The 123624-nt window shown below is 30.6% G+C and overlaps 3 protein-coding genes across 3 annotated transcripts; 1 reads left to right on the top strand and 2 right to left on the bottom strand.

Annotated features, from left to right (window-relative positions):
* The first annotated feature begins 17836 nt into the window (after nucleotides 1-17836).
* On the top strand, nucleotides 17837-27809 carry LOC129960485 (collagen alpha-2(IV) chain-like). Its single transcript, XM_056073954.1, has 3 exons — nucleotides 17837-17875; nucleotides 21758-21839; nucleotides 24298-27809. Exons 2-3 carry the CDS (start codon nucleotides 21761-21763, stop codon nucleotides 27231-27233), a joined length of 3015 nt encoding a protein of 1004 aa, XP_055929929.1. The 5' UTR covers nucleotides 17837-17875; nucleotides 21758-21760; the 3' UTR covers nucleotides 27234-27809.
* A 3253-nt stretch (nucleotides 27810-31062) lies between these two features.
* LOC129959824 (glycine receptor subunit alpha-2-like) lies at nucleotides 31063-78396 on the bottom strand (the record flags this gene model as incomplete). Its single annotated transcript, XM_056072717.1, has 8 exons — nucleotides 78350-78396; nucleotides 58773-58855; nucleotides 49269-49345; nucleotides 46661-46893; nucleotides 38814-38896; nucleotides 34624-34758; nucleotides 32617-32960; nucleotides 31063-31167 (listed from the first exon to the last, which is right to left on the bottom strand). Coding segments are annotated over exons 1-8 (1107 nt in total), but the record flags the coding sequence as incomplete, so codon positions are not given.
* A 351-nt stretch (nucleotides 78397-78747) lies between these two features.
* LOC129960575 (dentin sialophosphoprotein-like) lies at nucleotides 78748-86411 on the bottom strand. The gene is made up of 2 exons (XM_056074066.1): nucleotides 85838-86411; nucleotides 78748-80092 (listed from the first exon to the last, which is right to left on the bottom strand). The coding sequence occupies exons 1-2, from the start codon at nucleotides 86226-86228 to the stop codon at nucleotides 78822-78824; spliced, it is 1662 nt and encodes a 553-aa protein (XP_055930041.1). The 5' UTR covers nucleotides 86229-86411; the 3' UTR covers nucleotides 78748-78821.
* Nucleotides 86412-123624: the final 37213 nt, after the last annotated feature.

Here is a 123624-nt window from a genome sequence, read left to right as displayed (position 1 = left end):
GTGATTTTTGTAATAGCAGGCAATACAAAACGTAAGAAATTAAAATAAAAAAAAATCTAAATTGTTTTCCCCTTAAATGCAAGAATGAAATGAAAGTTGTGCAAATCCGAAATCCTATTTACGAAATCAGGGAGAAAAAAAAAGAAAGAAAAACGAGTAGATTAAGACATAGTAGCTATTAATAAATGGCTGTCATCAACCCCGACCATCATTTATTATAATGCAAGATACGCATTGTCAGCCAAGAATTTGCGAAAGCTGTAGCTTTAATAGGTGTGGCTGTTTTTTCTGCCATTTATCTTCTACTTTTTTTCGCTTAGAGTTATCCGGAAAAAAACCCGAATCCTTTCAAAGTTTTTCATTTCTATGTGCTTATTTAAAAAGCGATTAAAAATAAGCTCGAATAATTGAGTTACTGTTGGCTTTCATCATAAGTACTAGCCTAAATACCATTATAAAAATGGAATAAAATGTTAAAATCGTTTGACTTTTAAGCTAACCTAAGCCCTTAATATTATTATTAATTTTTTTTTTTCATTTTGGGGGATGGTTGGGGAGATTTAACAATAGGAGAAACTTCAAAATAAAAAGATTCATCAAGGGATATAAGAATTAAAAAAAAAAAAAAAAGATTAGGATGCATTGCCTTAGATAGGAGTCACAAAATTTTTGTTCTAATTTTTTTAACTGCATTATTTTGATAGTTATGTTGTGGCAAAAGCACTTTTTAAAAAATAGCCATATTATATGAATTTGACGCGTTTACGCTGCAGTAAATGTATTCTGTAATCAAAGCTGTAATAATTTATGAGGTTTTTTTTATTAAAAATTATATTTAAGTTCCGTATTGAAGCAGCATGACCAGAGGTGAAATTAAGTATTTTGTGGCTCTAGGGAGTGCAAATTATGAGGTCCTTTTTTTAATTAACTGGTCTATTTAATTCCACATTTCAAAGCATTTTTAGCATATTTCTTTTCGTTAATTTTGTGAATGCGATTTTTTTATCTATTATGACCCCATATTGTCCGGAAACTAAGTTTTTGCATTATATTATTTAAATAGGTGATTGATTTTATAAATATTCTAATAACAAAGTGAATGTAAAGAAACATATAGAACTTAACCAATTATGTTTAATAGAAATAATATTTTCCTAGTATTTTATAGTTCAAAGAATTTGTATTTTTTGTAAATTTATTAACATAGCAAATAGGGAAATAAAATTCTTTAATTGACTTGTTGAGGCCTCCTCTCAGCCGAGCGGTCAAAGGCAGCTGCCTAGCTTGTCACTGGTTTTAGAAAAAAATATTTTCAATGTGCGATGAAGTTGTACACAAAATGATCCTATAAGAGTGCGATTTTTAGCGATTTGTTTGGTGATTAATCGATGGATCGCGGGTAATACACAAGTACCAGAAAATCAAATATATGTTTTGGACATCTACTTTCCAACCGATGGAAACCATAATTTGAGACAGAACTAAAATGGTAGTCACAAAATCACATATTAGATTTCATGCATTTCAGTCATTGTGATCTTGCGTTATCGCACTTACATTCTTGCGAAAATACAGACTGACAGACGGTCAACTCTTTGACAGATGTGATTCAAACTTTGATAAATATCTACACTTTACATCCTAAAATTATTAATTAAATTTCATTTTCTTAAGCAATTAAGTTTTCGAATTATCACATTTATATGCAGACAAACAGACAGTTAATAACTAGACAAATTTGGTTCAAAATTTGAAGCAAAACTACATTTTAGATCTCAATTCTATATACCAAATTTTACCTATCTAACTCTCTTTTTTTTGTAGTTATTGTATTAGCTTATATTTGAACAGTCGAGTAGACAGACTTCCTCTGAATTTTGTTCAAAATTTGATAGAAATCTACATATTTGGCATGAATACAATTTTTCAAATTTCATCTTTCGAGTTCAAATCATGTGTGAGTTATTTTGCACTCACAGTTTGACAAACTTGATTCGCAAAATATGTTTTTTGAACTCAGGGATGCCATAAACTTCGAGACTCGTCAGAATCTTGAGTTCGATTTTTTTGTGATCACAATGCTTTATCTTTGTACATTTCGCATACCAGAAAGTAAAAAAAACCCCACAAAGCAGAAACAATTGAAATTCAAAATACAGTTTTTTATATAGAAGAACTGCCTCAGATAGTTTTACATATCTTTTAATATAAATTTTTATAACATATTTTCCCACTACTTTATGCATTTTTTATGTATTTTAATTTATATTTATTTTTATCAGGTTTAAAATGTTAAAAGCGAATCGCATCATATTAACTATAGGTATAATTCTTGTATAAAGTACGAGATTGTTTCCGGAAAAATACATTAGACATTTTTAATAAAAGGATTATATAATGGAATTATTCTAACTTGACACCGCAGCAAAGCATAGTAAAAATTCGATTTATACAAAAATTCAAGTTTAAAAAAATTGTCTAAAAACGAGAACAATGTGAGAAAATGATGATCTTTAAATCTGAAAGTGGGAGTGAAGGTATAATTTTAATTTGTAACTGATTTCATAAATAAGTAATACTCCTTTTCTAATATAAGAATAGCAATTATAATTAAAAATTCTATTATTTTATAAAAGAATATAGTAATTTTAATAAAAGGATAGTATATAACACTTTTAAAAATCAATTGCACAATAACACTACAAATTAAATTGAGCTCTTTGATTTCTTTTATTGTCAGAATTTTCTTACTGCTTTTCTTATTGTACCAAAAAAAAAATTCTGAGTCGATATAAGGGTCTTAAAAATTGTTTACTTATGAGAGTTGAGGAGACAAGGTATGGATATCTTTAACAATTCTGAAATAAAAACAATTTTTTGATTTCGTTTTGAATTAACCAAAATGGATTCATAATATAGACCATATTTTAATGTTATATTCATAGGAAGTTAAAGTAACTAAAAACGATGTTCGAATTACAGAAGAATTGGAATTTAAAATGTCGAATTAGTAAATTTCTTTTATACCAACATAAAAATATACATGCACTCAAATTTTAACGAAAATTGTAATTTTAAGTGAGAGCAGTCCTTGTCCCGTATGTACTTTCTGAATCAATAATGATTTTTTATTATTAAACAGTTGTAAAGCTTTCGAACTCTAAGAGCAAACTGTTAGAATTGTAACTGAATTTGTTATTATTTTCCGATTTACCGTAAAAGGTTTTGAATAATGTGGCTAAAAGAATTATATAATCATAACAATGAAAACACTAATATAGATTGTAAAATAAATTGTGAAATAAAAAAAAGCTAAAATTATTGTCATAAAAATGGAGAAAGAGTTAAAATTAATTTCAAATTTTAAAAAAAATCTGTATAGAAAATTTTTAAAATTGTTCATCTTATTATGAAATCAATTTGATAAGCATTTTGATAAAGCGAATAAGCGTCAAATATTCAAAATGAAACCAATGTGCAATATATATATATATATATATATATATATATATATATATATATATATATATATATATATATATATATATATATATATATATAGACGCTTACTATAAAAAAAAAGAAATGCAAACTGCTAATTCTGTAAAGAATATCATATAAAGGCTTCTAAAAACATGAAATAAAAAAAGGAAGTTATTTTCCTCTTTTAATTTCTGAGTGAAAGCAGTTTTCTCATTCGTTTCTTTCTTCAAACTGCTTATTCAATTAAAGCCCCTTATTTAACAAATTTTAAGCTTATACTAAATCTTCTTTATATACATCAGATCTTCCTTATAAATGCTTTTTGTATTGAGCAAAAATTGTGACCCTAATTTTATCAGTAAACCCTGAAGTTAGAAAATGACATATTTGTTAATAATTAAAGGAGTTTTCTTTCAAAATTATCATTTAGCAAACATCAATGAAAATTATAAATGAGTATCATTTTTATAAGCATTTTTGCATACAAAATAGTAAAGAAGATTTGTATGCATTTTTGAAGGTTTCTAAAAGAAGCAAGTTTTGCGAGAGTTTACGTGACGTCAATAATTTCTACGAAATCTCATTTGGATCGCAACATGCAGACTTTGAAGTCTTGTAATTACTACTGCATTATCCAGACAAATCCAAAAATAATTATTTACAGCATTAGCATTTAATTTAACACAATAAAAGAAATGACTCCTTTTTAAAGACCGCAATGATTCGTGCATTTTATTCGTTTCTGTCACTTTAAAAGTGAATTTATAGAGAAATTATTCAGAAGTTCATTTAAACTTCTGCTGTAGAATTTGGCTTTCAGCCATCCCGCCGCAGACAAGGATAAAGAACCACGTCTAGTCCTGAACAGGCAGTAAATAAAATCATGGCCTTCTCCTCTGGAATCAGAATACGGGCAAGAGTTAAGGAAATATTGACCTTTTCCGACCATAATGACTTCCGCAGCACGTCCAGAAAGTTGGATCACATGACACCAGCATATTGCCGTTAACTGAGATTTCGTCTCCATTTTAGTTTGTCATTCATTATCATTTGAATGTCCAAGAAAGAATGAATGAGGAGAGTTTTTTCACATCCTTTCGGCTGCTTTTCATTTTTGGAGAATTTTCGTCTTTCACGAAATATTTGCGGTCTTCTTGTCAGTATTTTGAAGGATGACCAGTTTCCAGTTTCGATTAGATGAACCGAATTTTCAGATGTTAATATAACTAATGGAACTTTTCTATTTTGCTTGACGGATGAATAACATTGAAATACTCACTTCTTTTGTTATAGATAACGTTTTATATTTAACTGTGTTCTTTTTCAAAATAGAATTATGTTTTCTCATTGGGGATAGATGACTGCACAGGCAACTTTTAATACTATTTGTCTCACTTTGCCTTATTTTTTTATTTTCTCCTATGCAAAATGCATTTAAGGAAAATATTGTAATTGTCAAACAATTCGACTTCGAGATTTTGATGAGCCTCTCTGAGGCCGAAAAAATACTCATGGAATTCTGTCTGTCGACGAAAGGATAGCACAAAAAACATAACGAACTAGGTGGATGAAATTTGGTATGTGACTTTTGAGCTGAAACTGTTCATTTCTATCAAATTCTGGACGAAATTTGTGAATGGAACTGTCTGTCTATACGTACGTGTGAGTGTGGACACGATGACTCTAAATGTAATAAACCAGATGATAAAAATCTAGCGTATGATTTTATCATCAGAATTGTAGATCTGTACATAATTATAAACTAAACGCTTGAATTTCTTGACCGCTTATCAGTTGGAATATTCGCTTGTATGTGAGCATGATAGCTCAACCGCAGTGAACTAGATGAGTGAAAGTTAGCATAAAGTTTCATCGCTAACATTGCAACCTATATCAAATATTACATCCGTTTCCTCGCATGGAAGGAATTCAGAATGTATATTCGATTTTCTTCACCATATTGCCAAGTGCAGATCGTGCTATTATTTTAGTATTTGAGAAAATCGAAAGAGAAATACTTCTCCTAGCTAGAAAAATTTGAAATATTAAAGCAGCGATATAGAAATCATTATTGGAACTATTTTTACTAAATGAGCACTAACTAGAAACTGCCCAAAGATTCCAAAAATCTAATGCCTTCAAAAATGATGCTATTTCAATATATGTTACCGTGATACATATATTGTTCGTAATTAATTTCAGTACCTTCTAGTTCGTAATTAATTTCAATAACATATATATGTGCGAAGCAAGTTCCACCTCTTGAAGCACTCCCGGATATTTCTTTGAATTTCTTGAAATTGATTGGCAGACGTGCCTTACCAAAATTTTTCGGATGTCTTTTCGTGTTTTCGATATGAGGCCATGGTATGAAATTAAAATTGCGCTTCAAATGGTCATGTGATTTGAAGATACCAGGGGGAGGGGAGGTCATTTAATTTTGCTTTTCAATTTATAATAAAATAAGAATGAAGCAACATGATTTTAGCATTATTTAAATGGCTATAATATAGAGGAGAAACCAAATTGGAATATATTTTTAATATATCATGGAAATTAACTGGAGTTTGATGACGGAACTGAAATTAAAAATCACTGTTATTTAGGATAGTGTCACGTTTAGGATATTATACAACATATATGCTAGTTATTTTCTATTAAAAACCCGTTCTTATTGTTATGTAGCTTTTAAACTAAAATTGTAGTTAAATTATTACAATTTTGTGAAAATGTGACTGATTTTCAGTACCTAAGTAAAATAACGGTTAATCAGCACGGTTTTCGCATTACCTGAATAGTCAGAATAGATAAGAAATTTGTTTGGAATTCTTTTTTAATATATCATTGAGTCCTGTTTAAAAGTCCTTGTTTGTCTATCTTTGGAAACTCTAAAACATACTGTGAGTTATTTTTAGTTGAAAGCTTTTTCATTCGGAATGTTTGTCTTATAAATCTGAATCATCAAATATAAGCTCCATTGCTTTCAAATAATTCAAAGCTTTGTGGCATTCGTAACATGATAAAAACTAAAGAGCCTTTTAATTGTATTTTATTTTTTATGACATAAATATATCTGTTGGAGACTCATTAAATTGGTTAGTAATATTTAATATATATCAAATCTTTTGGCATTCGGAATGTATTTTAAATAAATCTGAGCCGTTTTATTTGCATATAGAATGATTCATCAATATGTGGTATGTGTATTTGATGTATACAATAGCAAATGCGATTATTATGTTTAGATAAAAGAAGACATTCTTTAACTGCAAAATCTGTCGAGTTTTCTTGGAAAAATGAATCTCTGACCGGCTCTTGAAATCGTCTCATATCACTCTTAAGATGTTATTCAGTATATTTCATTTGATATGCATTTAACAATCCTAAATTAAATACTGTCTACTGAAAACTGTCTCTTTTACTAACGAATATCATAAGTATCATGTAATTAAAAATAATTTTCTTTATTTTGTAAAAATATTAAGACTTAATCACTCTTTTGAAGGATATATAGGTCTCATTTATTGAAATCTATAAAATCGAAAAGAATAATTTTTTAATATGAGTACTATAAACGAACTTTATGTATAGACCATATTATATATTTATAAGAGAATTCAGTTGTACCTACAATCATTTATAGTAAAAAAAGCAAGAAATATTTTAAATAAAAAATATGGACGTCGAAATCTTAAAAACATAAGGCGTTGTCAGAAATATTTTAAGCAAACTGAAATTTTAATCACATTTATATTTTAATTTTATAGAATGCTTTTTCTTTCTTATGATATTCATCGTGTTTTAATTTCATTATAGTGTTATTTTCAATATCTCACGATATACGATTTTACTATATCTATATTATAAAAGTATTTTTTACTTTTTAGTACACCAATAAAAACGTGTGTTTCAAACTTCTTTAACAATGGATTATGAAGCGGATTTGTATCTTTGTCAAACCAGGTATGTCGTATTTGAGGCAGCCAAACTTAATTAAACCTCTAGTTCTGAGCTCTTGTAGAGAATATGGAAACTTGGAGTATTTTTTTACCAACTTTAAATAAGCATAATTTCAGTAGGTTACTATATCTAGTAGCTTACTCTATCTGAAACTCCTTCAGAGAATACTCTATCTGAAACGCTTGCAAAGAATACAGAGAATATGGAAACTTGGAGTATTTTTTGCCAACTCTAAACAAGCAGAATTTCAGCACATTACTCTATCTATATCTTAGTTAGAGTCAATCCCTTTAAAAAAATTTGTATATGTTAAGATTACATCTAAGATTTTCATGTACGATGAATTAATGTCATTATTCAGTGAGTCTCCAGGTGCTCTCAAAAGAATTAGAGTCACTTTCAAAAGCAACGGATGTATTTTTTTACCAACTTTAAATAAGCATAATTTCAGTAGGTTACTATATCTAGTAGCTTACTCTATCTGAAACTCCTTCAGAGAATACTCTATCTGAAACTCCTTCAGAGAATACTCTATCTGAAACGCTTGCAAAGAATACAGAGAATATGGAAACTTGGAGTATTTTTTGCCAACTCTAAACAAGCAGAATTTCAGCACATTACTCTATCTATATCTTAGTTAGAGTCAATCCCTTTAAAAAAATTTGTATATGTTAAGATTACATCTAAGATTTTCATGTACGATGAATTAATGTCATTATTCAGTGAGTCTCCAGGTGCTCTCAAAAGAATTAGAGTCACTTTCAAAAGCAACGGATGAATATGATTTTAAACGGACCGAGAATTAACACGCCATGCTTTCTACATTTTAATATTCCAATAAAAGAATGTATTTAAAGCTACTTTATTTTTTTAAATCATTTTTCTTACTTTTAGTGCTTAATATAATTCATTTCTCATCATGAATAATATATAATAATTATAATAATATATAATAATTTTAGATGACATCCATCATATGGAATCCAAATTTTACCGAAGTCAATACAGCTGATAAGTAAGCTCTCAAAAGTTAAAAATAATGCATTGGAATTGAGAATAAAAAACTATATAAATTTTCAGAACTGTAGAAAATCACGAAGTGAGTGAAAAATCGATTGTAAAATTCCTTTCTACAAAAATGAAACGGACCAAATTAATTAAAAGTGAAAGTTTATAAATATAAAAGATTTTAAAAGTCCCATTTAATTAGTGTATTGAAAAGGAAAGATATTTTTTTTTTAAAATCAAAATTATAGAAGCCAAAACAAAAATCGCAAATGAGTGAAATGTAGATAGAAAAATTTTAAGTAAGTTGGAATCGTTTCACATTTATAATGTCTTTAAATTTTTTATAAATATTGTTTAGGATTTTTTTTTCTTAAGATAATTATTGTGATTGTGTTTCTTAGCCTGGTGCTTTTCCTTCTAACTTCCGTATTTTTTGATTAAAAAAATTATGTTTTCCTTTTTACTATATGGAAAAAAACAATTAAAAAAATATTTATTTATATATCACATTTTTGCGTTTTAGTTTTTAATGCATTCATCAAATTATAATCTTTAAAAGTGTTACCCCTTTTCTTTACACAGCTATCTGGCGGCAGAAGTCAAACTTTCATAAAAGTAGCCGTGAACTGAGTCTCTTACACTGAGAGTGCAACATCGTGTGCTAAATTGCGTACCAAATCAGGCGGTTTTCTAGAAGTTTACGTCCACATTCTGAAATAATTATATACAATCTCCTCTTGGGGGAAAAAATTACCATCTAATATTCTTTATTTTTAAGAATAAATGCTCTAATTCTTATGTAATCTAGGCATTTAATATTCTTCTAGAATATTAAATATTATAGTTCTCATTAGTGATCTTCTTGTTTTAAGAATAAATATTTTAATATTTATCTTCTTATAATGTTCTTAATTTCATACTTTGAATTATTTTTGAATAAAAATATGAACATAAAAATAAAGTCCGGCAAAATATTGAAATTCTGACTGAATATCTCTAAGTAAACTGGAATTTTAGTCCTATTTGTAAAATATTTTAACTTTTAATGAATGGCAGGAATTTCTTCTCCGTGTTTTCATTGCGTCTTAAATTTTTTTAATAATATTTCCAGATCTACTCTTTGATATAATAACAGAAACATATTTAATTACACATTTTCTACTTTTTAATTTTAATATATTTCCTAATTCATCATAATAAATATTATGGAACATTAACAATAAAGATATTTAATATTGAATGCTAGATGGTGCCACCATTGTGAAATCATTTTTTAGCTAAATTAATATATTAATTGATAATGAAAAGCCCTAAAATCATTAAAATATTTGGTTTTCATCGAAACCAATAACATTGTAAAATTTATGAGTGTTAATAAATGAGGAAGCGAGAGCTCTAAAATCATTAAAATATTCTATTATCACTAGGAGGCAATAATAATACAAAATTTCTGAGTGTTAATACATAAAGAAGTGGTGAAAAATCGGTTACAAAATTCCATCCTTACAAGCATGAAATACAAGTGAAGTAAAAGTGTTACATAAAAATGGCTTAAATGTTAAGCAATATTCTTCCTTATCTTGTTCAAAAAGCAAAAAAGAATATGTATTAAATTCTATTCAATGCTTTCAAAGGGTAATTACAAAAATCACCCTAACCTATTTTAGGTTACTAACCTTCTAGACTCATAAATTCAAACTGCAAGCACCTGCCTTATTTTCGTGTCGCCGAAATACTAAATTGTAGTGATGAGATGTCATAAATAATTTCAGTACAGTGGAAAGAATGAAAGTTGCAAGCAAAAGTAGAGCTTCGGCATATTAAATAAATAAATAAACACAATGGCAAGATAACACATGCGTTTTCCCTACATGCAACCGTTTTTCATTTTTTTTCAGTATTTATGAGCAGCATTCATATATTCAGCATTAAAAATGGATTTGAAATAAACCAAACATTTTTTCCTTTTTATACACTTTTATTTAGCTTAATCTGTTTCAAGTTTATAAATTATTTATTGTTATAATTATTCTATTTTAATACTTTTAGAACTTAATCATCAGTAAATTAAATTGATGAATTTAATTACATTTTGGTTTTATACGCATAACACCACCTAACAGTTAATTCGAGAAAAATTTATTCTGAATTTCCATAGCATTTATTTTAATGAATTATAAATTGAAATCTAAAAAGCAGATAATAGTTATCATAGGAAATATTACTTTCTGATGCACGGATAAAAGTGTGTTTTTAAAAACTGTTTTTACTCAATTTTGTTGTTATATCCATACTAACATCCCTCAAGGAATTTTGGCGTAACTAAGATAGATAGCAATCTTTTTAAATATAAGTCTAATGCAGTCAAAGAATGAGATAATACGTAGATTTTATCATATCTCATAGTAAATAACATTTTGATACTACTTACAACAGAAATAAAAGAAAAAATAATAATCGGTTAATATGAGTAGACATTTAATAAAGTTCGACAATACGAGCATGTGCATTTTTGATGCCTTATTGCCGGTCGCATGACACCAAAATTGACACAAAATTACTGTTTTAACAAAAAGATAGCCGAATTTCATTGAATCATCTTAAGCCATAGCATTTATGATTTATTGAATTTACATGTATGAGATAGTACAGACAACAAATGATCTACCATTTGACAGATTTAGTTCAAAATGTGATAAGAATCTATATTTCAGATGTTAAACCTGTGTACTAAATTTTATCCAACTAGAATTTTGCGTTTTGTAGTTATGATAATTCAAAGCGTTTTTAAGTTGTGTTTACAAACAGACAGACATAATAACAAAAATATGTTTTTCGAACTCAGGAATGTCTAAAATGAGGAGGTTCGCCAAAATTTCGAGTTGGAATTTTTTTGGCAGTTACAATACTTCCTCTATATTTCGTATATGCGATAGTAAAAATTAGGAAAATCGCTGAAATAATCTCGCGTTTCTAAATATAATAAAGGCTATTAATCCATACATTGCACGATTTTTTTTTTCGTTTTTTTCAACAAGAATTATGAAAATATGTATAAATGAGTGTAAAGAATGCATTAATTTAATTTTTAATTAAAAGTTATTTATTTAAAACCATCAATGTTTTTAAATTTCTTTGTTAAAAACTTTTTTTTTATCTAATAAATAGTATAGTTAGTAAACAAATTATTCAAAATTAATCGAAAATATGAGAAAAAGGTAGGGTCGTAAAAAACCATGACTGTTTTGAGCTTAATTTTCGACTAAATTTCATAATAAAAAAAAATCATTATTTTGTGGAATCTAAATTCCTTCACTCAAAATCTCTCCTTTAAATTAGAAAATAATAAAAAAAGTAAATGACTTTATCAACCAGTAGTATTTCAGTTAGATGATGAAACTTGAGCCGACCCCCTATTTTAACAACTTCCATACCACTTTACTCCTGATAGTAGTTTTTATATTTTATAGCGACTGTAGTCCCATTTGCTCGGCTGGTCTTCGACTGAATCATATTTTGAATCCATGATCATCTGACCAAAAGTTATTCCATCACGCCACTGTGATAACGCATTACTTTGAATTGCCCCTAGCCGATAATGAAAAGGCAATTAACATTTTCTAAGTTACATCAATGCCCAACTTTGAAGGAACACAAGAGTTTAGTTTGGGATGGATCTCATCAATTTAAAATGTGGGAAAATGAGGAGAATGAAACCGAAGACGGCATCTCCACTTTTCAATTTTCGCATCATCTTAATTTAATTTTCACTTGACACCAACGACAGAGCACATGCACAACGGCAGGTGTGCGGTGGAAGCAGGTTTCGAACTTAGTACCCTCTGACGCCCACTTCGAAACTTGATCTCCAAGCCACCACCACAGCTTAGCAACGCTGCACATATTTAATAAAAAATGAACACATATTTAAAAAATGCACATAATATAAAAGCGTGAGAAAAGAGCACATATTTAAAAGCGTATAGAAAGTGATAAAATAAATGATAAATTTTTTTTCCTTGTTTTTTTTTTTTTTTTTTTTTTTTTTTTTTTTTTTTTTTTTTGAATCCCATTAACGGAGGGTCGATTTAAAGAATTTTATTGAAGAATTATATCTAGTAAAAAAAAAAAAAAAAGGCAACTTTATTTTGAATCCAAGTAAAATTTATTTAGAGATTCATCCTATTCCCTGCACCACTGTGTGATTATTGTATATTACCTTTTAATTTTGCTTCCTTACATAGTTTTCAAACAAGCTACTTCTGAATTTTCAAAGATAACATGAGTATAAAACATATTAGAGTGTAAAAGATTAAAAAAAATAATAAAGGAAAATAAACACTAGCAGAAAAACAAATTTGAAATTAAAAGAATGAATTATAACTGTGATGAAAATTTAAAATTTCATACTTCATTTAAGTCTATAAATTTATGAAAGAATTTCAGTTTTTTTTAAAAAAATAGTAGATTGTTACAGTTTGGGTCATTATCAAACCGTTTCAAAAGATAAGAGAAAAGTTTAAAACTATTTTGAAAGATAAGGAAAGGAATATCAACCTACCTTTACTTGAAAATTAGAGTAAGAGCAAGATTAGAGTCTACACTTTAAAGTAAACTTTCTTACATACATTTGCTCTTAATTTTTGGATACCTGTGACCGAAGGGTGAGATCTTGGTTTTGTGACTAGAAGATTCCTGGTTAAAACCCTATCCAACCAAAGGCCCGCACTCTTTGTGGGATCTTGGGTTGGTGTAGATGAAATCAGACGTCTAGTGTCAAGCCGTCATGATGTGGACGCAATGTTTTGAAGAAAAAACTATTAGTCTAAGGATTGTCCACTCCATCTATTTTCGCTTAAATTTACTAAGTTTATCCTAAAATAGACCGTAGCTTCAAAAGAACTTAATATAATTAAACTAAATGTACAGTTTTCCATTGCTTTCTTCCCCAGTTTTTAACACCAGTTATTTTCTGATCGTTTTTACAATTGGGATTTCTTGCAGTTTTTCGAGGTCGCTGTCGACTTGGACAAGGCGTGACTGCATACAACAATCACATGCCAAAATTCGAGAGCATATGTAGCTAACCTATATAAATGCTTTGCACTAATAGAGAATTTTGATGAATTTGACGTACGACCGTTTGATTTAATCTCAATGGAAAAATATCGGAAATTATCGGAAAAATATTGGAAAAATCACAATCTCATTGGAAAAATATCGTTCAGTTACAACAAACGCAGAAAATGGCCGTGTTTAGAAAAGCGCATGGATCTATACGTGAAATCTACAATTTTCGTTACATATATGTAATTTTGTGTTAGGTACCCTCCCAGTATAGACAGACTGAAATTCGTATTGCAAAGTTTCTATCTTTTCTAACAATTGAAAATGTTCTTCTATCAAGTTTTACATGCACACACACTGAGGTGACTTTTGTGTTAATCTTCATACCATCATAAATAATATCAATTATGCATTTTTTAAAAATTTCTTCATTTTTACCAAATATTGATGCCTATCTACAGTTTTGATGGCATGATGACAAATCGAATTTAAATCCACTAGTTAATAGCATTTTGAGTTATTGCGCCCTCATATAAAAGATTACACCGACACATCATTTTCTCTACTATTTGGTTAAAATTTGACACATGACATGTCTGGTGATAAAAACATATACCACATTTCAACCATCTATATCGTTTGGGTTTTGAGATGTTGTATCCATGTGTGTACATGTGGACAGATAGACAAGCTTCTCGTTGATGAATTTTATTGAAAATTTAACTTAAATGTGCAACTTTGGTTTAGAAGTCATGAATCATATTTCATCTGTCTTGTTCGTTTCATTTTTGAAATATCGTATTCATAGAGGCAGAGATCATTTCAAAAGGCAAAGATCATTCAAACAGGCAGATATCATATCATTTTTTTTTCTTTTTTGCTCTCAGGGAGGTCTAAAACGAGGGGATTCATTAAATTCACGGTTTATAATTTTTAGATAATAATAATATTTTATACTTCGTGGAAATAAAAAAATAATAATGGGAAAATGCTATTTTTTCACTATTATTTTCTACAATGAAAATGCTTGCTAACTAATATGATAGTTCCAAATGGGCATAGAAAATAATTTGCAGGACTTCCAAAAATTAGTTATGATTTTGTCTAATCGATATTGTTGCTGTTATAAAAAGGGATTTGCCGTCATAAAAAAGCCTCTTCTCATTCCTATAAATGATGATGCAGGCGTCCTGGCATAGGGGTAGTGCGTCTTCCACGTAATCTGGGCGTCCTGGGTTCGATTCCCGGTTTGGGCGTGGTTGTTCTTCCATTGTTCTATCTGTGAGATGTGTGAATGTGCCCTGCTGTAAAAAGGGGTTGTGCAAGCGAATGAGTGATGCGTGAGTAGCAAAGTCATACGCTTGGACCTAGTTAACGCTACTATTAAAACAAGAGACGCTCCCCCACAGGCTTAAAATCGCTGTCTTCATAACAGCGGGCTTGTACATGGCCAGTGCCATAAGAGAAAATAACAACATAAATGATGTTTCCGTTCCGGATGTTTAAAGAAAACAGTGGGGTGAAACTCTTTGCGGTTAAAAGTGATTTTTAAATTTCTTAATAGTCGTGTTAAATTCCATATATAATGTTGTAAAAAAATGTTTCGAAAAAGGTAGTGCGCATCAAGAATTCCATTAAAAATTATAGTTACATTTTAAATACAAAGTTTGAAACATTCCTTCTACGTATATGTACTTGTTTCTGTCAATTCAATGTTTCCCATTCTTTGTATTATAAAAATACGACAAACATAGGGATAATTTTTAAGGATTATTAATTCAAACGCAAAACGAGCGAATTAAATTGTTTATGAAGTTGTTTTAAAGAAAAAAAAAATATAGAACAAATTAAGTTAAATAATGAAAAAAAATTAAATGCTCATTTCATTAGTGTACTAAAAATTCATTCTTCTACGTTTTCGATTTTGATCTTCAGATTTTTGATAGAATTATATTTTCCTGAATTTTAGCACAGTATTAAAAACATGCTTTCTTAAAATTTTCAGCATTTTTAGATTTTAGTGTTAAGTATGTTTCATAATTCATTATTATAATAATTATGGAATCTTGCAATCAATCTCTCTGAAACTCACTTCCAGATGGTCTAGATTAATTTTTGAAAATGTTAAAATATTCTGCTATCGTCGATCACACACAGCTGTTTATAATTTCATAAATCTAACACATAAAGAAGGGAGTGAAAAATCAATTTAAAAATTCCATCTTTACGAACATGAGGTAAGCCAAGTTAAATAAAAAGCATGTAATAAACAGAAAATGCTCAAAAGAATGCAATGAATAATTATGCACATGGTTCATTTAGTAAGCAAATTTAAAACATGTTTCAGAAAAGCAACTGTAGTTACTAATAGCTAAGGTTTTGAAGATTTATGAAAGGATGTTAATATCAAATCTTTTTAGGAAAGATATTATAAAAATTTTGGTGATAAATTATTTCATTGAATCAGTTATTGTTTCACCGGCGTCTTGGCATAGGGGTAGCGCATCTTCCTCGTGATTTGGGCGTTCTGGGTTCGAGTCCCGTTTCGTGAATGGTTGTTCTTCATCTGTTCTATTTGTGAGATGTGTGAATGTGCAACCATGTAAAAAGGGGTTGTGCAAGCGAATGTGATGCGTGAATAGCTGAGACGTACTGTTGGCGCTACTAAAACAAGAGACGTTCCCTTGGCTTAAAGTCACTGACTTCGTCAATGAGCTCGTCCATGGCAAGTGCCATTATAAAACAGCAACAAGAAGTTATTTTTTCAAAAATTGAAATAATTAATATGATGCATCTCAGTGCTATACGTTGTCTCAGTGCATTGATTTATTCATGTTAGTTTAAAATGAAATAATTCTCGGCAATAAATTGTTTGACTGACTCGTTTATTCTCCAAAGAGAGAGATAATTAGTACAAAACATCTCGGTGTCTCATGTTTTACTCATATTAATTAAAAATGCTACTTTTTATTACCTACATTTTAATTTACAGATTTTCTTAAAAATTGGTTTCATTTGTTTGAAATAACATGCTTTTTGACTCCAAATTATTAATTTTATTTTTACATTTTTTTTTTCATTTATAGGACATAGGAATTTAATAATGGTAGTAGTTTGGGCTATTTTGCTGTAGAATCCTAAGTAATTCTAGTATTTTTCATGTATCCACAAGATTATTATTCAAAGTATTTCAAGTTATCATGTGAATTTTTACTCCCAATTCATTCAGGAATTAAGTTTTAAATAATTTCTTTGGCAAAACTTTACTGCATTAAAAAATACATTAGATAAATGAGATTTTCATTAACCTGGATTATAAGAAAAAAAGAAAAAAATAAATGATTGACTGATAAAAAAAAGTTTTGAACAGTCGAAATATTGTATTATTCTCAATAATATATAATTATACAGAATTTTATAATTCTAGGACTTAAGGAAGATAATTCAAAATCGATTGCAAATTTACATCTTAATTGCATGTGAAAAATCAAATAAGAGCTTAAAAAATTAGAAAAATTACATTTAAATTTCAGAATACAATAAAATGGCATGAGAAAATTTATACCAATTCATATATGCATGTAACTTTTAAACAAAAAAATTGTGCTTAAACCCTTTATTTACTGACAGTACTTCAAAGTACCGATTAAATCTGGCTTATATCTTCGTAATATGACAATTTTTGCTGATGGTATTCTAAAGAACACGGAGAATGTAACCCAAATAGCAAGATGTTAATATAAGCTAAAAGTAGGAATTAAAAATATTTAATTAATAATTAAATTAATTAAGATATTTCTATTAATTAAAATATTTTCCTTGGGCTCCCTGGGATTATTCTGCAAGAAAACTTAACTACAAGTGCAAAAATGAATTTGAAAAATTCATGGCAACATAATTCAGTAAATAAAGGGTTAAGAATTTTATTAAAAAAATGGAATTTTACTGTTGAAAATTTGAATTAAAAAAAAGCCAATAATTGCCAATGGGCTAATTTCGAAGAGATGTTTAATGTAACAATTGTTGAGCAGTCGGAAGCTGTTATCAGTTATATGAATGTCATAAAAGATTTTGGGAACGACTAATCTCTCGGAAACTTTTTTCTTTAAGTTTCTCGCCTAAATTTTTGTTTAAAGATTTATTACACTAATTTCTTCTTTAATACCCAAGATTTGATAACGTTTGTGTGTTTTTGTTGTTTACGGAAATAGTGTGTAAATAAACTGCATGATTCTCTCTCTTACACTTTGGTTCAATGTATGATATCACGCAAAAGTGTCCCATTTTTGACAGTATATAATGGGCGAAACACGAAGCCAGACCAACAATTTGAGAACATCCTTCTCTCAACTCTACGGTAAGTGCACTCTTCTAAAAAGTTAAAAAGAAAATATTCATTGAATTCTTTAAAAATATTTTGCTTTCAAAAAACCTTCTATAAAACATTTGTTGAATATTTATTTTAACTGTTGTATATTTCTAACTAAGTTTTTAAGATATTTATTTATTTAACCTTCTAATGAAAGCTCGGCTGCTTTCAGGCAATCATATACTTATAAGGGCGAAGAAAGCTTTTTGGTTTTTAAAGAGTTAAAATAAAATTCCTTAAAATTACCTAATTTCGTTGATTCTACCTAATTACCTAATTTCGTTGATTCTACCTAATTACCTAATTTCGTGATTACCTAATTCACTGCAAAAGATAGTACTTATCTCAAATTTCAGGATTATGCCACTTTTTTGCTTGATAGATATTAATAAAATATTTTAATGCATTTAATATTATTTTAATAAACTTTTTTATATATTAAAACCGAAATAACACCTTTTGAGACCCGATTTAAAATGTAAACTTATTCTTAAGAATCTATGAATGAAAATTTGTCATTGCAAGTTCTAAAATTTCTCTTCTTTTTTACTCATTGATATGAATTTAAAGATTGATGATTCAGTAGAGAATGCTGCATTTATCCAAATTTTAATATTATACTGTTCTTTCAATCCAAGAATATTCAAAAATTCTTTTAATAAATTCAGTTAAAAAAATGAGTTAATTTAAAATTATCCCCTTGCATTCTGAAATTCAAGAAGCATATTTTTGAGCCTGATTCATATTGTAATTATTTATCGAGAATCTAAGAATGAAAATTTATGATTGCAAGATGTGAAAATTTCAATCTGCTTATATGTCTGATTAGTATATAATACACAAATTAATAACGAGAGTAATTATTTTGCTACCTTCACTTATGATTCAACACCGTAATAGCTTCTATACACGACTGTAACACTAATATAATATTGCAATGCAATATTTCGTCATAGCTTAAACTTGCCTTTCCAAAATTTATTTGAAACAATTTTAGTATTTGTTAATAAGATTTAAAAACTACAATTCCTTTTTTAATGACTTATCTCAGTTTCAAAGCAACTATTGATTTTCAAAGTTTGATAAAGAATTAACGTCGATGTTGTTCAAGAAGTACAATAAACAGCGTGTTTAAAAGATATTTGTTTTAGTTAACGAATCATTACGTTAAAAAATTTGTGATGATAGATAAAGATATTTCAGTTGTATTTAAACATTTTTAACAGTTATAAGATAAAAAAAAGTAATTTGTATGTTAACAGCTGACCTGCCAGTTTGTTATATCTATTTATTTCAGGGGCACGGAATTTCAAATGTATTTATTATTTTCGAGTATATAAATAATTAGGAATATTTTGTACTTTTTCCTTATAATTTAATTAATTTTTCTTTTAAAAATAACTTGCTTGGGTCTAGTATGTGCATTTATCCTATTTAAGCTTCTGTAAAATTTAGCGAAAGTATCCTGGAAAAAATATGTTATTTAAAAAACAAGTTTAATAAAGGAATTTTGGAAAAAATATATTAGTATTTTTATTTTTGATCTCTCGAAGTAAGTTTTCTTTCGAATTTATCTTTTCGTTTGACCAAAGTCATCACAATTGTAGGATTTAATCAGTTGTTGTTAAAACATTAAATGGTAAGTTCGAACTTTAATTTTTAATAAGTAATTAAGATACGACTGGGATTTAATTCAAGTTTCCAATTGCATTATTATTTTCTTTCTTTATGAAAGATTAAAGGAATTGGTAAGTATTACTGTTTTATCATATTTATTTTTAAAATTATAAACGAATATTCCGTCATCATATTTATTCGTACGTGGAATTATTATTTGGAAATGTGTATATTATATACCGCTTTGAGGTTTTCAATGCTCAGCTGTAGTATTCATGATTTGTCAAAGCATGTATTTAAAGTAGTAACAACTAAAACTGTATCGATGAAAATAACTTTGAACGAAAACATTTTCTGTAAGAATCGAAAATAATTATTTCTTGTTATGTAATATTTCATATGACAATAATTATTTCTAAAACTTATTATGTACAATAACAAACCTTAACTACGTTGAGGAAAATTATTTGAAATGAAAGTATTTTCAATACGAATTGAAAATAATTAGTTTCTGTTTAAATGCTGAATTCGTTCCGCATCCAGTTTCAGTCCACCACAACAGCTAAAATCAGCATCAATCACAATATTTTGACAGCATACATCTTATATATATATTTTCTGATGGGCTTTCATTATAAATTTTATAGATTTCTCATGCAATCTCTTGCTATTCAACGACGGCATAGAAAAGAAACTGATTAGATTATGTGCGTTAATAGATCACGTGCTCAGATATAGAGGAAAATTTTTTACATTTCTGCCATCACCACAAGCCTGATTTTTTCAAAACATAAAATGATTTCCTTACCCCTTGAATAGTGTTGTAAGACGAAGCAAAGAATAAATCGAGAGAAATAATTTGCATTAACCATCACTTAATCTGAAACAACCATTAAATGTATTGTAACCGACGAAAAAACTTTAAAGACAGGAACATAAAATACAGGATACTTTATTTAAATTTTTCTAGTCTCGTGACTCATTTTTGTTCACGAATATATCTCCGCAGTTTGTAGGTGGTATATTTTTTATATTACCGAAACCATAAAACAATATTGTATTTTTCTCTTCCAAGCTCTATTTCTGCATGCTTTTATTTCACAGACGGAAATTTTATACAATAGTAATGTATTTTATGCACTTTAATTCTGAGATTTTATACAATTGTGTATTTTTGATACTAATGCAGCATTTAATTATTTCCAAAATTTAAGTCAATTAGTTTTGATACAATTTTGATTTTCTATGAGTGACTCCATCTAGTTTTGAATTTGAGAAAAATTCTTTTAAGATTCCAAAATATTTATAATGATTAATTATGAAACATTTTATATACCAACAACAAATCATTTAAATATTAAAAATAAGGATTTTTAAAATATGTTTTTAACAGCAAGGAAGTATTAAAGCATGAATTTTTGCCAAAAATCTGTTTGAGATATGCACTGAAAACAATGCAATAAGAAATTAAACTAATTTAAATATAATAAGAAGGTTAAAAGCGTTAAAAATTAATACATAATGTGCCTTAGGATATTTTTATCAGAGTCTCTTGCTTTTTCGAAACTTTTATGTCTATACTTTTGAGAGATAATATGTTCTATTATTTACTACCCTAATAAAAGAGCATTATTAAGAATTTTTTTTTATTTCCCAAATGTATTGTACTTGAAAGAAATCAGGTTAGGCCCAAGAGAATTAATTGTAAAAATGTGTTGAAGTTATGTGAAAGAAGTTCGTACAATGTTACAGCAAATGCTTTAATTAAATTCTCATACTGTCATTGTTTTCATCCTAATTTATTGAACCTTAAAAGAATTTTAAGAATAAGCGTCTCAACTTTATAGCAAGAAATTAATTTGGAATAATGAATTTATGAAAGTTTAAATATCTTCGATTTTTCTTCTTCTTGGATGACATGATTTGAAGAACAGTAGAAATTTACTTTATCTGAAATTTAACATGGTAAAATAAAAACGCAGAATAAACAAACATGCAAATTTTTAATGAATTTATAATGTAACGAATACAAGCACTCTAGCAAAGTATTCAAATTATTAAATTATCTCTATCAAATTTGGAACTATCTTATTACGTTATAAGTTTGGTTCAGCATGGCCGAATCTAGATTCTGCGTCATTAAATCAAAATAAATCACTTAAAATATAAAAGAAAAAGAAGAATATCAAAAAACTGTTATGTGATCTGTTATGTTTTGAAAACTATTATTTATTTAATTTTTTTCTATTGCAGACAATGTGGCTTTCAAGAACTTTGTTGATCAGTTTCTTCACGTGTATTATTTTGTGTAGTGATGTCGCAAATGGTAGAAGAGGTAAGTAAATGATAGTTATAAAAATTCTGAGGAAAAATAAAACTCTAATTTAGTCGAAGCTAATTCTTTGAACAACTACTAAAAATATGAATATGAGATGCTATTATTCTTGCAGTGAAATATCGTTCCAATTTTAAAAAGCAAATATAAATAATTTTTGTGATTTTTAAATTGCATTGATAAGAATACATTGATTTTTTTGTTTTATTAACGCGCATTCTGGTGTTATAAATTACGTCATTGTATTTTGAACTTAAGAAAAAGGGAAGAGAATTCTGTAGTTTTTTGTTGTTGCTGCGTTTAAAAAAAACCGCAATTCCTTCTTTAATTTTCAAATGCTTTCGCTTAAAGTTCAAAGGTAAAAACGAAGTTTGTTTATTTCACTATTAATTATGTGTACAGATATAAAGTTATCAAGAAGTTATAAATCTTCCAATAAGACGAAACAGTCGTTTACAATTTTTTTTTGCCTCCAAATAAGAGTTTTATAAACTTCCATAGACAAACCAAAAAAGTCAGCAAAAGTGAATATCATAAAATGGTATAAATGATTATAACAGCGTAATCTAAATAATTAATTTTAGATTACTCTATTCATTTTGGAACAATGGCGAAAATTGGCAACTTGTTTTTTTTTCTGACGAAATTACGACACAAGCAAACCATTAATTGTTTTATCTTTTCAGTACATTACTTTTATGAATACTTTCTTTTTTGAATAATCTTCAATAAGGACTTGAGAAGGTTACGGCATTTATTTATTTATTTCATAAATGGAAATATGTATATTTTAAAATTCTAAAATTTTTTTAAAAAAGAAAAGTTAATCTAGTAAGTTTCTTTGAAATTAAGGATAATTTTTCTTATATTTAACAAAGTATATATGGTATTCTTATGTTAGAAAATATTATTTCTTTAAATAGTTTAAGGTTCTCAAATCAAAGTTTCAAATGTTTTAAGGTTTTTAATAGTTAAAATTTTCCATAGGCAATCACCAATAGCGTTACTTTATAAAATTATCATCAATAGATCCCTCATTGATTTACGCAAAGGAATACTTAATTCCTTTTTTTATGACGCAGGTATGACTTGGTACGCACTTCAAAAACAAACTATTTCTTTACAATTGAAATATTGTTATAGACAATAATATATCTTTTTCAATGAATATTTCAAATTTAAGATATAAATTCTCTGCTTCTTCTTTACATTTAATTACAAAGTCACTGTGTATCCTCACATTTTTAACCACCTCTTTTCAAGTTTTGTTTATCTTTCAGTGATTTTTCTGAATTATTTCTTGTTACATGCTGAATGTCATATCTCAGAGAAATCTCATAGATCTCAAAATATCGTATATGAATCTTCAGTTTCTCTTAAACTTTACTAGAATAATGAAGGATAATCATTATAGCCATGCCTATTAAATATTCTCTTGCTTTTTTTCGAACTGAAAGCCATCATTTTGTGTTTTTTTCACAGAAGGAGCACTTTTTTATGTTATTGCAGAAGTTGCTCGTTTTCCACAATTTCATATTTCTAACTAAAATTGTGAGTGCTTTTTAGAGACATCAGATATCTGTTAAATTTTTAAGCTGGTTATCTTTTCTTGTTTTTTTTCTAAGGTAAGATCTGTGCTAAGGTTCACAGATCTTAATATTCTAAACTGTTTTGAATAAAAAAACATTTCCAGTTATTTACCAAAAAGTAAAGGAAAACTCTGACGCCCAAAGAATAGAGAGATCAGTTATGTAGGTAAAAAACACTATGAAATCAGTGCTAAAAATTTCGTTTCAGAAATCTTTCATAGATTGTTTACGTTTTCACTTCTTACTTTCGAATTTGATATTGTTCTTCTCTTGCTACTATTTGTTATTTAATTTTTGTCTGTTTTTCGTTGTTGTGGAGCTAAAAAGTTGACGGCGAAATTCATTGCCAGAATTTAAATATTTTTTGTGAAAATGTTCTTCCGATATCTTTGTTATCCGAACTTCTCCTTAGATGAACATTCACTGTAGTTAAATTCGACTGGTTAATTCGACTGCTATACTGGTTAATTATAGTGCAATCTATTTTATAATAAATCAGAAAGTTAGAAGCAGTCGAACCAAAAGAAAATTTGAATTTTCAAAGGAAATATCTGGAAAATTTCTCTTACTTTGAATGTATAGGTTTAATCTAGAAAAAAAATGAGAATAATATTTTTTCTTGGATATACAAATCAATTCTTTCATATGAATTATCTGAATAAATCAATGAGTGCATTTGCAAAAGTAATTGAATTTGAATAAAAATTAAAAAAAACATTTTGAGATTTTTTTCTAGGGTATAAGAATAAATGCAATTCAATAATCACTAATTTCTATTTCATTTTTAAATTAAAGAATTCATTTCATAATTCATCCTCAACTTTTAACATAGAGTGCATTCACACTAGAATAAACCGCATTTCTTTCAGGCGAACCAGCAGATGAAATGCGTAATGATGATCTTTTAAAAGAAAGAAATGAGTATGAGCCTCGTCAGTGGTCTCCACCACCAATGCCAGCAGGATTCCCCACCATACAAGGTGCAGGAGGAATGCCTACAGTAGGAGGAATGCCAGATATGCCTAATGGTGGTGGAATGCCAACAATAGGAGGAATGCCTAACGGTGGTGGAATGCCTACAATAGGAGGGATGCCTGACATGCCTAATGGTGGTGGAATGCCTACAGTAGGAGGAATGCCAGATATGCCTAACGGCGGTGGAATGCCTACAATAGGAGGGATGCCAGATATGCCTAATGGTGGAGGAATGCCTACCATAGGAGGAATGCCTAATGGTGGTGGAATGCCAACGATAGGAGGAATGCCAGATATGCCAAATGGTGGTGGGATGCCTACAGTGGGAGGAATGCCAGATATGCCTAATGGTGGTGGAATGCCAACAATAGGAGGAATGCCAGATATGCCTAATGGAGGAGGAATGCCTACCATAGGAGGAATGCCAGATATGCCTAATGGAGGAGGAATGCCTACCATAGGAGGAATGCCAGATATGCCTAATGGAGGAGGAATGCCTACCATAGGAGGAATGCCTAATGGTGGTGGAATGCCAACGATAGGAGGAATGCCAGATATGCCTAATGGTGGAGGAATGCCTACGATATCTGGAATGCCAAGTGCACCCTCAGTTCCTAGTGGAGGAGGAATGCCAAATATGCCTAATAATTCTAATATCCCTGGAATGTCCAGAATATCTCGTGATGATTTCCTTGAGTTACGCGAATACGAAGGCCGGCAATTTGCCAGCTGGTCACCGCCACCAATGCCCGGAGGTTTTCCCACAATACAAGGCGCAGGAGGAATGCCTACAGTAGGAGGGATGCCAGACATGCCTAATGGTGGTGGAATGCCGGATATGCCTAACGGTGGAGGAATGCCTACTATAGGAGGAATGCCAGATATGCCTAATGGCGGTGGAATGCCAACTATAGGAGGAATGCCAGACATGCCTAATGGTGGCGGAATGCCTACAATAGGAGGAATGCCGAATGGCGGTGGAATGCCGACAGTAGGAGGAATGCCTGACATGCCTAATGGTGGTGGAATGCCTACAGTAGGAGGAATGCCAACAATAGGTGGCATGCCAGATATGCCTAACGGAGGTGGAATGCCAACGATAGGAGGAATGCCAGGTATGCCGAATGGTGGTGGAATGCCAACAGTTGGAGGAATGCCAGACATGCCGAATGGTAGTGGAATGCCTACGATTAGTGGAATGCCAAATATGCCTAATAATTCTAACATTCCCGGAATGTCCAGAATGTTTAATGATAGATTTTCTGAGTTACGTGAATACGAAGGTCGTCAATTTGCTAGCTGGTCACCACCACCAATGCCAGGAGGTTTTCCCACTATACAAGGTGGAGGAGGAATGCCCACTATAGGAGGAATGCCAGACATGCCTAATGGTGGTGGAATGCCAACGATAGGCGGAATGCCAGATATGCCTAATGGTGGTGGGATGCCAACAATAGGAGGAATGCCAGATATGCCTAATGGTGGTGGTATGCCAACGATAGGCGGAATGCCAGACATGCCTAATGGTGATGGAATGCCGACTATAGGGGGAATGCCAGGTGTACCCTCTGCTCCAAGTCCGCCCTCTGTTCCAAGTGTGCCCTCTGTTCCAAGTGGTGGAGGAATGCCAAATATGCCTAATAATTCTAACATCCCAGGAATGTCCAGAATGTTTAGTGAAGAATTTTCTGAATTACGCGAATACGAAGGCCGTCAATTTGCTAGCTGGTCACCACCACCAATGCCAGGAGGTTTTCCCACTATACAAGGTGGAGGAGGAATGCCCACTATAGGAGGAATGCCAGACATGCCTAATGGTGGTGGAATGCCAACGATAGGTGGAATGCCAGATATGCCTAATGGTGGTGGGATGCCAACAATAGGAGGAATGCCAGACATGCCTAATGGTGGTGGAATGCCTACAGTAGGAGGAATGCCAGACATGCCTAATGGTGGTGGAATGCCTACAGTAGGAGGAATGCCAGACATGCCTAATGGTGGCGGAATGCCAACGATAGGAGGAATGCCTGACATGCCTAATGGTGGTGGAATGCCTACCATAGGAGGAATGCCTGACATGCCTAATGGTGGTGGAATGCCTACAGTAGGAGGAATGCCTAACGGTGGTGGAATGCCTACAATAGGAGGGATGCCTGACATGCCTAATGGTGGTGGAATGCCTACAGTAGGAGGAATGCCAGATATGCCTAACGGCGGTGGAATGCCCACAATAGGAGGGATGCCTGATATGCCTAATGGTGGTGGAATGCCAACGATTGGAGGAATTCCTAATGGTGGTGGAATGCCAACGATTGGAGGAATGCCAGACATGTCTAATGGTGGTGGAATGCCTACAGTAGGAGGAATGCCTAATGGTGGTGGAATGCCAACGATAGGTGGAATGCCAGACATGCCTAATGGCGGCGGAATGCCTACAGTTGGAGGAATGCCAAACATGCCCAGTGTTCCAAGTGGGCCTGGAATGCCTAATAATTCTAATATTCCTGGAATGTCCAGGATATCTAATGATATTTCAAATGAGAAAGCAATTGCAAATGAGCGGTTTGAATCGGATTCAGAGAAGAACTTTGTATTATCTACACCACCTATGCCATTAAACCGATTATCAAAATCCGGAAGGATTTTAGTAAACCGAAGAAACCGCAGTTTAGAATCCCGCATCAACCCTACCATTCCAGGTATTCCAGGTTTACCAAATCAACCAGATTTTCCTTCTTTTCCAGAGAAACCCAAGAATAATACTGGAAATATGACTGAATCTGAAATCCCGGGTGTTGTTATTCCCGCTCATTCGAGGATAATTCTATAGAATTCAATTTCTGGAGGCTTCATTCTTTGAAATATTAAAAGTTATTTAAACTGAAATCACTGAAAGTTTTTGTATAGTTTATTTACCATGCTGGTTACTTTAAATTTTACTTTCAGAAATCAATTATTGTGAGTGGTTCGCTTAAGTTATACTTACAAAAAGGAAAGAATAAGAATTTAGTACATTTGATAGAATGATATTTAAGAACATTTTATGAAAAATAAAATGGAGTTGGAATTCTTAAAAAATGAAATGTTTATAATTCAAGAAACTTTTGCACGATTGTGGTGTTAATTTCACTTTAAGTTAAAAAAAAAAGAAAGCATGCAAATCATTTTTGCACTTTATATCGATAAAAATGGACAGATAACAACAAGCAAATGCTGAAAACCTGCTTTGTTAAGAGTTTAAATTCTTTTGAACTATGCTTCCTTCTGAAAAAAAAACATTTTTATAAATAAAAGAAAAGGATATTTGTAATTCGTGATATACAGATGAATCTACACTAGTCTTGATTATGAAGCCATAAATTATAATTTTGTAGAATATAACTGTTTGTATTTGTGTGTTTTTATGGAGTGAAATAAATGTTCGACTTTATTCCTTGTGTTATTACAAATCTTTTTATTTTATTCACATTCGGTTTAAAACAGAAGGCAGTTGAGAAAACTCGCATTTGTAAAAATAAGTGTACTCATACTTATTGATCTATATTGAGAAATGAATCAATCATTTAAAAAAATTCTCTTCCTGATTTTCATGCGTAATGGTGAACATGGAAATGGTTTCGGTTGAAAGATTGAATATATTAAAAAAAATCATCGCATAAATTAAAGTTAATCCAAAACAGATGAAACTTTTATTTAACCGAATAAGTAATAATTTGAGGAATCAATTAACAATGTAACTTCTGCAGTCGACATTAGAAGTTTCAGTAGTAACGGAAATGATAATTTGTGATGTTTCATTTAATAATTGGTGAAACATAAAAAGAAAACAAAGTTTAATTTTATTTCATACAATATATCTATATATATCATAATGTTCTGCATTGAGAATCTAATTTACCATTGGGGAGTCACAAATCAGAAAATAAATTTAATAAATACCATTTAAAAAAATACTCTATATTATATGCTGAAAAGTAAAAATAATTTTTATTTTAATTATTGTCTAATTTTGAGTTCTTAATTTATATTCATTGCTATTGTTAATGACAGTTGGGTATGGAAATTTAATACGACTTAATTAAAAATAGTTTTTTTTATTTAAGTCATATTAAATTTTAGTTTTTTATTAAGTCGTCGTGTACATTGAAATGTAGAATTTTTATTTTATTTAGCAATTATCTTAATTTTAGGTTCAAATTTATAATATATAATTAAAAATATTACGGAATCTTGTAGACTTTTATTCTGAAATTCACTATGAGATGGCATCACTCAATTAATTGACATTAAATTTACTTAAAATAATTGGTTAACTGATAATTTAGCTTTGAAAATATTAAAATAGTATTTTCTCATCAAGAGCAGTTTAGTTTAGTTTAGTTATATTAACGTCCCGTTTGAAGCAACACTAGGGCTATTTTGGGACCAACCTCGTAATTTTGAACCGCGGTCAGATGACGAGGACGACACCTGCTCATCAAGAGCAGAAAATTGTACAAAATTTCAAAACTCAATTTGTAAATGTGGGAAAATTTGACTATAGGATTTACTACATCTGAAAATGAGTGAAATTTTGACTACAAAATTCCGTCTTTATAAATATGAAACAAGTCAAATTAAATAAAAAAAATGTGTAATTACCTACATTTCTTGAATTATATATATATATATATATATATATATATATATATATATATATATATATATATATATATCAATTCTCAACAATATTTCTGGTTATAAAATACGGCTTTATAATCAACAAACGTTTCCACAGATGGGTTGAAAAAATTTTACTTCATTTACATTCAAAAATTTTAATTCTTTTACTTTACTTAACTACTTCATTACAACTTGAATTATCACTCCAGTACTTCGAATATCCGTCATTCTTTAATTAAAAAGATAAGACTCACATTTTTAGTCACTTTGTCACTGATATAAATATAACTCAGATTTAAAAAAAAAACAGCTTCGTTTTATATAATTCAGTCAATAAAATAGGTTCTTGGTATCTGTGACCTAGTGGGTTAAGGCGTCGTACATATAGGGATTATGAAATGAAAATAGGAGGCATTGAATTCTCAACTAACATTGTTCAAAAATTGATAAAGTGACGTCCGCTTTTGCAACGAATTGCTCGCTGTGGATAAATAGACTGTTGCTAATATTCCTCTAAGGTAAAAGAAACGAGAATTTTTCCCCTGAAAGATCTCCAATTAGGCAATCTGTTCCCATAAACTGCTGGTAAATGAGGTAGTTTCTAGATGCTCAAGTGGCTTTGATCATTCAGAATCTGCCTATATTTTTTGTTATCATCAGCTTTTGACTCAATCAAAATTGGATAAATTATAATAACTAAGGACTTACTGGAGGTCATTAAGTAATTTCTTCTTTTTCTGTTATTTGTTTTTTCCTCACTGAAGTGGAGGCAAAAAATCTGAAGAGCGGTTGCCAGTTGAGGTTTTGTCCTTGTAATTTGAGCATGGTGTAAAATTAGGAGACATAATATCCCTGAATATTTTGTATAGCATTGAAATTGGACTTATATCTAACAAAATTTAAAGTATCGTATCATCTCTTTTGCATGACATTTTTGAATTTTTGTATGCTTAATATATGCATAAATAAATGGTCTAAAAATGTGTACACAGACACATGATGAGTGACTAACAATTGGAGGGAATCACATTTGGATTGAAGGGAAAATGAGCATAAATTTATAATCAAATTCGAATTTTCCTTGTTTTTCTGAAAGATCATTTTTGTTGTTTCATGTTTATACTTCTTCTTGTATACAGCCGCCCATCCCGCCACCACTCAACCGATTTCTTGTTTATACTGGTGAGATTTTGTGATGATCAATTTTTGATTGAATTTTTTGTTCAATTCCTAGTGTGCTAAGGTTTTGAAATTTCGTGCTGGTTGTTTTTCTCGAAGACAATATAGCAATTAATATTTCAGAACTTAATTATCGATAAATCGATTAATTTGTCAAATTGATCAATTTTTAATTTCACATGAGAGGCATCATCTGATAGCGGCTTTCAGAAACAAAATATTTTAATATTCCACAATATTATAATAATGAATTATGAAACATATTAAAGCGTAAAGAAATGAAAATAATAATAACAAATCTTTTTAAATGTATTTTTATTATTGTACTAAAAAGTGGAATTTTTTTTTATCAAACTACACTGAATATCATCAGAAAGAATACTGTTATGTTTTCATTAAAAATAAAAGAAAATATTACAAATATCTTAGAGTACTTATATCAGTTTTTTTCAAGCTTTTCCATTTTTATTTTTACCCCAAAAATTCTCATAGCAAAAATATTATTCATTTTTCAGTAAGCATAAAAAAGGGAATTTTTGAAAATTTCTTTTTCACTTGTGATATGAATTTTAAATTAGAACACTTTATGTTTTTGGGAAAATTTATATTTCTCATAAATGAACATACTTTATAAATAGAATAGACATATATTGGAAGCAAGATACATCTATAAAAAATTAGAATGAGGTAATTAAAAGAAATTTATTGAAAATATGATAGAAAAAAATGAATACATAATGGCAATTTCAGCCATAGGTACTTGCATATATAATAGAAAATATTACAAAACAAAAAGGAAATAAAAATCTAGAAATCAAATCAATAATCCAGGGGGAAATGTATTTGAGAAGCTTCCAGTTCTTCTGACTCCAAGCACTTCTTAGTGATTTTCTTGCTGAACTTGTGCTAAAATTAGTTCCATCCTAAAATATGAGTAAAAAAAAGAAAATGTCAATAAATTCAGTATTATAGTGAGAAAGCATCCCCCTTCTTATATATATAAAGTTCTCCTAAGTTATTCGCGATTTATTCTTTTTACACATTTTTTATTGAACTTGACTTGTTTTATGTTTGTTAAAATACAATTTTGTAATTGAAATTTCACTCACTTCGTGAAATGTTAAAAGTTTTCAAAATTTTTACTCTAGCGTTCTCCCGATAACAATATACTATTTAAACATTTTTTAGTGCTTAATTATAAATTTGATTCTGTGTTAATGGCCACAAATAATAATGAATTTTTCAAAAATAGATTTCAAGATTCTATTATATTTATATCAACTAATATTGTCAAATATTAAAAAGTAGAAAATAAAGAAAGTTTTTACTTCTAAGCACACTAAAAGAGTGTGTTTTAAAAAGCTGATTTTATCAAATTTACTTTTACGTTAGTGTTTTCTATATGACAATATGCTGATTTAATGATTTAAGAATTTTATTATGAGTTAATCGATTAATTTTGAATTGAATGATTGCATTTTTTTAACTGAGTTTTTAAATAAATGTGTCGTGACAAATGTTCATGTGCCCTCAGAAATCGTAAGGGAACACTTTTTAACGTCCTTAATTCCTCCAAGGACTTAACTGCAGTTCAATGCTTGAATCAAGAAAGCAATATAAAATTCCTCACTCTTTTAAAATCCTTATTGAAGCTGTAAGTTGTACAGTTATTAAGTTTTATTGCTGATTTGAGGAATTCAAAGTGCTGTATACAGTTCGTTTATAAAATTATTTGTTAATGTTATTTTATAAACTATAAATTTTTTTAAATTATCATTGCTTTACTCATCAAAATTACTTATTATTTAGTTAATGATTATGAATGATTAAAAAACCACTTAAAATTTAAAAAAATAATATATTGCTGTCAATTTTAAGTCTACAGTGGTCATTTTCAAACAGAATTTTTCTGAATTCAAATTTTTGAACACATTGAATCTCTACTTCTATCTCATCAAATTTCAAAGTGATTCAACAATCCATTGAATTTCACCTGGAAAATTTTAGGGCATTACACGATTTAGTTTACCATCTTAAATACATATTTTTGATTATAAACTACTTAATGATTCACATCTAAAAAACCCACTTATTTTATTTTTTAAAATTCATTTCGGATAATTTAATGGTTAATAAGTAAAATAATTTAATTATATTTGTCCCGAAGATAGAAAGTCGAATGTAAGCAATAAAATTTTGAAATTAAAATTTAAAATTAATTTTTAAGCTAGTTAACTTTTCTGTATTGGTCATGTTTGTTTATGTCTATTCAAACACCTATAATTGGAAAAAAAAATATGTTGTGAAAGTTTTTTTTATCTTTGCAATTAAAAGTGAAATATAACATAAAATTACGAAATGGACGAGCTTACTTGTACAGGACTAGGTGCAACCCTTTTTTGTTCTCTTTTAACTAAACTGATGACCAGGGCATATTCAAGTAAGCTAAAAAACACGAAGGCTATGCATGAAGAAAGCCAAACGTTCAGAGCTATAATATAAGAAACACTCGGCATCGTGGATTGATATTGTTTCGTGATGATGGTGAGCAGGGATGTGACGCCCAACGTGATGCGGGCAGGCACTGCTTCAGGAGGAATCCAGAACGTCAGCATGGACATGCTCACAATAAGCACTGTAGGGATGTAGATGTTTATTATGTAATAACCACATCTACGATTCATGGTGAATGAAGCGCAGATACAACTGAATGATTCTGAAGAAAAGCACAAATTTTAGAACAGAATTATTATACCACGTATGCATAAAATAATCACATGTATCGTGGAAAACAATAATGCACATGTAGTAGCATATGTGTACTTATTTTTTGCATATGCATAAAAATATAATACACTTATACTACACAGGATGTTACAATAAGTATTGTGAGATGTAGATGTTTATTATGTAGTAAACATATCTACGATTTAGGATGAATGAAGCATCGAAGCAACTGTATGATTCTGATGAAAATCATAAATTTTAGAAAAGAATTATTGTAACACTTACACATAAAATAATCTCATATATGTGGAAAACAATAATGCATGTGTAGTAGCATATGTGTACTAATTTTTTGGATGTACATAAAATATAATTATATGATACAGGATATTAAAAGTATAAAATGGGTTTCTAAACAAACTATGACATAATACCTGGTTCTTTAAATTAGGTTTTATCGTTTCATTGGTATAGCTTAGCCAAATATGGCTCTTGTGGCCTTACAATTGGCTTTGTATTTCTACGAAATCTCAGACACTTGGCGTCCCAATTTCTGAAACTGTCAATCAATGGAATGCATTTGTAAACCACAAGACAATGTTCTCGAATTATCCATTATTCCCGCATTGACATGGAGTAAACAAAGTATGAGATCAGTAGCGATGTTTTGTAACATCGCTAATGGAATGATTGTTTATTCAGTAATTATGATTTGTTCCAGTTCTGTTAGCGTCGTGGTTGTCGATATACTTTATTTTTCACTTGGTTCCCGAAGAAAAAAAATGCAGAGTTTAGCACAAAATGTTATGGTTTGTCCTCAACGCACAGTTAAGCACAATGTAATGGTTTATCCTCATTCTAGTTAGTGGCGAAGGGATAATCCAATCCAATGATGACAAATTTCGTCACCAGGAATCTGAAACTCTTACCAGTTAAATAAGGTTTTACAACGTATTTATTATACAAATCAATTTATTCCTTAGGGCATTAAAAATAGTAACAACTTTGTACAAGATTTTATCTTGTGGATTGGAATTTATTGCGTATTTATTACGCGGACCAATTTATTCCTTAGAACATTAAAGATAGTAACAAATTTGTACAAGATTTTAATCTACTGATTTGAATCAACTGTATTCCACAAAACATTGAATCCAATGAATCTTTTTCGGATATAGCTCTCCATACAATAAATTTTTATTTATGGAGTTATTGTCAGGTGATTTACACGTTGTTTCTATGACTGGCAGCTTCTGAATAATTGGAAAAACTATAGAACACTTTCTTACCACACCATTTTGATATTTAGTATGAACATAAAAGAGCATTAAAAATTTCGTGGTGACATTCATTAATCTTCTGCAGAAATAACTTAAATGATTGCCATACTTCGCTTCCAAATCTGTTTTAAAAACCGTAGATTCTTTCTAGGACAAACTTAAAAAAATGATATGTATTCTTTTATTAAATTTTGAATGAAGTAATATTTATCATTTTATAGAGAAGGAAAAACTGAATGTTTAAACTACATGTAATATTTCGAATATAGACTACAGCATGGATATGTTAGTTAGAAATACGAGAGTGGCAATTAATATGTTAATTAGAAAGTTTGTTACTTAAAAGGTTAACAAAATAATGAAAGGTCTTACCTCCATAAACCGATGTATCACAACGAGAAAGAGAAAGGTTCCCAACTTCAAACTGAGGTAAATTCAATAATCGGCTCATTCGAATCGGTTCAGATTCGAACCAATAAAGCTGCATATCTGTCGTCGGGTTCATCACTTAAAAATAAACACAGGATTTATTTAAAACTATATAGATAGTGGCACACAGATATTTTGGAGAGTGGAAATATCCACCTCGGAGTGATTAGTTTTGAAATTTTATTTAAAATTTTAATGAATTGTAAATGTATGCACACCATAACTTCAAAGAATATTATTGTACAAAAATAAATTTCACATCATTCAAAATTTTAAAAAATGCTTTTTTAATAATTTAAATTTAATAAATGTGCGAATTTTTTCAAAATTTTTTCAATTTTTTTGTTAAAATATATATATATATATATATTTACTGAATTTCCAACATTACTTTATATTATTGCCCTGGAATTCAAACTGGTTTTATTGTTTCATCAAATATTTAATTGTGTGATTACGTTCCATTGTTGAAACCTAAAGAAGAAAAGTTCTGTTTAAATCTGTGTAGTTTTTGCGACGGATACAAAAGTGGAGTAACAAAATCGAAAAATTTAGAAGAGAGACGAAGAGCATATTTACGTTTTTAATAGCGCTATGATGTCATGGAACTCATTTTTATTAGAAAGATCATGTATAGAATGGACAAAACGTATGAAAGATAATTAAAAAAACATTTGCTTTAATATCTGAATTAATCACAAACATTGAAATTAAATGTAAATGATTTAACTGAAATTAAATATAACCAATATTTTTCGGCAAATCAGATGTTGATAAAGGCGACTAGCTAAAAATAAAGGTTCAGATCAAAGTAGATAACATGGAAAAAAGTTAGTCTTTATAGTTTAATTCTCATTTATGTAAAGCATACTTTTAGATTAGAATAGCTGAATTATGTGTTTATTGCTCCTTTATATTTTGTTTAAAGCATTACAACTAGATGGCGTTAGGAGAGGAAAAGGATTGCTAGAGGTTTTCGTGAATTGATTCAGTTATCTATACAATGAAACAAGGCTAATTCGAAATTGAATGTGAAACAATGAAAATTCGATTTATCCAAAAATTCGCATTACAACAAAGCTTGAATTCGAAAACAAATACAGCATCAAAAAAGACTACTTAAATTTTTAATTCGAAAGCACATACTTAGGGTCTTTTTCAAATCGAAAATATTTTTGAAATTGTTCAAAAACCTGGTGTTGTTACTTCCTGTACATTGTACAAATGTAGAAAGGGACGAGGAAAGAGTAATAGATTACAGAATGAGGGTTGATTCTTATTTTACAAATGTTGTGGGGTCAGTTTTACCCCGTTCTCATGCTTGTGTTTCAGATTCATTTAACTTTATGGATATGGTGGGAAATTCAAAACATATGCTGAATATTGATTTCTTGCTAATTTATTTCTCCGAATATTTAATACAGAAAAACTTCTTATTTTGTTTATAACAAACTTCATATGGAGGTAATAAATAAATAAATAAAATAAAATAAAATAAACTCCAAGAAAAAACTTGTAAAAAAGAAAAAGAGATAAGTTAAAACTTTTTCATTTCTATCTAAAAACCCATCTATATCTTGAATAAACTTACATGCATGAAAAAATATTCATAAATAAAGAGCACTTTTTTCAATACATGAGCGAATAAAATAAGGAATAATTGTCTGACAATTGGTGGCCAAAGGACTTCGTGCATACATTAACCCTTTATTTGGCACGGTGGGTTTGGCATATTTTCATTGCTTGTTTTGATATAGTCACAATAAATTTTTAAGAATTTATTTATTAATTAAAAAGTTTCAAATAATATGTAAGTATATTACATACCTCGTACTTACTTAATATGTGTACCTAAAAAAATTTTTACTACAACTTTTCACTATTTGCCAAATAAAAGGATAATGCTCCCAAAACGGATGCATGTGATAAAGAATTAAAAAGGGCTGTAAATATTTGATTTTGATATTTATTTCAATAAATAATACATAATTAATGAATTGAGTTCATGAAATAATAATAATTATGATGAAATAATGAAAATAATTGAAATAATTTCTTTAAATAAATAAATAATTTTAATAAAATAAGAGAATTCAATATTTTGAATACAAAATCTGTACATTAAAACTTCAAAATAAACAATGCATTTAAAGTATTAAAAATGTATAACAAATTTACATGTTTAAATGCTTTCTTTACTGAATTTATTGTGTGGCAGAAAAGCGCTAAAGAGAATATGAGCCCTCAAAAAATTATTTACTTACGATACAGTTATAATTTAAGAATATGTATAGAAAAACAGTCGAAATGCGGTATAACAAATCAAATTGCTTCTACGTTAAATCACTAGCAGTGGATGCGAAATGTGGATGTATTTAAGTATTGAAAACGAATTTTTAATAATTTTTAGACTTGATGACGTTTAGGAATATACAACAATGGCTTCAAATTAACCAAAATGAATTTGAATTGAAGACATCGATTTAATATTCAACTGAAACAGGAAAAAAAAAAAATCGAAGTACCGTCGAATCTGAAGTAATAAGTTCAAATTGGCCAAATTCATCTGTAATAGAAAGTATTTACTAAAGGGCATTTTGTATCGGTGAATAAAAATTTAAATAAATTATAAAGTTGAGGGCATTACGATAACAGTCTCGTAAGAATAAAGTGCAAAATGAAGATTAGACAGTTATAATTTAAGAATATGAATAGAAAAACAGTCGAAATGCGGTATAACAAGTCAAATTGCTTCTAAGTTAAATCACTCTTTTTCACGTCTAGACATATTTTCGTTATTATAAATGTAATAAATGTAAAAATTATTTTGAAGTTGTAGTGTTCTGCAAGACTGGTACCCAGGGCATTTATACACATGTTGTCTTCTCTTCACTACGCTGTTGTAATTAAATTTATTTTTACATAAATACAAAAACCACCATTGCTTTTGAACTTTTTAGATGATTTCAGCCAACAGGTGATTTTTTAATTCATCGAAAGAGAAGCATACAAATACAAGTATGATAATTGTAAAAAAAAAAAAAAAAAAAAAAAAAAAAGAATGACACTGAGACTTGGACGGACATGCCAGATTGGTTCCGAATCTGAAAAAAACATTTTTGGAATCATCTCTATCTCTGAACAATATAATTCAAGTATATATGAACTAGATGAATGAAATTTCGAATGTCTTCTTTATACAAAATGTTAAATTTCTATCAAGTTTTGGATGACGTACGTCTAAAGGAAATCTTCGTCTAGGCCTGTGTATATGAACATTGTAATTCGAGAATACAACGAGCTATATAAAGGAAATTCATTTCATGGGTTTGAAACTCGAATTGTAAATCCCTGTCAAAGTGAAATCCAAATTTTCTAACAAATTGGGTTTGTCAGTCTTTCTATTTTCCAACATATGTACCCTATAATTTAAATTCATAATAAAATGGATATGTAAAAATTGGTATGTCATCTAGCTACGAAAACTGCCAGATCTATACCAAAATTTGTATCTTTTAGATCAGATTGAAGAGGTTTAAAGTGCACGTTTAATTTTCTTTAGTATGTACAAAGCTTGGCTCAGAATCAACATACTGTGTAAATGTACAAGAGAGTAGAACACTTGAGCACGTTTATTATCATATTGTGCAAGTGCATACATGCAGATATTCAGAGCTTCGAAATCACAACTAAGATTTCCGCTTGTACGGAATAGGATTTAAAATTGTAGATTTTTTATCGCATATAATGCAAAAAAAAAAAAAAAAAACTATCATTCTTACTGCTTAGCAACTAAGTTGCTTATTCACTTTTCACTAACACATGTCAATTCTGTTTTTTTTTTTAAATTAAATTCTAAAAATATTTTATAAAAAATGTTGATATTAGTGAGAAAGATTTTTAAGATACATTTTATTCTATCTGCAAGAAATCGATCTTCAACAAATTTGCAGTAAATTAATGTTATGGTGTATGAATGTGTATTGTATGTATTATTAATGTGTATTGTATGTTATTGTTATAATTAATAATCTTTTGATTTTTTTTAAATGAGAAATATGAATTTTGAAATATATAAATAAAATGAAAAATATTGAATCTGAAATGTCTAAAGAAGCAAATTTCAAACTTACGAGCTATGATCGACACTCCACACGTCTGGCTATCATGAGGAAATCTCTTCATGTCCATGTCACAAGAAAGTTGCAAAGTCACTCTGCAAACACAAAAAAATGTTAAAGCCCAGAGATAAAAATATTGTATTTGAAAGAAAAATGTAAGGTAATTAATTTGAAAACGTGTTTATAAAAATGGCCTCATATTAACTAAATCTGAGTATCTCTCTGCAGTTCAAAGATATGTTCAGCTCTTCGATTTTGCAATTACACTGTGGTAATTTGTTTTTTAAAAGAACTCCGTTATGTTTTATTTAGAAATACAAAACATTCTATACTTCTGAGATAAGTCAACCATCTAACTCTCCGACCCGCCCTAAGGCACACGGATTTGAACCATAGAACTGAATGACCGGACCGCCGCAACAGCAATTGGCGGGAACTGTTGTTGAGTCCTAAGGGCCGTCACCGGCCACGGTACAACCCTCCCCGAAGGAAGTACGTCCCGTCATCGATGGGAGGAGCCACCTATTAGTGTACCCTCCAGGGTAGCGAGATCCAACCACCATGCCGGAAGCATCTCATCCTCATTTCGAGGTGCTCCCCCGAGGGTCATACTTCTGAGATAAAGTAGCTGAGAAAATTTACAGCAGAGCAAAGGTTGCAAATAGAACTATGATTCAACTAAGTTTAATAATAACAGTACTTAAAAACACAATTTTATCAGTTGGGCTAAAAAGTAGAAATTCTTTATTTAAATTATTTTCTACATTTTAACTTTTAATACATAATAGAATATTATAAATGTCATGAAATCTTAAAATCAGAATTTCATAAGTTTTCTACCAACTGCTGCCACTAATATAGAATGAAATTTTTACTAAACGAATTGATTAGCTAATAATTAATATATGAAAATATTAAACTAGTGTATTGCCATCGAGAATACAATTTTGAAAAATCTAAAACTTCAGAAAGCGAGTATAAAATCGATTATGAAATTTCATTGTTACAAAATTAGGCAAGTTAAATAAAGGCGCATAAGAAAATACACAAAAGAAAAAAAAAAGGATAACAGATTTTTTTTTTGTGAAAAAAATCTAATAATTTGTAAGTACAGAAATATTCAGTTTATTTAATTGTAATTGCATATTTGGCCTCCTGCTCTAAACATAAATTATTTAAAAGTATTTTCAGTTAGTTTGTGTCCTTTTTGGATCATTTTGCGGATAATTCGCGGAATATCGAGAATTTACTATATTATTGAATATCTTTTGCAGTATTGCTGCTTTCAGAGTTAATGGGCTGCCATTGAATATGCTGTATCGTTTCGCTGCACGAATTTAAGTGTCAAAGCAAATTATAGCTTTCTAATTAATTTTCATTCATTTAATTCATTATATAGGGTATCTATGAATGAATATTCCAACTTTCTAGGACAATTAAAAGAATACACAACGAAGTTGTTGTCCAAAGGAAATCAAAAATATCAGTTCAAAATTTAAATTCTATACAATTATAAGTGTTCAATGCGCGTCCTTCTAGAAATACAAATGGTATCGAAGCGGCGCAATAACTCATCCCTCACTTTTTTCAGCATGTTTGGTGTGAGGTTTTGAAAGACTGTCAATATACATATCTCAAGTTTGTCATCGTCAGTAGGTAACGGAGCAACAAACACCTAATACTTGTTGTTGCCCCAGAGAAAGAATCGCATGGAGAACTATCAGGCCTTGAGGAGATCAATGATGAAAAGCAAGATAATGGGGGTGATCGGCGGCCAAACAATGATGCGGTAATTTATCACTTAAAAACGCGCAGTATGGTGTATCAACCTGGTGTAGAATAAGACCACTAGATTCTTATTCTAACTGTGGCAACAACCAATCTGTAGCATATAAAAATAAATAATCCCATCAACAATTTTCGCGTGGAAAAAGGAAGGCACGAAAATGCTGTCATGCGACATAGTACAAAACACATTCAACTTTTAAGAGCTTTGTAAAATGGAATCTTCATTTTTGTAGAAGTTCACACTGAATACATGATTGTGTAGAATTTGAACTTTCAACTGCCAATTTTGATTCCGATGAACATACTTTGTTTTATTTTCTTTTAATAGCCGCTAAAGTTGAAGTATTCATTTATGTTTACTCAGTATTGTTTATTTGTTTTGGTTTAAAAGAAAATAAAACTAAAATTTTCTTTCTAAATTATTTTTATTAGTTAAATCGACCGTAACGTATTGCCCTCAGTGATCATAAGTAAATATTTTTAGGGTCCTTATTTCACTAGAATACTTTTTTATCACACAGCGTTGTCGGTTAAAAACTTAATAAAAATTCTTATAAATAATCCTAATAAAAAGAATTTTATATACTTTGGATGTGAATTGTGCATTTATTTTTAAGTTTTATTTCACAACTGTTAAATTTTATTGTAAGTACAATATACTGGCTTTTAATGAAAATTATTTGAAAATATATAATTCCAGATATTAAGTATTTTTATAATGATAGATACTTCTTACATTTTTTTGAAATCTAAATTACACATTACTTTATTGTAACCTAAAATTATTATTTTTAAAAAATAAACCAACATTTATTTATTAAATTTAATTTTTATTACCATTTTTAGTTTAAGAATTGTCGTTCACTTTGGCTGTTTTCATTTTTAGATTCATTTTTTCTTAATTCGATTTTTTGAACAAATTTCAGTTTTAATCCTTTTAACTTCAAATTAGCAAATGATTCGTTATATACAGCTGGAATAGAAAACAGAAGATAATGCACAATAGGAGAACGGGAGAGCAAAAAGGGTTAAGATATGAAATATAATTATAAATCTATCAATATCGGTTTCGATTCTAAATCGGCTTTCAAATTTTTCTTTTTACATTGAACAACGATATGAAGCTGAGTGTTTTTCATTTATATTTTAAGTAAATAAACATTCTCGCAACAGAGGCATATTAAAGATTGATGGAAAATAAATTTTGAGAAGGTGAATTGGGATTTCTTTTAATACCATGACGGATTCTTTACTTAGCATGGATTTAATTAAATATAATAATACAGCACAAATATAATAAATTGCAATAACTTGCACAATTTTGACTATTTCGTACTTTAATGGTATAAGTAAACAGAAATACATAAAATAATTGCAACTTATTAGGAAATATTTAAACGCATTAATCATAATAAGTCATAAATTACAATTTACTTATTGATATTTCCAACAAAGAAATCAGAGCAAATCAGATAAAATATATGCCGTGTATATATATAAATTTCATATATCACTATTTCTCAATTGCAATCCTAATTTACTTTATTCTATTGCTTCTTTCCTATAAGCAACCATGGCAACTGCATAATTAACAAACCAAATTGACTAGAGGAGCATGAAAATGTTAAAAAAGACTTGCAATGCTTGAACCCATAGAAAGCTTTTAAAAGATTTGTTTTTTAATGTCTAGAATCTTTCAGAAAAAATTGTTTCGTATAAATAAAAGATTTTGTAGAAACAATATACAGAACAGTATACAGAACTCGAATTCAGTATTAACTATTATAATTGACTTTATCCTGAAAAGGTAAGGGTATGATGATGGTGATTTAAAATGGAGAAACTCATTTTTAAATAATTTTAATTAACTTGACATTTTCCCTGTTAGTTACGAAAAGCCATTTTATAATCGATTTCTCACCCATTTTTTGATGTATCAGGATTTTCATATTTTTTACTTCGTTTTCTTGATGATAATACTCTATTTTAATATTTTTGGTCTTTATCCACAATTATTCATTAGTTAATTGATCAATAGTATTAAATGTTAGTTCTGTATAAATGGTGCTACCTAATAGTGATTTTAAAATAATTGGAAATTTGATTCAATCTTATTTACAATAATGAATTATAAGCTAAAGATTAAAAAATAGAAAATAGTTAAAAGAAAGAAGAAGAATCTCCTTTTTTGAGCTCTTATGAAAATTTGTTAATTTTTTTTTTTTTGGAAATATATCTTATTTAAGATATAGAGTTTGTATCCAAATGGTTTAGAGTTCTTCCAATGTTCAGGGCATTGAAAATATTTCTGTTTTTATTATTGAATAATAAAATCTAGAATAAAACGTTCGCAAATGCTATAGAATTTCAACTTTGCTTATCATGATTATTGAAATGAGGCAAGTTGAATGAGAGAAATGTGCAAAAACTAGAAAAATAACAAAAATGTCTAAATAACAGATATACAGATTTCTGAATATTGCTCTTACATCACAAAGCTTAGAATGTCACTTTAAACGTAATCAAAACTCATAACAGTTCTCAAAATCGTATAGTGAAGAAAATTCAAGAAATGTAAAGGAATTATATAATATAAAGCCTAATGAATTCAACAGCGAAAAGTAAAACAGTTTTTAATAAATTTAATAAAAATAATCTTAAAAACACTCTTTGATTAGTGTACTAAAATTGTTTTTTAAAGTTTTTAAAAATTATTTTCTACTTTTTAGTTTTTAATTTATGATTCATTATTTTATGTATATTATCAAACTACGAGATCAATTTTTGATACTTCTTAACATGTAACGCCACTCCTATAACTTATATAATTTTATTTAAATAATTATTTCGAAGATACAAAAAAATAACGTATTGTAATCAAGAATACACAAATGTTCAGAATTTCAAAACTCTCGCTCATTGAGAAGTGAAAAAAAAAAAAAAATAACAAAATTCCATGTCGGTGAAGTTGAAACAAATCAAGTTAAAGTGTCTAAATATAGACTCTTTATTACCAACTAAGAGAATTTATATCACTATCCTCACTTTTCATACACGAAATTCAAACTTCCATCCTGTTAGGAAAATATGGCTCCATTATTACAACCAAACTTTACAATAAATGAGATTTAATGTTTGCAAATGTGTTTACATGCAAGTGCAAAACCTGATGAACATATCTGAAAAGCCATTAAACTTGTATATAATTGACTGAAAAGTAAAGAACAAACAAAATGAGCATACATTCTACATAACTGACGTAATGTATTTTAAAAATAAGCAGTTACCGGCAACTACTAAATTGTTGACTCGTATTGTGTTCGTAAAGTTGTTCGTTGCCTGTGTTTTTTTAAAGCTCAAATGTATTGTTTATCCCAAAGACAATGTATACAGTTAAAGACATACACAATGTATGTTTCTTGCTATTGCTTAAATTATTTGTTTTCAAAAACGTGCGTTGATCACTTGTGTAGTGTTTAATCTAATATTTGTTTATCAGTTATATATGTATCGTTATAAAAATAGCGAAAATGGTACCTTTTTTAAACAATTGTCCTTTTATCCACATTTATTTCTAGTAATTTTACTATCGTACGAGATATTGTAATAAAAGTTTTAAAATCTTAATGCTTTTTAGACCTCGAAAATTGTATACGAATTACCATGTAAAGGGACATTAGAATAAATACCTACATTTCTATGCTGATTTTTCTATGAATGTGGGACTGCAAAATTAAGGGGAATTATTAATACTTTGTTAGAGAAGCAGTGTTATGAGGAGAAACGAAAATGTCATGTTAGTGGTTGAAAAAGAAAGAATATTAATGAGTATAAAAAAATTTACGGAGAATGAGCAAACAATTTGATTTTATCGGTATAGATAAATCGATGGGGAAATAATGTGATATTTTGTGTAAAATGTATATCACATATACAAATGTGTATCGCTGGAACATTAAAATACTGCCTCTCTTTAATTTCATTTGTAAACCATTGCATGCATGTATATTTCAAAAAACAAAAGGTCGATTTCAACCAAACTGGGAAAAGCGGTTATGTATTGATTAAGAAAAGAACACTGCGGTTATTAGACACCACCACTGCAATAAGAGAAGAGAACCTGAAATCAGTATAAAATCGATGGTGGCATTACGCAGAAAGGCTAAAGATGCTGGCCTCGTACCACATGATTTTGGGTACCTCAAATTCTTTTCAATATACACTGCAGTGATAAGTCGACTGCTAATTCACGCTACTGTATAAGAGTCCTAAAATAATTCACGCTACTGTATAAGAGTCCTAAAATAATTCACGCTACTGTATAAGAGTCCTAAAATAATCCACGCTACTGTATAAGAATCCTAAAATAATTCAAGCTACTGTATAAGAGTCCTAAAATAATTCAAGCTACTGTATAAGAGTTCTAAAATAATTCAAGCTATTGTATAAGAGTTCTAAAATATTTCAAGCTACTGTATAAGAATCCTAAAATAATTCACGCTACTGTATAAGAGTCCTAAAATAATTTAAGCTACTGTATAAGAGTCCTAATATAATTCAAGCTACTGTATAAGAGTCCTAAAATAATTCAAGCTACTGTATAAGAGTTCTAAAATAATTCAAGCTATTGTATAAGAGTTCTAAAATATTTCAAGCTACTGTATAAGAATCCTAAAATAATTCACGCTACTGTATAAGAGTCCTAAAATAATTTAAGCTACTGTATAAGAGTCCTAATATAATTCACGCTACTGTATATGAGTCCTAAAATAATTTAAGCTACTGTATAAGAGTCCTAAAATAATTCACGCTACTGTATAAGAGTCCTAAAATAATTCACGCTACTGTATAAAAATCCTAAAACAATGTATGAATGTAGCTTCATGTTGTCAAAATCTGTTACGTACAAATGATTTTTGAGTATTTAGGAATATTCTACAGTACTTTTGATCACAATTATTTGTTGCAATTTACTGGATATTTTAAATATTTTTTGATACATCATAGATCTGTTTTGAATTCTTTGGAGCATCGCTGCATCTTGGATTAATTAATAAAATTATACAGCTTTATACAATCTTTTGAAAGAAAGAGATAATTCTACACTCTCTGAAATAATTTTTCATTCTAGAATATTCATAAAAAATTATTAAGTTTTCGAGAACATCAGAGAATATTCTAGAATGTTGGTTATGACTTTTTCATTGTATAATGTTCGAAATATAAAAATATATGTTTATTCTTTGAACTCGTCTCGTTTTCAGTCACACCATATCACTGTAGGATAATAAAGAGGTTTGATTTGGAAGTTTAACCCTTCTTTGCATGATGATGGAAATTTCCATCATTACATTTAGTGAACAAAAAGTTGCACTCAAAACAGTCGTACTTTATACAACTTTTTTCACGACTATTGCGTAGAAAGGAGTGTAGCTGTAAAAAAAAAAAAAAAAAAAAAAAAAAAAAAAAAATCAAATGTTACGATCATTACAGCGGGTTTGAACTTGTCATTCCGCTGTTTGTTGTGGTTGGAAGAAACGAGCGATTTCTTGAATATATTTTATAAGTAATCAGAGATTTTTTGCCAATAAAAGCGATAATGAGTGGAGAAATTTAGAAGAGAGGGACATTGAAGATTTTATACTGAGATTAATTTGCATGATGATGGATATTTCTAACATACTGTTTTTTTTATTATTTTATATTATATATTTATACTAGGACTTTAAAAAAATGTTTTTCTTTAATCTAGAGCATAAATTATATTACCCTGATTTATTTACAAAAAAAGAAAAACAAATCATGCAAAGAAGGGTTAAATCAGTAAGAAGGAGTTCAAAGGATATTTTCGTTTCCTGTAGAAAATCAATGATAATATTTTCAGAAAGTGAATGACTACAAGTAATGTCAGGTATATAAATTATATGACAATAAGCTCATGTACTGTTTGTTATATATTTCTTTTACTAAGTTATCTAACAGATGGCTCAGATCATCTCAAAATATTTTATGGCCAATTTGCGTATGATTATACTGGAGTTTGAAAAAGCTGTTAGATTAAAAATAACAACCTGCCCGAAAAGTAGACTGTTTTGTTCCTCATCAGCCAATAGAAGACACTAGGCAAAACCCACTGTTGCAACTTCGTGTCTAAGGCATTTTTAAACCAGACGCCTGGAGTCCAAATCACTTTCCCCCAGGAAGCATCGAGTATTACTTTATTCCGCCCTTCACTGCGTTCTTCGGGAAATATCAACCGATGATCTTCCCACATTTGACGGACAACGACATCCATTTTGAAATCCTAGTGAAAAATTCAAATTTATTATAATACTTATGTAACAGTAACAATGATAATAAGCGAGTTTGATAAATCAAAAAAGCGAATGACATCAGACACTTTATTAAAAAATCACAACTTGAAAGTCTGGATATAGGATAAAGAAAATGTAATTGAATAATGACTTGGAATTCAGCTAGATTTAACATTGGATGCTGAGAATTTATGATTATGTAAAAACCTTGATAAAGATATCATCCGTAACCTTATTCAGTTTTTCACTTCATTTATTGTTATATCTTAATATATTTATAATAAAATTCTATCGGCAAATTTAGCAGATATATAAAATCAATAGATTTAAAATTTATATTTTCTTTAAAAATAATATTGTATTAATTGAATGTTACGTCTCATTGAATGTAATTAGTTGTTGTCAAAAAGTTCCCAACAAAGAAGGAATCATTTATGAAAAGATTGGGAGATCATGAAAGTAAACAAGCGAAGATTTCGCTTCACCCAATTACACAAAAAGAAACCTAGTGATAGTAACGCAGTATCGGTAGTTTCGCCCTGCTGTTTTAAAATAAATTGTAATTGCGTCGCCTTTAAACTATATGCTACTTCAGATAATTGATGCAGCAACGTGTTTCAAATTAGATAAAATTATTTACTAAGGAATTTGTGACATTTTGTACGTCGAAAACTCGATTTTTGAGTTTTAACCTCATAAAACAGGAGAAATATCCAGATTCTACAAGTGTATAATATGCATAATATTAAAAAAAAACATAAGCTCTGCAAAGTGTAAGCCGTTTTTAAAAATATAAGCAACAGGAGTCTGTTTGTTAAAAATATACAGTTTCTTGCAATTTTCTAAATATATATATATTTCAAATATTTAGGTATTAATTTAAAAAAAGGTTTTCAATGCAAAAATATGAAATTTTATACTATACTAAGCATTATTCATCTTTTAAATAAAATCTCTTCTAGGAAATAATACATTTTTAGTGTAATATCTGCAATGAGAAATATTTTATGATATTTTGATATGATTGGTATGATATTTTACGTTTATATCATACCAATTTTGGTGTGATTTTATAAAGATTTTTCTAAAAAATTCGATTTGTTATTAAAAACAAATACTTTAAGAAACTAATATTTTTATATTATTTTATAATAAAATTATCAAATATTTTCTACATATACTATATTTTACATCAATTAACATTTTTACTCGTCAAAAGTGTGCCTTATTACAGCAGAAATTTTGTCGATTTTATTCTCGAGAGAGCCCCCAGTTTTCGAAAAACATGCCAGATTTTTTTCTGAGGGATCGTGCAGAATTTTAGCATTCAAGCGAGTGATTTACTCTTTTATGTATTCATGAAAATAATCATAAGTTATAATTGTACCTTATAGAGAAAAGGTCGACACTTGCCTATGCCTATTCATACGCACGCTATCCAAGATCCAATTGACAAGTGCGACTTCGTTCATGAAACATTGAGTGACTTCATTAACGCTCACATGAAAAACTATAAGAATGACTTCAACCTGAATAATACGTTGCGAATATAGCAAAACCTCTTGTAGAAAATATTGAAATTTTAACCATGAGGCGATCATGTAGAAGATACATAGTTTCCAAGCAAATGCCCTCTACATATTATGAATCCATGAAGAACAATTATTGATTGAAATTGTACTTGCTGAAAGTGTTGCGACATTTGAATTTTGTCACACGCAACATAAAATTCTAATGATTCTATAACAAGTTAAGATATTCATTGACTGAATTTTCATTGACTGAACAGAATCATTCGGTTCGATTACATTAAAACCAGTACCAGGACTATGCGAGTGACTTAAATTCAATAAGGAAAGATCTCATATGTTAGTCCCTGGTAACGATGGGATGAATGCACTCTAGAACCGTTTCTATAGGAAAAAGAATATCATTTAACTGTTTGCGTTTACATAGTGCTGCTGGATATAACTCTGTCTATGAAATACCCATCTTTCTTTACAGAATTTTAAAATAAATGAATTCTTCAAACACTTCTTCAGGATATCAATTTTAATGGTTTTTAGGGAATACAGTTTTTGTCACTTGCACAATTGAGATTGGAGTATTTATTTTGTGCCGAAATATGCGAAATATTTTCTAATTGGTTACGTTTTGCCACCTCTTAAGATTTTGGCAATTTTTATTGAAAAAGATTCATACATTTTGTAATTGATCAGATATTTTCGACTGTTGAAATAATTTTTGGGAAACAGCCCATTCAGATTTCATAAAAGGGATTAAAACGAATTTTGTGTCATATGCTGCAAAGAAAGAACATTTAAAAAGTGATTACAGATGATTCAATGAATAATGGATCGCTTACCATATCCACTTCATCTACTGAACGAATTTGCATCACCCAGAGATGAACTGAAACATTTACTGGCGAACTGTTATCACCTAAAAAAGATATTATATATTTACTAACAATAATTGCATTTGAAATAAAGCTAGTGACAATTAATTTGTCACCAAATCAATCCAAAGTTAAATAACAAAAGATGTTTTGAAGGCAAATAAAGTCTTTTTTACAGTTAAGAAATAATTATTACTAGCCTCCGTTGGTAATTAGTTTGTTCACTGGATGATTGACATTAAGGCTGTCAAATAATTAACATGGAATGCACTTTTTAAAAATTTTACTTTGTTACTTAATGAGAATGAAATAAATAAAAATAATTGAATTAGTCAACAACAAGTTATTACGCACACAAATTATAAAGAGTATATATAATATGAAATAAAAGTGTGAGTGAAAGTCCTATAAAGTTAATTTAAAAAAAAAGCATTTTGTCCCTTAATTTTAACATTGGAAAAACACATGTTAGAATGTTTGATAGATGAGGCTGAATTTCGTCATAACATAAAAACAGTGTTACAGATCATATATCAAATTAAATAATAATAAAAAAAAAACTCATCAAAAGTGAAGGAAAAATTGTAAGAAATAAAATTGATATAATTAAAAAGCTTTTTTTTTTTGAGTTTTAAGATAATGAAACTATTTTTGAGAGAGAAAAATTTTGAGAGATAAAAAATTTGAAACACCAATTTCTATAGGCAAACACAGCGAATACCCATCTAGCATCGATTAAGCATTTTTCTGGGCTTGATTAAAATTTCTGTTTGAGGTCCGTTTCTATCATTTTGATTTCTTTTATATTTTTCTTCTCTCGAGCATTTCTAATAATATTTTTAAATTAGTTTCAAATTAGCATTAACCTTATTTTAAACCGGCTACTCTCCGACCTACCTTGAGGTACACGGAAAATTCTGAATGACCGGATCACTGCAACAGCAACACTGGCGGGAACTGTGGTTGAATCCTAAGGGCTGCCACCGGCTACGCTACAACCCTTGCTTTGGAAAGTACGTCCCGTCATCGGTGGGAGGAGCCGACCCCCAACTTTTTCTGTACTCACCAGGGTGGCGAGAACTAACCACCAAGCCGGAAGCTTCTCATCCTGAATTACGAAGTGCCCCACAATGGCCGTTAGAGAAACATTAAATTAAGTGCACCAATAAAAATATTTAATGAAGCAGTCTGAAACGTTCGTACGGCGATTTGCTTACATTCGACTGTTGCCATTCAGCAATAAGTAGTAAGAGCTATTTCTTTGACTTGTATATTCGGATTTTTTATATTATGATAATATTTCATTAATATGAATTATTTTTAATAAAATTTAACTTGATTTCGTTTGTCTAGTTTCTTTTCAGTCAACCAATGGCCTGGCCCATTAAAATTCGGCAAGATCAGCTGCATAGAATAGGAAGAGATAAATGTATATTTGCAATTTATGTTCCCTCAACGAAGTTAATTGAACTAAATACCTTCAGTAAAGAATATACTTTGTAAGAAAATTTATTTCTCAACTTGTGAGTTGGTTGTATTGCTTCCTTTTACGTTTATTCCTTGTATTTCCACCTTAAAGAGTCCTTTGCATCTTTACTTTCTTGTACAAAATAAGATTTGCTATATTGCGCTCTACCATTATCTAAAGTTTGTTTCGTGAATTTTGAAACAGCCTGCAGTAATCATAACAAAAAATACCTGTACTGCTAAACAATTGGAATAATGGATTAAACAGGTGTTGTACTAGAGGTATTGGTATATGTATTGTACCGATCGGTATATGTGTTGTAATTTTGGCAAATCATGGAAAGTTTTAGTCACAATCAGATCTCAGATATAAGAAGCTTAAATGAAAACTAGATATAAATTTGATAAGAAAAATATGAAAATTGATTCTTAAATTCTGATTCAGATTAATAATATGAAGATAAACATTCCTCGAATTATGTGGGTTTGTCACAGAAAGTTGAAATCTTATTAAAATGAAGAAATTAATAGACTTTGAAAACATATTTTTTATGTATAATAATGCATTAAACCTTTATTTATAATTTAAAATGATTTAAATAATTCATTTATAAAAAGCTAAAATTAGTTTATTAAAAATAGATCAATTGTAAAATGCAGAAAATAAATAAAACAATATGTGTGTGTGTGTTTTTTTTAAAAATATATTCAATTATTTTCTCTAAGTTTCAGAACGTAAGAAATATACCGATCTGATATTAATGAGAATTTCGAAGTTTTTTTTTCCAGAAATAATTTGAAATTTCATTTCAAAGATTTTCTTTCAAACAATGATTAATCTAATAATTTGTGACTTGACACTTTTGATTGCTTATTTTATGCAAAAATAGATGCATTTTATCTTTTCTTCTTCAAGTAGTTTCCAGAAAATTATCTTCACGAAGGATATTGCTTTAAAATTTTCAAATTAAACGTTTGGCAGGTTTTTTTTATGTCTTTTATTCATCATAGAAAAAAAGACACCAATATTTCATGAAAAACGAAACGTTTCAAACAATTAACCATGCAGACTCCAAAAGCTCTTTCAAGATAAAAATATTTTATGAAATGGCAATATTAATATATATTATTTACAGATGAGATATAAAATATAAGTGGAAACCTCTGGAAAATCTTTATTTAAAAGAACAAATCTGAAAATACACCTTGCATGGCATGAATCTGAAGAGATTATGTATATATTGTCATTTAAAAAGAAAAAAAAACTTCGTCCTGTTGTTACAGTTTGAAGTATGAGGGATTTAAATTCATGCAACAAAAATTCTGAACAGCCTCCCAGCGAAAACAAAACCCCCATTAAAGCATCAAAGGAAAATTCTGAAACTAACACAATCTTCACTTTATGTATTATCGTAAGCCTAAGTAACTTAACAACACCTCTCTTATTTCTTCAGATACCTGAGCTTTTTATCTTTCCTGATATTGAGTGAAGGATATTAAATTAGATTAATGCCAAATATATAATGGAAACACTTAGTTGGAAAGCAAAATAAATCAATGATAACAATTATCTTGATGAAAAGATACTTTGTAACATTATATTGATACAAAGTGTCTGATATAATGCTTTGTTTCAATTTGATGATACATTGTATCAATATAATGATACATTGTATCATTTTAATGCTACTTTGTATCATTTTAATTTTACTTTCTTTCATTTTAATGTTACTTTGTATCATTTTAATTTTACTTTCTTTCATTTTAATGTTACTTTGTATCATTTTAATGTTACTTTGTGTCATTTTAATTTTACTTTCTTTCATTTTAGTGTTACTTTGTATCATTTTAATGTTACTTTGTGTCATTTTAATTTTACTTTCTTTCATTTTAATGTTACTTTGTATCATTTAAATTTTACTTTGTATCATTTTAATTATTTCATCAAAAAAAAAAAAAAAGAGAAGAAGATGGATGAGACTGATTTAAGAAAAGAATTTAGAAAAATGATTTATTAGATGAAATTAATATGAACGATTGATTAGATTAGTTAATATTTAATTAATAAAATCATAGCACGCACCTCGTTATGATTTGGGATAAGAAATTGAAATATTTATATTTTTGTTTCATTGAAAATTTCCATGAGTTTTGACCAATACACATTTTTTTCAGCTTAAGATATTAACACGTTACTATATCTAAGTAATAAAAGTAATTCATTTGATAGCGTGGTAAAAATTAAATTTTTTTATGTGGAATAATTTTTTATAAAAAGAGAAAGTCAATTTTAATTCGAACTCCAGAAATCGATTTTATTATTTTACTTTATCGTATTTTATTATTTTACTTTTTCGTGTACGAAATATTGAGGAAATATCGTAATCGTCAAAAAATTCAAATTTGAGATTTTGGCAAATCTCCACTTTTTAAATCTCCCTGATTCCGGAAAACACATTTTTGGAATTATGTTTGTCTGTGAATCGATAACTCAAAACTCATTGAGCTAGACGGTTGAAATTTGGTATATTCCATTAAGGCTAAATGTGTAAATGTCAATCAAATTGTAAATGAAATCCTTTCACAGGAAGTTTGCCTGTCTGACTGCTCGAATAAAAGTGAACTTAATAACTACAAAGCACAAAGAGCTAGGCAGATAAGATTTGGTACATAGGATTAGTATCTAAAGCGTAGGTATTTAACAAATTTGGAACCAAATCTGTGAAACAACTGACCGTCTGCTAGTCTATATTTCCGGATGTCAAGTTTTGATGTTCAATTGGCCTAGAAAAAAGCATCCGAAATACATATTCTCACCAAAGAATCAGTAAAAATGATAGATTCACGAACGGATCTATATTTCGTAGGTATCATTAATCAATGTTTTGCAAGGCATTCGCTGCCTTACCCAAGGTCTCCAATTTTATGCGTAGGAAAGGAGATAAGACCTACATTGGAAACTTCAAGCTACAATGTTATCCGAAATCAAATTTATGGGAGAAATTCATATTGATAAACTAATATTTTAAAACTTCAGTGTGATTTGCATGCAAAAGTTTTGTGTTATGTTTTGTTGAGAGAGAAAAATTTACCACTTTTAACTTTGGTACAGAAGATTTAATTTGGGATAACTTTTTATTTAAAAATGAAATCCCTTTAAACCAAAAAGAAAAAAATATGTATAACTTTTTGTTGAATAGAAGAAATAATGGACAGAAAATAAATGTGAAATTAACTTTCAACTGATCGCTCGAAATCTCAATATATTTCAGTAGCTGTTTTGAAACACGGAAATAAAATTTCCTTTCAACGAATTGCATCCATTTTTGGATTCTGATCACTATTTCAATAATGGAATAAGAAAAGTCTCTTAAGTGTGTATTATACGATGTTGTGAACATATCTGTCAAAATTTGAATCTTCCTTTAGAACATAAAAAAATAAATTTGATGGCACGCAGATCTTATTTAAAGAACGTAAAATTTTGATCTAATATCTTGACTGTTGTGTTTCAAGCAACGGCATGGGTGTATCCAATAGTTTTACAAGAATGGCTTGGTATAAAACATTATGGCAAGTTCCATTTTTCAAGAGTTAAAGAGCCGAAATTGTTGGAACGGTTCATTTGATCTGCCGAAAAAACAAGCCGATGTCAAAAATATTTTTGAAAATTCAGATAATGAAAGCATAAATGTTTAATAAATCATGTAAATAACAGTTGTCAAAAAATGGATTAACAGTGCTAGAAATCTCTGTACGACAATAATTATTGTTTTGAAAGAAAAATGGCTTATTAAAGATAAACATCAATCTGAATACAAATTTTTAGTGCAAAAATCATTAACTATAATTGCATTGTACTTCGATTTTTACAATGTTAAAATGCAGTTTTTTTGTCGTCACTGTTTTGTCCCCGAATAAAAACGAATTCCAAACACGCGACTATTCCTTATTCAGGTTATTATTAACGAGTTTTTTATAAACAGTTGGATAATACTTCCTTTCTCAAGCATATTGATTAGATAATTTTGTGAATAGCATTTTCTTTTTATTACTAGAATACAACTATTTTAACCCTCGAAGAATTTTGTGAGCACCAAACAAAATTATAATACGATACTAAATTACAAGGTACAAGAATTCTTTTAGTTCCACCCATCGTAAGAGTTAAAGTGACGTGATGCAGCTGTCATATTTTTCGCATTTATTTCTGCACAAAATGTTGTGGACCAGTACTTGCAGTAACATTGTTTTTGAACGCGGTGTTTTGTCTTAAAGTGAAAGCTTCGAGTATATTGCTTGCACCTGTTTAAAAATTCAAAGCCTTATTAATTAATATATCATTTTTGTACATTCTCCACCTAAATTGCATATTATTTTGAATTGTTTATTTTGTTGTATTATTCTGACATTTCAGCAAAACACCATTGAAAAAATTTCATCGCTAATGATTGAACTATGAAAATATTTTTATTAGTGCTATTTAGATTACAGTTTCAGAGAAGCTTTGAGAGAATCAACAGGCAATTTTTAATTGTGTTTCTTCCAGAAATCCCAGTTCATTTCTTGATGTCAATGCACGCATTTAAAAGTATACAATATCTGGTTTTTATTGGTTTAACAATAAACTAATTACACGTTTTTTAAAAATAAAATAAAAGATTATCCTTTCCATGGAATGAAAGAACCTAATTCATTTCGTATTTTCCATTTTTGTCACTTATTTTTTTATTATCTTTAAAGTAGCATCATAATTTCGCTTTCATAAAACGTTTGGGATTTATTACAAAATGACAGCCTAAACAAATGTGATTTGAGATAATTATCCTGATTGAAATTTCGAGAAATTTTTATAAACGAAAAATAAATAGTAATCTAAAAGATTAAGATTAAGATCAAGATCAACTATGTGGACGTAAACAGGTATTCCAGCCATTTTCCAATATTTTAGCAGAGTTACCGGTAATTAATAACCTATCAATATCGTGGAGGGATAAAAATATTCTTTTCACCTGGGCAACACACTTTAGTGTGCCACTAGCTGCCTTCTTACCACATCTTTTCACCTTAGCAAATCTACCCATGACCTTGAACCAATCTGGTTAAGCAGCATGATGAAAAACAATGTTGTTACGAACCTGTGATGCTGCTTTCCGGCATAGTCGGTTCCATGGGAGGTCCCAGAGCTTGGCGACAAACTTGGGGACCATTTGGCGACGAATTTGGTGACTTTGGTGCCAAAATAGATTATACCCGAAACAACGAGAATTTTCCCGATCCGTCCAGTAGGAACCAAGTTACACCTCGAACGTTCCTGATTGGTTGAGAGGCTTCTAGCCCCGCCTCCTGAGACCTATAAAAGGAAGCAGCCGCAGCTGCCGAGTGGTGGTGAACCAGAGAGTAGTCGATGAGTAGTAGGAAGCGACAGAGGAAAGTATTCGGAATCGACGGTAAAGAACTGGCTTTCCAGAGATAAGCGGAGCAGCGACGGAGTGAAGCTAGTGCTGAACTAAGCTGTGCACTACTGTCTGCAGTGGAGTCTTATTGTATGCTGCACGTCTCGGCTGAAGATAATTGTCTTCTGTGCTGTATATAGTTGTCGTCTTTGTGCTGTCCTGTGTGTCTTCGTGTAAATAAACGGCGTTGTTTCATTTTCTACTGCCGCCTGCTGATTGAGCGTTCTCTTCACCATATCACTATCACTATCCAAACCCCAGGAAATTTCGTAACAATATGTTCAAGACCAAAACTGGAAACTCCAAGGTAATGAAGATCCGATTACCCCAGACTAATTCCAAAATGATTTGTTTCATCGATAGCCTCAATCAACCCACTCTAAGCAATTTTAACTTTACATCAAATTTTATGAATTCATTTTTCTCACAAAATAAACTCTTTCTTCACTCAATATATATTGAATATTTGTTGTAATGATATTTTGTGTATTGCATATTTTGTTAACATGTTTTTTTAAATAAATCTTTCGGCGTATACTCAATCAACTGACAGAGAATCCTAGAGGCACTGAGTTCGGGGATGTTTTTACTTGCATTATTTAGTTTAGTTAGTTGTTGAATGTCTACATCTGAATTGATTGTTTGTTTGAGAGGCAAAAATGCAAAGGAGGTAATTTGTTCGCAGCGTGAACCAAACTGACTTAACTTTTTATGACTTCACTTTTTGGTGATGAAGATTAGCTTTGGATGTTGTTTGTACTAGTTTACCTTCTTACTTCCGAGTGAAATTATTATAACCAATCTATTATTCTTCATCCACTTACCCAGAATTTTGAAAATGCTAAACTTTTTAAAATATTCTTTTTCCAGAATTTTTAAAATGAAAATATCTTTCGTTGCTTTCAATGAGTAAGTGCATTTGGTTTTCATGATCACGGGGCAGATTTGTCTCTGTTGCGCCAGTCGTTGAATGAAATGAAATACATAGGTTTGAAAGAGTTAAATTTTCTTCTGAAACAAAAACCAATGCGAACAAAATAAATTCTCTATGTTTAAATAATTTGATAAAAACTAATTGTTTATAAGAATGTAAAAATTTTCAGATGGAGGGATTTTCACCACCAAATCGCAAATATTTGAAGATGATGCATGAAAAGTATGCAATCATTCATTGATTAAAATCTGTACATTTCGACAATATAAGGAAGATTTAAAAAATCAGTAAAACAGGTTTAGCATTTAGGACACCATTCACTAAATAAAACTACTTTAACGTGAAACGGGTGTGGCTGATGCGAGGTCGTGTCATTTTGATATCGAGCTCTCGGACTAAGAGAACACGTTACCAAGTTATATTAGGGTGAATAAACTGTAATTATTTGGAGATCTGATTATCCCATGGCTCTTGCCATAATTTAAGAATACAATGGTAAACATTTTTCTTCATGTCAAAGTATTGCAGAGAGATGGTTGCCGACTTCACAGAAGCATCAGCTAAGTCAGTGCAACATGATTAGGGTCCAACAAATATAATTTCGATGTCATTAACTCACATGAGATTTCGAAAGTTCATGAGTAAAGTGGATAGCATAGTTAATGAATAAATCACAAATACTAATGCTTTTTGTTAAACTAACTTTCCATCCAATCCATAAAGTGATATTATTCTTAATCACATTATTTTAAACATTTTTCTATGCATGTATGAGATACATAGTACTTTTGAATTATCTTGCGTGTTTCATTATAAGAATTTGCATTGATTATTGCCTTCTTTGCTTTGCAAACAGTAGAAATGATTTCTCGTTAATCAATTTCAACTATACAAAAAGGCGTTACTCATCTTCTAGTAAAAGACAAATACAAGAAATTCCCCAAACCCTTTTGTCACGAAAGTTCTTTAAAGACTTCGGTTGCAGATGTATGTGTATATGTTAAGTGCTTCTATTGTTTGCCATTGAGCCAGTTAAAGGAATGCGCATGCGTGAAATGACGAGCCAAGCGTTTCTGCGACAAAAATTGAAAATATAATTTGATTTCTAGATATTTCTCACAATTTTTCGGAAAAATGCAAAAGAGTATATATATATATATATATATATATATATAAATTATTGTGAAAAGGTAATAAATATTAATTAATTTCCATTATAAAAATATATATGCTGCAGAAATATTCCTCTTTAATGTTGTGATGTTTTTGAGACATTAAATATGAGGTTTATTTCAAATTAATCTTGCAGTGACACAAGTTAAATTTTAAGCAATAATTTTTACTATTTTACTAAAATAATAAAAATTATAATACTATATTTCTTTATTGCAGCCAATTTCAATAAAGAAATATATACGTTTTATATTTAACCAAGCATAAAAGTATTAATGCACATTTGGGAAGTTTTATATCATTTAACTGTACTTGCGTAACATTCTTCTTTCATGAACCATGAAAACGAAAAATTGTATGATTGATGACGGTATTGAGGAAATTGTGCAGAAATAAAATTTAACAAAATAAATCAACCTTAATCAAAATAAATCCTTTTACCTTTATTCAGCTTTGGTGGTGAATGGTTGTCGTAATCAACAGGAATAACTTCATCAAAAGACAAGCTTTTGGCAAGTAAAACTCTGCAAAAAAAAGTGTCATGAAGCTGATTATATCATGGTACATCTATATATACATAATAAGTGAGAACTTAAAAATTATCCAACAACTGGTGTAAGAACTTCTGGCGATACTCTGTACATGAGGGTTGTGCATAATTAACACGTTTAATTGCAAATAATTTTTTTGATAATTAGCAGCCTTATTATTCAGATTGTAACAAAATGTTATCGTGCCTGCACAAGCATCCTTTAATGCTACCTGGTCAATAGTCCAACCAGTGTATCCAGTAACCAGGTTGATGAGTCTTGACTTTGTACGTTAAATCTGTTTATGTCAAAGGTTTTTCCCATTAGTATTGAATAAAGGTTTGGGAAATGGATACTGGCACATGTGTATTCTTCGCCGCCTGACGCAGTTCTGGAATTACGAGATATGTCTCGAAATAGTCTTAATGTAGCAACAAAAAGGGACGTTAATTTCTTTCCAAAGACTTTAAACCAAACGACCCCGACAATCTGAAATTTTTTAAATGTTGTTATAGACTATATAATGATGTCTACATTAAAATTTATCTGTGCTAATACACACAAAAAAAGTTCCATTCATCTGTGACCAAAATTGATCGAATTATGAGGTTTTGAATGTCACCATTTTAGAATATAAATCATTTCACTAGACTGCTTCGAAGAAGATCCGCCAATCAACTCCAATTGCATCTTTTAGGTGGCCAATGATTAACTTAAAGTAATGAAATCAAAGCTTTATAACTCATCAATTTTAGTGACACAAGTGTGAAACTTTAGTGTTTGTAGGAAATTTTACAGATTAGTTTTCGTTTAGTGATATTAACGTCCCATTTGAAAGCATTACTAGGGTTATTTAGGAATGACCTTGTAATTCTGAGTCTCAGTCAGATGGCGAGGGCGACACCTGATATAGTATCCTCCTCTCCAAATTCCGCACTACATCAACGGGAGGACGTTTAGCCCACAAAGTCAGATTTCGAGACCCACATACAGGGATATTTAGTGGAATCAGGTTTCGAAGCTTGAGCCCTTCAGCGATATTTTAAGAAAAATAACTAACTGATGGACCATATGAAAATTTAATTTCGTTTTTTGTTCCAATAGTACGTTTATTAATTAAAAAACAAACCAATATGAAATATATTTTCTCTATGTAATTTAGAGTTTTTTCCCATCAGACTTTATAAGCCTGATTCTAACAGTTTAGAAATTAGTAATTGAACCACTACTAAAATGGACACCCTGTATATTAGTTTTCACAGTCCTAAATAATGGAAAGAAAGAAGAAAAGAATAAGTTAACATTTACTTATTCTGCATTAAGATAATAAATATAACCTTTTATAAAAATAAACAAAGAAAAATCCTTGTTTGTACAAAGATTAAAAATAATATAGTCTTTTATAAAGAAAGACATATAGACAAATCTCTCTTATAGACAAATCTAAACTGACAGAGAGAAAAATCCCTTGTTTACATAAAGGTAGAAAATATGAATTTTTACAGAGTGACAGAGAAAGTATTGCCTTGTTTATATAAAGGCAATATAAATTATCTTTTATAGAGAAACAGAGAGAGAAATATTAATATAAATATATAAAGGTAATAAATATGGCCTTTTCTAAAATAAAGAGAATTTTTTTGTTTATAACTTTAAAAGATATTTCAATAGTGTCTTCCAATATTGATTCATCGCAAATGAATAAAGTTTTTTCAAAAACTGTTTGTTCCCTGATTGATGGTAAATAGAAGGCGGAGCTGTTTACCACCACAACTCTGTTCAGCAGCATAACGACTTCTTGTTTGTGGCAATTTCTAATCAATGAGCCTAACGTGTAACGTAGAGATTAGAAAACTTTGAGAAAGGAAAATAACAATACTCTCTTCGATTAGAAATGGGATATAATTCAAAACTTTGAACAAAAACACCATGGAAACGCATTAAATAGCTTCCTCTTTTCCCATAATGTTTCTTAATTCCAAAGAAAAATCTGTGCTTACTTCATTGAGTAAAGTGTGTTGCCTTTAACCCTTTAACGCAACATTTATTTCATACTTTAAGAGCAAAATGGAAACCTGGGGCTTAAAAAAAAGAATGGAAGCAGTTTTCTGATTTGTATGCACGCATTTTGATTTTAGTCATGCAATGCAAATTCGGTTCATTTGTATTTGTTTAACTTATTGAGCTTTCCTTTCTACCAGAAACGATTTTACCATCCAAAAATCCTATTAATGCGTTAAAAACAAATAATAAGTAAAAGAAAGTCCAATACATTCGCAATGGAATAAATTGCTCCTTAATGGATCGGAAAATGCTTTACCAGTTATAAATTGTTAAGAAAGAGATTTGTGAGCAATTTTCAACAGATAATAACCACAAATATTGGATTGGGAAATTCAGAATTGTCCAGGAAGAAATTTGTGAGTGATTTCCAACAAAGTAAAATTTCAGATATTGGATTTCGAAATGTTGCAAAATAAATTTATCTCTCATTTTCTCCGAATCTCTGCTTTATAGTAAAAAAGTGACATTTTAACATGTCACTTCAAACGTCTACTCTATATTATTCTTGCATAGGAGTTTCTGGTTCTCTTATAAATATGAGGTCTCAGGGTGTTTATAAATTATCCTAATTTTGCTGGGCTATTAAAAGAATACAAAATGAAGTACAAACTTGTTGTTCATTGGAAATCGAAAATAATAGTTGGAAGTTTGCATTCAACAGAGTTATAAGTCTTCACATGGTCACCAAGTGTTCCATGGGGATCATAGGCCTAACATCGATTCAGCAGCCATTAAAATGCAGGTTGTTCATTAATTATTGTCGGGGTTTTCGTACCTCATAACTTTCGAATAAAAAATATTACGCAAAAACCGATTACGTATTCGTAAATTACAACTCAAAGAATTTTATTAATGATATTAAAGTGTAAATCTTGCACAATTTACACTTTGTAGGCATTCGGCTGAAGACGATTATGTATTCGTAAATTACAACTCAAAGAATTTTACTTGGCAACAATGCGATCTTAGCGCATTTGCTTTACACTTTAATATCATTAATAAAATTCTACAATTCAAAGAATTTTATTAATGATATTAAAGTGTAAAGCTTGCACAATTTGCACTTTGTAGGCATTCAGCTGAAGGCGATTATGTATTCGTAAATTACAACTCAAAGAATTTTACTTGGCACAATGCGATCTTAGCGCATTTGCTTTACACTTTAATATCATTAATAAAATTCTTTGAGTTGTAATTTACGAATACGTAATCGATTTTTGCGTAATATTTTTTATTCGAAAGTTATGAGGTACGGGAACCCCGACAATAATTAATGAACACCCTGTATCTCTAAAACTCTCTTGCTTACCATGAGACTAACTGAACATGGAGGCAATATTACAGATTCATAACAGCAAAAAATGAATCTCATATATGAAATTCGTAGCGTTAAGTCTAATGGCTAATCATACAACCTTACACTCATATCAGCCATCTTTCAAAGCTTCACATCAGACATACTAAAAAAAGAGTGGGAGGAACTATTCTATCAAGTAGATATCCTTTGTGTTTCTGGAGGTGCTCTCAGTGAACATTTATAACTGTGTTGACTTTAAATTAACATTTGTTATTTTTGATTTCTAAATGAACAATAAGGTTCTATTTAGTTTTGTTTTCTTTTAATAGTCCTGAAAGGTTAGGATTTTTATGTTTGAGCCTCCTGTATAATTTAAGTTTTTGAATAGTAACGATGTATCAACAACAGCCAGTCAACTCTGAAAATGGAAATACTATTTACAAAGAATATTCAATAATGCAGTAAACTTTCAATAATTCGTAGATAATCAGTAAAATTGCCAAAAAGGACACAAATTAACATGAAAATGCTTTTGAATAATTTCTGTTTAGAGTAAAGGGCCAAATATAAAGTTATAATTCAGTAAACTGTAAATGCCTGTGCTTACAAGATGATGGATTGCATTTTTTTGGAAAAACATTCAGTCATTTTCTTAAGTGTTTCATTTTATCTTCTGTATACAGTCACTCAAAAAAGTATTGGGACACTTGACTTGAATAAATACAAAGCTATTTATAAAATTATTTATCACATTAAAATAAAAAAAAACAAAATAAATCAAGAAATATTTTAACATTTCATGTAAAGTTTCTAAAGAAAATTTTATTGGTATTTAAGAATTATAATTTGATCTAGCTTTTTAAAGATAATTCAAAGACAAATAGGAGTAAAAAAAAATATTGGGACACTTTTGAAATGAGAAATTTGGCAAATATATAACGCATCAATAGAACTGAATTTACTACCATACTTTTAGATTATAATTTTAAACATAAAATGTTTAATAGATAAGATTAGTTATAGAAAAAATGGTGAGAAAAAAGATATATCCGTTGATGTGCGAAATCTTGCAATAAGTCAGTGGAAAAATGGAAAACCAGTACGCTGTATAGGACATATTTTGAAATTGAGTAAGTCTACTGTTTTCAACATTATTCACAGGTTCAAGAAAACTAATAGTGTTCAAAACAAGCAAAGATCAGGGCGTCCAAGGGCATTTAATGAACGTAAAAAGAGGTGGATTGTGAAATAACTTCACTTTAATCCAAAAACTAAAGCAGTAAAATTGACTCTGCAATGTAGAAGTAAGTTTGGAAAATCTGTAAATCCTGAAATTGTCAGAAGTGATTTAAGAAAACATAACTTTGCAAGCCCTACATCAACAAAGCACATGGACAAAATAGGCTAGTATTTGATAAATGTTTGCATAGCAGCCAAAAGAATTTTGGGAAAATGTAATTTTTGATGATGAAAGCAAATATAACATTTTCGAATCGGATGCCAAGCAAAACTTTTTGCGGAAACTAAATGCAGCTATGAATGTCAAAAATTTACGACATACTGTCAAATAGGGAAGTGGCAATTAAATTTGTCTGTGGTTGTAAGGCAAACACTGGAATCTGGAACTTAGATTTTATTGGTTGTACAATGAATAAACATGTCTATCTTTACATTCTCAAGCGAAATTTAAAGCAAAGTGCGAGCAAGCTGGGAATCTCAAGACATTTTAAATTTTACCAAGATAATGACCCGAATCATAAAGGACACATCACTGATATTTGCAAGTAATGAGTCCTCTACCACTGCCCTAGTGTTATTAAGACTCTTTTAAAAGTCTAGACTTTAATCCCATTGAGCATGTGTAGGGTTATTTGAAGCAAAAACTATATGAACAAATTTCTAACAAGCATGAGTTAAGAAAACATTTGGTTGAAGTGAGGACCAAAATCGATGGATCATTTTGTAAAAAATTGGTTCAACCCATGCCAAATAAACTACAAGAGGTCATAAAAAGCAAAGGCGGCCCATTAAGATATTAACTTTTAAGTTTGCATTATTTTTCTTTATTTATTAGGAAGTGTCGCAATTCTTGTTTGAGCACGTTTTTTCACAGGATTTCTTTTATTTTCAATTATAACCATGATTGCATAAATATGGTAGTTTTGTTGGAACTATAATGATTTGTATATATATCAAAATAATATTTATTTCTTTGTTTTGGTTGCATTTGTATATTTAATTGAAATATTATGATAAAATTCTGTGAACTTAAGGGATGTCCCAATTCTTTTTTGACAGATTGTATTTACTGTTTCTTCTCTTTTTTAGTGTTCTTTTACTAGTGATTAAAGCTTTTAAAAAACATTTCCGAAGTTAAAGATCGCCGTTAATCGAAAATTTACTGTAAAATAAAAAAAATTAAAAGCATATTTATTAGAGTGCTAAAAAGTAGAAAATATTTTTTCGAAAAATATGAACGTCAAATCAAAATCTTTAAAGCATGAAAATTACACTATTAAAAACTAAACCACAATCAATATCACCAAACAGGAGTGATTTCTAAACATTTAAAAATTAAAATACATAATAAATGAGATTAGGATTCCATTTCGTCGACAATATTTTTATTAACCTAGCAGGCTTATGAAATTTAGTTTTGATGTCTATATTTTGTAGAAAATAATTTTGTAAAAACAAAAAAAAAGTGTTTTTAGTTTTGCATTATAGATGTAGTTTATTGAACATTTCTATCTACATTATCGACACAATAAAAGAAATAAGATTAGTCTGCAATATTTAAACTTAATGTAGTTAAAAATGCTGTCTTTTATGTGCATACATACTTTTTTTCAAAAATTCAGAGTATTTCTGTTTCCGATATTTTTTATGTCTCTTGAAGAAAAATTTAAGCCTGTAATTTTGGTTATTTTAGCTATGTTTTTATTACTATTAGCTATATTTGAATCCCATTTTAAAGAACCGTCAAGGGATTTGGAGACTGAATAAGTAACTTTGAACCATAATCAGATTAATGGTTTCTTTCTATCTTGAACCGGCGTCCTTTCTCCAACATTCGATATCCCTCCAGTGAGAGGACTTTTGACATAAAGAAATTTAACATACACCAGAAAAGCTTTCATGGCATTTCTTCAATGAAAACGGGGTTCGAATATGGAACATTTGTTATTAAAACTGAAGCATCATACTACTAGGTCACTGCAGCCCCAAACCTGATATTTAGTCATGCAAGAACAAACTGGCTTGAATATTTTGAAATGAAAGTACACGAACTAATAACTTGGACGCGGTAACCTGAAGACTTCTGGTTTCAAAAGTGGATTGTACCAGGTTCGATGGCCAATTACTTAGATACGTGTTAAATCCGGAAGGAATCAATGTCCTTCCACAGAAATGAGGGGAAGTTTGGAGAGGGTGAGTTCTCGTCATTTGACCATGGTTCAAAATTATTAAGTCTGTCCCAAAATAGCTCAGTGTTGCTTTGAAACAGGGCATTAATATAACTATACTGAACTAATAACGAAATAAGTAAAATTAACAAAACTCATCTCGGGTAGCTTTTAATGACAAACAAGCAGTGGTGAACGTCGGTTTTAGGACGTAGGTTCATTTTCAAGTACTACTAATGATGCAACTTACTTGCGCTTGTTAAATTCGTTATATTCGAGCATTATATTGCTGCTGAGGAGAACATGAAAAATTCAAGGAGAGAATACTCCATTAGGTTAATTATTTTCACAAACCTCAAGGGAATGCCTCACCTGCGTGGAAACTCAGAGAAAAGGGAGTGCTGCCATCTCAGGTATCGTCTTTCGTGATTGAACTACGATACAAAATTTCAAGGTTTGTCCCAAATTAGCTCTAGCGTTGCTTCGAAACGGGTCATAACTATAACTTAACTAAACAAAGTGCTACATTTTCTCTGTTCCGTTAAAACGATCGATTACCACAAGAATTGTTACTAGAAAAGTGAGGAGTATTCTAATTGTTAGTTTTAAGATAAATAAATGGAAGAGAAAATGAGTATTGACGTACATCGAAGGATACGCTTAGCTATAGTTATGCAAATAGCGCAAAGAAACTATGCAGGACTTAGATATCAAAATTAAAATATCTTGGAAATGTAGCATGAAAAGTGGAACATATACACAAAATATTCTTACCTATAAGTATTTTAATAGTTAAAAGACAAATAAAAAATTAATTTTCAGATTGTTTATAATCTATATATCTGAAAACCAAATCAGCAATATTAAATGACGTATCCTCTTTTGAATAATTCGTATGCAATTTCTATTAAATAATATGTTCTTTTTCAAATTTAATTGCCTTTGTAAATGAAATTTTTCTGAAGAAATGCAATATTTCTGCAAAGTTTAATTTACTTGACGTATTTTATGTGTCAAGTCAATAAGAGTGTGTTTGTGGAATTTTATAAATAATATTTTATTCCTTTCTGTTGTGCCAAGACTCTAAAATTCTGTACAGTTGTATGTCTCGATGACAATACAATATTTGAATGTTTTCAGAATTTAATTAAAATTTAACCATTTAAATTTTATTTAGTTCTCATTCATTAAGAGTTGTTCCATATGGAACTTTATTTGAGAAAATTGATAAATGCTATTATAAATAAAATAGTTAATTATGAAATTTATTTAAAGATTGGAAATTAATAAAAATAAAATGGCAGTTTTTGAAAAGCATGTTTTTAGTAGTGTACTAAAATGTAGAAAGGAGGTTTTCGTTGAAAACAGTTTCATAAAGTAATTAGACAATGAATTTTAAATGAAAAGATGTTATTAAATAATAATTTAATATTAAAATATATTACAAACATAATTGGAATTTCTTTTTAGAGTATCTCTGTATCAGCGACTCATAAATTAGACAATGAATTTTAAATGAAAAGATGTTATTAAATAATCATTTAATATTAAAATATATTACAAACATAATTGGAATTTCTTTTTAGAGTATCTCTGTATCAGCGACTCATAAATTAGACAGTGAATTTTAAATGAAAAGATGTTATTAAATAATCATTTAATATTAAAATATATTACATACATAATTGGAATTTCATTTTAGAATATCTCTGTATCAGAGACTCATAAATTTTAAATTCTTGATTTGATTCTCAGATTTTTGATTAAAAAATATTTTCCTACATTTTAATGTATGAAAACTTGATTTTTATTTTTAACTTACTTTTAAGTTTATTTTATACGATAAAAAGACTTCAGAAATGCACAGACTTCTGTGCATGCACCTTTCTATGCTCAGAATCGCAAAATAAAATTTTTTATAACGCCCATCAGTAAGTAATGGAAGTTTCCGTTTCTGTTTCACTTAATTCACGCAGCAAATTACTTCAACACATCAAATACTTCAATATTACATCCTGTGAAAGCTCGTCTATTAGAGCTGCAACACTCCCTGAGATGATTTTTTTAGGCTGTGTCTTCGATTTTTATATAATTTACTTACTTTTTCACTCTATGAGTTCTATGCTCTGTGCTTACTTTTTTACTCCGAGGATTCGATAATAAACGAAAGAAAATAGACAGCATCATTAAAAACGTGAAGGGGAGACAAAAAATAAAAAAAATCAAGTAAGATATACGCAAATTGCGATTTCCCCTCGTGCAGTCCATGAAAGCCTACTGCTCAAAAAACTGATTAATTTATTTCAGAATTAAAAACAATCTCTTTTCTCTTTAAATTAATCAATATCAGAGCACCGATTTTATCAGAACTCGGCTTGATGCCCGGGCAACAGATTTTTTTTTTTACTCCCATCCAAACTTTGTTCTTTCTCTCTCTCTCTCTTCGGTACTTTCTATTATTGACTGTTTCTGAATTTCGGCATTACTTTTTGTTGCCTCGACAAAAATAAATTATCTTTACTGAAAAAGTTTTTTTTTTGATAGAGGTCACTCTCCGAAAAAGTAAATAAGTATATTTTTTTAATGCATTCAGATGAAAATTTATATGAAGAACAATCAATTGTTATTAACAACTACATGTATCTCCCCCCCCCCATTAAAGTTGTTGATCTTTAAACCAGAAGGAGTGGTTTCCATAAACTTTCTCACGTACTCTCCAATTAAGGTTCTTATCCCTCCTACGCATCACGAAATATAGACCTTATGTAAGGTTGCTAATGCTTTGCATTGGTAGAAAATAGTTACGAAATATCGATCTTTAACGCGAATCTAGCATTTTAATTAAATCTATCGTACGAATTTATATTTTGGACATTTTTTTCCGACCGACTGGACTAAATAAAATTTGATTCGGAACTATAGTTGTGGTCATAAGATCGCATACTAAATTTCATTGATGTCATTGCGTTTACATGCGTAAGAAAGCACAGGCCGACAGGCAGTCAACGCTTTAAAAGATTTAGTTATTTAAAAGACTTTCTTTTGCATACTTTGTAAATGAGAAAGCGTAAAAAATGCAACAAGATGGACGAACTGAACTTTGTATTTGGTCTTCACATTAAGATTGTTGATATCTAATTTGAACAAAATTTGCGCCGACGTCCTGGCCTTTGGGTAGCGCGTCTTTCTCGTGATCTGAGCGTTACGGGTTCGAGTCCCGTTCGAACATTGTTGTTCTCTAATCTGTGTTCTATCTGTGAGGCGTGTAAAAGAGCCCTCCTGTAAAAAGGCGTTGTGCAAGCGAATGTGTGAGTGCAATCTTCATATGCGCTAAAGTCAGATATCAGCCCTCGAGTGCTCAGGAGTCCTTACGCTCAGAAGCTACTGCGCTTCTCTTTCCCCAATCTGTTGCACTTGCCTTGAATTGTGGTTCAATCCAAAGGAGGTAAGCAGCAGCAACAACAACAACAAAAATTGTCCACGGAAAGTCTGTCCATGCCCATTTTAAATCGATGTCGTAAAAAAAATCAACGAATTATATGGATGAAATATTGCGTATGGATTATCACCAAAATACCTGATCAAATCCGTTAATATTTAAAACTCTCTGTCAATTTATCTAATTGTGCAGCAATAAAAAAAATGCAGGAAGTCACGTTAAGAAAATTCTATACATAGTTTTAAAACCGAATTTTTATTTATTCCGGTTTACATGACCTCTTGTGGTAAAAGATGGTAGATTAGATTACAAGTCTTTAACAAACTAAACAAAGGAAAATGGAAATTAGTAATGAGAGATTAATTAGATGTATATAAAATAAAAAGTCCTGAAATCATGCGGATGATGGTATTACTGGTCATTTTAACCGGTCACTATATATTTAATATTAATAATTCTTTTTCTACTAAAAATAACAATAAAAGATTTAAAAGTGGTTTTACAGTATTCTATACTATCGTTTTATTTTAAAGAATTTTATCATAGATAATTAAGAATTAAATTTTCTTGCAACAGCATTCAAAAAATAATTACAGCAGGAAGTATCGATAATAAGTTATATATATTATTTGTAACAAGAAGTCTGTGGAATTTATGTATCTGAATGTACGTACAGTGTCTACCTCTTGTAGGAAAGATGGGTTATTTCTTTACTATTAAAAAATATCGTTGATTTCTAGCAAGGAATATACGCTCTAAAAGATGGGTTCAAGTCCATTGCAATACTTATAATATCTTTTAAATTTATTTCTGTTTTTTATTACCGTTTGATATATTTTTCATCACGCATGCTTTCAATGCATGAAGATAAACCTTCGTATGAATTATCATAAGAAAATAATTGTATTAATGTTATAAATAACGGATATGATTGTAGAATGGCCGCTGCACAGATGCGTATAGAATTCATAAGATTTAAATACGTGATGTGAATATCATATTTTTTTATTTATTACAGTGGAGCTTTGTTAATGCAAGGATTTTTTAAAAACTTAAATCCATTGTTTATTCGGATTTTCTCCTGATAGTTTGATTTTCCAACTAATATAATACTAAAATATCGTCAAAATACTCTAATTTATTTTGGTTAATTCACAGTTAAATTTAATTATTGTAAAAAATTATTTTTATTCATGAATTGTTTTCATTTGTTAATTCGTCTATACATTTTACCCACAATAATGAGTAAATGATTTGTAATACTTTTTATTCACTCTGGGACATTAAACTATATTCAATCGAAAAGCAAAAAAATCTCAATTTTTAAATAGCTTTTGAATACATTAGTTGCAAAATTTATATTAATTATTTAATTAAAATTAAAATTTAATTTGTTATATAATATTATTGCAGAAATGAATGCGAAAATTGAATTTAGTAGTTGCAAATGTAAAAATAGTTTTTTTATAATAAATATAAATGACTGTATTAACCAAAATAAATTTGAATAATAGACGATATTTTATCATTAAATAAGAAAATCAAGGAAACAAGCAAAGATTCATTGAATTTAAACCTTCGAATTATCCAAGCTCCACTGTAATAAATAAAAAATAATGTTGACATTCATCATTACGTATTCAAATTTTATAAAAGCTATACCTATCACTGCAGAGAGTATTTTAAATCATATTTATCATTTATAAATAAAAAATCATATTTATCATTTATAAATTTAATAAAGTAATTTTCCTTTTATGATTTTATATCCAGAATGCTAATTAAAACGATTTATTAATTTAATTGGAAGTATTATTTTGAAAATCATTAAACGTTTTCGAAATCAAACTATTTTCACTTTGTCTCTTAAAATTACCTACTGCTTATGTATTATCTATGTATTATTTATTAAAAATATTTTACATCCAATATAGATAGTTAAGGTCCTTATGAGTTATTTTTTTTTCTTTTGCTGCATTTTTTGAAAGCCAGTTTCTCTAAATTCGAGATTTAAAATAAATTTAGAATTTATTCTATTCCTTTCAGCATTAAATTAGGCAAATGCTACCGTATTTTGGCAAATAACCAACCGCTTGAAATATTGTGAATAAGTTAATATAATCATGTTTTCATATTTAAGTCTCTATAAATCAGGCTGAAAATACATGCGAATTTAATGGAGTATTTTAGATGTAGTCAATTTTCATAAATTCAAACATAAGGTGCTGTTTTTTGAATTATTTTATCATTATTGATTATTTTCATTTCATTAAAGTGACATGAAATGTAAAGTTATACTAGTCATTTCACTTTAAATATTGAATTACTATTTCAAAATATATTGTATTTATTTTCAATGATTTGAGCTTAAATCTGTAATAATTTTAATAATTTTCTTAACGCTTTATATTTATTTTTAACAAGAAAATCGCTAATTTTTAGAATGTAAGAAAAATGATTTCTTAGAATTTTTTACTGAAACATTTATTCTCTAACTGATAAAAAATTTTCAGTATGAAAGAAAATTTGTTTATTTTATTTGCAATATAAATTTCTTAAGATCATTAATTTTTTCGTATCTTATTAATGTTTCTTTTAAAAAACATTTTTACTTGATAACTACATTTTTGACTATTATCACTGAAGATCGGGTAAAAATGTATTTATTATCCATTTTTTAAAAAAATACATAAATATTCTATTAAAGGAGGAAGATTTCCAATCACTGCATAAATGCTTATATATTAGTTGTCTTATCATATTTTTGAAAAAAATTCAAAACAACACAAATCAGAAAAAAATTTAGAATTAGAGCAGAATTTTTATTTATCTCAGTTTTCTTCAAATTTGAAAAGATTTGAAGTGCTAAAATACTTCGAAATATTTAAGTATATAGTATCAGACAATTATGCCAGAATTTTCAGAACGCTATTCATTAAAAAAATATCCAAAAGATGGCATCATCATCGGATGAGGAGTTTTGAGGTAGAGGAGTAAGCTGTTTGTGCTAAAGGAGGAAGAAAACACTAAGTATCAACTCTGACCTTCAGTTTAACGGCAACGGCTTTTTTACTGACTCGTATACGATTTATAAAATCGTCAAAAATGCAGCTTCGATATTTTGATAAATATCCATCTAAATTTAAAGATTAACTCGCGTGAGGAAAAAAAAAATTGCTTTTTTTAATTATATTTGATTGTATATTTGTGAATATAGTCACTTAATCACGGAACGAACCAAATAAATGAAACTTTGTTGATGGATATTGCATCAAAACTGTGGATTTCTGTCAAAAATTAAGTGGAATCTTTTAATGGGAAATTTGTCTGTCTATCCATGGACATAACCTAATTTAAAATTGAATGCAGCAGGATATATAGAATTTGGCATATAATTTATCACCAGAAATATAGATTTGCTTAAAATTTCGCAACAAACCTGCCAAAGCTTCTCTTTCGACCTATCTATTAGCATGTATGTGAACATGATATCTCAAAATGCAACAAGTTAGAGAAAGGAAATTCTCCATGGGATCTCAATATCAAATTGTAAGCTTTCATGATAATATGGAACTAATTGATCAAAGAAAAAAAAACGTCCAAATGCATACAAACATTCTCTCCTTCGAACTACGAAGCTTAACACTAAACTAAACGCTTCATATTGTACTCGTAACAATAAAGCAAAGGGTTTACTTAATTTTCTAGAGAGAAAGAGGTACAAATACATACTAGATTCACGTCACCGAATTACGAAGCTTAACTCTAAATGCTCTGTACTGTGTATGGATATAAGATAGCATAGGGTTTAGCACTCCCTTTAGGTTATCATTGCTGCTTCCGCAATATTAAGAAATGTTAAACAAATCAAGAAGTCATAGTCAATTTTATTATAATGAGTGTCAAATCAATATTAGAAGTAAAAAGCAACCGAATCGGTGGTATATAACGTCATATTTGTTAACTATTTCATTTTGTAAATATGAGATCCATGAAATTAAATTGCTTCAGATATTGAACTAAACTGCATTGAATATCCATAATTAGTGTTTTAGTTAATTTTTATTCAAATTCATAAGATGTTTTTAAATGCATTAATTTGACTTTCGGGTCAATTTTATTTTGACCTCGGTAACCTGTTGATAAGATCAAGATCACAACGAAAATTCCATTTCTAATTTTGTCAAACATTCATCATGTATTGTACCTGGTATTTGTGAAATTTCATGTCGAGGGTCAAACATTCTTTTACTGGTGAGGTGCAAAACGCTGGACAGGTAGCGATAGCTCAGATGTCATCTTTGTCGTTGAATGCTATTGAAAATGTCAAGGCCCGTCCCAAATAACCCTATTCCATCACAAACCTGTTTTTCCCTTTATTATAATGAAAAGTGTCATTCCTCAGTAAAAAGTTGATATAGTCTAACCTTTCACTTTCTTGCATATGAAGTATAAAAAGAGAAAGTATTGTAAACGTCAAAGTATTCAAATTCAAGATTTTGCTGAGTCTCCGAGTTTTAGATCTCCCTAAATACTTTAAAAAACAAATTCTTTTCGGAATTCTCTGAAAACATAACTCAAAACCTTTCATAAATAGGTGGAATAAATTTGGAGTAAGGGCTTTTTACCAAATTTTTAAATCTCTATCAAATTTTAAAAGAAATCTATTTAAAGGAAGCCTGTCAGTCAGGCTGCTCGATTACAAATGAAAACGACGATTACAAAACATTGAGAGGAAAACCTGTCAAACTATATGGTTTATAAAGGATGCAAAATCAATCTTGGCCGGTAATTGATTAAACCTAGGGGGAGGGGTTCTCCATTCGAATTTCTTATATATTTACAATTGATTAGTCTTTTTTTGCGTTGAGTTTTGGGACACAGTAAAGAAAAATGAGCAAGTATTTTGCATTTTTACTGATTTCTTCCAATATTTGCTACGAATATACATTGTGGGTGTCAAGACCACTAACAGAATTTTATTTTTGTAGCTTATTGCGTTTTTGGTATTATTGCATTCACAATTCACGAAAATAAGGGCTGACAGACACAAATCTACAAGTCTATTGGAAAAACCAAAAATCACATTTCCTTTCTGTAGATGGTTGCATTTTTGAGTTATGGTGTTCAAGATGTTCACTAGAATATGTATATAGATTTCTCCTATACAGATTTCCTTCAGACTTTAATAAAAAATCTGCAGGTTTGGTATAATGGCCTGCAATAAATTTGATTTATTTGTTTAGCCAGATTTGTTTGAAGTTAAAGGAGGGCTATTAGGGACAAACTTCGTAATTTTCAATAACAATGAGGGCGACACCTGAGCCAATACTCCCTTTCCCAAGTCTTCTTACTACACTAGCAGAAAGCAGTTTGATGGTCAACTGATTTAACACATACATGATGGACATTTCGTGGAATCGAGTCAACCCTCGGTCAATAAGTTGAGACTCTCATAAAGCCACAACGGCTTTTCGTTAACTGTCGCGTTTCTGTGCCATCTTTTTGACAGACAATTGAAAAGTTTATTGTAAAAAAGAAATAGCTTCAAATTTTCGGATATCCGTAAAAATGTTTTGAAATTTCAAACTTCTAAGTTGTGCGAAAATATTCTTTTTGATATATTCTTTTAAATTTTTTTTTGCAAATCAGAAAAGTATTTTCATTCAAAAAATATATCTTCCAGGTTTGTTCCATTACATATTTATATTTTGCATTTTTAAATGGTAAAGTATGGGGTATATACTTATGAAAATTATTTAACATTAAAAGAATATAAATGAAGATAACTCGTGGAGTTACATCTACCTAGAAATAAAATAATGAAACAGGAAGAACCATTTCTTGAGTAATACGAAAACTAACGATTGGATGTATGTCTTTCATCAATCAAACGAAAGAGTTTATTTTTCACTACAGGATTGTCGATACATACAACTCAAAATTCCCTAGAATGGAGTCTTCTTTTAGCAGCAAAAATTGTGGACAGTGGGTAAAACTAAAAAACATGTGCTCAGATTCTGATTTTCAGAGACTCACTTATGTGAGCTTTGTACTTCGCAACATAGTGAAGAAACTCGAGTGAAACCCATAATGAAGAAACCACATTGTACATTTTGGGCGAGTTTTTTGTATTTCACAGATTCAAAGTAAAATTTGACATGGATTTAATTTTATTACAAATATGATATACCAAATTTCATTAATCTAAGTCCTTGAGTTTTTGAATTATCGCGTTTGCATGCATACGAGTGTATGGATCGACAAATGGCCAACCCCTTAAAGGATTTAGTTTAAATTTTTACACTTTATATTCTAATACTGTGGATAAAATTTTATTCTACTAACTCGTTACGTTTCGCAGTTATGTTCGCTGGTATTTGGCCGGCTAGACAGACAAACTTCTGAATGGATTTTTTTTTAATTTGATAGACATGTATTAATTTTGTGCAAAATCCATATAATACATTTCATACACAAAGCTCTAAACACTTTCGTGTTATCGTGTTCACAGACATAATTCTAAAAACAGTTTTTATTGGACTCGCGGTTTAAAACACGAATAATCCTCAAATTCTGGAAGCTGAGTTTTTTAATCGTTACAATATCGTCTTTTTGAAAACTTTGTATGCGAGGTTTGTCTAATTATGTGTATTAATTGTCTACCTGTGTGTCTTTCCCTGTGAATGATTATAATATTTTGAAATGATTCAGAATTTTAGTTCTATTCTATTAATTTGTGAGAATTTACGTGTTTCTTGAATTTCTGCAACTCCATCATTAATTCTGCTTTAATTTTTAATCAATTTGGATTTCGCAAAGCGTTTGTGATCATATAAAACATTTAGTTGAGTATTAAATATATTTAAGTGCAAAGAACTTAACATTTTAACTGAGTCATTACTCAAATTTATAAATCTCTTTAAATTTTATTTAAGTAATGAATTCAATGATTTATTTAAATGGCAGATTACAAATGATTTGATTAAATAATTCAAGTTTGCTTGTATTACCATTTCTGCCCATTGTCTTTCACATTTCGAAACGACAGATTTTTCACTCTTGGATGCTCTCGCTAAAAGAGCAATTTTGGTCACCTAGAAATTGGTACTTATGCGGAATTTTATGATACAAGAGCAATGTTTATCTACAAAGTGCCAAATATTAATTAATGATAAATTATAAAAATAAGTATGTTGACACAGATAAAATATAGCCTAGTAAGAATATAGCGAAAGCAAAATGAGGATCCAAACTTTTTACTCGTATAAAAGAAATAATCTATTTTTTCTATTTCTAGCCGAATTTATAAAAAAAACGGTATAATACAACGGTATAAAGATTAGAGCATATATTTAATGTTGTATATAGTTTCTCTTTATAGAAAACAGTTTTAAATCGTAATTAGAAAACCTGTTGATCGTTGTCTTAAGGAGTTGGTTATGAGAATTAAAAAAAAAGCAGGTGTATTCTCTCCATGCTGTTGCTTATATTTAAATAACACGCTATCATAGAGCGAAAATAAATAGCCATATTATTAAGCATTGTAAGCATCGGATTGGTGGATTAGATACAAATTGACAAAATTCAGCAATTGTGATAATATACATTTCAAATTCCTTGCTTATGTTTGGATTTATATTCATTTGTATATGAAAGCTCCAAGACCAATAAGCAATTATATGGTGGATTTAATTCAAAATTTGGCACATCTCTAATGTAAGAATTGTATGCTAAAAATAATTCTACTTGCTTTATTTATTTTGAATTATTGAATTCAGATACATATAATTAGACATTCCGAGGCAGTCTCATTCACAGTATTGGTCCAAAATGAGAAAGATTTGCAATTCTTGTAAAAAATTATATTTTAAAAATTCAACTAGTTAACTGAAATTTAATTAACATGATCACATGCATATGGACTGATGAGCATTCATGCTAACTTTTAAAGATGTGTCTTTTTTTCCCCAGACATTCTTCCTTTGTTTCTTCTGGAACCTGATACAAATCTGTAATTTTAGTGTAAAAACCATATGCAAAATTCTATACATTTAATTCTTTAATCATTGACATTGTTCAAAAAATATTTTTTTTCGCACCCAGTGACATCTAAAAAGTGGAAGTTTATGAATATTTTAAGGATTTTTTTAAACTTTTAGATTACTTTTATAATTCATATATGAAATTTTTTTTTTAAAAAATCTTTGCCAAATGTCGATCAATTTGTATTGAAAGCAAAGCTTCAAAAAATGAGTATTTGTAAGCCAAGCAAAATTTAGATAGTAGTACTTATCAAAACATTTCAATACATATCAAACATTTCGAAATATTGCCAATTTTCGTATTGGCCCATGGAATTTGGTCTGAAATCAGTTACTAGAAAGGACTAATGTTTATTCTGCCTTGGCTGGAGATTCATTTAGCAAATTAGGAAATACCTGTAACCAAGAAATGATCAAACGCTATCTGATCAATTTATAGCGATATTGGCCAATATTTCAAATGACCAGCATTTCACAAACTTGCCGTTTCAGGACTTTGGTCGTAGCATACACAATATTTAACTGCAACCAATTTTCATATTGAATTTGTTTGGACTTCGGTATCCTATGGGATTTAAAAGTCTGAAAATGTCAAAATGAATGGATTTCAGATTTTTCATATGTACAAGTTAAACACTATCAATGTTTTATTAGCAGTGGACTATGAATTGCATGGAGTATGGATAATTAATGTCAAATTCACTCTTCATTTCGCGGCAATCAAAATAACGTTCGTACAAAAGAGAAAAAAATTAGGAAATTACAATTTTAAATCTTAAAAAACGCGTCATTCATAGAAGTTATTACATAAAAAAATGGAATTCAGATAAAAATTTTTTTAAGAGACTTAGTTACAATATTTCTAAATCAAAATGGCATTATATTAAATAAAAGAAAACTATCGAAACTGCTTACACAAGATACTCGAATATACTTCAGAAGTTCTTCCAATTTGAGAATAATTAGTAATCTGTCGCATGTATAGGTAAAGGAATACAAATTTTCTACAAGTTGAATATCGCTAACTTGAAGGAATCCTGTTTCAGAACGAAGAATAGGAATTTTACACAAGAGGCGTTGAAGTTTATATAAGATATCAGGTGCTAGCTGTATTCCAAAATTGTTATGCTTCCTAAATTCGAGTATTTCAAGTGAACAATATATTTTTGCAACGAGCAAGACCGCTAATGCATTTAATAATCATAAGAACTGAAAAGGAATAGGAAAGGACATTACCTATCCAAATGAAGGGCTCCGAAAATCACAAGTAAAGAATTCCTCATACTGCGGGGAATAAATTTTGATCGTACTGTTTCACCACATCGCCACAAGTGAGTGAATGGAAATCAGAAACCCAACAACCCTTCAAATCACCCGTGTGAAAGCGACAAAAGGTAAGCAGCCGTTGAATCGATACCTGAACGATCACGAACCGTTTGCTTCTTATTTTAACTCCTATAATGAAAGCTCACGTGCGGAACTCATTTTACTTGAAGACATTCAACTAACCTTTTTTTATTTAAAAAATGTAATAAGATCGGTTAGTGAATTCAGTAATTCTAAAAAAATCACTCAGTAATTCTAAAAAAATCATTTTTATTGAAAATTTGTATAATTTATTAAGCATTAAAACACAGTTGATTGTCAACCTTAAATAAACTTTTTAAAAATGAAATCTTAAAAATTCTCGATTTCCAAAATATAAAAATTACAGCGATTCTATTTCAATGCAAGTTTTGGAGCATCGGATTTTGCAACAAATTCGACTTCCGAGACAGTGTTCATTTACTGCACATGTATCTTGAGACAAAAACCAAAATATACACCAGCCTGGTGGTGGACACTCTGGAGAGCCACCAGTATCAACAGTACTTGATACAGAAACTGAAACATTAATCTTCTGTTTCGTAGGCTTGGCTTCTGGTGCTAGTTGAATCATATCTTCAGACATTTCCAACGAAGCAGCCCCTTCTGATGATACATTTCCTTCGAATTTTTCTGTCAAATGTGTTAATCCTGTTTTATTTCTTCCCCCCAGTTCATTCACAGTGAATGGTACGGAAGATCCCTTTTTAATTTCCTCGGACTCTACTTCATCAATCATTATTGAATCTTCATCCCCAGATGGCAAAGATGTGTTGAAATCAGTTCGGGTTTCATTTGATTTTCCAGAGCTGTTGGTAAGGATTATTGCGGTTTCTAAATTTCTTTGGTTTGAAGAATCTAACTCATGTCCGGCATTAAATGCAGGAAGGAAGCTATGGAATTCGTTTTCTTCTATTATATGATCAGTTAAAGGATCTGAGAAATTAAATACCTCCATAGCTTTAGCTGCATTTCTAGCAACCTCTGAATTGATTAAAAAGTCGAAACCAGAGAGAATTCCTCCAGCAATTTTTGCCGAATCATTTATTAGTTCCAAATTTTCCGATGTGAAATTCTTCAATTCATCGGTAATATTTTCTGTTTCGCTTAGAAACATCTCCTCTAACTTTGTGTCATTTAACAAAGGCTGCAATTCAGGAAAATTATCACTACTATTGGTGCCGTTTACAATCTTAAAAATTGCAAACGTTTCATTCTGATCACTATTAGTAACCTCAGAGACTGCAGAAGTTTTATCCTGATCACCATTACTATTTTCAGAGGCTGCAAAAGTTTCATTCTGATCACCGTTACTAATTTCAAAAGCTGTAACAGTTTCATTCTGATCACCGTTACTAATTTCAAAAGCTGCAACGGTTTTATTCTGATCACCAGAAACTGCAAAAGTTTCACTCTGGCCGAGGGTATTATTCAGAACTTTCTCTTCAGTTCTCACAACATCCTTGTTGTTTTCTTGTTCCAAATCGAGTGAAAAAGAAATATTTGTGATGGCAGTTTCATTTTTGAAAGTCAAATCTTCAGTTTTGTTATCATTCAAACTTCTATTATTTTGAAGAGCTTCGAAAAAATCTGTGGAATCAAGATGATTTTTACCTAAAATAAATGAAAGCTTTTTTAAAAAAATGAAATTTATATCATAAATCTGAAAGACTGCCATTTCTTTAGATGGACTACTGTATGTAAACTGTGTAGTGCAAAAATGTTCCAAACTTTAGACAATGGATCATTAAACCAAGAGATAGTAGGTTCTTATTAAGAATTGGTTTTTGAAATAAATATAATTTTTAATTTTGATAAGAATTTAATAAAAAGCAATATTTTAATGTTCTCTTTCTAACTTCAGAAGATAGTATCGCACCAAAAGCCATTTTTTAAATCATTTGAAAATCCAAAATTTGGTTTGAATGTTATTTCAGCGCTATTTTTTTCTTTAAAAAATAAATTTGAATTTTGAAAATTTTTTTGTCTGGACGTTTCTTTAATATAATCCTCTGAAACAAGATAATGGTTATTTTAATAGCTTTTGTGCTACAAAGCGAAAGTAAATATTTGATTTTTCAGTTTATAACTAATATTTTAAAAATCCAATATGCTGAAATATGTTACAATTTTTAGGATGACTTTCTAAAAATGTGATGTCGAAATCGTTGCGTGCAGAGTTTAACGGCTTGCGATATCACGCCAGACGTATTGAATTCAATATTTATCATGCAACGAAGTTTGAAATTAGATATATTATAATCTAAAAAAAACTTTTTCGAAAAACTTTAAAAATAACGAATACTTTGTTATCTTGCGGAATTTCATCATTCTTATAATAGGCTTAATTTCCAAGTTATTTAACATAAAATATACTGACTTATCATACCAGTAACCCCATAATTAAAAAGAAAATAGGAATATTTTTTTTATTAAACTAACACAGAAAATAGATACGTTAGTAGACTGTAAATCCAAAATATCCAAGTTAGTTGCTTTATATCCGTGTAAGAAATATCCCTTTTCATCACTTGGTTCCTGAGAAATCTATGTATAAAACAGTTTCCTAGAACGCCATGGTTCGTTCGGAAAGTACTATCCCAGAGAAAGTATTACTAAAGGAAGATTTATTTCAAGCGACTCAGACATTCTTCCTTTAACAAGGATATTCTTTCTCCCCAACAGAATCATTTTCCTCTTAAATCTGGACCGTAGCGGTTACCAGTACTCCCAGTGAGAGCTTCAACAGGGCGAACTGTAAAATATTTAGGTTACTTTCAACTTCAAGGATTCCAAGTTTTTTTTTAAAAATTCGATTTGGTTTCTATTGATGACCAAGTAAGGGAAAAACTACAAATTTAGTTATACGAACATTCCGTTTTGAAGCAAAATGGTAACACATGTAATCAAGTTATTATATTTACGTCCCTGGAGTTTTAGAGCTTTAGCCTAGTTTTTATTAACATCCCGTTTTAAAGCAACACTAGGGATATTTTGGGACCGACCTCGTAATTTTGAGCCGCGGTCAAATGACAAGGATGACATCCGAGCTAGCATCCCTCTCCAAACTTCCACACCATTCCAGTGGAAGGACGTTTTGCCCTGACCGGTTCAACGTGCACCAGACCTGCATACACGACGATTCTTCGGTGGAATCGGGTCTCAAAAATGAAGCCTTCCGGTTCCGAAGCCGAGACATTACCACCAGGCCACCGCGACCCTCCTTTTTTGGAGCAACAAGACGTTTTTGAAAGAAATTCGAAATCTATAACCATGGTCAGATGACGAGGCGGCATTATCTCTAAACTTCAGTATCACACCAGCTGGAGTATATTTGTCCCTAACGAATTTTAACGTGCTTTAGATCAGTATGCACGGCGATTTTTAGGTGGACTCTTCTGTTTTCGAAACCGAGATCTTACCACTAGGCCATACTACACCAAGGAATGGGCCTCAATTTTGAAACTTAAACCGATAACGAGGAAAAATATACAGACGGGTATCCTTTCAAACTTCCGTGCACCCCAACAGAAAAACGTTTGACAGCATAAGAAAAATATAGCTAGCACTACCCAAATTTACTAAGAACCTTTGGTAGAATAGTTTCGAACATGAAATCCGTGAAATCAACACCTTCCGATAAGGTCACCTATCTCATGAAAATCTGCAAGAAATTGTAGATGTAGGAAAAATCGGAAACCAACTACTTTTTAAAAATTAGGTAAAGTAAGCATTCCAGGTTATTTAAAATGTATCATAAGACTATACGATTGTTGTCGTGGATTTCAATGAGATATGTTGTCAAAATGCGAACCTCTAGAACTTTTTTTACTCCAGTTTGGAATGGTGGCTAATTGCATTGTAGAGCATGAGGCGATTATTAATAATTGCAATATTTCCTATAATACTACGCTGCTCAATGATGCATTTCTACGCGATTTAAATTTTTCTTTTTAAGAGGACAATGGACTTTGAAATAAGCAAAAATGGACAGACACAAGGGAATAATGAAAATAAATTTTCATTATTTCCTTACCAAAATATTTGTTTATATTCAACTAAAATAGGATCATAAGATATAGTGTTCAATAAAATGAATGTTTCAATGCCCTAGAGAAAAAAAGCACAGTTTAATTACTTTCCTCAAAAAGTAATTGTAATTAGATTTAAATATCTTTGAAATTTTCCAGGTATCTTAATTTTTGACGAAATTAAATAGAATTGATAATAAAGATTGATTAAATATTAAAAGAAAATAGGGTACGCATTTTATATATCGAGTTTTTTTTAGATAGTTAAAAGTAAATTTTAGTTCCGAAAAACTAAATTCTTATAAAAATTCAGTAAATGTGCATAAAGATATTTCTAAAAAAATTAGCATTTAATTGGAATTGCAAAATCTTACACCATTTTATTCCAAATAAATTTATATTCGGTAATAAGGGAAAAATAAAGAAAATTAAAACTTGAATCGCCTGGATTATTTTGAAATTTAAAAAAAATTGTATATCTCGTAATTTTTAAAAATATTTCGTTTGAAAAAGTTTTTAAAAAGAAATGCGACATTTATATTTTAATATACATATGCATAAAAATCTCATAACTAAGTTGAATAATTCGAAAAAACGCCCAATAGAATCCACCGCCCCCTTGAGTTTTGAATAATTTTGTAATAAGTTAAAAAATTTTAATTGTATCCTTATTAGTAAGTTTTGCAAAAGAATTTATAATTTGACTTATTAAAAATTTCACCTGAAAATATATTTTCAGTTGCATATTCTGCAATTCTGCCTTGTTTAAGATTAATGAAAATTTGCTTGAACTATAAAAAAAATCGTCAAGTGTTTGATTAAATAAATTCAGATATATGGAAATTTCGCATTTACAAGAAAAATTTGATATTGAAATATTTAAAATTTGTTCACAATTTTTCATTCTTATTTTCTAATTCTGAGCTCACGAAATATGAAAAACGTAAAACCGCATCTTATTGAGATCTTTCTAACTGCCCTTATCTGCTGCAACATTCTCTCTTTCAAACCTTATTGTAAGAAAAAAATGCTCAGTTTTTGGGAGCGCGATATAATGCAGTCTCAAAAAAATCTATATATCTTTTCTTAAAATTTAAAGTTCACAAATTTTAGTCCAATGTTAGAGATGGCCAATAGTTGAAAATTAGTAAATTCTGATTAAATTTACGCACTGAACAGTTGAGGGCGCTCCTGCTCTGTTATTACTCATAAGTACTTTGCTATTTTTTTTCGTAAAAAAATAGCAAAGTACTTGCTATTAAAATTAAAGTAATTGCTATTTTGTACATTATGTATCTTAAATTATCTAATCAAGAAACAGTAAACTTTTTTTTCATATTCATTTTAAAACTATAAACTGAAAATTATGCAGGAATTTTGGAATAAATTTATGAAGAAAGGTTTCTTTCTATTGCGGAAATCTTTTTAACTTTTGAACATAATATTTGAAAAAAAAAGATACGATTGCGATAGAGGAAAAACTAACAATATCCTTTAATCAGTTTTATTGCAATTACTATCCTTTCACAGATTGCTATTATTAACATACTACTATTTTTAACTACAAAAGTATTATTAACATATATTTTATAATATATTAGAAAATATATTATTAACTATGTATATTTTGGAACCTTTTACCATTACAGTTATTATCATTTACAGTTAATTTTAACGTATCTTACAATTTAGAAGAAAAAATAATTTAGTATTTTAGCCGCATTTTTATTCGATACTTTCGCAAATTAAAATATTTTATAGATTTAAAATAGGTTATTACAAACTCCTATTTCTGCAAAAGTATCCGTTATTTTAAAATCTAGCGTTTTGACAACAGGCAATGCTAGATTAAGTAAAATTTTATTAATTTTAATTTTGAAACCGGCATTAGCCGTGATGACAAAAATGGTTCAAAATAGAATCATAGCAGTACACATATAGGTGCTGATCTTATTTATTGATTGTATTGCTTTTAGTAATCCTTAATTATAAGCTCTAAAAACATAATGTATAAGTATGTAAATGAACAACTCGAAGCGGGGCTTTTCAAGACCAAGAGTTCCTTGCATATTGCCAATCTCACCTTATAGCAACGTCAATTTTAAAGCCGAAACTCGAGTTACATTTGCACTATAAATGTTTAAAAGGAAAGATTTTCAATAAATACATTTCCTCGAAATATAGACATTTGACAGTGACGTGAAAGATTTTTTATGTGTTATATAAATATAAAGTTTTCTTAAATAGTATTTGAGATCATAGGAATATGACAAAATCCGAATTTTCTTCTTTAAACCTTTGAGCGTTGTAAATATTTTACGTTCGTAAACATTTCATAATTTAAGTATGCAAGTTGTTTCATAGCAAGCGTTTTTTTTTCTATAATTTGCTTGACTAATATAATGTATACCAAACTTTTAAAAGCGCCTTGGACTGCCTACATTGCATTTTTATGGTGAAACTGAAAATTACTTACGTTTCATATTTTTGGCTGAAACCGAGAATTATGTATAATTGAATAACACGAAATTAAATAAATACACGATATTTACAATAATTTTGATACAGATTTACAAAAATGTCTATTTAGATGTTAAATCTATCACGAAAGTAACATGCATAAAAATAACAGAGGATTAAAACATTTTTGAATGCTATTCAATTTCAGTTATACTAGTTTCTAGGAAAATATTATATAAAAAGAAATGAATAGGCAAATGCTGTTTTAAATTAATGAGGAACACTAAACTCGTCTTCCACATGTTCCCACTGAAGTTATAATGTCAAGAAGTTACGAGATGATTAGACGAATACATAAGAATTAATATTAATACTGACAGAAGCAATATCTCAGAATTCGAGAGGAATAGAAATAGTATAAAATGCAATAACTTGCGGAATAAATATTGTTTTTTAAGCTTTATTTGAGACGAAGTATCAACGATTTAGTATCCAAAAAGAAAAAGGCCACTCCTTAACTTTCTACCAAAGTCGTAAGAATGATAGTAAATCCCCTTTAATACCGAAGATGTACAGATGGGTAAGATATGAGTTAGTCTAGCTAAAGCTTGGCAACCCTTTCTTTTATAAGAAATATTAAACAAGTCCGCAAAATGCTTAGAAGGGTTATTTTGTGGACAGTAGTCCTCTTTACCATATTCATCATTTCATTCCTCATTCAGAATTAACGGGCTTCTTCGTCCTTAAGCGAACTCCCAAAGAGTCGACAGGGTTATATATTACATTTAAATTGGAATAACTTCGCCCCATTTAAGGACAGCAATATATAATATTAAGAAAAATTCGAAAGGTAGAAATCATTTCTTACTTATGAACTCCGAGACCGATTTGAATTCTTCATCAAAAACATCGGGTATCTCCAAAGACGCGGCACTTTCAGGTTTCGATTCATCTGTCACATCCTTTTCCTTAGTTGCTAAATCAACAGGTAGACTGCTTGCCTTTATACTTGAAATTTCTGAAACTGTTGTGTCTTCCTCTTCAGAACTGGAAAGGTCCAAGTCATTGCTTTGTTTAACATCAGGTAGACTATGACCTAAAATTTCTACTTCATGCAGAGGGGATTCATCGATTACTTCATTTCCGAGAATGCTTGAATCCACATGTTTAGATTTGTCTTGTTTAAAAGTAAGTGGTACAACGCGAGCGTTGCTTCCTCCAGCGTATAAAAACACTATAATTAAAAAGTAAAAATTCATTTTTTGCGTTGATATTTATTAATTAGTTAGCATAAAAAACACGCATTTCACCAAATGCAAAAAATGAAATAAGAAATCTCTCCAACCGATTCTGCGTCAGCAGTTTTGTTTGCCTTTTGACTTCAGTTCTGTAAGAAACACTAAATATTTTGTCATGCAAAACAGCATTTCGATTTCATTGAATTAACGTCTCCTGGCTGCTATAGTTAGTGGAGAAAACCATCACGTTCTGGGAGAAGAATTAAATTTCCAGATGCGATTCTGCATTTTTAGATGATTCCTTTTAAATTAAATATGGCACGTCAGGTCATTAATAATCATAAAAGTTATTTAGGTAGAATTAAACTGTAGATTATAAATGATCTAATATTCCATTTCAGTGGATATGTAATATGTATTGTATTTAAAGATCTACGATCGATCGTCAGGAAAAGAGCGCAGGACATTGCAGGAAAAACAAAAGTGGAATATGTGACCAACTATTTATTTTTACTTAAACTGATAATAATTAATCGAAAGATTGGCAATAATTAGTAAAGGACTGAGAATTAGTAAAAAATAAAAGTTTATGTGTTTTAAATACAACTGAGTTTAATTTTCAAATTTTCGCTTAAATATAACTAAAATTAAGCGGGTAAAATTTCAAGACACTAAATATTTATGAATAAATTCAAACTTGAGTGCATTTAAAGTTCAGAGGAACAATATAAAAGTCTAATTTTTAGCTTATTTCATTCTTGAAAAGTTTAGTTTTATTATATTTACACGCTGTTCCGAAGTATCACGAGGGCTGTTTAGGAATGGACTTCGTAATTTTTAACCGTGGTCACATGATGAGCACAACATCAGCTTCCGCTCCACACCAACAGGGATATTTTGATCACAACTGATATGGCATGTTCTATGCCAGTTCATACAGAGGTTCTACAGTAGAATTCAGCTTTATAGCTGAAATTAGCTCTAATTCTCCGTGATCTTCTTTAATGGAAAGAGTGAAGAATTCGGAAATTCTAGAAAAGTAGAACTTGATAGTTTGTATTAATTAAATCAAATTCATTCTACAACATAAGAATGGTAAAAACAACTGAATAAGCCCAAAACTAATATGCGAAAATTATTAATTTAATACTTAAAATTAAGTTTTAAGTACGTACAATAGTTCCGGCGTTTATGGTTATATACCAAGTATAAGAAAATTGTAAATAATAAGTTATTAATGCATGAAAATACTGTAAAGGATTTTATAAATTTTGAACTAAATCTACTAACGAGTTGATTGTCTGTCGGTCTGTCTATGAACATGTGATTAGAGCTAATTTTATTAAGGTTATCACTTGGCGCAGTATGACCAGATATGGCTTTTGCGCCATAAAACACCACAAAACCTTTAAGGTTATCAAATCTAAGGTTAACAAATCATAGCAAACTGAGACAGTTAAACCCAGCGAAAATGGTCTTCTCGAAGCTTTATCGAATACTTTCTAATTAATGTACTTGTGTATTATTCAGCCCATGCCATTAACAAACTACAGCTATGAAAGAGCGTATTAAAATTCTTCGGCGATTCATTCGCTGGAATGCGGTTAATATACGCATATCAGAAACGCGAATATAAATTTTGGGCTCCTTTTTCTCAACTGATTGAAACTAAAATTTCGCATAGATCTACAATTGTAGTCACACAATCTCATACCAAATTTGTTACGTTTTTGAATTATAGCCTTTACATGCATGCAAAAGAACAGACTGACGAATGGTCAATTCTTGATAGATTTTTCCAAATTTGATACATATTCACTTTAAATGTTAAATCTATATACCAAATTTTATTCACGTAGCTTTTTCTATTTTTAAGCTATCGTGTTAACTTGTATACAGATAGCCGGACAGACAACTTCCTCTGAAAGGATTTTCTTAAAGATTTCATAGATAATCCGAAACTTTGGTTTAAAGATCATTTACCATTTATTATCTGGTTTTGTTTAGTTATATTAACGTCCCGTTGTAAAGCAACACTAGGGCTATTTTGGGACGGATCTTGTAATTTTGAACCGCGTTCAGATGACGAGGACGACACCTGAGCTGGCACCCCCCTCTCCACGCCACACCAGTGGTGGGACGTTTGGCATGACGGATTTAACGTGCAACAGACCCCCTTACACGACGGTTCTTCGGTGGAATCGGGTCTCGAACCTGAAACCCTACGACTCACAAGCCGACACTTTACCACCAGGCCACTTCGTCGCGTATCAATTATCATCTGTCTAACTCAAAATGTTTTTAAGTTATCACGTTCGTAGTTAAGCAGATATATTTCAAAATTGTGTTCTTTGGCTCAGGGAGTATGTAAATGGAGATTCATCAAAATGGTGAATTCAATTTTTTGACAGTTGCAATAATTTGTATACTTCGTATACGAGAAAATAAAAATCACTCGCGTTCTGAACATTTTTTTACAAGATTAAAAAAAAATCAAATACCCATTTTAATGACCTGATCATTTATCCTTGCATGAAGTGTGTGTTTATGACTTCATTATTTATGATCTTGTATGTTGTAGAAAAAAAAGTACTTTGCATCTTAGTTACAAAATTGTAGCATTTTAATTTCTACCATTGAAAGTGTTCTCCCGTCGGCTTTCTCATACAGGTGACTTTTCAGACTCTTAGAATTTGAGAACACGGGTAATTTGTTCTTCTGTATCATTAAAAATAACGCTTAATGCTATGAAAAGTGTAGTTTCTTATCTCATAACTGTCCTTTGATGGAGGCCGCTTCTTCGAACATTTTAAGTAGTCTTGTTATTAAAGAAGCCTCAAGGAAGCGCCTCGAGTTGATTGGCGGACCTTACTCTAGGTCTCTGAAATGATATAAAATGTTGAAATCATAGAAATGTAGAAACGTTTGGCGATTTAAATTGTAAAGTAAACTACCAACTAATTTCTGGTGATGATGATGTGCCCGCGTTACCACGAAAAGGGGGTGCAGTAGCTTCTGAGGGTAAAGACCCCTGAGCACACGAGGGCAGAGGTCTGACTTCTAGCTCAAATGAAGATGAAACACACACATTTGCTTGCACAGCCCCTTTTTACAGCGAGGCACATTCACACACCTCACAGATAGAACACAGACGAAGAGCAACCATGCCCGAACCGGAATTCGAACCCGGGACGCCCAGATCACGGAGAAGATGCGCTACCACTATTCAAGGACGCAGGCTATTAATAAACTTCTGGTTCCATTAAAAAAGCTGCATTTCCCAATTTTTTTTCTGTGTACATGAAATATCTTTAATTTTTAACTCCATTCATTTTCCTATTGATTTTCAAAATTGCTCTTCACTTTTCAATTACCCAGACTTTGATTTGACACCAATTTGCCTAGGGAAGTACCAAAATGGCTTGGACCGGATAAATCGCATTTCATTTTTTAATCTGAGACAAGGACCGAGTAGTAAAAACGATGAAAAGTTTCATTTCAATAATTCGTCTTTATTACAAATATAGGTACATTTCTAACACTGATAAAAATAAATTACTTCGGTAATTTTTTCAAATTGAATTCGGAAAAACAATAATTTAATGAATTATGGCCGAGAGAAATAAGGTAGTTATTTCCATAGAAACCTGTTTGTTATACTTCGGAATAATAGCAGTATTATGTATTTCAATCCTGATTCCACGCGAAGGGCTAAATGTTTTTAACTATTGTCTGAAATAATAAATTCAAATATTAATTATGTTTTTATGATGGTTTCAAAAGATACAAGAGTAAATACTTATAAGCAAAGATTTTTTTTATAATTCCATATTTACGTGATGATCGAAAAGTTCTTTTATTATTGGATAAAAACAACAACAATAACATTTTTTTTCTGAATATTATTATGTTATGAAGTAATAAATAAAAAGGATGTTTTCTGTGACATTTTTTTTAAAGGAAAGAATTAGATTTTCGACAGACTATCTTTCGAATGCATGTTTCTTCCCCCCCCTTTTCATTTTTCCATCCCTTTTATATTGCTTATCTATTTAGCGAAAATTATCCTAGTTTATTTTACGAATATAGGAAAAAAAGTGATTGTTGTTTTGGAAAATTTGTCCAATTTAGGGTAAATTTAATCAATTGGACTTGTTTCATTGTTGTATAGATTGAATTTTGCATTATTTTTTTAATACTTAGGGAGTTTTGAAATTCAGTAGTTATACTTTACCGATGAAAATAAAAACTTTTTAACCAATTAATCGCTCAATTCTATTAAATTTTGATTCATCTTGAAAAGCAACACCTGGTTATGAATTCGAGATAGATTGATAGGCAGATTCCATAGTAAAATAATATTAGGTGCTTGCATGTATTTTGATCATTGTTTCATTTAAGAAATGCTTTTATTAAGAAAAATTGGTACAATATATATATCAATCAAAATATTTTCCATCATTTTCTACAGCTTTTTCCCATTTTCGTCTAATAAGTCTTGCAACTGATTGTCTTCGAATTTTTTTGGTCCTCCAGGCCGTTCTTTGTCACTGACATCGAAATCACCACTCTTAAATCATTGAAACCGTAACCGACAATTGGGATATGATGGAGCAGCATCACCATAAGTTTCTAAAAGTGTCTGAAGGGCTTCAGCAACAGATTTCTTCAAATCAAACAAACAAAAAAAGCAATGAATGTCGAAAATGCAATTTGGGGTGTTCCATGATTGGGGTCTTTATACATTGAATAACTCAATAATAATAAATGAAAAACTTTCAAAATGATTACAATAAAGTAAAAGCAAATAGGTAAAACCCAAAACCATTGCCGTTTATATAGATGCTTTGCATATTTTGATTAAAATGCATGCAAGAACCCAATAATTCTAATATTAAAGATTAACATATTAAACATCTAATATTAAAGAAACATATTAAAGATTAACTAGGGAGAGAGTTCATATCTTCATAATTTCATATTCACTTCATATTCATTTCATATCTTCATCTTTTCAAAGTTCATCATTTTTATATTCACAGGATAGCTGTGCGCTTCGAAGTACAGTAAAGAAAATTTATACTTATATAAATTATAAGACATGGTGAACAATAGTTCCAAAATATATACCTTTTGGTGTAAATCTGGAGATAATTATAACCTCCAAATTCAGCGTATAAATAAGTTGGAGGTTGAGCATATTCCTCTTGGAGTAATTTTTTCGTAATTTTAATTACATTTTTAATTAAAAACCATGCAAAGCTATTGTGTTTTCCTGCAGTAATTCCCTAAAATATAATTTCAGAAAATTGAATTTTACTCTATTTTAAAATTAAAAAATGTTTTTTTAAAAATTATCTCAATTTAATTGTTGTGCGAACGTTTCTTGAATTTCTGCAATTTCTTTAAACAAAAAATTGCATTATTTAAAAAAAATCGATTTTTGTGTTGAAAACTTATAACTATAATTCAATCGTTTTAAATTGTTCCGTAAATTATCAATCGCGTTATTTTCTTTTATTTTTGAAAGCTAAGTGTCGTGGCTGGTTCGTGAGTGCTTTGAAAAAATTAGGCAAATAGAAAACTTAACAAATTTATTGCAGATTCGTTCGAGTTACTCTGCTCAGTAACTCCTTCTCCTCCAAGAGCAAACACTCGAATGACATCACTCTTTTAATTACACTCGCGCTAGTGGTCTAGCGCCATCTATGAACGTTTATTTCCTAACGCTTCAAAATCCAATCACTACACTAAGGAAGAAGGGTCCTGTTCAATATCTGTGAAAGAGAGAATACTTGACGAACAAGAGAAAAGAAATTACAAAATCGTTAAAGTTAGACGATAAATGGACTTGCTGGGGGATTACATTTTTAATTGCTTTATGATGTCATATGAGCAATTAAAAGATCAGGTGTAAGACTATTAAAGTAATACGGTTATCTGGATTTGATACTCAAAAATATTTTCTTGAAGAATGAACATTTATGCACAAGAGATTTAATTTAAAGTAAACGCAATTAATATTCCTGCCAAACCAGATGATCACAAAAGTCAGCCATTAATAAGGATTAAAATAAGGGATATTTCTTTCTTTTTATACATTAATAAATATGTCATTAAATTTTTTTAAATCTAATTTATTATTTTTCATGTTTATTTCTTATTAGAAAACTTATACATCGCCAAACTTCCCCATCTGGCTCTGTGCTTTTCGACAGGAATATCACAAACACAGCAGTTATGTTTCAATAACGTTGGAGTCTCATTCTGAAAAACAATGTATAAATTGGTTTTTGCAACGGAGTAACACTTTCTGTTCAAAAGAAAAATGGAAAAAGATAAAATAAAATTTCTGAAACGGTAATAAATATTTTTTTCAGAAAAAGCAAAGTTCACAGTGTGTTGTACTTTTATGTTAAAAACAAAGAAAGGGTTCTGTTATGTAACTTCCTTATTTATTATAAAAAAAAATCGATAATCAAAGTTTTGAGCTGGTCATTACGTAAGAAAAAAATTGTTCGAAAACATTAGTCACCATAAAAAAAAAGAAAAAACCTACTCGAGAAAAATATTTTATGACCTCTCTTTATTCACTACTGTTACACAGCTGACCATGGATAAAAGTGACTCCACATAATAAAGCTAGTTTGTTTGCAGAAATATAAAATTTATCTACTTTTTTTATTTTCCTTCGAGATAAATTAGAGCAATAGAAAGAGTTCAAACAGCATTGCCTCTTATTCACGTCAAGGACAGAGTTCTTAGGTGAAATATCTCTTTTCTATTAAAAGTTACACAATATTTATGGCAGTCTGAATTTCTTTTTTGATAAAAATCTTCCTTCTTAAAAATTTGGTTTTTCACGTAAATTGGAAAGGTAACGTATTTGCAGTTGCAATAACAAATAAATGTAACAAAAAGAAAATTATAAAATCATTTTTATTAATGCACCAAAGAGTAGAAAGTTTTTACTTGAACTATTTCCTAACGTTCAGTATTTTATTTTCCAGTTCATCTTTAAAATATAAACTTTGTATTACCATCTTTATAAATATTATAGATTTCTGAAATAATATTTTTTTTCAAATTTACAATCAAATGGCTCCACTTATATGGAATCAAAATGTAATTAAATCCTTTTTATTAATACGCCAAAGAGTATAATTTTTTAATTCAATAATTTTCTACTGTTAGTATTATTTGATTTATAGTTCATATCAAAGCTATAGCATCACCCTTATAAATATTATGGATTCAGGAATTCAATTTTTAAAAATTTATAGACAAATGGTGCCACTCGTATGGATCAAATTTCAATACAAAATATCTATTAACTTTTAATTATTATCGGTTAATCGATAAATTCTAAAAGTTCTAAATTCGCGAGTTATCAAAAGCACGACAGTGTATAAAATTTGAAATCTCTAGTACATGACGAAGCGAATGAAAATTCAATTACAAAATTACAACTTAACAAAAATAAAATGAGTGAAGTAAAAATAAAAATGCATAAAGAGTTTTATAATTCAATTTAAATGGCCAAAACAATCTCTCTGATTTCTTTTTGACAAAAAAGCTATGCAGCCTTATTTTTACTTGGTTTCCCTTTTGCATTTTATTTCTCTTGATTTCTTTGCAAGGCAAGGATTTTTTTTGCATCCCATTGCTAATGCTGCTAACGCGTATTTCATAAGATCCTTTGACGATTCAATATGAAATTGATAGCCAATCATTTGTGTTGTCCTTTAAGTGACTCTGGATAGATACCCCACAATAAGATTAAAATCCTCACATGGCCGAAATCTCAATAAATAAATATCTAATCAAAGTGTTCATTTCGATTTCATTAAGCACTGTTTTATCAAAATAATATTTATCATTAATAAATTGTTTGAATCCTCAAATCATCAAGATAGTGTAACATATTTTGATAAATTGAAATGAAAATCAAAAATTGAATTGAAGATTTTGAAAAGTCATCTTATTATAAAAGAAAAAATAAGCCCTAGTAAATTCTGTACACATATAAATAGAATATTTATTGTGAACGCATTACGCGAGTACACATTCTTTCAAACCTAGACCGACTTGTGAATTTGGATTGTCAAAATTTCTGCTGTTGGGATTATGTCTACATGTCGCCTTTTCTGTATTTAAGAGTTAATTTATGCCTAACATGATAGAATATAGAACATATATTTAATATGTCTGGAATTAAACATTATCGTATTGTTGAGGTAAGAAGAAAAAAATAGGATACTAGCACAATTGTTGTTGTTTCTTATGGCAATTGCCATGGACAAGCCCGCTGTTACGAAGACAACGATTTTAAGCCAGTGGGTGAGCGTCTCTTGCTTTTTTAGTAACACCAACTAGGGCCAAGAGTACGACTTAGCTACTCACGCATCATTCATTCGCTTGCACAACCCCTTTTTACAGAAAGTCACATTCACACATCTCACATATAGAACAACCATGCCCAAACTGGGACTCGAGCCCTGAACGCCCAGACTACGGGAAAGACGAGCTACCCCTATGCCAGAACGCCGGCAGCGTAAATATGATCCCCGTTATCTGAATACGGCTCAAAATTACAAGGTAAATTCTCAAAGACTCGTACGTAGCTTTCAATCAGGGCATTAATCCTACAAATGAATTATGTAACCAATTTTTAAACTCTGATCGTGAATCTATAGATTAAATTTCTAATACTTATCGCTTTTTACAACTCTCGCTTTTGTATTCATCTGTGATTTCGTAAATTAAGACAAGACAGGGTTGAAAAATTTGAACTGTAAACCGAAGCTTAATATTATCTTTCTTATCTTTATGGTTCGAACAAATATAATTCAAAAATCGACAGAATTATGAGATTTGGGAATGAATTTTTCCTTACGGTCGGGCTTTTTGTTTAAAGTTTTCTTCATTTTCCTTCAAGAAGGCCGGCTATTTGAATTTGAAAATTCTCCAGGAAAGCAACCTACCCATACTTGTTTTACTCTCAAAATTTGACTTAAATATTCGTTATTATTTGACATAAGCAATTGTTTTTTGGTTTTAATTATATAAATAAAGTAATAAAATGAATAAAATATAAGAAAAAAATCTACAATATTTATTAATAGTCGCAGAGAGCAATGAAATATTGAGAATAAGCACTGTTTCAAGAACTAATGCCAATTCAGAAAAAACTACATCAGTTTTGAAATCGGTAACCTCAAGATATCCTGAGACTGTTGAATTTTCTTAGAAACTGATTCTTTTCTTTGTTAAACCATGTAATAATACACATAATGACTTTATGTACTAATTTCATTTCTAATACATTTGTGCAAACATATATTTTTTACAGTTATTAAACAAAAGAACAAACTAATATGATCTAAATCTCTCCCAATTGAAAAGTCATTGCTCTCGGTATGATGTGTTTGCACGTCGGTTTCCGATGTAGAGAGCCCACTTACGTATACAGTTCCTCGAAAGAGGAGAATATTGACACTTACAAAGTGCCTATATCTGCTGAAGGGCAACAGTTCCATTACAGGCATTTACTTGTCATGATATCTGTCAGATTTTATGGTTCTCTAGAGCAGCTTTATCGCTGTTTACCAATTATCCGAATGGCTTCGAAGGGGGAAAGATGACATCAGAAAAAACATCTTTACGCGTGAAAGCAAGTAAAAGCAGCAAAACAACTGACTATGACTGATACATTTAAATGGTCCTAATTTTATGCACTATATATACATATATAACAAAAAATAAAAATTGTTTTGTAATCATAAAATTAATGTTATAAGCAAATTTCGAATTTTTCCTCCAATTATCGATTAATAATCATCTTCATTTATTCGGATTGGGGCTTGTCTTAACTCGTTATTCCCTGAACGGCTTACAACCCTATTAAGTAATTAAAATCTTAGAGTCCAAAGCCACCTGATCAGTCTTTATAAGGTTAATTAATCCGGCATTAAATTTTATGTATTGTTTAATAGTAACCGTGAATAGATCTTTTCTATTTAGACGATATTTTAGCATTACGCTAAAACGGAATTCAAGGAATCGGAGAAAAAATTCGAATTGCGGATTATTTCTAATTAAAAATATCCGAATCACTCGATTCCCACTGTATTGCTTAATCAATTTAAAATTCATCTCAATTTAAAAACTCAAAATTTCTGAAGATAGCTTATGTCAGCTTTCTAAGTTTTATGAATTTCGATTTGAATGATGATTCGATGAATTTTCTAATTAAAAATATCCGAATCACTCGATTCCCACTGTATTGCTTAATCAATTTAAAATTCATCTCAATTTAAAAACTCAAAATTTCTGAAGATAGCTTATGTCAGCTTTCTAAGTTTTATGAATTTCGATTTGAATGATGATTCGATGAATTTTCTAATTAAAAATATCCGAATCACTCGATTCCCACTGTATTGCTTAATCAATTTAAAATTCATCTCAATTTAAAAACTCAAAATTTCTGAAGATAGCTTATGTCAGCTTTCTAAGTTTTATGAATTTCGATTTGAATGATGATTCGATGAATTTTCTAATTAAAAATATCCGAATCACTCGATTCCCACTGTATTGCTTAATCAATTTAAAATTCATCTCAATTTAAAAACTCAAAATTTCTGAAGATAGCTTATGTCAGCTTTCTAAGTTTTATGAATTTCGATTTGAATGATGATTCGATGAATTTTCTAATTAAAAATATCCGAATCACTCGATTCCCACTGTATTGCTTAATCAATTTAAAATTCATCTCAATTTAAAAACTCAAAATTTCTGAAGATAGCTTATGTCAGCTTTCTAAGTTTTATGAATTTCGATTTGAATGATGATTCGATGAATTTTCTAATTAAAAATATCCGAATCACTCGATTCCCACTGTATTGCTTAATCAATTTAAAATTCATCTCAATTTAAAAACTCAAAATTTCTGAAGATAGCTTGTGCCAGTTTTCTAAGTTTTATGAATTTAGAAATAATACTTCCGTATTTGAAAGCACACTGAAGACTATTAGAATTGTATGACTCATAGTTAACTGTATTTACGATGCATTTATTGTTGGACGTTAGTTTCCCGTGTTTTGCTGGTTTTCGAACATGAAAACAATTTGACCTTGATATAGATATTTTAACATTTGTAAAGATAAGGAACTAAATTTTAGATCTAGATTTTATGTATCAGTTCACCTCTGACATTTATTATTTTGTACATGTTAAATAATTTCCGGTTCACATCTGAGTTAGAAACACTGCTTCAAAACATGTTTTCTGTGCTTCGCTTTATTCACCGATGAAAGAAACACGAACATGATTTATGGCACACATTTTGAAGGCAAAACTGCATTTCACGAAATATCTTTAACATGCAGAATAAATTTATGGCATTATTTTCATATTAGACGGAGGGAAAACAGAAGTGTTAACAAACATTTAGATTTTCGTTGAAAGGCGAGATAGAATCAATGTAGATGATATTTGATGAAAAATGAAGAAGAAACGAATATAGTTATCCCAATCTTTCTATAAGATCTGAAATTAATTCCAAAGTACGCAAATAGATCTACAGATGCAACGTAATTACTTTGCAAGCTCTCAGAGTAATTACTTAGAATTTTTAAAAACTTAAATCTAGTTCTAAAATAATAATCCTTTGATTATGTTAAGGCTAGAAATCATTAAGGAATTTTTTTTTTAAATTTACGGCAATTTCATCTTGATACATTTTTATTTTCATGTATGTGAAATACAGAAAGTTATGTAAGTGACCTTGAGACATTGAAATCCTTTGTTTTTTAATCATTTTGAGTAGGAGTATTTTATACTTGTATTTTTGTCTTTCTGTAAGTTTGTAAACACGATTATTAAAAAACGAAAACGAATTAGTTTTATATAGTTGTTTTGATGTCCCTTCTTGAAACAATATGAGGGATATTTTGGAAAGGATTTCATAATTTAGAAACATAGCCAGATGAAGAGACCTACTCTCCAAATTTCACTAGCACATGAACGAAAGTCTGTTTAACCCCACGAGCATCAGTCCGCATATAAGCTTCTTTTTTTATGGAATTGGGTTTCGAATCATCCGGCCTCGAAGTTGAGACCTTAACACTAAGCTTCCATGGCCCTACATAAAACATTAGAATGAAGTTTGTACAAAAAAATAACTCCAGATATCTCTGAAATTTGGAATGAGATCTTTTATCGGCAATTCTGTTTGTCTTTGTGAGATCGATGGCTTAAAAACTCAATATATATATATATATATACGAATTAATTTACAAATACAAATAAAAAGCTTATGGACACGTCATATCACTGACTCTCCAACCAGCCCGAAAGTAAACGGATAAAAGGTACTGAATGACCGGACCGCCACAACAGCAACACTGACGGGAACTGTGGTTGAGTCCTAAGGACCATCACCGTCCACGGTACAACCCTTTCCTAAGAAAGTACGTCCCGTCATCGATAGGAGGAGCCAGAATCCCACCTTTTCGTGTACCCTCCAGTGTGACAAGATCCAGCCACCATGCCGGGAGCATCTCATCCTAATTTCGAGGTGTCCCCCACCCCGGGGGAATGCTTATGGGCAAGGAAAAATGTAAGAAATGGATAAAACTGATATAAGCAAAGTCATTACTCCAAAAACTGTTTCCAGAAGATGTTAAAATTTTTTTTAGACAATCTCTCGGATTACCTCTATTAATAGTTTAAATTTTGATAATATAAATAAAAAATTCACTTATATGTCAATCTGATCTATTGTATGATATTTTAACATTTATCAAAATGTCTTTTTATTCAAAAAAACTATGAAGTCTATTTTGATGAAATGAATTGTGATTGCCGAATTTCGTACTGTCAGGACCCCATTATAGATCCCCATTCGATTGTTCAAGTTGTAAAATTAATAATTTTATTCTATTCGGGAACAAAATTTCATTTGGCTTATATTGTCAATAGGGATTGCAATACCGGTATACCGGGATACCGAATACCGGTATTTTGAGCCATTTGAACAATTTCGTAATACCGGTATTCACAAGTTTAAATACCGGTTTTTCGGTATTTACTAGAAATTTTTTAAATTGTCACCACTATATGTTCCGGTATCGCGAACATAGCAATATAGTATACGTTTTTGTTTTTATGTCTAAAGAATTATATATTACATTGAAAAATCGCACAGAAGAAAGGCACACCGAAATAGAAAATGTCTTATGGTATTTACATAATTCTAATGATTTTAAAAATGAGAATGAAAAGAAGAAAAGAAAATAACCAATTCAAATCTGATTAAGTTAGAGTAAAGTTTCTTAAATTTTTTTTCCCACAAACCTATCCACATTCAGAATTCGGTTCAATTATCGAAGATTATGATGTCACTACTGTCGATAGTGAAAAGGAATTGTCTCTTGAACAAAAATTAGAATTAGCGATAAAAAAAAAATTCAACGAACCAAAATACAATACAGAAATCAGCTATATCCAAAACCATCCGACCAGAAATCGATTAATTTGAAGATGAGGGATTTAGAGGTAAATACTTGGAAAAAGTATATCGCGCATTGCTGACAGTACCGCCCACTAGCGTAGATGCCAGAAGAGTGTTTTCGACAGCTGGTAATTTTTACACAAAATTACTTTTCAGGCTTAATGACAGTGCAATAGAGGCATTATGTTTTTTTAGATCACATTTCAACATTTTGTAATAGTACCACAAACTGAATAGTGATATTTACACTTTTTTTGTGATTTAAATAAATAAGATGTTTCTTTACTTTTTTTGTGATTATATACTGTTATAATTTATAAGTTACAAATTATTTGTTGTGATATCTGCACTCTCTAACAAAACTGGCAAATAAAACAAAAAAACGCCTGTGTTTTCTTTCTTTTTCCAAAATTTCTAATACCGGTATTAAAACCGGTATCCCGGTATTAAGATTTAAAAAATACCGAATACCGGTATTGAAATTTTGGTCCGGTATTGCAATCCCTAATTGTCAAACATGACACTCAAAACAAACCAAATTCAAAATGGAGAGCAAAAAAGTAAAAAGCTTCATTGTATTACCCTTCTAGCATGTAATTACAATCTCGGTCTAATAAAAGGTATATAATATAAATTTTGTTAAAATTCATTCTGTTCAAAATATAAAATAGCCCTTTTTGCAATAATTTATATTTTTATATATTGTGCAAATACTGTTTATCACATTGTTCTAAACTTTTAAAATTTTGTATATATATATATATATATATATATATATATATATATATATATATATATATATATATATATATATATATATATATATATATTCCTTTTTCTAAATAATATCTCTTTGTTTAAACTGGAGTTTTTCTTAGTTTAGGGACTATAGACGAAACTTTTCATCATTTTTTGCATAGAGACCTTATCAGAAAGATAGATCACTGAGTTTTATTAGAAATTTTAATTAAATATTTCAAAATTTAATATTTCATAAAAACGTGCTTCTTTTACAGCATTTCAACAAAAATATGACTTAGAATTTTTTTCTGTTGTTTAAAGAACTCTCAAGCATTTTATTTATTCCGTTATGTAACATTGGAACGAAGAAACGTGTTTCCAGCATGATGTCCTCAATACATCGGCTCTCTGCGAACCTAACTTTACTACTCTCAGATAACCTCGGTTCCACGTCATTACAGATCCACTACATAAATGATATTTTGAATAAAAATTTCGTATTATCTCTAATGATCTCCTCGGGGGGCACCTCGAAATAAGGATGAAATGCTTCTGGCATGGTGATTGGTTCTCGCCACCTCGTCAAAAGTTGTCAAAAAAATTTGACAACTTTTTAAAATTTTTTCTATTTTTAAGGCTAATTTTTACATTAAATTAACTGCCCATTCCTTTGATAAATAAAATAACAGAGCTTGAAAAAAACAAAGCTTGATAGAACAAAAGTTTGAAACTCTCCCGTTTCAGGATTGATAAATTTATTTGTTTCTTTCATTATTATTGAAATAATAAATATTTCAATAGAAAATGTCAAACAATTAGGTAAGCTTTAATGACTTGTTCCATCATAATAAAAATAGTTTAAAATGAAATACTTTTAATGTATAGCGGTCGTTATTTATAGGGTTTAATGTAAACGTAAATTTTTTACACAAATTAAAATAACACTTTCCTTACAATTGTTTTATTTTCACAACAAATATTATCTGATACATTTTATTGTTTTTTTTGTTCTATCACTTTATGTTAATTATGCTAATAATATTCTGTTTCTATTTTGGGATTCCAATTTATCAAAGATCTCAGATTTTTGCAGGTTATAATATCATATGCACTGTGATAAGGTTTAAAATGTTTCTATTCTTTTATCAAAAAGAAATAATGATTTTAAGATTACTCTGCCCATTTGATCACGTTTTAGCATCTTATCGAAATCAAACCTTCAAATACCTTTTCAAAATAGTCTTTGCACATATAACCAAACTTTTTTTAAAGGCAAATAAGGATTCACAATTATAATTGCAAATGTTTTCAATCTTATGAATCACAGTACAAGTCCAATGTAAAAACCGTTTAGTGTTTAGGAACGAAAATCAAATTTTTCATTAAAACCAAATAATGATTCACAATTATAATTGCAAATGTTTTCAATCTTATGAATCACAGTACAAGTTCATTGTAAAGACATTTTAGTGTTTAGGAACGAAAATCAAATTTTTCATTAAAACCAAATAATGATTCGCAATTATAATTGCAAGTGTTTTCAATCTTATGAATCACAGAACAAGTTCATTGTAAAAACATTTTAGTGTTTAGGAACGAAAATCAAATTTTTCATTAAAACCAAATAATGATTCGCAATTATAATTGCAAGTGTTTTCAATCTTATGAATCACAGAACAAGTTCATTGTAAAAACATTTTAGTGTTTAGGAACGAAAATCAAATTTTTCATTAAAACCAAATAATGATTCGCAATTATAATTGCAAGTGTTTTCAATCTTATGAATCACAGAACAAGTTCATTGTAAAAACATGTTAGTGTTTAGGAACGAAAATCAAATTTTTCATTAAAACCAAATAATGATTCGCAATTATAATTGCAAGTGTTTTCAATCATATGAATCATAGTACAAGTCCAATGTAAAAACCTTTTAGTGTTTAGGAACGAAAATCAAATTTTTCATTAGAACCAAATAATGATTCACAATTATAATTGCAAGTGTTTTCAATCTTATGAATCACAGTACAAGTTCATTGTAAAAACCTTTTAGTGTTTAGGAACGAAAATCAAATTTTTCATTAAAACCAAATAATGATTCGCATTTATAGTCGACATCTCAGTTTTCTCAAAATATTTTTAATGGTATGAATCATGATGCAGTTTCAATGAAAACACATTTCAAACGAAATAAGAAAAACTGTTAATAGAATAAAAACAAATAAATACGAAATTTCGATTTATAAGTAACAAGCTAATTGTTCATAAATATTGTTTTTCTCGTTTGAAAGCACGGTTACAGTGCAGTTGATACACTATTGTTTCAGATCAGATGACTAGACATAAAATTTAGTGGGAAGTACATATGGTTAAAGATTACTTAAACATAAGCTATGAAATAAATTCTATTAACATGTCAGGTATATAAAACGAAGCTACAGTCAGTAATAGTTTAAAGCTATACATAGCTTTATTGCATCAAAATAATATCCGAAAACCATTAAATCTCCGAAAGGACGTCATATAGAAGGACATTTTATAATGTTTATATTTCGGCCAGATTCTTCTCAGAGAACTGAAGCAGCGATTTTTGATATTTGGTAAAATTGTTCTTATGCCATAAAAGAGCAATAAATTAAAATAACGTTCTAGAATTTTCATAATAGAGAAAAGTTATGCTTATTCGAAATCAATAAAAGTAAAACTTTGAAAAAATCTATATTGAATTTTTATTCTTAGAAAAGAGGATTTCTTAGCATTATACAGAATCTCACTGAAGTCCTGTCATAAAATAGTAACTTCAGAATGGAGACAGGTATAATCACAAAAGGGGCATCTGAGTATAATAAAGTGGCAATGTGATGCGCGATGCCTACTTACAACGCCTCCTAGCAACAAAATCTGTAGTTTGCATTACTATTTCGAAACACATTAGAAATAACTTGAAAACTTATAGAATATCATCTATTTAGTATGACAACACTTTATTCTTTACACATTATTTAAAAAAAAAAGAACCATACCCTCTCCCCCCTTGTTTGTGCTGTTTCCAAAACTGTCTCGTCACAAGAATGTTTATCTACCTTGCAAAAATTTCTGGCTAAACGCTCTAATTATTCAACTCGTTCCACATTTGGTAATCGAATTGAATAAAATCCGTGTATTATGCAAATAAATCAATGCTTTTCTCGAGGGGATGTGCGATTAAGCTTATGCTCGTGATGACATTTTCTAGTAATGAATTCTGAGAAATAGTGCTAATTTACGAAGAATGGAAGTGACAATATCCACATTCATACTAAAAAATTATTATCAATTATGCTGGTTAATTAATGCGTGAAACAGAATTTTCAATAACATACATTTTGACTCAATGTTTTAGGAGGAACTGAAACGCGATGCTTCGAGTTTCTGCCGGATTTTACATTCTATTTTGCATCAAAATTGCAGTTAATTCACCTCCGGAATGTATGAGCCATAATGATGGCATCCTTTCGTACAAGGGTGAAATGTAAAGTAGATCTGGAGGTGATATTCCATAAACATTGTCATTCGGTATACTGGTGACGTAGTGTGGCCTACACGCTCTTTAAATAGGATCCTATCAGACTTTTCCAGTGGGCCTTATTCATACAGCAGATGCATGTAACGTCTCTTGCAGAGTCTTCAACAATATACTAACAATATATAACTCTTTTTTTGTGAAAGCGTGTCATCTGCTTTGTTGCATAGTATGCAGGAAGAATTGCAATCCAAAATCCGGATATATACCGTGATTGACGAAACGAATTCAAGCAAGAAAAATAACTTAATGGCAGGTATGTGCTGCTTTCTTTTCGTTCCTTGATGACATAATTTTGGAAATTGATAAACAAATACGCCTTTTATGAATTTATTATTGTCGTTAATGTATACAAGCTTTTTTAAAGTAATCTATGATTATCTGGAGTTTCGTATTTGAATTTTTTTTCTTGTATATTGCACCATTTTTGTCATAGTGCCACTGATTCCGAATCTTTTTCGATAGTCAGAGTCAGAGTTAGAAGCGTTTAGCTTACATAACACAGTGATTCCGGTACTATTTCGATTCTTCGTACTCTAGCTGAACTCAGATCTTTCTAAATAGTTCTGTATAAAACTTTAATAAGTACTTTTTAAAAATTAGTCAATTAACTTTCATATAGGTTAGATAAAAATGAATAAAACACAGCTTAGGTAACAAAATATTTTATTAAACAAATTTAATAATTATTGGAATGTATGAGCTTGTTGATCAGTACACATTCAATCAAATCGCTCAATTAAACTGAACATAGTTACAATCATTTTTACATGGAATTTTGCGCCGATACTTTGAGAGTCTGACAATAATTGCAAAAAATTCAATTTCTCACAAATAAGAAGAAGCAAATGATATTTTTATTTCCTTAGCTGTAACATTTAAGAATAGTTATTCAATTTTTACTGACAATCAAAGAACATTTAATTTTAGGCTCGAAATTTTGTTTTCAATTAATTGCCGCAACATAACCAGATTCTCTTCTTTTGGATTAGTAGATCTTGACTGTTGTCTAAAATGTAGCTTGAATCCAAGAAAATTTAGTTACATCTCTGTTTTGAACATATTCTCAAACCAGGTAAGAAGTTATGATAACTGTTCTTCAAACATGGAATCCGTGACAAAGGTCACGACATTTAGCGTATCTTGGACAAACTACATACTTATTACTAAGTACCATTCACGCTTGATGTTACAACATGCAGAACTGAATGAAAAATATAAGTAAAATTATGAAAACTAGAAAATTTCTCGTTGCAGCCTTGTAGTTATTTGAAGGAACTACTAGTTTGGAAACACTAGCTTAGAGCATAACCACATTACTATACCTAGGCACCACTTTTGTGACTATATCTTGCGTCACTTTGAAATAATGGAGGTGATATGGATATAATGTGTACAATGTAAATAGAAATATCTTATTGGAAATGCGAATTTGATAAATCAGATATACTTTACACTGCTGTGTTCGTTATTAAATTACACAAAATTTCATTTCTCCTTTCAATAAGTCTTCCTGGCTTGGACAACATTAAAATCCTCTTTATAATGCTAATTTAGCAAATTGCCCTCTATTGCGCTCATGAGTGAAGAGTTTTTTTTAATACGAACTTATATATGGAGACACAGAATTTAGTCAAAGTAAGTCATTCTTCTGTTTGAAAACCACTTGCTTATTATTTTCTTCAATACTAAAAATATCAGTTGCCGAAGTTTACAAGTCACTATCTTTATATTACAACAATAGATGGTGCCAAAAACTAAATGATAATTTTATTTTACTACTACTTTTAAAAAGATATTTTTTTAATGCTTATTCTATTTGACTAACATGGAATGCCTTCCGAACTCTCCAAAAGCTGATTCCGACCGTTTTCTAATTTCTTCTTCCGTTTTCCTTAATAGGTTTAAATCCAAAGCAACCATTTAACTAAAACAACGCTAATGCTACAACAAATGTATCTAAATTTAAATCTGGTGTATTTAAACTATTCTTCGACTTCAACCTGAAATTAGAGCTGCCAGATAACATCTAATGTTTAAGGAAATTGGGATTGATAATTTATAGTTCTGGACTTCACCTTTCTAAAACTAAGCGCTCAACAAAGAGAAAATTAAAATCTAGTTTCTTAATGTAGTTTCTTTTTGCATTAAATTCTATTGAAACTCTGACTTTTTCCTCTGAAACGGTGACAAAGGGAAGAGAGATTCGGAGAAAAGGCAGAGAACGCTGATAGAAATCTTATTTGTAAACTAGAATATGAAGCATGTATTTTTAATTTTTTTAAATAATGATTGTGAATTTTCCTTTTTATAACTTTCATTGGGATTTAATTTCCTTTTAATATCATTTTTAACGCCTCACGCTTTTATGATTTCGTTTTAACTTCCAGGTTTTTGATCAAAAAAGTACTTTTTAGTGTATAATTAGAAGCTTGTTTTAACGAACAATTTTTTTACTCACTTTCAGTCTTGAATATATTTCTTAATTCAATATTATAAATGTTATAGATCCCGGTATCCAATTATTTCTCAGATTCGCTTTCAATTAAGACATCTGACACGAAATCAAAATTTAATTAATATTAATAGAATAATTAATAGAATAATTTATTTAATATTGTCTTTGGGAACACACAATTGCACAAAATCATAGCATTTTATAGCATCACATAGTCAGAGAAAACTTTACAAAATTAATTTTTTCCTTCTAGTCTAAAGTGAATAAAATATATAATTCGCACCCAGATGAGATTTGAGATGGGAAAAAATTAAACCAACCCCGAAAGTAAAAAGTTCGGATAAATTAATTAAAAAGAAATGGACAAGGAAAATTAATGTCTTTCTGCCATCACCTTTGTGGTATTATCTAATCTCATAATGAATTTCGTTTTCGAATGGAAAGATAAGTTTTTTTGCAACTCATACTTAATAAATTTTGCAGTATTTTGTTGTGAAAAGTTTCATTCGATGTCGAAAGTGTTACATAAGTCTGCTATTAAGAATGCTAATTTTTTTTATCAGCTTCAGTTTAAGGTTTTAAGAGAAGTTTCTTTGCGTCAAACCACAGTAAAATTTCCTTTCCTCAAAAATGTTTAGGGAGACCTACGTACTATTTTTTACAATGATTCCGTCACTAAATTTACTACCCCGTTGAATTTTTCTCGAGAATTTAATATTTATGATCTTATAAACATCTTAAATTATGAAGAAGACAGTTCATTTGTTGCTTTCTGCATCCAACCCTGGGTGAAAATGAGTTTCCGAATTTTTTTTATCTATTTTTGTCCTTTATCAGAATTTCTTAGAAGGGTGTTTATCATGTTATTTTTGTAGGCAAAGGTTGTTACATTTCATCATTTCATTTCAGTTAGCGAGTAAAAAACGTAAAAAAATTCTCAAGATATCCGATTAGGTTCGGACAGAAATTTTTAAAAAAATGATGCATAAACATATTTTATTGTACCAAATAGCTAAAACAGACGTGAAATGTAACTATTAAAAGAAAAAAAAATACATTCAGTGCCTTTAGTTTTTTTTTAAAAAAACTGCTTGTTTAATGAAAGTTTAGTAAAGTTTTCAATGTAAAGAACAAGTTAAAAACTAGTAGGAATATTTAATTTTTATTTCACTTATATATTGCTGAAAATACTTAAAATGTAACAGACAACAAGACAAAAAAAGATTTCGAAAAGTAAATATTTTATAAGCATTTGAAGTTGACGTTCATGATTTTTAGTTAAAATCTGTCTATGTTTTGAACTTAAAGAGTCTGTAAAATATGTATAAATGAAGCTATCTTAAAATCCACGGTCTATCACACCCTCAAAGGATTCGGATACTTGCATACCCAATTTCATGATTTTTATTGAATTGATTTTGAGATATCTAGTTTTCCGTGCATCAATCACATTAAAATATTCAGTCTTCAGAAAATGCGTTTAAATATTGTGCTTGTAACTTAGTAAATCCAAATTTGTTAACAAATATAACTTTCTCGTTTTTATAAAAAGAATGCAAAAATAAGCAAAATACGGCTGAGTTGGTAGAGAGTTAATATAAACAGATCAAATGTTATTTGGGAGAATTTCACTGTAAAAAAAATCATTCATTTTTGGTTAAAAATACTACTGTTTCCGATTTCATTTTTATTTGCTGTGTATTGTTCAAACTACTGTGTCTGTAGTTCTATTTGATATATATTAAAACCAAGTCTGTTTTAGATTCTACGAAATTTGGAATTTATTTTCAGATCACAAAAAAATTTCCGAATTTTTCTAGAAAAAGCATCTTTACTACCTAGTCGGATACTTTAATAGAAATTAAATAATGTAAATTTATTTTAAATAATGATGTTAAATACATAAATGGATTGGTGAAAAAACAGTATGTCTAAAATTATCAATCTGAGATAATCGAATTTGAAGTTTGAACAGTTACTGTTCTTCTATGTTCATTAACATTTATAACATGTCCAGAACATACGAAGGGAATCTGGTACAGTACTGCTCTTCACTCAATCGAGATCTATATTAATTGAATCAGTTCTGAAGAAACAGGGAATTCGTGGTTGTAGTGTTCTGATTTTTACCTATTTAAATAAATTTGTAGCAAATTAAAATAATAAATGAAGTTACTTATAGGCATTGTAAACGCTGATAAAAATAATAAGAATAATAAAATTAAATAAATATGAAAATTAAAAAAATGGTGATGTAATAATAATGCCTGATGATAAAAATTCATATTTAAACAAATAATAATTCCTTACAATTTATTTGAATAAAATAAATGATGTGGTATTTATAGAAATAATGAGAATTCTGTGAGAATTGTTTTTATGGAAATAATGAGAATTCTGTGAGAATTGTTTTTATGGAAATAATGAGAATTCTGTGAGAAAACAACTCAAGATCTCGATACCACAAAATAAAGTGGAATTTAGCTAATTCGAAATTGATGATCACTAGTAAAAATCGAAGATTTAAAAAAGCCTTCGAATTAAGAAAAACTCAATATAAATATAAATTTAGTAAGATAAAATGACAATTTTTAAGCTAAAACTGACTGTAAAGATTTATTTTTAATATTTAACAATTTTAATAAATAGTATTCAAATAATAAATAAACCCCAATTAATTTTAATATATAAAGCAACTATAATTGTAGTGAAATATTTTGATAATATTAAAAATGATTATTTCAATAAAGGAATAAGTAATTTTAATAAGTAAACAATATACATCACTTTGAATACATCAGTTCTAATATAAAATTACAAAGTTAAGAGTGGAACAAACATCAAAAATATTGAATGGTATCTATATTGTGGCAAGTTTTTATTGAATTCTTTTGATACGAAACATTGTACAATAAAACCATCCAATAAATTAAGAGGGTTAAAGATTATTCACTTGCAATCGTTGATAACATGATTCGCGGACTATGTAAGTAATTGAAATTATTCAGAAAAAAAAATAATTGTTTTTTTTATTTTCACTTCAAATTAACAACAGAAAAAACTTTCATTAGATTTATTCGTTTCTATTTTGTGACCACCAGGTTTGATATATTTTATATTATAATGTATTCAATATTAAAAATAACAGAAGCTTTCTCACATTTTTTTTAAAAAAAAGAGATTTTACCGCGTTAGATGCGTAATGTGTTTTTATTCTAGAATTGTTATAATCAATGTAATATACATTTTTTAAGCATTAAAATTACAAAGAGTATTGATATCTCATTATAAAAATATAAAGAGTATTTTAATTATTATTTTATTAACTAAAGTATTTCAGTGCTCCTTCATTTACTATTATTTTTTAAAACTGTGAAATTAAAAAGCCTTTGCTGCCATTCTTATTTCAAATTTATTTCTTTTTCTCTTGCTATATTTATTTTGAGTCACAGTTTTCCTTAATACAAATTTTGGGATGAAACAGGATTTTTTTATTATAGACCCGTTAACTACAAATTAGCCAAGATCTACTGTAGAAATACATAGCATATTAATATAAACAAATTAATAACTGATATATATATATTATAAAATTAGCACTTCTATACTCTGTTAAGCAAAAAACTGACAATTCACGCAGATAATAAAGATTTTAATCTCTCTGTCATTTATTTCCCACAAACCAATTCCAAAATTCAAATACGTTTTCTATTTTAAACATTTTATTAACTTATACAAGTGTGAAAAATAATTAATTCATATGAAATATTTAATTATTATTCTAACTTCTGCATTTATTTTTTTGGTTTTTGCCCTTTAACCGTCGAACCCGAACGTCATAGGACATCGAATTATCATTTACGAACTTATAAAAAAAAGTAAATCATTTAAAGATTCTATAATGGGGCAAATTGTTTACGAAATGGAAGATGCCATCCAATTAGATAGCAGACGAAATAAAAAATTCCACACTATAATCAGTCAAATTAAAGAACACCAGCACTTTGATTTATATCATTTCATAAAACAGCAAGAAAAATGTATTTTATGAAATAAGGATTTTGCCCTGAAATAATAATATCTAGAAAAAAGAAGACGTAAATTACTCAATAAAGACAGAGGATATATAAAAATACTCTGTTTATTGCTGTCCTGCAAGAAACACAAGGTATAGAAATTTAATTTTCAGAAATGAAATAAAACATCATTTAACGAAAAAATAAATCTTCTTTTGTTCGTTTGTCAAAAACTTAACACAAAACCAAACATGCTGCCCACCATGGCCGAAAGGTGATGGCATCAAGCTGTTTTCACTGGCTGAGGGGACCTGGCAAGTCGAAGATATTGCTAATCTTCCAGTATTTCCCTTTGACCGATAACAAGTAAAGACAAAAAAAAAAATGTAATTTAGAGTAGAAACATTGCAAACGTATCTTATATGCTTGTCTCGTCCGACTAAAATTCGGCAATGAGAAAGAGACCGATCTCATAACGGCAATTGTTGAGGAAGTTTGGTGAAGCGTCGTTGGTTCGATACTTGAGGTATGAAGTCGAAATAATTCAAACAGTGCGGCGGCGTATTGAAGCCACTTGACTGATGACTGCCACCTGATTCGCAGTTGCGGTTGTAGGTTCGAATCCTACTCCTGGATCTTATTTTTAGCTCTCCGATGTTCTTTCACAATGACAAAATTGAAATTTTTCTTAACGTAATAAGCCATACGCAATGAATTTCTGATAATATATTACATACCGCAAATGAAACTGGAACCAACGAGAGAAAATTTTAGTAATTTGATCTTGTTCGTTTTTCAAGATCTTAACATAAAGCCGCACAACGCGTCCAGGATGGCCGAATGGTAATGGTATCAGGCTGTTTTCACTGGCTGAGTGGACCTGGCCCGTTGAAGCTATTGCTAATCTTCCAGTATTTCCCTTTGACCGATAACAAGTAAAGACCAAAAAAATGTAGTTTAGAGTAGAAACATTGCAAACGTATCTTATATGCTTGTCTCGTCCGACTAAAATTCGGCAATGAGAAAGAGACCGATCTCATAACGGCAATTGTTGTGGAAGTTTGGTGAAGCGTCGTTGGTTCAAAACTTCAGGCATGAAGTCGAAATAATCCAAACATCACGGAGGCGTACTGACGCCACTCAACTGGTGACTGCCACCTGATTCGCAGTTGCGGTTGTAGGTTCGAATCCTACTCCTGGCTCTTATTTTTAGCTCTCCGATGTTCTTTCACAATGACAAAATTAAAAAATTTTTCTTAACGTAATAAGCCATACGCAATGAATTTCTAATAATATATTACATAGCGCAAATGAAACTGGAACCAACGAGAGAAAATATTAGTAATTTGATCTTGTTCGTTTTTCAAGAGCTTAACATAAAGCCGCACATTGTGTCCAGGATGGCCGAATGGTAATGGCATCAGGCTGTTTTCACTGGCTGAGTGGACCTGGCACGTCGAAGCTATTGCTAATCTTCCAGTATTTCCCTTTGACCGATTACAAGAAAAGACCAAAAAAGTGTAGTTTAGAGTAGAAACATTGCAAACGTATCATATATACTTGTCTTGTCCGACTAAAATTCGGCAATGAGAAAGAGACCGATCTTATAATGGCAATTGTTGTGGAAGTTTGGTGAAGCGTCGTTGGTTCGATACTTGAGGTATAAAGTCGAAATAGTCCAAACATCGCGGCGTCGTATTGAAGCTACTCGACTGGTGACTGCTACCTGATTCGCAGTTCCGGTTGTAGGTTCGAATCCTACTCCTGGCTCTTATTTTTAGCTCTCCGATGTTCTTTCACAATGACAAAATTAAAAAATTTTTCTTAACGTAATAAGCCATACGCAATGAATTTCTGATAATATATTACATACCGCAAATGAAACTGGAACCAACGAGAGAAAATTTTAGTAATTTGATCTTGTTCGTTTTTCAAGATCTTAACATAAAGCCGCACAACGCGTCCAGGATGGCCGAATGGTAATGGCATCAGGCTGTTTTCACTGGCTGAGTGGACCTGGCCCGTTGAAGCTATTGCTAATCTTCCAGTATTTCCCTTTGACCGATAACAAGTAAAGACCAAAAAAATGTAGTTTAGAGTAGAAACATTGAAAACGTATCTTATATGCTTGTCTCGTCCGACTAAAATTCGGCAATGAGAAAGAGACCGATCTCATAACGGCAATTGTTGTGGAAGTTTGGTGAAGCGTCGTTGGTTCGATACTTCAGGCATGAAGTCGAAATAATCCAAACATCACGGAGGCGTACTGACGCCACTCAACTGGTGTCTGCCACCTGATTCGCAGTTGCGGTTGTAGGTTCGAATCCTACTCCTGGATCTTTTTCTTAGCTCTCAGATGTTCATTCACAATAATAAAATTGAAATTTTTCTTAATGTAATAAGCCATACGCAATGAAATTCTAATAATATATTACATACCGCAAATGAAACTGGAACCAACGAGAGAAAATTTTAGTAATTTGATCTTGTTCGTTTTTCAGGATCTTAACATAAAGCCGCACATCGTGTCCAGGATGGCCGAATGGTAATGGCATCAGGCTGTTTTCACTGGCTGAGTGGACCTGGCCCGTTGAAGCTATTGCTAATCTTCCAGTATTTCCCTTTGACCGATAACAAGTAAAGACCAAAAAAATGTAGTTTAGTGTAGAAACATTGCAAACGTATCTTATATGCTTGTCTCGTCCGACTAAAATTCGGCAATGAGAAAGAGACCGATCTCATAACGGCAATTGTTGAGGAAGTTTGGTGAAGCGTCGTTGGTTCGATACTTGAGGTATGAAGTCGAAATAATTCAAACAGTGCGGCGGCGTATTGAAGCCACTTGACTGATGACTGCCACCTGATTCGCAGTTGCGGTTGTAGGTTCGAATCCTACTCCTGGATCTTATTTTTAGCTCTCCGATGTTCTTTCACAATGACAAAATTGAAATTTTTCTTAACGTAATAAGCCATACGCAATGAATTTCTGATAATATATTACATACCGCAAATGAAACTGGAACCAACGAGAGAAAATTTTAGTAATTTGATCTTGTTCGTTTTTCAAGATCTTAACATAAAGCCGCACAACGCGTCCAGGATGGCCGAATGGTAATGGTATCAGGCTGTTTTCACTGGCTGAGTGGACCTGGCCCGTTGAAGCTATTGCTAATCTTCCAGTATTTCCCTTTGACCGATAACAAGTAAAGACCAAAAAAATGTAGTTTAGAGTAGAAACATTGCAAACGTATCTTATATGCTTGTCTCGTCCGACTAAAATTCGGCAATGAGAAAGAGACCGATCTCATAACGGCAATTGTTGTGGAAGTTTGGTGAAGCGTCGTTGGTTCAAAACTTCAGGCATGAAGTCGAAATAATCCAAACTTCACGGAGGCGTACTGACGCCACTCAACTGGTGACTGCCACCTGATTCGCAGTTGCGGTTGTAGGTTCGAATCCTACTCCTGGCTCTTATTTTTAGCTCTCCGATGTTCTTTCACAATGACAAAATTAAAAAATTTTTCTTAACGTAATAAGCCATACGCAATGAATTTCTAATAATATATTACATAGCGCAAATGAAACTGGAACCAACGAGAGAAAATATTAGTAATTTGATCTTGTTCGTTTTTCAAGAGCTTAACATAAAGCCGCACATTGTGTCCAGGATGGCCGAATGGTAATGGCATCAGGCTGTTTTCACTGGCTGAGTGGACCTGGCACGTCGAAGCTATTGCTAATCTTCCAGTATTTCCCTTTGACCGATTACAAGAAAAGACCAAAAAAGTGTAGTTTAGAGTAGAAACATTGCAAACGTATCATATATACTTGTCTTGTCCGACTAAAATTCGGCAATGAGAAAGAGACCGATCTTATAATGGCAATTGTTGTGGAAGTTTGGTGAAGCGTCGTTGGTTCGATACTTGAGGTATAAAGTCGAAATAGTCCAAACATCGCGGCGGCGTATTGAAGCTACTCGACTGGTGACTGCTACCTGATTCGCAGTTCCGGTTGTAGGTTCGAATCCTACTCCTGGCTCTTATTTTTAGCTCTCCGATGTTCTTTCACAATGACAAAATTAAAAAATTTTTCTTAACGTAATAAGCCATACGCAATGAATTTCTGATAATATATTACATACCGCAAATGAAACTGGAACCAACGAGAGAAAATTTTAGTAATTTGATCTTGTTCGTTTTTCAAGATCTTAACATAAAGCCGCACAACGCGTCCAGGATGGCCGAATGGTAATGGCATCAGGCTGTTTTCACTGGCTGAGTGGACCTGGCCCGTTGAAGCTATTGCTAATCTTCCAGTATTTCCCTTTGACCGATAACAAGTAAAGACCAAAAAAATGTAGTTTAGAGTAGAAACATTGCAAACGTATCTTATATGCTTGTCTCGTCCGACTAAAATTCGGCAATGAGAAAGAGACCGATCTCATAACGGCAATTGTTGTGGAAGTTTGGTGAAGCGTCGTTGGTTCGATACTTCAGGCATGAAGTCGAAATAATCCAAACATCACGGAGGCGTACTGACGCCACTCAACTGGTGTCTGCCACCTGATTCGCAGTTGCGGTTGTAGGTTCGAATCCTACTCCTGGATCTTTTTCTTAGCTCTCAGATGTTCATTCACAATAATAAAATTGAAATTTTTCTTAATGTAATAAGCCATACGCAATGAAATTCTAATAATATATTACATACCGCAAATGAAACTGGAACCAACGAGAGAAAATTTTAGTAATTTGATCTTGTTCGTTTTTTAGGATCTTAACATAAAGCCGCACATCGTGTCCAGGATGGCCGAATGGTAATGGCATCAGGCTGTTTTCACTGGCTGAGTGGACCTGGCCCGTTGAAGCTATTGCTAATCTTCCAGTATTTCCCTTTGACCGATAACAAGTAAAGACCAAAAAAATGTAGTTTAGTGTAGAAACATTGCAAACGTATCTTATATGCTTGTCTCGTCCGACTAAAATTCGGCAATGAGAAAGAGACCGATCTCATAACGGCAATTGTTGTGGAAGTTTGGTGAAACATCGTTGGTTCGATACTTCAGGCATGAAGTCGAAATAATTCAAACATCGCGGAGGCGTATTGAAGCCACTCAACTGGTGACTGCCACCTGATTCGCAGTTGCGGTTGTAGGTTCAAATCCTACTCCTGGCTCTTATTTTTAGCTCTCCGATGTTCTTTCACAATGACAAAATTAAAAAAAATTTCTTAACGTAATAAGCCATACGCAATGAATTTCTGATAATATATTACATACTGCAAATGAAACTGGAACCAACGAGAGAAAATTTTAGTAATTTGATCTTGTTCGTTTTTCAAGATCTTAACATAAAGCCGCACATCGCGTCCAGGATGGCCGAATGGTAATGGCATCAGGCTGTTTTCACTGGCTGAGTGGACCTGGCCCGTTGAAGCTATTGCTAATCTTCCAGTATTTCCCTTTGACCGATAACAAGTAAAGACCAAAAAAATGTAGTTTAGAGTAGAAACATTGCAAACGTATCTTATATGCTTGTCTCGTCCGACTAAAATTCGGCAATGAGAAAGAGACCGATCTCATAACGGCAATTGTTGTGGAAGTTTGGTGAAACGTCGTTGGTTAGATACTTCAGGCATGAAGTCGAAATAATCCAAACATCGCGGAGGCGTATTGAAGCCACTCAACTGGTGACTGCCACCTGATTCGCAGTTGCGGATGTAGGTTCGAATCCTACTCCTGGCTCTTATTTTTAGCTCTCCGATGTTCTTTCACAATGACAAAATTAAAAAAAATTTCTTAACGTAATAAGCCATACGCAATGAATTTCTGATAATATATTACATAGCGCAAATGAAACTGGAACCAACGAGAGAAAATATTAGTAATTTGATCTTGTTCGGTTTTCAAGAGCTTAACATAAAGCCGCACATTGTGTCCAGGATGGCCGAATGGTAATGGCATCAGGCTGTTTTCACTGGCTGAGTGGACCTGGCCCGTTGAAGCTATTGCTAATCTTCCAGTATTTCCCTTTGACCGATAACAAGTAAAGATCAAAAAAATGTAGTTTAGAGTAGAAACATTGCAAACGTATCTTATATGCTTGTCTCGTCCGACTAAAATTTGGCAATGAGAAAGAGACCGATCTCATAACGGCAATTGTTGTGGAAGTTTGGTGAAGCGTCGTTGGTTCGATACTTCAGGCATGAAGTCGAAATAATCCAAACATCGCGGAGGCGTATTGAAGCCATTCAACTGGTGACTGCCACCTGATTCGCAGTTGCGGTTGTAGGTTCAAATCCTACTCCTGGCTCTTATTTTTAGCTCTCCGATGTTCTTTCACAATGACAAAATTAAAAAAAAATTCTTAACGTAATAAGCCATACGCAATGAATTTCTGATAATATATTACATACCGCAAATGAAACTGGAACCAACGAGAGAAAATTTTAGTAATTTGATCTTGTTCGTTTTTCAAGATCTTAACATAAAGCCGCACATCGCGTCCAGGATGGCCGAATGGTAATGGCATCAGGCTGTTTTCACTGGCTGAGTGGACCTGGCCCGTTGAAGCTATTGCTAATCTTCCAGTATTTCCCTTTGACCGATAACAAGAAAAGACCAAAAAAGTGTAGTTTAGAGTAGAAACATTGCAAACGTATCATATATACTTGTCTTGTCCGACTAAAATTCGGCAATGAGAAAGAGACCGATCTTATAATGGCAATTGTTGTGGAAGTTTGGTGAAGCGTCGTTGGTTCGATACTTGAGGTATAAAGTCGAAATAGTCCAAACATCGCGGCGGCGCATTGAAGCTACTCGACTGGTGACTGCTACCTGATTCGCAGTTCCGGTTGTAGGTTCGAATCCTACTCCTGGCTCTTATTTTTAGCTCTCCGATGTTCTTTCACAATGACAAAATTAAAAAAATTTTTCTTAACGTAATAAGCCATACGCAATGAATTTCTGATAATATATTACATACCGCAAATGAAACTGGAACCAACGAGAGAAAATTTTAGTAATTTGATCTTGTTCGTTTTTCAAGATCTTAACATAAAGCCGCACAACGCGTCCAGGATGGCCGAATGGTAATGGCATCAGGCTGTTTTCACTGGCTGAGTGGACCTGGCCCGTTGAAGCTATTGCTAATCTTCCAGTATTTCCCTTTGACCGATAACAAGTAAAGACCAGAAAAATGTAGTTTAGTGTAGAAACATTGCAAACGTATCTTATATGCTTGTCTCGTCCGACTAAAATTCGGCAATGAGAAAGAGACCGATCTCATAACGGCAATTGTTGTGGAAGTTTGGTGAAACATCGTTGGTTCGATACTTCAGGCATGTAGTCGAAATAATCCAAACATCGCGGAGGCGTATTGAAGCCACTCAACTGGTGACTGCCACCTGATTCGCAGTTGCGGTTGTAGGTTCAAATCCTACTCCTGGCTCTTATTTTTAGCTCTCCGATGTTCTTTCACAATGACAAAATTAAAAAAAAATTCTTAAAGTAATAAGCCATACGCAATGAATTTCTGATAATATATTACATACCGCAAATGAAACTGGAACCAACGAGAGAAAATTTTAGTAATTTGATCTTGTTCGTTTTTCAAGATCTTAACATAAAGCCGCACATCGCGTCCAGGATGGCCGAATGGTAATGGCATCAGGCTGTTTTCACTGGCTGAGTGGACCTGGCCCGTTGAAGCTATTGCTAATCTTCCAGTATTTCCCTTTGACCGATAACAAGTAAAGACCAAAAAAATGTAGTTTAGAGTAGAAACATTGCAAACGTATCTTATATGCTTGTCTCGTCCGACTAAAATTCGGCAATGAGAAAGAGACCGATCTCATAACGGCAATTGTTGTGGAAGCTTGGTGAAACGTCGTTGGTTCGATACTTCAGGCATGAAGTCGAAATAATCCAAACATCGCGGAGGCGTATTGAAGCCACTCAACTGGTGACTGCCACCTGATTCGCAGTTGCGGTTGTAGGTTCAAATCCTACTCCTGGCTCTTATTTTTAGCTCTCCGATGTTCTTTCACAATGACAAAATTAAAAAAAATTTCTTAACGTATTAAGCCATACGTAATGAATTTCTGATAATATATTACATACTGCAAATGAAACTGGAACCAACGAGAGAAAATTTTAGTAATTTGATCTTAATCGTTTTTCAAGATCTTAACATAAAGCCGCACATCGCGTCCAGGATGGCCGAATGGTAATGGCATCAGGCTGTTTTCACTGGCTGAGTGGACCTGGCCCGTTGAAGCTATTGCTAATCTTCCAGTATTTCCCTTTGACCGATAACAAGTAAAGACCAAAAAAATGTAGTTTAGAGTAGAAACATTGCAAACGTATCTTATATGCTTGTCTCGTCCGACTAAAATTCGGCAATGAGAAAGAGACCGATCTCATAACGGCAATTGTTGTGGAAGTTTGGTGAAGCGTCGTTGGTTCGATACTTCAGGCATGAAGTCGAAATAATCCAAACATCGCGGAGGCGTATTGAAGCCACTCAACTGGTGTCTGCCACCTGATTCGCAGTTGCGGTTGTAGGTTCAAATCCTACTCCTGGCTCTTATTTTTAGCTCTCCGATGTTCTTTCACAATGACAAAATTAAAAAAAAATTCTTAACGTAATAAGCCATACGCAATGAATTTCTGATAATATATTACATACCGCAAATGAAACTGGAACCAACGAGAGAAAATTTTAGTAATTTGATCTTGTTCGTTTTTCAAGATCTTAACATAAAGCCGCACATCGCGTCCAGGATGGCCGAATGGTAATGGCATCAGGCTGTTTTCACTGGCTGAGTGGACCTGGCCCGTTGAAGCTATTGCTAATCTTCCAGTATTTCCCTTTGACCGATAACAAGAAAAGACCAAAAAAGTGTAGTTTAGAGTAGAAACATTGCAAACGTATCATATATACTTGTCTTGTCCGACTAAAATTCGGCAATGAGAAAGAGACCGATCTTATAATGGCAATTGTTGTGGAAGTTTGGTGAAGCGTCGTTGGTTCGATACTTGAGGTATAAAGTCGAAATAGTCCAAACATCGCGGCGGCGCATTGAAGCTACTCGACTGGTGACTGCTACCTGATTCGCAGTTCCGGTTGTAGGTTCGAATCCTACTCCTGGCTCTTATTTTTAGCTCTCCGATGTTCTTTCACAATGACAAAATTAAAAAAATTTTTCTTAACGTAATAAGCCATACGCAATGAATTTCTGATAATATATTACATACCGCAAATGAAACTGGAACCAACGAGAGAAAATTTTAGTAATTTGATCTTGTTCGTTTTTCAAGATCTTAACATAAAGCCGCACAACGCGTCCAGGATGGCCGAATGGTAATGGCATCAGGCTGTTTTCACTGGCTGAGTGGACCTGGCCCGTTGAAGCTATTGCTAATCTTCCAGTATTTCCCTTTGACCGATAACAAGTAAAGACCAGAAAAATGTAGTTTAGTGTAGAAACATTGCAAACGTATCTTATATGCTTGTCTCGTCCGACTAAAATTCGGCAATGAGAAAGAGACCGATCTCATAACGGCAATTGTTGTGGAAGTTTGGTGAAACATCGTTGGTTCGATACTTCAGGCATGTAGTCGAAATAATCCAAACATCGCGGAGGCGTATTGAAGCCACTCAACTGGTGACTGCCACCTGATTCGCAGTTGCGGTTGTAGGTTCAAATCCTACTCCTGGCTCTTATTTTTAGCTCTCCGATGTTCTTTCACAATGACAAAATTAAAAAAAAATTCTTAAAGTAATAAGCCATACGCAATGAATTTCTGATAATATATTACATACCGCAAATGAAACTGGAACCAACGAGAGAAAATTTTAGTAATTTGATCTTGTTCGTTTTTCAAGATCTTAACATAAAGCCGCACATCGCGTCCAGGATGGCCGAATGGTAATGGCATCAGGCTGTTTTCACTGGCTGAGTGGACCTGGCCCGTTGAAGCTATTGCTAATCTTCCAGTATTTCCCTTTGACCGATAACAAGTAAAGACCAAAAAAATGTAGTTTAGAGTAGAAACATTGCAAACGTATCTTATATGCTTGTCTCGTCCGACTAAAATTCGGCAATGAGAAAGAGACCGATCTCATAACGGCAATTGTTGTGGAAGCTTGGTGAAACGTCGTTGGTTCGATACTTCAGGCATGAAGTCGAAATAATCCAAACATCGCGGAGGCGTATTGAAGCCACTCAACTGGTGACTGCCACCTGATTCGCAGTTGCGGTTGTAGGTTCAAATCCTACTCCTGGCTCTTATTTTTAGCTCTCCGATGTTCTTTCACAATGACAAAATTAAAAAAAATTTCTTAACGTATTAAGCCATACGTAATGAATTTCTGATAATATATTACATACTGCAAATGAAACTGGAACCAACGAGAGAAAATTTTAGTAATTTGATCTTAATCGTTTTTCAAGATCTTAACATAAAGCCGCACATCGCGTCCAGGATGGCCGAATGGTAATGGCATCAGGCTGTTTTCACTGGCTGAGTGGACCTGGCCCGTTGAAGCTATTGCTAATCTTCCAGTATTTCCCTTTGACCGATAACAAGTAAAGACCAAAAAAATGTAGTTTAGAGTAGAAACATTGCAAACGTATCTTATATGCTTGTCTCGTCCGACTAAAATTCGGCAATGAGAAAGAGACCGATCTCATAACGGCAATTGTTGTGGAAGTTTGGTGAAGCGTCGTTGGTTCGATACTTCAGGCATGAAGTCGAAATAATCCAAACATCGCGGAGGCGTATTGAAGCCACTCAACTGGTGTCTGCCACCTGATTCGCAGTTGCGGTTGTAGGTTCAAATCCTACTCCTGGCTCTTATTTTTAGCTCTCCGATGTTCTTTCACAATGACAAAATTAAAAAAAAATTCTTAACGTAATAAGCCATACGCAATGAATTTCTGATAATATATTACATACCGCAAATGAAACTGGAACCAACGAGAGAAAATTTTAGTAATTTGATCTTGTTCGTTTTTCAAGATCTTAACATAAAGCCGCACATCGCGTCCAGGATGGCCGAATGGTAATGGCATCAGGCTGTTTTCACTGGCTGAGTGGACCTGGCCCGTTGAAGCTATTGCTAATCTTCCAGTATTTCCCTTTGACCGATAACAAGAAAAGACCAAAAAAGTGTAGTTTAGAGTAGAAACATTGCAAACGTATCATATATACTTGTCTTGTCCGACTAAAATTCGGCAATGAGAAAGAGACCGATCTTATAATGGCAATTGTTGTGGAAGTTTGGTGAAGCGTCGTTGGTTCGATACTTGAGGTATAAAGTCGAAATAGTCCAAACATCGCGGCGGCGCATTGAAGCTACTCGACTGGTGACTGCTACCTGATTCGCAGTTCCGGTTGTAGGTTCGAATCCTACTCCTGGCTCTTATTTTTAGCTCTCCGATGTTCTTTCACAATGACAAAATTAAAAAAATTTTTCTTAACGTAATAAGCCATACGCAATGAATTTCTGATAATATATTACATACCGCAAATGAAACTGGAACCAACGAGAGAAAATTTTAGTAATTTGATCTTGTTCGTTTTTCAAGATCTTAACATAAAGCCGCACAACGCGTCCAGGATGGCCGAATGGTAATGGCATCAGGCTGTTTTCACTGGCTGAGTGGACCTGGCCCGTTGAAGCTATTGCTAATCTTCCAGTATTTCCCTTTGACCGATAACAAGTAAAGACCAGAAAAATGTAGTTTAGTGTAGAAACATTGCAAACGTATCTTATATGCTTGTCTCGTCCGACTAAAATTCGGCAATGAGAAAGAGACCGATCTCATAACGGCAATTGTTGTGGAAGTTTGGTGAAACATCGTTGGTTCGATACTTCAGGCATGTAGTCGAAATAATCCAAACATCGCGGAGGCGTATTGAAGCCACTCAACTGGTGACTGCCACCTGATTCGCAGTTGCGGTTGTAGGTTCAAATCCTACTCCTGGCTCTTATTTTTAGCTCTCCGATGTTCTTTCACAATGACAAAATTAAAAAAAAATTCTTAAAGTAATAAGCCATACGCAATGAATTTCTGATAATATATTACATACCGCAAATGAAACTGGAACCAACGAGAGAAAATTTTAGTAATTTGATCTTGTTCGTTTTTCAAGATCTTAACATAAAGCCGCACATCGCGTCCAGGATGGCCGAATGGTAATGGCATCAGGCTGTTTTCACTGGCTGAGTGGACCTGGCCCGTTGAAGCTATTGCTAATCTTCCAGTATTTCCCTTTGACCGATAACAAGTAAAGACCAAAAAAATGTAGTTTAGAGTAGAAACATTGCAAACGTATCTTATATGCTTGTCTCGTCCGACTAAAATTCGGCAATGAGAAAGAGACCGATCTCATAACGGCAATTGTTGTGGAAGCTTGGTGAAACGTCGTTGGTTCGATACTTCAGGCATGAAGTCGAAATAATCCAAACATCGCGGAGGCGTATTGAAGCCACTCAACTGGTGACTGCCACCTGATTCGCAGTTGCGGTTGTAGGTTCAAATCCTACTCCTGGCTCTTATTTTTAGCTCTCCGATGTTCTTTCACAATGACAAAATTAAAAAAAATTTCTTAACGTATTAAGCCATACGTAATGAATTTCTGATAATATATTACATACTGCAAATGAAACTGGAACCAACGAGAGAAAATTTTAGTAATTTGATCTTAATCGTTTTTCAAGATCTTAACATAAAGCCGCACATCGCGTCCAGGATGGCCGAATGGTAATGGCATCAGGCTGTTTTCACTGGCTGAGTGGACCTGGCCCGTTGAAGCTATTGCTAATCTTCCAGTATTTCCCTTTGACCGATAACAAGTAAAGACCAAAAAAATGTAGTTTAGAGTAGAAACATTGCAAACGTATCTTATATGCTTGTCTCGTCCGACTAAAATTCGGCAATGAGAAAGAGACCGATCTCATAACGGCAATTGTTGTGGAAGTTTGGTGAAGCGTCGTTGGTTCGATACTTCAGGCATGAAGTCGAAATAATCCAAACATCGCGGAGGCGTATTGAAGCCACTCAACTGCTGACTGCCACCTGATTCGCAGTTGCGGTTGTAGGTTCAAATCCTACTCCTGGCTCTT

This window comes from Argiope bruennichi, chromosome X2, assembly GCF_947563725.1.
Source record: "Argiope bruennichi chromosome X2, qqArgBrue1.1, whole genome shotgun sequence".
NCBI classification, from domain to species: Eukaryota; Metazoa; Arthropoda; class Arachnida; order Araneae; family Araneidae; genus Argiope; species Argiope bruennichi.
The sequence above is the reverse complement of the archived record's forward strand: the minus strand, read 5'-3'. Positions and strand labels throughout refer to the sequence as shown.

What these genes read in the sequence shown, in the direction of transcription:
- LOC129960485 (XM_056073954.1), top strand. Translation starts at nt 21,761, where the DNA reads ATGTGGCTTTCAAGAACTTTGTTGATCAGTTTCTTCACGTGTATTATT. An exon ending in TGTCGCAAATGGTAGAAGAG is followed by an intron (nt 21,840 to 24,297) that starts GTAAGTAAATGA and finishes CATTTCTTTCAG; the next exon opens with GCGAACCAGCAGATGAAATG.
- LOC129960575 (XM_056074066.1), bottom strand. Translation starts at nt 86,228, where the DNA reads ATGAATTTTTACTTTTTAATTATAGTGTTTTTATACGCTGGAGGAAGC. An exon ending in ATCGGTCTCGGAGTTCATAA is followed by an intron (nt 80,093 to 85,837) that starts GTAAGAAATGAT and finishes CATTTATTTTAG; the next exon opens with GTAAAAATCATCTTGATTCC.